Below are 144,179 nucleotides of genomic sequence, written 5' to 3'. Positions count from 1 at the left end.
TTCATTTAAGGAAATTGTGTTAAGAAAAAAAATAACTTTTTATGAGGTCTTCCAATGTGGATAGAGGAGTTTCATATTTAGGAAGGGGAGGTGACTTACACATGTGACATGTCTATAGAGTATAAAGTTTTGTTTTGTTTTGTTAACAATTTTACCTTTACTGAAAGCTTTATTTGCATTCAAGATTCCTCACAGGGGAAAAACAAATATACGCTATTCATTCATTTGTTCATTAATATATTTTGTATATACAAATCCCATTGTTTGCTTAGAGGTCTTTATCTGGGAGCTTCCAGAGGATATGTGCTGTTCCTCATGTCAGATATGCAAAGGAAAACAAGACAAGCAAGATTTCATCCTTTGGGGCAAGATATTAAAGAGGCATCAGATGCTAAGTGAGCAAACAAGGGGACTGGAAAGTGATGTAAATCATGCAAAATAGTAAGCAAGGAACAGAAGTTGAAATGAAGTCGAGAATGAGAATTGAGGGTCTGCTCAGGAAGGAGGGTCAAGGAAGAACTTTATAAAAAAAGACCTGGTGGCACAAAGCAAGGGCAGCAGAGGCCTATCCAAATTCGGCACATGGAATCAGGTCAGGGTGACCTCAAGATGGACACACAGATGCTACAGTCAAAAGCCTTGTAGGACCACAGGGAAAAACAGGATGGGACTGGAGCTTGCAGGACCCTCTGGGTTCTGATAAAGAGTTTAGTTGTATTTCACTTTCAAGTCCAGACTTAAACAGACTCGGTGCCAGGAAACAGCAGCGCTTCTACATTTTAGAAACTCTCAGTTGCCCAGTGTTGGGAATGACGGAGGCCAGAGCAAGGGTGAGCATGGAAAGAGGTGCTAGCGACAGCCCAGCAGAGGGCCAGTGCTGGTTAGACCTGGTGGCCCTGGAAGTGGGAAAGAGTGGGCAAAACTGATAGACATTTTAGAGGTGAGATCGAGAGAGCTGGTTTCTGGGTTAGCTTGAGCTCTCTAAAATATAGATTGGGAACGACACAGCAGGCGCTCTAAGCAGGCTTTGTGATTGGCTCAATGACTGCCATTGGAGGGCACCTATGTCAGAGTGGAGACACATCCTTGGGTCTGACACTGTGAGTTGTTATTGTCAGCAGACTATGTGACAAAAGGATGTGTGTCCTCCATGGTTAAGGCTTTTTATCCCTGTGGTGTCTTATCTGTGTACCTTCTCCTTCTGTGATATAGTGCAGAGGGCAGAAACCCCTGGGACTACAATAGCTCAAGATGGAGGAAATGAATCCTTGGGTATGTAGACATTTGCTGTCAACTCTAGGACACCACATGACTCTGTATTATAAAAGAGACACAAAGCTCTTCCATGTGTGTGTCTATATAAATCTTATTATTCCAGACGGCAATGCTGGCAGTGCTAAGAGTAAGAAAGCCTTTAACTGAAACAGAACTATATCTACCAAAGGAAATTTAGGTTTTACATGCTTGCTTCTTCCTGGACACACTGTGCAAAATGAACTTGTCTTTGTAAACAGGAAGAAGAAAGGTGACAAATTAAACAAGTGTAGAAGGCATGGTTTTGTCATCTTGAGCTACGTGTTCAAGATTACCACATTTCTTTGTTTTCTGTAACTCAGATTAAGTCAAACTTTATTCCTAGGAAATTTTTTTCTCTATATTGTGGTTGCAGGAAGTGACAAGAACCTTAGGTTCTGCAGAAGCATCAGGATTTATCCGCATTCATTACAACAGCAAATGATTATAATTCACGCGAACATGTGAGCTATCGTGATGAAATGTATGGTTTTGTGTAAAATGTACAATCACTTAGATAATTACTAAACAAGGTAACAATTACTGCAAAGAGGGACAAAATGTCACTGGACTGAAACTGGTAGGATCTTTGATTTCTTCAAAGAACTTAGGTAATGGTAGAGGGACGAGAAGATGACAGACGGAGATGAGGAGCATAGCAGGGTCTTGAGGCAGACAAGCATCATCTGTGAACTCTCTCATCTTGAGAAGACCATGGTAAAAACTAGGCTGAGCTGATGTCTATGAGACTGGGATGAAGGAACACAAGGACTGTGAGAGCGGGAGCTCAGATGGAATGGAACAACAATGCTAAGCCCAGTGGTGGGAACTGTTGAGGACTTTTATTGACCAAATCTTGGAATTGTTTCAGATGTATACTGATATAAACCACTGTGTTTACACCATCCAAAATCCACATACTTTTCTAAGGTTCCTAAGATGGCTATAGTATGTTTTACATACTTTCTCCACTTTGTTTTTATTTATTTATTTACTTCTGTAATTTATTCAGATTACATCGTATTTGATATCCCCTCACCTGTATCTTCCCATTCCCCCTCCTTCCCTCTTTCATCCTATTCCCCTTCCCTAGGACTGTGACAGAAGGGGACCTTGTCCCCACTATAAGAACACAGCCTACCAGATTCTTCCTGGTAGCATCCTTACTCTTCCTCTGAGTGTCATCATATCTCCCCACCAAGGGGAAGTGGTCTAATAGGGGGCACCAGAGTTTATGTCCAAGTCAGTCCCTGTACTCTACACAATTGTGGAGAATGTGCTGTCCATTGGCTAGATCTGGATAGGGGTTCTAGGTTTACTGCATGCATACATCCATTGTCCTTGGAAGGTACCATAGTTTTAGCTTACCCACCTAGGTCCAGATCTCCCAGCCTTAATGGTTTTCTTGTAGGTTTCTAGGGCCCTCTTGATCCTTCTATTTCCCCATTTTTTCCTTATCTCTCTCCATCCTAGAGTCCCAATAGGAAGTCTCAGTATCCATCCCAATCTCTGGCTAAGTGAAGACTTTCATGGGACATCTCTGCAAATCAAAACAACTCTGAGAGTCCATCTTACACCCACCAGATTGGCTAAGATAAAAACTCAAGTGACAGCATATGCTGGAAAAGATGCAGAGAATAGGGAACACTCGTTCATTGATGGTGGGAATGCAAACTTGTATAACCATTTTGGAAATCAATCTGGCACTTTCTCAGAAAACTAGGAATAGGACTACCTCAAGACTCAGCTATCCCACTCCTTGGAATATACCCAAAAGATGCTCCATCACACAATGAGGACATATGATCAACCATGTTCATAGCAGCCTTATTCATAATAGCCAGAACCTGGAAGCTACCTAGATGTCCCTCATTTGGAAAATAAACAAACTGTGGTACATTTACACTATGGAATACTACCCAGCTATTAAAAACAAGGAAATTCTGAAATTTTCAGGCAAATGGATGGAACAGGAAATGATCATGCTGAGTGAGTCAACCCAGACCCAGAAAGAGGCACAGGGCATATACTGATTTATAGTTTCTCCACTTTAATATGATTACATATCATGTGCTTCTCATTGGGCCTCTGTTTTCTCAAATACTATGAATAAGACGAAGTTAATAGAATACAACTGTTTTCTTAAAGACAGACATGGCCAATTCTCAGAGCTGGTCATTACAAATGAATTTTAATAGGCTTGTATGAGTATATCAAAGGAGGAGTTCTCATTCACAGTTGATGGGTTGTTCACTGTGAGAGGCCGCACTCACATTCGCCATTACAAGATGGCGCTGACATCCTGTGTCCCAAACTGATAAACAAGTAATCTGCGCATGTGCGAAGGAACTTTCCACTTGTTGTGCTCTGCCTCTCCCGTGGCATCATATCGCCTGATGAGTAACAGCCAATCAGGGACTGACACATCCTAAGCGGAGAACAGTTTCCTATATAAGGGATGGGTTTCTGCTGTTTGGGGTCTCCATTTTACTTGTCGTAAGCTTATGCTCTCCCTCTTAAGACGCATTAAAGCTTTACTGCAGAAGGATCCTGTGTGTGCAGCGTCGTTCTTGCTGGCGAGACGGTAACGCGAGTCACAGTTCACCTAGTGCAATCACTGTTGAAATAAGTGTTCTTGTCTCTAATCAAGTGTGGAAGTTTGAATAAGAATGCCTCCCCATTTCCCAGATCTAGCCAATGGTCAGAATATTCTCCACAGTTGAGTGGAGAGTGTGATATGACTTTCTCACGTACTCTGGTGCCTCACATTTGACCATGTCCCCTGGAGGGGGAGACCTGGTAGCACTCAGAGGAAGGACAGCAAGTAGCCAAGAAGAGACTTGATACCCTATGAGAATATATAGGGGGACGTAATCCCCGTCAGGAACAGTCATAGGGGAGGGGAATAATGGGAAAATGGGGGGGGGGGAGGAATGGGAGGATACAAGGGATGGGATAAACATTGAGATGTAACAAGAATAAATTAATAAAAAAAAAAAAAAAAAAAAAAAGAATGCCTCCCCATAGGTTCATATATTTAAAGGCTTAGTCACCTGAGAGTGGACCTGTTTAAAAAGATTAGAAGGATTAGAAAGTGAATCCTGTTGGAGCAGGTGTGCACTTAATGAAGAAAGACTGTGCACTGGGAGTGAGCTTTGAGGATTCAAATGCATATGTCAGATCCAGTCTCTTTCTCTGGATCTCTTTTCTCTGACATACAGATCAAGTTGTTCCAGCTACTGTTCCAGTGCCTGCCTGCCTGCATGCTACCATACTCTTCACCATGAGAATAATGAACAAAACTCTATGACCAAAACTATAAACAATGCCTTTCTATCTTATTAAACACATTCTTAAATAAGTTGCCTTAGCAACGGTGTATCTTCATAGCAATAGAACAGTGACTAAGACATCAAGCTAGAACCAGAGCCACCACATAACCCAGCTATGCCACTTTTGGGCATGCGTCCAAAGGAATCTAAATCCACGGAGTCCAACTCGTGCTGCCCATAACTCCTGAATGCATGGCCGTTACCTGGAACACATTTGACTTGCCAGGGCCCACACTTTTAAACTGACTTTCCTTTTCTCAGGAGTCATCAGTTACCAATATTTCCTCAGCTAAAGATGGAGCTTCTGCATCTGTAAATCTGCTCTCTAAACATTTGTGTCTATACCCACAAATCACCTTTGTTGTCAGCCTCAACCCATATCCATTGGTGGAGCTCCTGAACAAGTGACCACTACTGTTGCATGGTAACCTATTTCTTGGCCATAGGTGGTACCTTAGCCACTGTTCAACTGCTGAGAAGAGACAGTGTGGCAAAGGCAACTCTTACAAAAGAAAGCATTCAATTAGGGGCTTGCTTGCAGTTTCCAAAGTTGAGTCCATTGCAAGGAAGATGGAGGCATGCAAGTGTGGAGAACTAGCTGAGAGCTACATCTTCATCCATAGGACCAGAGAAAGACTCTGGGCTTAGCATGGTTTTTTTTGAAACCTCAAAGCCAGCCCCAATGAGTGACACACTTCTTCCAACAAGGCCACACATCCTAATCCTTTTCAAATTGTGCCACTCCTTGATAACTTGGCATTCAAATACATGAACCAATGTGAGACATCCTTATTCAAACAACCACAGGTGGACATCTATAGTCACGACCTTCCAAGCCTTAGGGATCAATGTAGAAGAGAGGGCAGAAAGAGTGTAAGAATCAGAGGAAGAAGGGGTGGTGTGCTTTGTGATGGTTTCTTCTGAGATTGGCACATTCCTTCCAGCAGGGAAGCTTTGTAAGCAGTAAATCAAGCAACTCAAAATATCTTCAAAAAGTCTCTAAAACCGACCAGATTCAAGCCGAGCTGCAAAGAAGATTCTGAGACCCAAGCCTCTGCCTGGAAAAGATTTAGACCAAAGTCACTTAATAAATACACTCTAACCTGTTGCACTGTCTGTAGGTTGTACAGCATGCTCCAGGTTCCCAGCTTTGTGAGCTACCACCCATGCTCGAGTGGGCTTTGGTTATGCAGCTTTCTTTGAGTCATTTCTGTTCTAGTAAGTAACCCCTCACCCATACTCCTGTAAGTAACCCCAATAAAACTCATTGATTCACAATGTTGGACTTTGGTGGTATCTATACTTTGGTCTGCTGTGGGATCCCTATCTGTGTTGAGTAGACGTGTGTGTTGTGTCTCTCCAGGGGAAAAAATTGTCATATGACATGTGAGAATAGCCTCATTGTCCTTTCCAGGAGACTGTCTCACAGCAGATATCTTGGTCCTCTGGCTCTTACAATATTTCTACCCCCTCTTCTGAGACATCCCTTGAGCCTTGGTGCAGGAGTTTGTGTTGTATCTATCAGGCCTGGGCTCCTCATGATCAATTTCTCTCTGCATTCTTCCCAGTTGATGAAGTGTCTTTATTCAGGATGAGAGCTACATGTATTTAAGGATAGGTTTTAGCACACAGGAGCTAGGAACTATTTTGCTCTACTAAAGTGGTAGTAGTAGGTTGCCCTTGAAGACATATGATCTCATGTAGCCCAGGTGGTTGGCAAGGTTCCTAGCATGAGGCATAATTTCCCTCCTGCTGAATGGGCCTTAAGTTCAATGATACTGCTGCTGATACCATCAGATATGAGTGCCACTGTTGCATCTGGAGGGATATCTTGCCATGTAGCTCATTATTGTGGTTCATAGGTTCCACAGCTGGCTGGTTAGGACTATTTATTGCTTCCCTCCCAAGGCAGATGGTACAGTGAAAGCTAGCCCACAGGAAGGAAGCCTTCAGATTGGATCTAGCTTTTCAGATTATATCTGAGCCCTGTATCCAAGGTGTATGCTACGTTCAGCAGTAGGGACTTACCTTCAGCCTCTAGGAGGCAACCAAGGGTACCAGCAATAGCCTGTACTGTTCTGGGAATCACATTGACTATCCTGACCAACCCAAATGAAGGGTTCTCCACTCTTGTATTGGAAGTTTTGTGAGATTGTCTGTGGAGAATATTGTCAACCCAAGTGGCATAGCTTATATGTATTATATATAATACATCCCTTGAGACTTTAAAAATGTCTTATCTAGAGTTTAAGTTGTAAAGTTATTTTCATGTACACAAAGGGGAACGCAAAACTGACCCAGCAGCTCCTTGAAATCAAAGTAAGAGGAAAACAGGTAGGTTTTACCTATCAAAACTATATCTGGGGTGCTGGGGAGATAGCCCAGTGGGAAAGGGCTTACTTGTGCTACCATGAGGACCTGAGCTCCCAAGCTCCCACGTAAGAGTGGCTGTGCATGTATATAACCCCAATGCTGGGGGCTCAGAGACAGGGGTTCACTGGCCACAGTCTACCCTGAATGGTGCTCCCAGGCTTGGTGAGAGACCCTGACTAAAAAGTGTACATGGTGAGTGATAGAGGGAGACACCCAACATTAACTTCTTGCCTTCACATGTGTACACAAGGGTGAGCACAGGCACACCCTTGTACCCCACAATCCCACATACGTACATTTATAAAAATACAAAACCTTCTAATATTTCCTAATTAGGTATTATATAGTGGCTTTGGGGCCTCTGACTGCCTGCCTGTCTTCCACACATTATCTACATATTTCAATCAACAAGTTATGAGTGTTTTCTTTTATTAAGAGCAAGTAGATAGCATAATAGTACTAGATCCATTTAATAGTACTGTTGAATTCAGCGACTCGTTTTTAAGCCAATAGTCATGTTTGTATCAGAGGACATCTAAAGGATGCCATCACAACATGAAAAATATCATATATTAAATTCCTAATTGCATTTTAAGTAGAAATCCTTATATTCGCAGCTAAGTGGAGAGTTCATTCATCATCAAAGACGTTTCATTTTGCAGTAGATGGAGACATTTATAGGAAGCCACAACTGGTCAAGCATAGAAAATGGCTGATCTTGAGGTGCCCAGTCGCAATCAATGAATCTGTAATGCAACATCCATACCTGAGGCTCAGGAGACCTCATAGATGAGGCAAGAGGAAGAGTGTAAAAGCCAGAGGACAAAATGTCTGCTGCAAAACAGTGTCTTTTAGATATGCAGGAAAGGTACACTCATGAAACCTCAACAATGGCCTGCTTCCTTACTAAGCTCTGATCAATGACAAAGTCAGTTGACATGCTAAGGTTCATGGGGGGGCGAGGGGGAATCTCAGACTCCCCTACCCCAGATGAAGCACTAAAGGTGGTTAACTATTACTGAGAGTGAAAGCTAGTCTTTCCCAGGATAAGCTCCCTAGTTATGCGACACCAAGTTGTAATCCCTTAGCACACATAGACAAACATAGACACACACACACCCACACACACACACACACACACACACACTGCTAAATAAACTCAGTGAGTTGTATATATCTGTGCATATGTGCGTGTATGCATATGTGTGCTTATGTGCCTGTGTGTGTGTGTATCAATATTAATAAAGGGAAAAGGCCATGAATTTGAGATGGAGCAGTGTATTGGACACGGGAGAGGCTTGGGGAAAAGAGAGAGTGGGGAGAATAATGTAAATACTGTGTGCCAGGGTGAGAGAGAGCTGTGATCAAAAGAGACAAGTTAGCTTTGGAAAAGACAACACTTGGTTTTCATTGGTGACTAGCACAGAACAACCCAAATGTAGAGGCATTCCCGGGTAGAAGCCGAATTCACTGAGGCAGAAGGGAGATTCTTACTCCAGTGCTCGCAGAGATACCTACATAAAACCAAATGAAACCATCCCTCCAACACACACATACACACACACACACACACTGGAAAGCTCTTTAAGCCCAGTGGGGGTAGTTTTGCATAGTAAAGCCACATAACTGAGAAAACTGGCATATCATTTGAGTCCGAGATCCTTATGGTAAATAGCAGAAGTTGGCAGACATGAGCAGAAAGGCAGTTTGTTAGCTTGGTTCACTTGGTCACCTTAAACTGACTTCAGAGTCTTGTACCAGCTTAGTCAGTACGTTATCTTGCCAACCCCTCCGTTGTTATACCCATGTGGAATCTGTTTTGTCATATCTTGGGTAAGAGAACTATTGAAGACTTGTGAGGGACGTATCCATTTTGAATAAAGCTTTCTTAAAAGGAGCATATAAAGGAGCAATACATATGTAGTTTAAGACTGTTTTCCTTTAGAGGAAACTTGAGAACTACTAACAGCATAATTACTTGAATTAAGGAAGTAAGAAGCCATTGCACTGACTATGAACAACTTTTTTTTTTTACTTCCTGCAAAGAGGACCCTTTACAGTATTTTTGGAGAAGTTAGTAAAACCGAATCTGACATCACCATTTAGCAGTGCATGCAGCTAGCAAGTGGTTTGTTCTTAGGGTAACAGAGAAGGAAGCCTGCTCCCCATCTGATAAGACAGAGTGCAAAGTATGCATTCATTTCTTTTCATTTTTGACTTAGCTTTACAGAGACAGACTTCTAGAGAGATAACCATAATTTTGCCTTTCAGGGGGACGCTCTTTCTTAGGGAATCCAGCTGATCTCCAGATATGACCATGTATTTGTGGCTGAAGCTTCTGGCATTTGGCTTTGCCTTTCTGGACAGAGAAGGGTTTGTCACAGGTAAGGACAACGATACTAATTTTTACTTCCTTGGACTTTGTTCATTTTTCGGGGAAAGCTGGCTGGAAATGGGTATTTTTGAAAGTTGTGTGAGATGGACACGGACAGTAAGAAGGCTTGCTACTCCATGCTCAAGCATCTTGTGGCTCAGAAAAACAAGACCTAGTGGAGGGTGGCATGCGTCGTTTCTGTTCAAAAGACATAAATGTTTAGGGGGAAGCTGTCCTTGTCTCTTTATTTGCAAAATGTTCAAGGATGATACTAAAGCAAAAGCCCTGACCCCACATCTGCTACAGTCAGAGGGAGTGTTAAATAAGTCAGCTTTTATGCTTTTGATCAAAATATGAACGGTTTCAAATCATGAGATGGCTTTGGTTATGTGTAAGCCCGTGTCTTCAGGCAAGAAAGAGGTCGCGTCCTCCAGTGTTGATGATTATTAAAATATGGTTTAGAATGTTTGGCTTCAGGAAGCCGTCAGGTTAGGGGCTTCTAAAAAGAAGTTGACTTTTTCACATTGTCTTATCACAGAATGTGCTTTAAATTAATTATGTTAGTTCCTCAACAAAGGTTCTTTTGAATTTCGCTGTGGAAATTCTGGTAGAGCCACCGCCCTTCCTGGGTGATGGGGTAGATAGCACCACCTTAAAGAGGCAAAAATGTTAAAATCCCTAAGATTCACACCACCACTGTGTCCTTCAGGGAAGTGTAGCCAGGAGGACTCGGCTAACTTGCCTAAGTTCCAGGTCTTTCCACGCTTATGGTCTGCTCAATGGCTATTTCTTGACTAGTTTCAGTTTGGGATGTGAGTTGGCTGATAGCATTTGTCCTCCAATGTTTAATCTAAGATAATTTAAAGTAAGAAATAATTATCTTATCAGAATTCAATTTTAATTTTTTCTTATGTTTACTACTCTTCTTTTCCTCTGAAACACAGAGCACTAACATGGCTAATGTATGTTTTGTGTCATTTATGGGCCTGGAAAACAAATACAGCCTGAGATAACTTTTTCATTGATGTTATCACAATAAGTTTGTTTTGCCTTTTAATTGGAAAGATGTATCTTTAAAAATCCATTTAGATAAGTTGTGAACTTTTTTTTCGGTTTAGGTTTCTAGCACAAAAAGGATTAAAAAAAAGAACACGTAGTCACAGAATTCTGTCGCAATGCACAAATTATTTCTCATGCTGTCCTCCCTCTACTGCTTTTGTTAAAAATCGAAAGAAAATCATGAGGAAGAATTTAAGGTTGTGTATTTGCATTTTATCATAAATCAGCATATTTCCACTATAAGTCTCCTCTCACAGAAAGTTACCAATTCTTCTTAAATGAATGTAAAAAGAACATTGAGAAGTCTTCAGGTCACAGAGCAAATCACCCCCAAATTATAAATCAGGCTATTTAGTGGGGTTTTTCTTTTGCATAAGAAGCATCTTTCAATTCATTATCAAATGTATATAAAGGAATCTAACAAATTTTAAATCAACTTTGGCAAATGTTATTCTATAAATAAATGAAGATAGATAGATAGATAGATAGATAGATGATTATTAATAAATATGGGGATAGATGATAGATAGCTGATAGATAGAACAGATTTAGGAGATCGAGTTTACTACGATTGCTCCCACAATACTGAGGGCAAATATTTTTCTACAGGACACTGATAGTTTTCCTTAACATGTGTACTTATTGTTGGAAACACACATATACTCGTTTGTATTTGAAAATGGTGCTTAGCCTGTAAGGACACATTTTTGATTTAGCATTGATAATTTATTAAAGCTTTAAATTATATACTTTTCTTTATTAAGCAATGAACGACTTAGATCTAGATTTTGTTTTCATGTATTAAATTAATTCACTATCTACAGGAAATAAACTTTCAGGCAGCAACTTTTTACTACATGCTTTAGAAAAATTGAAGAAGTATAGTAGAATACAAGTGAGACACCGATGGGAAATACACACCACTCCAGCAGTGTATTTAGCTTCTGAAATCCACATTTGACATTTGAGACCAATGTCAAATTCAAACATCCAGGGCAACAGCGATGCTGTGTTTGCATTGAGAAACTGTCTCTGATCCCTTTGCTCTGTGCCATGACAGTTAGACACTGAACACCTGTTTACGAGTTGTAAGTAATTCAAGGGCACAGGGATGGAGTAGAGAGTGCAAGTGGAGGGCATGCTTTCCACCCAAGTTCTAATGCTAGGCCTATCTACCGCCCAGCACCTAACGGCCGAGGATCTTCATTTGTGCCCTGAACAGTGTGCAGTGAGTTATGTTATGAGTCATAACAGCGAGAACTCATTTCCTGAGTACAATTCTTAATTTTTCCATCAACATTAAAATATCTCATGCAGCAAGTATGTACTTGGCCTTGCATAGCACAAGTATTTGATGCAAATTATTTATTGAATTGGACAAGGACTCCCATTAAGTTCTAAAAATAACAGGAGAGCCTAGGCTATGAGAATGGCCACTTACTACTTAAATTTATTTTTATTTTTATTTGTTTTTACAGCTAACACATTTTCTGTGACCTTTGTCATTGCTACAATTTTAAAAGTGTTTTGTTAAAATGGGAAAATTATTTTATTAGAGGAAAGAAAGCAGATACTGTAAATCATGTGTTCCTCTGTCTTGCTTGACACTCTGAGTACAGGGTCAGAGTGGTGAACGGCAGGCAGCTGTCTTCTCTAGTCAGCTGGGCAGCTTTCCAACACTGACACGCAATGAGTGTAGCATGCAGACATTTCTACATTGTTCATGTGTCCATACATACCCATGTACATAGGTCTGCACGTCTCTGCATACTGGACATCTACACACACTTGCCCGTTCAATAATGAGGTTCAGTGAACACAAGTCCTTTAGCTGGTTTATTTTTCTTTGGCCTAGATTGATTACCTCTGTGCTCATGAACTTATTTCCCACCTCCATACTAATCCTCCAGAAATGGAAAAACTCTTCGCCCATGTGCAGTCCCTGACATGCTCCACAACAGCTTAAAAACAAATCTGTCGATTCCTTCATCTCTGTGGAGATCACCTCAATTCCAGGCTTTGTTATCTTCTCTCTGTACCATTATTACAGTATCTTTTTCACCAGTCTGAATCGCATTCTTTATATAACTTAAAGCATTAAAATGGAGAGGGTACTCCTGAGATTTTCCTCAACAGCTGTATCCTCTGTTTTAAAAGGCCAGCATCCACTGCGTGCAGTTGTGACATTCATTCTGCCATGTGTGCAAATGGCGGTGTTGGTCTTACTCCCCTCTCCTCTTCTCTCCCCACACTCCTCTTCCTGAACACCTCTTCTCTTTTCTTCTCTCTTTTTCTCTTCTTTTTCTTTTTTCCATGACCGATTTAAAGGGAACAAGTGAAAAGTGGCCCAACATCCATTTCTTCTACGTCCTCCAGGCCTTTAAAGTTTTCCATGAAAATCCCGTCTCCCCTCTGACACTTTCTAGCACCTTTCCCTAGAATCTGTTAATGATTATTTCAATTATTATAATGACGATGATGATGATGATGATGAAGATAAACGAATTTGTGTTTTTAACTGCCTGTTCTCCACATGAAAGCAGAAACTATGTATTGTGCCTTTTGGAAATTCTTTGTCTGAGTTTAGATCTGAGTTCTGGTTAGTTTATGGGTGTCTAATGGAACTCCTTGATAAAACTCTAGGCAATAAAGATGATGACTTTCGAGGAGGAAGAGGGAGAAGGAATGAGAGGAAGGAGACGAGGACGAGGACAGGGAAAAACTCACAGAGGAAGGCCAGGAAGAGAACACAAACAAATCAAAACTATCAAGAGGCAAATTGGGATAAGGGAGATAGAAATTTTGTCATGATTACATGAATTTATTTTTAATTAGTGTGGTTAGAGTTTGACCCTTTTTTGTTATTTACCTCTGTTATATGCATCTCATTTCTTGTTGGGAATATTCTTCCCAACTTCTTAAGGATTTGTGGCTTTGAGAATATTGTTCTCAACTCTTCCTTGGAGGGCTCTTGCTAATGTTTTGGAGGATGAAATTTGTTCTTCAGACAAAACTGCCTTTGGGAAGGGAAGTCAGGCCAGAAGAGGGAATTGCACGTACAGCACCGCCAGGGCCAGATGACGAGGGGCAGCCTTCGCAAACACTGGTTTCGATGCTCGTGGCCTATCCCCTCAGAGGTGGAACATACTGGACACACAAGATCGGCAGGAAGCCCGGGAGTCATTTCTCCCCATTTAGTGGGACAATGAACTCTAATCAGAATAGACAAGAAGTACATAGTCATAATCAGGGTGATTCATTTTGTTGGTGAATACAATATTAATGAAGACAAAGCTTCGTGTGCAGGATGTGCATGTTGAGCTCAGGGTGGTAAAATGAAAGGGGATTTTTTTCATCACCTCAGACATTAATCTGTCTAGTCATCATACTATTAAATTATTTATGCAGACAGAAACTGTGATGAACTTCACTTCTGGCCAGACTTAAATTATATATGCCTTTTCAGTGCTGAACACCCAGCCCCATAGCAGTTGCATGTCACTGAAGGATCAGGCACAGTTCCTGCTGACACATAGATGGAACTTATTAGAGGTGAAGCCAAATCAGAGATGAAACATTTCAGACAATTCACTTAGCAACACCATATGATATCTGTTAATATCAAATATACAACACCAAATATAAAAAAATAAAATTTACATATAAATTATATATAAATATACAATACCGAATATAAAAAATAAATTTTATAGTGGTCATTGTGTTTTGTACATACAGTCTTTACCATATTTAGATTTAAAAGTGTCTGATTATTATTGAAGGACTTAATTCATTCCTACTTAGATGTTGGGGAGTTACTTTGAATTTTATCTGCCAATAAACCCTTAGAGATGACAGTTACAAGCAGAAAACTATGTTTTTGGGCACCACACAAAGCAGATGAGGAATAAATAGAGACAACATATATCCTTTTCTCTTACCCAGGACTACTGAAAATGTATACAAAGCTAATGCTTAAAAAGAAATGAGAATTTCCAGTGTCCAAACAGAGTTCCTTCAACTGATTCATTTGTGAAAGATAATAAACAAGATTTTCAATGGTTTTTTATTTAATTCTTTATTATAGACTCAAGCTCAAACAAATGAGAATGTGTGTTCTGGTACTTTCCTCTATTATATGTGTAAAAGAATTTGATTCTTGTTCTTTTTGCTTTTTTGTTTTTGAGAAACAAAAATATAAAGAGAAAAAATATAATTTACAAACTAAATTGACCTAAGTGTATCATAGACATGATAAAAATTATAATAAAAATAACTATTTCCCACTAAAACTGTAGCAACTGCAAAAAGAGAAAAAAAGAAAGCAAAAAAGAAAGAAAGAAAAAGGAAACAAAGTCACCATCTCAAATCAATCCTTAAAAACCCTTATCTGCTGCCACTGGACTGAAGGCAAGAGCGGAGGGTAACTAACCCTCCACACTCAGGTGTATTAGTTAGTTGGCTAGGGGAATGCACTGACCACCACTGATGAAGACAATTCTGTACAACTAACTAACATTTGTCTTCCTGTACAAACAGTTCAGTGATTCCTGATTAAATAACAGCTGTGCCAAGAGGCATTACCAAAGCTATGGAGATAAAATATGCTCAGTGTATTTTAAGTGTCCTCATACAGAGAAAAACCCACAAGAACTCAACTTCTGATCAGAGATGTCTTGAGCACGATGTGCTGTGCGCAGCAGCCACTCCACACTGAGAAATGCCCTCAGACTTGGAGAAAGGAATATTTTGAAAATCTATATAGATCCTATAACCCTGATATATATATACACATACACAGATATATGTGTACATATATTCATTTTTGGACACTTTCCTCATCTGTAAAGTTCCATATAAGCATTAAAGCCATATTATTTATGAAAACGCCTTGAAAAGTGTGTAACATTTTATGACCTTGTCAAGGATATCCATGTGCCAATGAAATCACAGTGCACATCTCTTGGCCCATTCCCATGCAGCTGCTTCCAAAGCAGTAGAGAACATTAAGGCCATATCACCTTGATAGTCAGGATGCTTTAGCTTGATTTTTTTTATAAAACAAATTCTTTTAGAAAATACCAACACATTTGAGTTTTCTTTAAACTGCAGAAGAAAGTCTCATTCAGTCAATTTAATTCCCAGGGCATTTTAAAAAATAGCCTATCTCCATAATAATCAAATTTTCCATTTTTATTTTCCAGAATCAGTATTCAACAGCATAGCTTTCACCTAAACTTTACAATTTCCTGTACCATTACATACCTGAATCAATTTTATTCACTTCAAATTGTGCCAATTGCAGCTTCTGCCTCTGGGGACTTTGCTTGGTGGCCCTTATTTTTCTAAGTGTAATTTTGCTAATCAAGCAATAAACATAATTTAAAATGTATTTTAATTCTTTCTTTCCTTCATTCTTTCTTTCTTTCTTTCTTTCTTTCTTTCTTTCTTTCTTTCTTTCTTTTAACAAGAAACACTTCTAAGGGTTGATTCATCCACTGTTTGGCTTTAAATTTTATTACTGAGTTTCAGTGTCACACATAATACACAAAATCCAATTTTTCACTTTTGTCAAGCTTCGTTGGGGGCAGTGCTAGCATTATGAAGCATTTGTTGTTACTTCCTGGCCATACTGTGAGGCAAGAGCTCCTTCAACCAGATTCATCTTGAGTTTTCTCTTTTTTCAATTTGTTCACTTTACATCCCGGTTGTAGCCCCCTCCCTTATCACCTCCCAGTCCCACCCTCCCTCCCTTATACCTCTCCTTCCCTCCCCCAGTCTTCAGAAACGGGAGCCCTTTTTCCCTAACATCTGACCTCAGCCTATCAAGTCTCAGCTGGACTGCCTGTATCCTCTTCCTCTATGGCCTGGCAAGGCAGCCCTGGCAGGGGAAGAGATCAACATGTGGAGGCCAGAGTCCCATGTCAGAAGCAGTCCCTACTCCACATTTTATGGTACCCATAGGGACACTGTGTTGCCTATCTACTGCATCTGAGCAGAGGGTCTACGTCCACACCATGCGTGGTCTGTGGGGACTTCCTCCTTGGATTTGTTGTCTTCATTGGTCTCCTTGTGGAGCTTCTGACCCCTTTAGGTCCTTCTATTCCCCAACTCTTCTTAAGACTCCCTGAGGTCCTTGTGTGTCTCAGCATCTGCTTGGAACTCCTCCTGAGTGGAGTCTTTCAAAGGACCTCCCTTCCTGTTCCTTCTCTTCAACTGCTTCTGGTCTCTAGTCTATTTGTCCTTCTGAATGAGAATTAAGCTTTCTCCCTAGGGTCCTCCTTTTGGTTCGTTTGTTTAGGTCTTTGTATTATATTGTGATTATCCTGTATTATGTGGTTAATATCTGCTGATAAGTGAGTATAGGCCATGTGCATTTCTCTGAGTTTGGGTTACCTCAGGATGATCGTTTCTAGTTCCATCCATTTGCCTGCATTTTTTAAAGAAAGAATTTTAATTGTTTCTTAGGTAGCTAAGGAGACCGTCATTTGTAAGACTGCTCTCAAATCAGCCAGAATTAGTTTGATCAATGGATACTCATTTGCATAGTATTCTGGGGAGTTTCGGCACCTTAGACTACCTCCTTATTCCTCAGTGGAACAGTGACTAAAGAACAGGGTCCTAGTATAAAATGATTGGTAGGAAATATCAAAGCGTGCCACTGTGGCTCCTTGTGCTTAGGAAAAGTGAATGCAGTTAGCATTGTGGACGTAACTCTGGTTGAATCCGTAACCATACTATAGTTGTAAGTTGGATTTTTTTTTCTAAGAAATTTCCCTGCCTCTCAAATATTGGCCATGCTCCCATTTCATACGTGTGTGCTTTTCTCAAGTGAGCAAATTATAACTGCTTTTCAATTTTTAGCTCCAAAGTCATATTCCTGGAGCGGTTTCACCTCCCCGCCACACTCCATGCTACGAGCATCCTGTGCTGTGGAGAGTCTCTAGGAGAGCTCTTCCTGCCTGTCTTTCCTCCTCCCCCACCCCTCTTTCTCTCCATACCCATTGACCCCCTGAATCTCACTGAATGCTTTCTTATGTACCTGTGTAGACTAATTCCCAATGCTCACTTTGTAAAGGGGTGGGTAGTCTGTGAATGTCACCCTGCATTATGGCTATAAAGCACTTGCCAACTGTATGAATCCTGCCCATTTATTACTGTTATTTATGTAAATTACACAAAGTGAGATTTTTTTTTCTACATGGTAGCAATGTCAAGAAATAAAAGACTCTAAAATTATAGTTCCCCTCTTTTGATCACATGATATGAATAAAATCCTCTAATGTTTTCTCAACCAAACCATTATTGTTTTAGACATATTAAAAAGTGTGGGAATAAATAAACAGATGCAGAGTAGAATCAAGGTGAGATTTCCCAAACAAAGAAAAGTTGTAGATTATTGGCACTCGAGGCCTGATTTGTTCCTCAGTATCACATGAGGCCATGCCAACTAAATCTACTCATTCATTTAAATTCTGAATATGGTGATCAAGCATTTGATGAGTGATTCCTCCACATAGCATCCTGGACTGCTGTGCTTTCCACTGTTCCACAGGAAATCTGCAATCTGCAGTATGCTGGCTAAGACGAGGTTTTTTTTAAGTCCTTCCAGTTTCCCGCACCAGACTCAAAGGTCCCTCCTCAAAGCAGTAATGAGCTTTGCTGCAGATATGTATTGGTGGTGATGATTTTTACAAATACAATTTATTTTTAAATCACTATTTTATGACACAATTCTCCAAAAAGCAAGCAAACAAACAAAACTCATTCTATTTTTGTAAACTATCTTCAGGATGCCAGTACAACTAGGTTCCTTTTTCCTGTAGACTTTTCAATGGAAGCTGTGTAGAGGTTCCAGTAAATTGTGCAGATGATTGGCCAACTAAGAAAAAAACAGTGGAAATCACTAAATGAAACTGGGCAATCACTGTAATTTGCTTTATTTGTTTTGTGATTTGTTCTGAGAAGAAAATACATTGAGGAGAGGCTTATAACAGACATCTGTCTATACTACCTTAATTTGAATTCCAGAATAACGTCCCAAAACCATCAGCTAGTCACAAGTTAGGGCTGAACCAGGGGGAGGCTCCTACTTTAACCCTGCTTATCTGCTTTTCAGTTCTATTTATTTAGTGTTATCTCAGTCTTGCTAGTGTTCCAGCATGGTAACCAGACATGGCAATATTCATATGTAAAACACAGCAGGAAGAAATGGTAGCTGACCATCTCAGATGTCCTCTGTGTGCATTACTCACCACAGGCTCACCCACTTGGCTTGCCCCCTTCCATGTGCTCACTGAGTCTTGCACATCTTTGACAAAATCTAATTCGTGTTTTCCTGATTAAAGCGCGCGCGCACACACACACACACCAAAAATCTTTGATTAATATGTGTTTGCTACAAATGCTAATGACACCCAAGTGATAGAAAAGTAAGATGCTGAGAACTTAGGAGGCTGAAGAAGCACAGTCTGAGTCTGTCTTAAGGTGGGTGATGTGAGGAGAAAGCCGGATTGCCCCCACCACTTAACTAGCTTTTGATATTACACAAAGGGAAAAGCATTGAGTAATTCACTCAAGTGCCTAATTCTTTGTTGTTTTGAAGTGCAAGGGAAGTAATTTGACCTTTGTTAAATACTTTGATCACGGAAAACACAGGATGCTCTCATCTCACTCCAGGAAGTACAGGCACAAGCTCGTCTTTCCAGTCAGCCCAAAGCATAGCAGATGCATCCCCCAGTGGCTTTGCCCACATTTCCACTCCAGTAGAGTGTTTACTGATTGCTGTAATAAGTTAAATATATATATTCAATCAGAAAAGTTTAATTCACATATGTTGATATTTTAGACAGGGATTTCCAAATGCCCTTCTAACCTGTAAGGTCATATACCAACTTATGCCCTATGCATCTTGAATAGGTCTAGTTTCCAGTGACCTGGGTTACTATGCTGTGAATTTTGTTATGAGTACTTTCGCTGTGATCAAGACATATAATGGCTAAAAAACATTTAGTGATGCCCAGTCTATCAGTTTAGAGTCTTGATTGTGTGAGAAAAAGACACACACACAAGCATAGTAGATAAGCAGGTTTGACAGAGTCTGGGAGTAGGTCAAAGTAGACATTACTAATGTCAGATTCAGCCGTGTGCTGGCAAAGCCAGTCTTAAAATATAACCAAGATTCCACTCCGTGTCTGCTGCCATGAAACACTGTGGAAATTACAAATTTAAAAAAAAAATCTCAATTTCTTTAGATGTGAGAGGGGAATAATAACAGGAAACATGAAGTCTGAAGCAGTTGCTTGCTGAATCCTCCCTATGAGGTGGAAAGTGTTGTGAAGAGGAAAAGGCCCCACACTTCTATGCGAAAGGTGCTCGCGTGTGAGCGAGAAGGAATGATTGAGAAAGACTCACTATTCCTAAGTGCTAAAGAGAAAATGAAACAGTATAATATAGGAGAAGTTCCAGATCCAGAGGGCATGTTTATTTAAATGGAGTAACCAAGGAGGATCTTCTAGAGCACAAGTCACTGAGCCACTTGGTGACTGGCACAAAAAAGAACACGGTGTGATGGGAGTTTGGCATGAGCCTCTGTTAAAGCAAACAAGGTCCTGTGTTAAAAAGTAACCTGTCTAAGGCACAGAAAGGTCAAGCACAGTGTCGTGGTGAGCAGAAAGACTGAGCAGGAGACAAGTCTAGAATTTACCATAAGCTAGGCGTGGTGGCCCAGGAATGCCAGCACTTAGAAGGCAGAGACAGGCAGATATCTATGAGTTTGAAGCCAGCCTGGTCTACTTAGTGAGTACTAGGACAGCCAGGGCTATGTAGTGAGACCCTGTTTCAAAAAATAAAAAATAAAAATAGAATTCATTGTACGTATAAGGAGAAGATGCTATTGGGCATCTTTAAGAAAAGGACCATTTAATCTTATTATCTATGTTAAATACACTATCCTGGGTGCTGTAAAGAAAAATAGATTGACTGTAAATCAGTCCTAGAACATGAAGAATTGGACAAGGGGAGCTGTATGGCAGGAAAGTAGACATTTACATAGAATCAAGAAAAATAGCATGCTGAAAAATACACAGCTATCATAGGAAATGATCCTGAAGAGGGATGATGGGAAGACTAGAAACAAATGTTTCTTACACGAGTGTGAAGGACTTAGCACACTTGTTGGTGTGCAATGAAATGATAAACCATTTAAGTGCACACCAAAATCCCAAATCCTGGCCCTTGTTAAAAGATAAGACAGGAGTAATTGTGATTCCCCTCTGTAGCACGTGTTTTGTCTTCATGCACTCAGATGAAAATAGTTAAAAAAAAAAAAAAAAACTTTCACTCAACAGGTAGGACTTGAACTTTGTTGTAAGGTTACTGTTTTGTTGCTACTATTGTTTTAAAGTTTGTTTCTAATTCAAATTTTAAATCTTCCATTTTGTTGAAAAAAATTGAAAGCCAATTAGCTATCAAGTTGGCAGGTGTTAGGTAGAAACTAATGCCCTTGATAACTATATATTATGCTCATGGAAATAAGCTGTTTAACAGGTGACTAATGCAATACAGGTGTCATTTTGACTGAAGGCATGCTAGGTTTTTATTATTTTATTTTTGTTTCATCTTGGTTGGTCTGAAGTTTTTATTTTAGTAAAACTTGGTTTTTTGGGGGGCGGGGAAGGGAAAGAGTTCTTATAATATCTCCATTCTACAGTGCTACCTCATTGCCTTTAATATAAAGAATTCTTCTACTTACAGGATCAGATATGTAGACAATGTACCAGTAGCATATCCTAAAAGGAAATAGCTATATTTAATTTTCCTTGTTCTAATATTAAATACTAAAATTGAGGAAGAATAAATAAGGAAAGAGAAGTAACACTGACTGTCTGTGTGCCTGGTTCTCTATAAATCGCTTTGTGTGCATTTGCAGTCTGGCATTGCTGGGCATCAAACCCAGCTCTGTATGCACTACTGCAAGTGTTATACCACTGAGCTAAGTTCCTAGGCCCTCGGCCACTAATTTCAATAAGGCAGCCATGTATTTAAACCAAAGAAGGAGTAATCTAAATGTTTGGGGCACTTATTTTACTTATTGTGTTTTTAAAGTTAAAAACAGACACTAAGTGCTTTGACACGGTTCTGTGATGTCTGTAGTGAGAATCATGAAATGGCACTGGAGAAAGAAAGTAAGGCCGCTCTCTCTTCTTGCCTGTTTTAATTTTCACATAGCCACAGAGGAGCAACCTGGGTACATCTGCTTAAGCTCCATTTGAAAGAATAGCCAGGGTACCAAATGGAAGAGGGACGGAGGGAGAGAAATACCAGAGTGTTTGAGGAATAGACCATCACACATGTAGTCCTTGCCATCTGTTCGCCAGAAAGTATATGATTGCTTCAAAGTCGAGAAACCTACAGCACTTAGCATAAAGTATGTATAAACTTAGGAAAGGCAAGCAATCTTTTCTCAAAAGTGTTAGCTCAGTTACATGCACAGCATCAGTTTATTTTTTGTTTGTTTGTTTTTGTTTGTTTAGTTTTGTTTCAGGGATAAAAGTGTGAGGCAGAGATATCCTTCTGTTGGGATGATAGAGGAATGCACTCTTTGTAATGCGCTCTGGGTGGCCATCCTAGCACAGATGGAACCCACCAGACCATCCAGAGGCTCGGGGGAACGGGTGATGATGAAAGATACAGATTGACGTATAAGAGGAAATCACCAAAGCCTTTGAAACAGCAAATTTTCCCTTCTCTGAGCATAGACGGGTGGTTGGTGAGGGACATTGGGAAGGCGTGGAAAAACCAATATGGAGGATGGCCAGTGAGAGATCAAAGACAAAGTGGAGCCTCAAAGTTCTGGAAGTGGAACAAATCGGATACAAAATGAGGAGCACTTCAAAGATGGGGAACAAGATCATAAAAATAGTTTGAGTTGTCAGGTCTAAGACGTGTGCCAGTTTTGTCACATTCTGTTTCCGCGGGCGCTGTAAGAGTGGAGGACAATTTTATTCATGTCTATTCAATTATACATATCTTCCTGTGTATCTCAGCTAATTTTTATTTTTTATTTCTTAAAAAGGTATATACTATGCTCAAACACAAATCCCTTTCCTTATCCTTTTGATAAAAGACATTCTCAGCATCAGTTTTCACACTTACACTTTAAAATTCAAGGGGGCTACAGAATATCAATGCGGAAGCATTTCTTTTTTTTTAATATATTTTATTAATTTATTCATATTACATCTCAGTTATTATCCCATCCCTTGTATCCTCCCATTCCTCCCTCCCTCCCATTTCCCCCTTACTCCTCTCCCCTATGTCTGTGACTGAGGGGGACCTCTTCCCCCTGTATATGCTCATAGGGTATCAAGTCTCTTCTTGGTAGCTTGCTATCCTTAATGAATGGGACAATACAGGGATAGCGCAGTATTGGCATGTGTGGAAATTTATAAAGGGGTTTGGAATTCTACCCTAACTAATATATGCAGCTTCCATTTGGTTCTTCAAGAGTCCTGGCATAAGTTGAAATCTTGATTTTAAAAACAAGCAATCATTGATATGCTATTCTTTAAATCAGAATATAGAAAAATGGAATGCCCAGCTATTTTAAATGCATATTCCTATCTTGAAATTAATTTGTTTTTAAAGTCATTTACATCTGCTAAAGAACAGCAGGTAAGAAAAAAAAAAAGACAAATGCAACTCATAAATCACATTTTTGTACAAACTTGGCTCCAGTTTATGTTTGGTCAGTGTTTAGAAGAAAGAAACTTCTCATGGATGTATCATTTATGCAGAGACTATTCATTATAATTTAGAAGCAAGTGTTTACATAAATGTATTTGTAGCAAGAAAACCCCAAACAAACAAGAAAAACCACACACAGACCTATATTTTAATTCAGCTGTTACTGTATCTCATATTGTTAAGTTGAAACAGAAAGTTTAGTATTTTAAAAACAAAAGTAAGACATATTTCATTTTAAAAGACTCTTTTGGCTGTGAATTTCCTCAGACAGTCACATTTGTAGGACTATCAGGCACCAGGATTTACATGTTACTCTAGGCCCCCATTTTATGGACTGAACACCTGGATCTGATGGAAAGGGGCCACTTCCTCCTCTGCCTTTTCTAATAACCCTTGCTTACAGATATGTGCACTTCATGCTCATTAAGGAAGTGGCCAGAGTTTATTATCTACCATTATAACACACAACTAATTGTGGCATTTTCAATGGCTTTTCAAATTAAATACATTTTTAATTTCTTTAAAAAACAATATTGAGAGCTACCCTTAAAGACGTTTTAGGGCTACAGATGTTTTTCTTTATTGTGTTAATTGATTTAAGGTCCATCAAAATGTTGTTAAAATGCCCAGAGGTTCACAATAATGATGACACATGGATCAGATTAAAATTCTTTTTATGCAGAAAAAAAAAAAAAAAAAAACCAAATCAACAACAAGAAGAAAATAATTTAGTCTTCTCTGTTCAAATAAATTTGGTGAGTGGATTCTAACAGTCAAGTCATAGTTAAGCTTTTATTCTTAATTATTTATTCTCTTAATTCATAATAAATAAATGATATAAAAGGACATATAATATACCATAAACGAATGCAATTTCTCAATATAAGTTTGGTTTTGTGAAGACACACAGCTATACATTTTGTTTTAATTTGTCTTTGTGTCTTAGAACTGTCCAATTTGCTAACTTTTTTTTGTTACTTCTTTTAACTTTGAGATGATAATACAATTACATCATTTCCATCTTTACCTTCTCCCTCCAACATTGCCATAAATCCATCATCGCTCTTTTCCTAATTCATGGCCCCCTTTTTTTGGGTCACGAATTGCTATTACATGCATGTATGTACATACACACGAAACGCTAAATAAATCCTGCTCTTCTTTGTAATGTTACTTGTGCGTTTGTTTTCAGGAATGAGCGTTTGGTTTTGCATAACCTATTGCTGTGCTATTCCCTGGGGAAGACTGTTTCTCCTGCTCTCACATTCCTTAGAGTCCTGTAGTGACTTGTGCGTGCCTGAGGCTTTGTGCCCTCCACGCCATCTATTTAGCCTGTGTGTTGTTTTCCTTGTTCGTCTCATGTTAAGGCTGTTATGTTGGTGATACTTTGTGAATGTACTTTCAACTGATAAAGTACAGTACTATTTTTCAGTCCCTTGGCTGGCCCCCTCTCTAAAGATATTTTAATTTCCTCTTACCATGCTTCTCTGGTATCAGAGAGTAAGTGATATGCCCTGAAGCCTGAGAAAACCAGGTGAAGGGATGCCTCACGAAGTTCACATGTGTATGTGTAACAGTAGTGTTTTAAATGTGTATTTTTATAGAAAATCATGAATATTAAAATGAAAAAGAGTCACACTAATTCTAAGTTAAAGTTATGATGAATTACAGGCATGATGCATGACTGCAGAAGAAAATTTATCTAAGGAAAAATCGCAATGGACCAGGTCCATCAAAACAATTCAGTACAGTAGTCTTTTGTTTTCATGACCTGCTTCTCTTTTACTTGTATGGAGTTTGTATTGTGTATATGTAGTCAAAATCGGGTTTTTATTTTCTTTTTTTTCATATAAAATATAATAGGATAGGAAGGAATGGGGATGCCCTTCATTAGTATCATTATTTTTAAATGGCAAATTTGCATGAAGTCTGCTGGGTACTGTGTACCGTGTTCAAAGGGCACATCATACCATTTATGAAAACTTCAAGAGATCAAATACATTCACAGATGAGAAATATTGTCAGTTGCAATGATATATGAACTGTTTAAAAAGTAAAAGGAGGGTTAACAAATCAGTATTGATATTCATTCACTGTGAGGATTTATACATCTACCCATAACTGTGTGTACTAAACACAGTTTGCTCGTTGTTTCAGGATAGAGACTCTAAGTCATAGGTATCCATTAGGCTGTGTTCTCCTTTAAAGGATACCCCTGCAGCTATGGAGCTAATGACTTCAGATAAGGTTTTTTAGGGAGCATAAACAGTAAGGGTTACAGACACAGTTCTACTTTTTGCAAATGGAAGAAGTGGGATCTGACATTTTCAGTTTTTACACTAAAGATATTGTTGCTTTTATTTCTTTCCTACCTCTGCCCTTCCTACTTCCTGTCCCTTCCTGGTTCTGGTACCTGTTGTTAGAAGATGAGGGTCCGTTACAGAGGCAGTGGACTGTGAAGGGGCTATGGAGGCATGCATATTAGATACTCTACTAGCAGCTAAGGCCAGAGCCGAGAGCCTGTCAGACCTCTGTTAGCCAGCACAGGGCCATCTTCTCATGTGTTGCTTCACCTTCCTTGAGGAAGTTAACTGACTTTGTGTTTTGCAAGAAAGTCGCGCCATGGAGCAGGGATTGGGGAGTGGGTGTGCAAGGGGAGTTTAGTTTCTGTGAGGTGGGAGTTGAGAGCTCAGGCATTGTTCGCACTTTTCTAGAAGGACATCACAACCAAGGTGCCACAACCTGTGACTAACACTTGTTAAAGGGAGTGACCATGTTTCTCAGAATAACAGAAAAGAACATTATACAAAAAGATGAAATCTGAAAAGGGAGAAAAGCCAATTTTTCTTAAAATGGAAGTTCTCTTGTTTGTGTTTATAGGATTGTAAAGTCTCCCATGAGATGAAATGAGACTATTCAGATTTCATGTATGTGTATTCATGTCCTTGTTAAATGCCTTGGTTTACCTTTTATTATAGAGCAAAGTTATGCACTAATCTAAAACGTATAGTTACCAGAGCAGTGAAAATTACCCACGTGTTCTTGTTAATCAATTATTCTTATTTAACTATAAATAAATTTCTTGTAGACATTGCCTTAAAGTCATACACATACCCAGGAAGAAGGTGTGTGAGTGTATCTCCCATTTACTGGGAAAAATCACTTATAATTTTAATAAATAGTGTTTTCATTTCACACTCTCTTGCTGCTTCTGCATTCTAGCTGAATCCAGAAGCAGAAGTTACAAAATATTATGAGAAATCTTTTTGCTTCTATTTTTTTTTCTCAATTCCCACCAAAATAACAGAAGTCTGTAGACATCCATTCTGGTTGAGTTCTGGCCCTGAGGCTCCTTCTCTGCTGTAGCTCTCCAGCCACGGGCTCACAGGGAACCTCTGGCCAGCTTCAATGGCTATTTGATAGCCATTGTCCCACAGCTCTGCCCTCTCCCTGAATGGGCACAGATGCCCCTGGCTTTCCCTTACCATTGGGTGTTGTATACCAATTAAATGTGTATGGTAGCATTTCTTTTATAATTAGACAGACATAGCCCAACTATTGTAGCTTAATTTAAATTAAATTCTAGGAAATAGTATGGTGTGTGTGTGTGTGTGTGTGTGTGTGTGTGTGTGTGTGTGTGTGTGTGTGTAATTTGTAAGACAGTGTTCTAGATCTGGAAAATTTGTGGCAACAACTAGAAAATTTTGAGTCTTCTTCATACCTAATAGCAGATAGCTTTCTAAAAACCTATTTCCCTTTGTCCTTCTGGCATAAACCTTAATTGCCCTTCGCATACAATTTCATCTTCTCAAACAAGTTACTTTCATAGGCAAGATTACTGCTATTTGTTTAATCAGTTCTCTTGCAGGTAGTTTCCCCTGAGTTTTTGTTGAATCCCACTGTGTTGTAGATGTTTCCAGTGTGGGGTGATGTTGCCTGAGCCCAAGGCCTCCCGTTTGCTGAGCACACACTCTGGTCGGAGCTGTTTCCCCAGCTGCTGATGTATTTTTAAACCATGCATTGTCCTTACCATTTACAGTCTCTCTTCTGTGAACATGTTCCGTGTTATGGTAAAACTTTCTTAGGACGCTGTGTAAACGACGGACATGTATCTGAGGACCAGGTAAGACAGACCCACAGTAATGACCAGAGGACACAAGGTGTTCTGCTGGGTCAAAGTCTTAGGCAGCTTGTTCCGGCCTCCATTTTCTGAGAAATTCCTGAGGCTAACCTAAGGCTCCATAGTCCTTCCTAAGAAGCGAGCCCACTGTAACAACCTAGATGACATTTGCCCCGCAGCATCGACAAGGCTGTCGATCTCAAATCTTCTGCCAGGGGACTGATTCAGAATGTGTTCCACTGCACCCGAGCCCTGCACCTGCTGCTCCACCCTCTAACTCACACCTCTAACCACACTCTCGTTCACTACCTCTCACACCAGGCAGCTGAGAACGGCACATTCGGTAAACTCCTCTGCTTTCTTGATTCCTTTCATGAGGCCCGCATTAGGGCCTACAAACATCCTCAGATCCACCTGCATTCATTTTTTAGAGGCTGTTTTAAAAGGCCTGGATTCCACCCTCCAACCGCTCAAAGGAACTGAAATTTGTTTCCAAAATTGAACGCTGTAACTAAGCCCGAGGATGCTCTCAGCCTTTAGTCAGTATTCCTTGAGCAGCCTTCAAGATAGTTTTCACCCTCAAAGACAATTTGAACTTTGTTTCCATGTGCACTATGTGTGCTTTTATCATAAAGATAACAGTTAAGATATGTATTTTAATACTAAAATATGTGCTAATAAAAATGAAAAAACACTCAGTAGAAATAGTTTAACAGTTCTTACAAGTCTTTGGGGTTTTGTTTTTTGTTTTTGTTTTCCACGACAGGGTTTCTTTCTGTATTCCTGACAGTTCTGGGGTAGTTCTGTAGACTAGGCTGGCCTTGAGCTCACAGATATCTGACTGCCTCTTCCTCCTGAGTGCTGGGATTAAGGGCATACACCACCACATCTATCCTTCTTATGAGCTCTTTTAAAGTCTGCCTACTCAGAGAAGTGCCAGGGTCTCTCACTTGTTTTGTATCCAGCTTGCTGCAATGGGTGATGCTTTCCAGTCTACAGAGTGAGTGATTGTGAATGAGAGAGACAAAAGTGATTTTTTTTGGTATTGTCACGAAAACAATACCACAAACACTACTCAATAATTTTTTTTCCAATTCAGACATTCCAGGAGAGGCTCCTTGGGACACCATGAGTGTCCAGGATATGTTTCGAAAGCACTGACTTTAGCCAACAGGGTAGGGTTTTCCCCTCAGAGCAACATGGGACACAGCTCCCTCTTCCTTATGACAATACCGAAAGCATTTTTACCATGTTTATGACATCCTCACCAATCCTGTACTTTCCGAGAATAAAACATCCTAGTTTGCTTTTATTTTCTATTCACTCGGTATCACACGTTCTATGCCTGCATCCCCTTTCCCCACTAAGCTAGTTCTAGTTGCTAGATTTCATTTTCCTTGCCAGGGAGTGCCACACTGCACTAGAAATTGTACTTTTAGGACCTGGTAATTTGACTCAAAAAAGCAAACAAACAAACATGTGTCTTTCCCCAACTGGCTATTGAAAAGTTAGCATGTCCATATGGGTTGGCTATTCATTGTATACATGTCATTATGAGACACATTGATGGAATGCAGTGGGATGGTTTGACTCATGCATAAGTCATATAGTTATAAACTAAAGAGGAAGTAGCATATACACCAGCTCATACAACTATCTTATTTCATGAGATGATCACTTCCAAAACTCTCTTCTGCTTATTTGGAAATATGGAAGGAAGGCATTGCCATTAGTTATAATCACCTCCTTGTGTAACAGAACACTGATCTTTAGTCTCATCCCATGTACTTCTAACCTTGTGCCTGTCAATCAACCTCTTTTCTTTCCCCATCATCAGTATTCTACTCCATCTTTTTATAAGGTCAACTTTTTTCAAATGCTATATATGAATGAGACCATGTGTCATTTTTGTGCCTGGCTTATCACCGTATAGGTCAGTCCATGTTGCCATAAACCATAAAATTTCATCCTCTACTGAATTTGTATGACAAACCAGTGATACCACGGTCAGTTTATGCATAGTTAAGCAATATGCTATTCCATGAAATATTGACTGTTTTAATAATAGTGATGACATAAAAATAGTTATCAAAACATTTGACAATAATAAGCATTTACTGTACTAGAAGATGCTATTTTAATGAGTATATTAACCCATTCACATAATCTTACAATATTTCTATGATGAATACACTGTTTTTCTTCCTGTGATCTATAATATATAGTTCATAAAAACTACACAATTAAAAATATATAACTAATAAGAGATGAATATTTGATCCCAAAACACTTTAATTAAAGAATAATCATCAGTCTGAAAAGCTTTATAAGACTGTATTTTGATATGTGTGTGTACATATGTAAGTGTAAAAGTGAATATTTGCATAATTTTATAAAATATTTTATAAAAGTGAATGGATTGTCTACTGAAATGTCATAATTGGACTAGAGTTTTCATAGAAATGAGAAACATGGAGGGAAATGGAAAGAGACAGAAGAAAGGAGAAATTAATTATTACTATTGAAATCCATAAAGTGTAATTCCCTTCTTGTATAGGTCTGGCTTTCAGTGTTCAACCCAGATAACGTGACACAGACCACTGTTTTCTTCTCTCCTTTCAGGACAATGTTACAGACTCAGCTGACACCTCTAGCTACTTGTCAGTTATGTTTCTACTCTTGTAAAAGCCTGTCTGTGGAAGTATAGCATCAAACTATTTCAATAGGGAACTGTGCAATTTAAGGTTTCGTTCTCAATTTTGAAGGCTGCATCTCAAGCCCTCATTCTAGGCCAATGACTCTCCTTTTGCAGCTGGTGCCACTGGGCAGCATGATCATTGTGTACACTTGTGAGGGACAGTTTGAATGAGCCTGGCCTCGGGCCAGAGCAAGAACTGCTTGCCAAGAGGTGTGTGTGTTAGGGGGAGAAAAGAAGAGGGAAAGAGAGGAAGGGAGGGAAGGAGGGAGGGAGGGAGGGAGGGGAAGGGAGAAACAGGAAATATATATATAGATAGATAGATAGATAGATAGATATAGATATATCCCTGTATCTGTCTATCTATATCTATCTATCTATCTAGAGAGAGAGAGAGAGAGAACACCTGTGTCCTACCTTCCAAGTCCCTGTACTTCTGGAGTGTGACAGACCCCTGAGCCCAAGATCACCTTACCCATGAATGAAGACACTCTGCCCGCACAATGACACTGCAGGCAACGCTGAACTTACCCAGCTTCTTTTGTGTCATTGTGCAGTACCTGGGCCTGAGCCCTGCTGAGTACACCTGCTCCTTTCCATACCTAGCTGAATTCTGTTCTTTTCAGGCTATTAGCAAAGCCAAAGCAAGCTGCCAGTGGTTACAATTTGAATAATAATGGTCTTTAACTTTTTTCTGTTTTTTTTTTTTTTTTTTTTTTTTTTAATGTAGAGCTGTCAGGAGCACTTAAGCTATTATCTAATTAAGCAAGCTTTAAAGTGCTCGAAATATAAAAGGGCACATATGGGTTTGCTGAAATAGAGTCACTCAGTCTTCAGTCTGAGTAATTCCAGGTACCAGCAAGCATCTGGGAAGAGCTGAAGGAATCAGTCACCTTAGAAGCTTGGACTAATGACCGTTAGAGACCGAGCCATCCAGCTGTGGTGACCTTAATATATAATATATAATATATAATATATAATATATAATATATAATTTTCTTATGCAAACTAGTTTGTGGCCATTGAAACAGCGGATTTTAATGGCCAGAAATCTTGAATCAGATCTCAATTCTGTCTCTTCCTTTCTTTGGGGAAGTTAGTTCAAGGCTTTGTGCCCCAGTCACACTAACTGTAAACGGGAATTATTTGACAGTTTACCTCACAAGTACTAAGAAGTAAAGTGTTTGGCTATGACAACTACTGAATAAATGTTACAAATTATTATAACTGCTATTATTTTTCAAATATTCCTTTAAGTGCAGCAACATGTTACCTAGCTAATAACACACACACACACACACACACACACACACACACACACACACACACGCACAATTTGTTTGTTTGAGAGCATGACAGCACAAGAAATAGAAAAGGTTTCTGTTTTACTGCCCACAGTAAACAATGACTATTTTCAACGTCCACGTTATTTACACTGTACATGCTCTCCTGTCATCTAAGAAAATGTGTAACAAGAATACATGGGGGCAACCAAAAAAGTGAAACAAAATCACTTAAGGTATTTTCTACTACAGATTTTATATATTTGTATGAAAGTAAAGGCATATAAACATACATAGATACTCTCAGAGGATTGTCTGTGGAACTTTTAGTTCTGTCTGTGGGCAGCGGTGAGAAATACGGAACAGGCTGTGTTCCCATATTTAGAGGGAACTGTATGGAGATGAGAAGTGTTTGCCTGAGATACAGGCTTGCAATCAACTCTGCCAAGTGAATAAACAAATAAATTCATGTGAAAAAGATGAACTCTGCCATAATCATGAAGCACGTTTACGGCAATAACATTTGTTTTAACAGGAAGAATAGATCTAAACATGCTATGAGTGAGGAAAGTTAGGTCTCTTTAGAGAGCAAGTGTATGTGTTCTTGTAAGTTTGTAGCCATGCCCTGAAGGCAAAAGGCAGGCACTGCTTGCCACTCACCTTTCATGGGGAAACAACTGCTTCACCCCCTTTTTATAATTAGTGTTTTTAATAGTAGTTAAGATGTGGACACGTTGAAAATCATCACATGACTTGACACTGTCTGTTTTAAAAAAGAATAAATGTATATTTATTTAAAAGAAATAAATGTTTTAGTACAGAAAATGGAGTATACTTGTGTCTCCTGAAAGGGTAGCGACCTCAATGACTAACTTACATCCTGTGGGCACCTTTATCCACGCCGAGAGTCATTTGATGTAGACACTGTCAGTCTTTATGGTGCTTGTTCAGAAAGTCCAGGACATTCTTAGCTCCATATGCGGAGCTGAGCTCATCTGCCCCTGAGATGTCTCCTGGAGCCATGCCTGTATGAAGCTCTCTCAGGAAGACAGTGAGCTTTCCCGCCCCGCGCTCCCCTCCCCCCCCCCGCCCTGCCCCGCCCTGCCCCGCCCCCTGTCGCCCCTCCCCCCCACCCGCCGCTGCCTTCTGCCCTGGTGCTTAGCTTGAGAATCAACACCCCTTGTTCCCTCTGCTCTGGCCTTGAACTCCTCATAGACTTTAACACATTGTGGAGTGGTTCCTTCAGTTGTGTGCAACACCTATCAGTTGTGAAGAGAAGAGCCCCCTGAGGACTGACTTAGACCTCTCATTTGGAAAATATATTTCGAATCTGAGGGGGTTAGAGACATGCCAGGGAGATTTGTTTTTTCTAGAGAAATGCATTTTGTTATTCAATATAATTTTAATGAATGTCATTTGATGTTGTGGGAACTCTGCGGGTTAGGTATGTAGGACATGAGGGAGAGCTAAGCAGGGGAACTGGAAGCTCCTCCATGCAGCAGATTCCTCTGGAGTCCGCAGCTCCCTGAAGCCGGACCCCACCTGCAGGCACACTGTGTGACTACAGTCATGACCTCTCATGAAATGTATCTCTGAGAACAAATGAATCATCTACCTAGTGGATGTAACCCTATTCTCTGGAACGTTCAAGGGTGATTATGGCTCAGCAACAAATACTACAGCACAGATGGTTATGTGTATTTGGCAATGTGACGTAAATAAGTTCTGACTGACATTTAGTGAGGATAAAATCACAGAAGGCACAAACAGAGGATCAACCGTCTGTATATTAGCCAGTCTAGGCTAATATAATGATATCTTCTCTTTAAAATAAGATAAAATTATACTATGGGGAAATATGGATGAATCTTTTCCTTGCCTAGATGTGTGTGTGTGTGTGTGTGTGTGTGTGTGTGTGTGTGTGTGTGTGTGTTTATCTACATATGTCTCTTCACGTTGCAGGAACAAGCCCGTAAACTGCATAAGAGTGTTGGTTAAGAACTACAGAATCCAAGGAATAATATGACTTAACTAAGATGGCAAGGATTAGCTTGTCACAGGCGTTCTAGACATTAGCCAGCACGAGAAAACACGGAAAGGGAATTGATGCTGGAGAAGTGGAGCTATTGGGCTTATATCTGTGTGCAGAATAAGGAAAGGGGGTGTTCGAACACACTGCATAGGAAGTAGCTTGTTGCTGATCCTTCATGCAAATGTGAGGGTTAAAATATATTGCCCTAAGAGTAGACCATAGACTGCTAAGCTGGTCAGGGACGACCTTAAGAGGAAACATTAAGCAAAACCAGACTGGTATCATAGTGTGACATTTATAAATATATATGGACAAAATGTTATAGTGGTTAAAATTATTGACATGTAACAGGGCTTTTAAGACTGTGTCAGAATTTGCTTCATACACAGAGAGAAAGGGTCTAGGTTACAGGGGGGAAAAGTGAGGCATCACGAGTGCAGACTTTTGTACAGAGTGAAAGGCCCTATTAGGCAGAGACAGTGAGATGGGACTGAGTGCTTTACAGAGGCCCCTGCGACTGGAGAGTAATGGGAAATGAATCTCATCACACAGTTTTGGAGAGAGACACATGATCAAGGTAAAGGTGAGGATGAATCATGAGGAATTAGGAAGGCTTGTACCAGGAGAGGGGGTAGAGGAGGAGGAGGAGGAGAAGGAGGAGGAGGGAAGGAAATAAGAAAAAAGAAGAAGAGGAAGAAGAAAAGAAGGAGGAGGAGGAGAAAAAGAAGAAGGAGGAGAAGAAGGAAAAGCAGGAGGAGAAGGAGGAGGAGGAGAAGAAAAAGAAGGAGTAGTTTCCCGAATATTCAAATACTTTTCAGGTTAGATAACAAGTGTGCATGGCTAAGGGTGAAACAGGTAAGGCAGAGAAAAGCAATGTATGGAAAGAAAGGAAGGGGGGCCTCAGGTAGTTCAGACTCCCAAACTATCTAGGACTATATTTTTTTGTATGAAACAATTAAGAATGTCCCAAAGGGAAATTAAGAGAACAGAGAGGAAAACAACCATCTGTGTATGAGAACAGCAGAAAGAGCACCAGAGAGCTCTGGCACATTTCACTGGCAGCTGTTTCCATAGGTACAGTAGACAACACATAGCATACAAGCTGAAGAGCATGGATGCTTGGTCAGCGGCCTTCTACACAAAGGTCTGTGCCTTGTGGCTTCACCTGACAACGTGGGCTTCAGAAGGGTGTGCATAAGCCAAGCAGTGGAAAGGCATCACGAGTGCAGACTTTTGTGGTACTTCAGGGAAAGCGGTTCCGTCATTATTTATGAGAATAACTAAGAAAGTGATGGTTTATATTTTAAAATACCTTTTAAAAATTATGTACGTAGTCTGATGAGTTGCAGATTCAGCCTTGTGGCGGAGCACTTTTTACGAGAAAAGAGGACAGATAGCCTAAAAGGAAGGCACTGGGTGTAGGTGGGTGGGTGTGAGGCCAGAAAAGGCCAGCCGGCAATCAGAGCCAACACATCCAATGACAGAGGAAGAATCTTCAGCATCAGCACTAAGAATTAGTCATTGCCAAACACACTGGCAAATCAACCATCATTTGAACCTTGATAATGAGCTTATTCATTTCTGTGGTTACTATGTAACTATTTGCATATTTCTTTGTAACATCTGCCTAGTGTGCCAGTTTGGGATGCTCTCTCAAACATGGTATCGGAAGCAGAGCTATTTCTAATCCAGGGTTTTTCTCCACAAAGCAAATGATCAGCACGCCTCTTTTGTATTTGTTCAAATAGTCACAACCAAGATAGAGCTGAAAAAGTCAGGGTTCATTTTTAATGAACACAAGGCTCTTCATTGTATTTGAATCTTAAAGCCTACTAAATGACTACACTTCTTTATCCAAAGTGCCACCTCTTCCTCCTCACTTCTTATGCTCATCATCCTGAGAGTGTTATTGGTACAAATAGTGCATTGTAATCAGGTATGCACTTGGACTTTCTTCCAGACTTTACTGAAAGGAGGCTAGCCATGCTCCAGTAGATGACCTTATATCAAGGCACACACTGTCAACTGGTGGGTTTTAAAGCACCAAGTCAGCTGGGTGGGTTTTAAAGCAAAACAGATAACACATGAAATTGGGAGGGAGGTGTAGAGAGAGAAACTGGAAAGGAAGGAAAAGGGAGTGGACCTGATTAAACAGTTAGTATGCATGTAAGGAATTCTCAAACAATAAAAATAATTTATACAATTTTTGTAAGAGTTTTGGTTTAGAGCTGTCAAAAATATTTTTCATGTTAAAATATCGTAGGTTTCTGCTTTGAGTTAATGGTTAGATTTTTCTCAGGCTCTTTTATAGAGATGTGGACACCTGCAAGGTACATCTGGAGCCAAGGAAACCCTGACATAGGTCAGGGAGGCAGCAGATATGGTCTGACATAGCAAGTAAAATGTTCCTGTTGATTTTCTTCGCTTTTCTTTTTAAAGAATCAACACTGTCAACATAGATCTCCATGAAGGGATGCTTACAATCATTCAGCAGTATCATATGGTTTTAGTAGGTATAAAGACACTGAGTTTCCTAAATATAGACCTGCATGGCTCCAGGATTAAGGGTTAGTAATTAAATAACAGTCTACTGAGATGCACGAGAAAGGAATGTAGCAGAGTGTTGACACCCATGGATCTTAGAAACAAAGCAAACTGGAGCAGAGACTGAAAATCATACAATAATATGTTATTTGATGCTTAATATATTATTATATGTTAATATAATATTTGGAGAGAAGTAAATATAATGGAGATATAAATGGAAAATAACTGCTCTTTTTCTATGCCATCTCTTTTTTTATTTCTTCTTTTTTTTTTTTTTTTTTTTTTTTTGACAATTTATACATTTTTTTTTACTTCTGGAAAACTTTATTTTTCATTCAGTTTTGGTAGAGTTAACTATGAGTAACTGGAATTAGGGAAGGTAAAATGTCACACAAGGAGGACTACTTGCTACATTACTATTTATCATATTTTCTTATGTGCATTATAGTACCAACTCTATTATTTATTTATTTATTATTAATAAACATTTAAAAATATATTCTATTTAGAGTTTTTCCTTCCCCCAACCCCTTCCAGATCCTCCCCATGTCCCCATCCACCTAAGTCTACACCCCTTTTTTCTTTCTCTCGTTAGGATAAAAAATAGTTACTAAAAATAATTATAAGAGAAAATAAAAACAAACCAGAATAGGACTTTCTAATTACTACCTTGAGCTCTTTCTTGTGTTTCACAGAATTTTAAGATATCTTTTGTTCAGTTGGGTATAGTGCCCTCTCCTTCTTAGTTAATTAATTAATTTTTTAATTTATTCATATTACATCTCAATGGTTATCCCATCCCTTGTATCCTCCCATTCCTCCCTCCCTCCCATTTTTCCCTTACTCCCCTCCCCTATGACTGTTCCTGAGGGGGACTTCCTCCCCCTGTATATGCTCATAGGGTATCAAGTCTCTTCTTGGTAGCCTGCTATCCTTCCTCTGAGTGCCACCAGGCCTCCCCATCCAGGGGACGTGGTCAAATATGGAGCATCAGGGTTTGTGTGAAAGTCAGACCCCACTCTCCACTCAACTGTGGAGAATGTCCTGTCCGTTGGCTAGATCTGGGTAGGGGATTAAAGTTTACAGCCTGTATTGTCTAAAGGTGAAATCTTAAGTTGGAAAGTATGGGTTAGGATGACATTAGCCAAGATTTGTGAGAAAATAAATTCCTTAGAGTTTAATCCATGAATTCTTTTTATTTCACCTGCTAATGGCGGCAGGAACTATTTCATACCACTTAAAACCATTTTACAGCCTCTTGATCCACCGCCTCGTGTCTAACCTTATACTCCTGACTTCCTCTTTACTCAAAACCCGGATGTTCACCTACTTCCTGGCAGCCCACGGCTGATGCTCAGACTTTTGTCATCAGAATGTCATTTTCTTTCCTACAATTTGACAAGGTCTCTTTGACCTCAAGGCACGCCTCATGTTTAGGACCCAGCACAGAGGCTCAAGCCCGCCTCTTTAGTCAAGTCATCAGTATGGACCGGCCATAAAGAGGATGGCGAGCTTCTACTGCCACCATTAAAAAATGAACTCACAAGCAGTGAGTGGGGATCTTATAAAGCGGTCTGGAGTGTGGCGGATAGAAGAGACAGCATTACCATGCTTTAATCAAGAGGGTTCTCTTTCCTTCAGTTCCGGTATATGACATGGTGTCTTCTGCAGTTGATCCCTGCCATGCTTGTGGCTGTTGTGATGATGGGCAAGGCTACAAGCACTTCTCCAATGTTCTATGATAATTCCTAATCTCAAAAAAAAAAAAAAATTAGCTCCAAAGATAAAAACTAAATTGTTTTAGATTTCCTGGAAGTCAAGAAGACCTACAGAGTCAACTACCCTGGGCCCGCGGGGGCTCAGAGAGACTGAACCACCAACCAAAGAGCACACATGGACTGGTCCTACGTCCCCTGCAAGTAGGTAGCAGATGCACAGGTTGGTCTTCACGTGGATCTCCAAGAACTGGAACCAAGGCCCTCTCTGACTCTGATGACTCCCTTTGGATCCTGTTCCCCTAACCAGGCTGCTTTGTCTGTCCTCAGTGGGAGAGGATGCAACTAGTCCTGTATCAAGTTAATATGCCAGGGTGGGTTGGTGCATATGCGGGCCCTCTCTCTTCTCTGAGGAGATGGACAGGGGAGAATAGTGGGGAGGGATGTGTGTGAGAGGGGACTGGGACGAAAGGAGGCAGGTTGTGATCAGGAAAGTAAATACATTAATTAAAACAAAAAGAGCACACGCGCGCACACACACACACACACACACACACACACACACACACACACACACACACAAATCCTCTAATTTGGAAAAGACTTTAAATTTACAGATGCACTTCAGAGGAAGTGTGGATTCCTCATGCATTGTCTGCTCAGAACCTGCTGATAGTAATGTTTTTAAAAATGTACACTTGTTGAACGGACCAATCAGTGATACAATGTTGCTAACTAAACCGTAGTCTTCCTGGTCTAGCTGAATGCCTTTTTCTAGTATAGCATCCATCACAGGACTCCCAGGCCACATGTGATAATGACGCTCCCTCTGGGCTCCTCTGATCTGCAGAGACAAAGGCTCTGTCTTCGCTTCCTATAACCTTGAAACAGTCATTCCCCAGCAGAAGTGCAGAATATTCTTGAATGTTTAAGTTGTTTTTCATGATCATAGATACTAATTGCATAAATTTTAGGATACTTTTGTTATTAAAAGTAGCATGCTTCTTGGGATTATATAATTTCCCATCAACAACATATTGCTGAATACTCAACACCTCCCTGAAGCTCAGATAGTTGTGCTTTCTCTACTATAACCCCAAGAGCACAGTGACTCATCCACATCCCACACTGTACAACGGAGGTAGTTGAACGTATATTACAATCTGCACTCACAAGTGTTTGTGCGTACAGAATTCCTTGTAAAAACAACTTTTCATCGGATGTGCATGGCATCCTTTCTGTGAGTGGCCATTTCCTGCTTTCAGTTTGCCTTCCTGGCCTTGATAATCACAACCTGTCACCCTGGAACAGTGAAGCAGTGGCTGATTCTCTGTAGAATTTGTCTCTGATGCTCACCGCGCGATGGCAAGATAGGCCGTCTTCACCTATCCAGTGCTCCCATAAAACAGAAAACACACTTTTAGGATCTAGTCCAAGCAGGGCTCACAGACAGAGTCTGGACTAAAGCTTAAGTGTCCCAGCTCTGTGTAATTTAAACAGCCTATATAGTCTCATAGGATATCTATTACAGAAACGGTAACTTGGAAATAGTAACAGATTGGCGTGGTGGATAGGAATAATGGAAAAAGCTTTACAATTTAGTAACAGAACCTGCCAACAGTGGTGTGATGCTATGTAAAAGGGCAGTGTATTCATGTGAATATAATTACTACCACAGGTTAACAAGTAGACAAATCAATAGTCGCTGCATCTTTCCAAGTGTTCATCAGTAACAGCCATCGTTTCTACTATTGTCAGGGCCTCAACACAATCCTACTACTTAAATACTGATTCTGACATTTCATCCTATATATTTTTGAGGGTGTCACTGGTCTTTGCAGTGTTAGAGACGGCCATTCCACTTTATTAAAGTGTGTCTACTTGTTATGTGACCATCTTCAAACTGTGCATATTGTATACAATCTTGCTTTAATGGCAAAATATAAGATTACTCTGTTATTCAGTCCCAGTTATATGAAGACACACAGATAAAATATGGCTCCAAATAAATTGAGTTTAGAAGCAATCAGCATTAATTCATAACTAAAGTGATCGATTTATGGCAACACTTTAAATAATAGAAACACAGGAGTTCAATGGACGGCTCTAATGAACAGTAGATAACAGTTAACACCAATTAGATGATGAGTATTTTACAGGTGATTATACTAGAGTTTCTGTGTTTAACTCATAAAATGCCTCCCATATCATAATCTAAGCTGCTATACTACACTTTCGAGATAGGTATTGCTTAAAAAAAAATTATCAACAGACAAATAACATGAATTTCATCTGTTATAACTAAAATATTCCTGTCACGAGAAGCCCCAAGTTTAGTGATTAAAGATTAAAGGTAATATTTCAGCATCATCCTTGACAGTTCTAAAGTGTTTCTCAGTCTCAGACACCTTATGAAACAGTAGAGTTTTACCTTATAAATCTGCCTTTACTTTGGGACCAACATGAAGTATTTACTCTTTTGAAAAGCATGTGCCATTCATCAAATCTCATTAATAAGGAGAATCTAACTAGTTTCAACCCACTTCCCTCCTCATTTGGAGTAATCCAGTTAACTTATGGCGAGACAGAATGGTGACAAAAAAAAAAAAAAAATCCATGAGTCTTTCATAAGCATCTCCATGAAAAGCCTCTCCCAAACAAATCGGTTGTTTTTTTTTTTTTAAAGATTTATTTATTTATTTTATATACAGCATTCTGCCAGCAGGCCAGAAGAGATGGTTGTGAGCCACCATGTGGTTGCTGGGAATTGAACTCATGACCTTTGGAAGAACAGTCAGTGCTCTTATCCTCTGAACCATCTCTCCAGCCTCCCAAATCTGTTGTTTTATGTCAGGAGATGACAGGCTGTGTCAAGACCTGGATTACTGTTGTAATACACCACACAAGATGGCTTTCCATATCAGGAAGCTACGTTGAGCCAGAATACATTGGTAAAATTTTAATTTGAACAGAATTGCGGTTTCCTTCTTCTCTCCTTCTTTCTTCCCTTCCTGGCTTCCTCTCTTCCTCCCCACTCATTCCTTCCATCTCTTAGTTGGTTTTTGAGACAGGATATTGCTGTGTAGCACAGGCTGATTCCTGTTCTTCATCCTCACACAGCACCGCCCCCTTGGGCTTCAAGTCAAGACCATTCTACCACCATGGCCAAAGGATGCATTTTCCCCATAGACTTCATTGTGTATAAAGGAAGGGGAGACGTTTTTTCTTCTTGTACAGCTTTATTACACCAGTGGCGGCTCTTCTGCAATGGGTGGGGGGTTTCTGTGCAAAGTGCTGATTTCATTTGAAAGGGCAGGTGGGGGAGGCTGGGGGAACTGTTTCAGAAGTGCACAGTGTCAAGGACACCACTCCCCCCTTAGTGACACATCTGACCGTGGCGGAGGATGTGATTTGTGATTCACATGTGGATGCTGTGGTGACAATCAGTGAAGGAAAGATGTGAACCAAAAATAGACAAGGTATGAGCAACTGTGCCTACTTTACCCTCCCAATGACTCTGATGGACAAGCGACGGCCACGGCTGTTTCATTCACTCAGTCTGGTCCACACAAGGCATTGATGGGGAAAGTTGATCCTGGGTGCCAAGATGCCTAAAGGAGTCACGCTTCTGAGGTTTTAGTGTAGCTCTCTCATGATAGGCTCAATGTAAACACTGTGTCCTCTGACATTTGAAAATGCCTTGGCCAGTCAGAAAAATAATTAGTCAAATGAGCACGGACCTTACAAAGAGGCCTTCACTTTTCCCACTCAGCTGTGAAAATGGTATTGGACAGTTATTCAACATAAGAAACCAGGAGCTGATGAGTGTCAGTAAGTGAGGGAAGGTCCCTGAGGACCCACAGTAGCAGAGCCTACCTGGCCTGGCACTGCGCTGAGGACATCCAGGGATCTGGCATCCAAAGTGCTTCCCGGAAGGTAACAGGTCCCAATGCACAGAGACACACTTGCATGTGACTGGCCCCTTGAAAAATCAGGCATCTTGCAGAGCTGATGTCTTTGTTGTCACTCAACAGTGCCATTTTGGATAATGTGTCTTTGAAGCCTTCCACAGAATGACAGGGCATACGAAAGGCGTGTGATAACATGCAACACTGGATGTGATAACTGTGTTCAGGCTGCAGACCACACTGTGCGCTCTAGTCTGGGAATATCAGGTTGTGTTTTTGTTCAGCCTGAGGAAATTAATGTTGCAGAAATTAGGAGAATTTTGTGGAAATCTCATTCAAGAAAGCAAGCATTTAGATGCCTGGCCTGTAACAATAACAGAGAGTTTTGTGTGATGATTGAAGAATGACCTGTAACACATTATCCTTAAACCCCTCTGTAATGCAAAATCCTCTGCTAGTGTTGCTTTAAATAATAATCACAACCCAAATCTGTATTAGATATCACGAGTCTAGGTCTGTGGGCAAAAGCTCAAATATTACTCATTTTACTTTTAATTAAATAATTAATAAACTCATACAAATTCGATACATGCATTATGTAGCATCGATCAAATCAGGGCAGTTAATATATTTATTACCTCAGTCATTTGGAATATTCAAAACTCTTTTCTAGTTCGCTTGAAGCAGGTACCATTTCAAACTCTGATCACTCAGCTGCCCTGTCGAACCCTGGCTTTGTTTAATTGTGAAGCTTTTTAAGAGTCCACATATGAGGAAGGTTATGAAGTATTTGCCTGTCCTTGCCTGGCTGATTCCACTTAACCATATCCTCTGACTTCATCCACGCTCTCACACAAGAAAAGTTACACTGTTCTTCATAGTGCAGCCCGTTTTCTGTAGTATTGCATGCGTTGACAGATTCTTAGGTTTCCATTTCCTGGCTACTGGATCATGCAGAGCCGTGATGAGCAGGGATGTTCAGATGTCCACAGCACACCAGCGACTTCATTCCCTGGGTGTCTGTACCCAGTAGCCCAAGATTGAGATTGCTGGGTTTGAAACCGGCACGACATCCTGATCGTCTCAGGCCGGGATGAAAGCCAGGTTAGTTGTACACAATACAAAGCCCAGCTCACCCCTCAAGGCACGTATTGATAGTTGGGGGTGTTGGTTTGCATCTTGTTCTCTGCTGCATGAATGTAAGTGTAGATACGTATGGAAATTCACAAAGGCATGAAAATGTCAAGAGCGAACACGGCAGTGTCTGAAAGAAAGGAAAACCCACACTGCCCTTTCTCACAGTGTGTTTCGTCATACCATTGCTGCAGTGTTTTTTTGGTTTGTTTCTTTTTGTTTTGTTTTGTTTTTGTTTTTTGGTTTTTTTTTTTAATTGTTGCAGTGTTTGTGCTACAGGACCAAAGGTACAAACAGAAGTTCTACCCCAGGACCATTGACTCTTTTCCTTTCATAAATCCGACACTCTACGGGACATAAAGAATGCTGCTGCTACCAGCTTTTTTTCCAGAGACACATGTGGTGAAGTCAGAATGGTGCAAGACAACAATGACTAAGACTTGTTGACTTCCTACTTGTGGAGGCCCTCAAACAACCTCCCAGTTCGGGGTCAAAGCTCATGAGTAGATATGGAACCTTCAGGTAATCAAAGATGAACTGATGTAAAGTAAGCAGCAAGGGGTGTAGAAGTTGCTACTAAAAATATTGTAATAGGAAAGACAAGACACATATCGCTGAAGTGTGTGTGTGTGTGTGTGAGAGAGAGGGGGGGGGGAATGCCAGGGAAGTTGATGGCAAAGAAATGCACATAAAGCCTGGGGTTTGGATGGGGAAATGCCTGACTTGGGTTGGATGGGGAAATGCCTGACCTAGGGGAGAGGCAGACAAAGAGAAGGAAGTGGCTGATCTCAGGCGTCAGGTGCTCAAGGACTTTGTCCCAAACATGAGGAAAATGATGGAGAATGGATTCTCCGAATCCTCTCCTACTAAGTGAATCATTTTGGAGCTTTAAGAAAATCAGATTCTTTGGATTCTGGATTTAGGTTTGGTGCTATCACTATTATGAAGCAGTTTGCTTAAGCCATCTGCATCTTCCTTTCTCATTTAGTAAACCATGATTCATCAAACAGGGCAGTGGGTCTTGCCCTTCTTAACACCCTTGAATACAGTTCCTCCTGTTGCGGTGACCCGACCATAAAATTATTCTTGTTGCCACTTCATGACTCTAATTTTTCGACTGTTACAAACTATAATCTGAATATCTGCATTTTTAATCATTTAAAGGGACCCTGTAAAAGAGTTGTTTTGACCGCCAAAGAGTTGCTACCCATAGGTTGAGAACTGTTCATCTAGAGCTTGTCTTTAAGTAGCTTACAGACCTAATGAAAGAGAACAACTTCCAGGCCCGGGAACGTAGCTCAGTTAGTAGAGTGCTTGTCCAGCATGTATAAAGACCTGGGTTTGATTCCCAGCCCCACGCGAGGTGGTGCATGACAATGATGCAGACGCTAGAGAAGTGGAGAGAGAAGGATAGCAAATTAAAGACCATCCTTGGCTACAAAAAGAGTTTGAGGGCAGCTTGGGCCGTGTGCCATCCTGTCTCAAACACATGAGCGAATCAAAAGAAGGTCTGAGAATTGGAGGCCTAGAGGTGAAGATAGGAGACCAGAGAAGGACAGCCAGATCCAAGAGGGGACCTGAAGTTTTGTTGAGTCTTGCAGGGTCTCCCTAGGCAAGGCTGGCCTAGAATTCTCTGTGTACTGGAGAATGAGCGTGACCTTCAACTTCCGAGTCTCTTATTTCCACTTCCTGGTTATTGGGGTTACAGGCAGAAGCTAACACACCCGTTTAGGGCACTGCTGGGGATTCATCACAGGGCCCCCTGGATGTAAGGCAAGGGCCTGGCAAACTGAATTGCAGCGCTAGCCCCAGGCAAGAAGCTTGAAATGGCTTCCTAGAGAAAGGATGACTCCTCTACCACTTAGACCAGTGGTTCTCAGCTTTTCTAAATGCTTCGACCCTTTAATACACTTCCTCATGCTGTGGCGACCCCCAACCATAATATTGTTTCTGTGGCACTTTACAACTATAATTTACTACTTTTATGAATTATAATGTCTGATATGTAGACTCTCTGATAGCAGACTCTTCCAGGGGTCACGGCTCCCAAGTTGAGAACCACTAAAATAAGGCTGCCATGAAGACTGCTTAAGATTCAGAGATGGAGAGTGGGGTCTGACTTTCACACAAACTCTGGTGCCTCATATTTGACCACGTCCCCTGGATGGGGAGACCTGGTGGCACTCAGAGGAAGGATAGCAGGCTACCAAGAAGAGACTTGATACCCTATGAGCATATACAGGGGGAGGAAGTCCCCCTCAGTCACAGTCATAGGGGAGGGGAATAAGGGGAAAATGGGAGGGAGGGAAGAATGGGAGGATACAAGGGATGGGATAACAACTGAGATGTAATATGAATAAATTAATAAAATATATTTTTAAAAAAGGATTCCGAGATGGCAGGATTTGGTATGTTACTTTACTCTAGACAGACAATACTTTTCTGCTGACAAAAAAAAAAAAAAAAAAGCTGAAGAACTGGCACAGTAATTATAGAAAGTATCTCATAATCCGAATAGTATTTATGAACATGGTTAGGCTATTTTAATATTTTTCTCTATCATGGAACAATGATGTAGCCAAGATGTATGCACACTGGTAAAAATCCTCACCATGGAAAAGATGTTTCCGCACAGGGCAAATGGGTGCCTGTTAATGTGGACAAGCAGAGAAATGCGCCAGCACACGGGTGTCTCTCAGGCCTTGCTTTCATGGTACTATCAAGGGCAACACTAAGAAGTTATCCAACCGAAGTAGCTCAGCCCATTGGCTCCCAAAGATTGTGATATGGTGTTTCCTAATGGTAGGTATTTTTGTACACATAATCGAGGATTCTTCACAAACATGGGAACAATCTTTGCCTTTTTATCTTTGATTATTTCATAAGCTTGAACAGAAAGGAACATCTTCTATTTTCTACTAGAGTTTTTGTTTTTTAATCTATTCACTGCAAGTTTCCTTACACAATTCCTCGGTGGGATGTAAATGCAGACCAAAGAAATGGCAGCTGTTAATATTTTAAAATATAAGATGGGATTTAATGTTTTGATATTAAAGTGTCATTTGTAAGTGCCTTGCACAGTGAAGTGCTTCTGAAATTAAACCAGGCATTACATAAACTTAGCCTCCTCGTTGAAATACGATTTCACTAAAGCAAAGCCAAGTCAACCTGAAATTCAGTATTTTGTAGCAGTTAAAATGTACAGCCAGGCAGCTTCAACACGAACTAGAGAAGTTGCGGTTTTACCCCGAGATAGGGTTGATTATGCTGGCGCTATGGCAACCGGTTGCACCATTTGGAAGCTCTTGTGTGCTTAACCGCATGAGCTGCGCCTCTTCCTTTCCTATAAAGACTCAGAATGAGAAAAACAGAAGTGTGCGAGGAGGCGAAACCACAAGAGCAGTAGAGACACTGCTGCGAGCCTTTAGCTTTTGCAAACAGCAGCGTGACAAGAGCAGCACACCAGAATCCTCTGCTGTTTGAAAGCTGCCTTTCTCTTGCTTTCCCCACGATGCCTGCTCTTTAATGATTTTGAAAGTAAGCCAAGTGTTTCTGTTCAGCATTTTCGCGACTGAGAGATGAGAAGAAATTAGTTGGGCATTTATCAACCTCCGCTTTGATTACCCACAGCTTTGCCGAGGTTGGGAGACTTGGTGCAGCCTTGGGAGACATTTAATGCTGTTCATGAGCTGGAGAACAGTTTGGTAGACTTCCTGCAGGGGAGCGCTCATTTACTGTTTATTTCTTATTTGAAATCGCCCCCACCCCCCACCCCTCCACACACAGTCTCCTGGTGTTCAGAAAGATACATAGATAACACCGTGAAAAGAGATCCAGACAAACTCACCCTGCTCACCGTGCAATACTTTGACCCATGGCTTATAAGCTGCCAAAGTTATGGCTCAGTCTTTGTTGCTTTGTCTTTGTTTTGTTTTTAAATCTTGGGAATACTAATAAGAAAACATCTTCAAACTTGATTTTCTGTTTTTCTCTTTGAGGGTTTGGGTAAAAGGGCAGACAAGCTATTGCTTTCTCTCCAGCTTATTTCTTGGCCTTCCATTTTGTGTTCTGTTTTCCCTAAACAATGAAAATTTTCTTCTCCTTCTCCTTCTCCTTCTCCTTCTCCTTCTCCTTCTCCTTCTCCTTCTGCTTCTCCTTCTCCTTCTCCTTCTCCTTCTCCTTCTTCTTCTTCTTCTTCTTCTTCTTCTTCTTCTTCTTCTTCTTCTTCTTCTTCTACCATCACTGTCTAGCAATTTGCAGTTTTATTGATTTTTTTTGTTTTAGTTAGCATTCAAAGTGACGGGAGTCCTTGGTGCATTTTTATACGCATGCACCGTCGTACTTGTTCCTTCCCCACGGTGCCGCCCTTCTCGCCTGTCCTTTACTGATCCCCTGCCTCCCCTAATAGCCTTTCCTTCTGTTTTCATGCCTTATACAGTCCATTAGCCTTTTATATTCTTCCCCTTTCCTCTTACAGTGCTTTTTCAACCTCACTGTCCACTTTTTATTTTTGTGCCAATTATATGTACAGACACACACACACACACACACGTACACATATAGACAGATACAGCTCCACATAAGAAGAAACTGTGATACTTTTCTTACCAAAGCTATCTTATTTCACTGAACATAATTTCTAATTTGATCTACTTTCCTGTGAACGTTGCGACTTACTCTTCTTTACAGCAGGACACAGTTGCACCGTGTATGTGTGTTTTGTGTAGAGTGCTTGGATAGGGCTTTCATTTGTAATGATAATGACTTTTGGATGCGAGGGAACATGATTATAACCTTAGACCTGGGGAGACTGCGGCAGGAGGAGCAGTGTGAGTTGGAGGCAGCTTAGCCTGCAGAGCTAGCTCAAGGCTGCCTTGGGCTACTTCACTGAACTTTGGCTCACAAAACACAAAACAACAAGAAAGAAAACACTTTGATGATTCATATGAGGTATTTTGATCGCTTGTAAATTATCTCATAGCTGTTCATCACAAATACTCAATTTAATATGAAATATTTTTTCTTATATCATAGTGCTGACGATTAAGCCTCGGCCTTTTTACATCAGACAGGTCTTCAGTTGTGTTTAAACTTTACTTCCTTAAGTGCTTTAGGCTTGCATATATTTATTTATGGTTTTTAGCTCTTTCTGAGATGGAAAACAAAGTTATTTGCTTTAGAGAATTCATGTAATGTTATGTAAAGTTTAACTTAAAATAATTCAGCACAGTGGCATACATCTAATATTAAAAAAATAGTGACTATTATTTCTGGCACTAAAAACAATTTTAAAGATTTAGCCACTATTGCTAATACATCTTGGTAACTCTGTATAGTTCTTTTACTATGATCTTAGTCTATTTCAGAGGAAGCAAAGAGTTACAAAACCATACATACTAAAACACTAAGTGGTATAGTTAGATAACTCTTGCTGCCTGGCATGTATTCTCTAGATCAGGTACATGTACGCCTGGATTTAAATAATGGAAACGAGAGCCACATAAGACTAAAATAGATATTCTAAGTCTGAGAATAGGTCTATCACGGGAACTGTTTTAGACGGGTGAGTGGGTGGGGAATATTGCCACCAGCACTTCTTCCTCTCCTTCTCGACCCGGGTCTTTACTACGGCTTAAGAAAATAGCAAGCACACAGGTCACCCTGCAGCCATCTGCATCAGCATTTCTCTGCAGAACCTGAACTGTCAGCTTGGTCCTCAGTCAGCTAATAATACACCTACAGGATTGGTACTTTACATCAGCCAGGATTCTGATACTGATTAAGCAGAGGCGAATACACATACACAGGTATACATAATTGATATGGTCTAGAAGGTCGTAAGCTGTGGTCCCCACAGTCTGATGTGTTCATACTCTGGGGTGTCCAGAAGAATGTTAGGGCAATGATGAACACTTGGAGGAGGGAGGGAGGAAGAGGAGGAGGAGATGGTGGTGATAGCAATGGTGGTGATTTTTAAAATTGTCCCCCTTTTACTAAAAATAAAATCTTTTCTCATACAATATATCCTAATTAAAATTCTCCCTCCCTCAACTCCTCCTAGCTCCTTCCCACCTCTCCTCCCATCTGGATCCACTCCCTCTCTGTCTCTCCTTAGAAAATAATAGGCTTCTAAGAGATAACAATAAAACCACGACAAAACCAAATATAATAAGGTAAAAACAAAAACCTTCACATCAAATTTGGACAAAGCAGCCCAACAGAAGGAAACGAGTTCCAAGGGAAGGTACAAGAATCAACAACACACCCTTTTGCACACTCAAGGGTTCCATAAAACCACTAAACTGGAAGCTATACTATATACAGAGATCCTAGTGCAAACCCATGTTGGCCCTGTGCCTGCTGCTTCAGTCTCTGTGAGCTCATATAAGCTTTGCTCAGTTGCTTTTGAAGGCCTTGTTTTCCTGGGGTCCTCTATCCCCTCCGGCCTGTACACCATTTTCTCCTCCTCTTTTGTGGGGTTCCCTGACCTCTAAGGGGAGGGAATTGGTGGAGCTATTCTATTTAGGTGCTGTGTGTTCCAAGCTCTCTTTGTGTAATGTCTCTGCAGGAGAAAGTGTTTCTGGTGATGGCTAAATAGGGCACTAAGAGGGTGATGATTTTTAAGAAAGGGTCTCTCCATAGCCCAAGATGGCCTCAAACTCACAATTCTCTTGCCTCAAATCTCGATGATTTGACCATGGGAGCATTTTAAGACATGTGCATCCCGTTCAAAGATCCTGATGTTGCCGTAATTAGACACTGATATTGCCATTATTACATAGGAAGTGCCCATCTATGTTGCTTCCCTTAAATTTTATATATGTATTTTAAGACAAGAAAAATTAAAAGGAAAACATACCATTTTCTTATATGGATGCCTAGATTTATTTATTTTCATTTTTGTTCATTGAGAGTCTCATGCAATCTGGGATTGTCTGGAGATCACTATGATTTATGGATGATTCAGGATCTCCCAGCTTTACTCTCCCAATGATGAGGGTCTCACTGTGTGCCACTGTGCCCAGCTTTCGAGTCTTTACTAACTTTTTTGTTGCTTAGTTAATTAATGAACACAATTGAAATTGATAACACGATACTTTTAGCCAAATATAAAAGCTTGAAAAGCACATGATATATTTAAAGAGCTGCATGTGTCTGTGTGTTATTCAGCCATATATAGTCACAAACAGAAGGCAGCATTTGATGGTGTGAGTGACAATTCTCTGGGTTCAGAAGACGGGTAGCCATGATTCCTGTATTGAAAAGCACTGTGTATCATTGGATTGTAAAGCGCCTCATTTACTAAACATGTTGTTGTATTCGCCATTGTATTTTGCACACTAACACCTTCCTTATTTGTAATTTGTGATTTTAGAATGGTGTGAAATCTAGGGTTGAATGTTTAATTGCACTATAGAGGCTACACATGGCAAGATTGCACTGGACAAGATTACTGCTCTTCTGCCTCCATCTTATTTACCAACCTTGACTACTGACTGCATCTCTGCCATCACTTGAACATGCTATCTTGCCATCTGTGAATGATATAGGAATCCATCATGTGGTTTACAGAAAGATTTTAGACAGCATCTTTTAAATCCTTTTTAAGGCTTATTTTATTATTACTATTTTTTATTTTTGAAAGTCTGCTTTTTTCAACTCCTGCTCTTTGTCTCCAGACACTACTCTTTACAGGTCAGAGGTTCTGAGGTAGAATTGATTTCCAGTTTCTCTTGCTCTTTGTGTTGCTTCTGGGATGTTCTTTGATTCATCCTGCTATCTGTCTGTCTTGTATTTCTTTGATGTGTCCATTTGCATTAATGAGTGAAGCCTGAATAAATGCATGTTGAAATTCTCTGAGCCTGGGTGCAGCTTGTAAATTCATAGGCTTCATGGGATTGAATGGTGTCAGAGAGGCATGTGCTCCTGGGTCTTAGTTCCTTTCCCACCAACTGGACTCCACGTCAATAGACACTTGGAGAGTCTTATGGTGGCCTGGGAGTGTAAGTTGCTTGGGTTATTTTCTAGAGGCAGGAGCATTCTTTTATTGAACAGACTCAAGGTATGACGCTAACACAACCAATGTTTTAACATAAAGCTGATAAAAAGAATGAGGGCAATTTTTTTTTAACACACTAGGTCAAATCTAATATGCCCTCCTATGATGATGAGCAGGCCACTTTTGTTCTCTGCTTAATTCCCTATAAAATACAGAAAAGAATTGCTGCCTTGTGTGGCTTATTGGGATGACTAAATTAAAAACAACTGCTGGTAAAGAGACATTGGAGGTGTTGGATTGTAATAGGATTTCAGTGCATTGTTTACTGTCAATCTTCACTTCTCTAAAATCATTTTTTTAGTGTGGTACCGGGGATGGAACCCAGGGCTTCTCACACGCTAGGCAAATGTTCCAGAGCCCTCACCTTGAATCCCCCTATTCCCCTCCAGAGACACAGTCTTACCAAGTTGCCCAGGCAACTTGGATTCAGTCTGCAGCCCAGTCTGGTTTTGAAATTGTGACTCTGGCTGTAGCTTTGGGAGTAACTGGGAGTACACGTTTATGCTATCATGCACAGTTTATGTAATTTTTTCCCAACTTGGTGGTCATTATAGAGTGGATCATATACCTAATTTATAGACATATACTTATGTCCACTGGTATTCCCATGCCATGCTAAGAAGAAAAAGCATACAAACTGCTCTGGCTACTTCTTTGCTTTTATGTTATCTGTTGGTCCCACTTTTGAATAGCATTTGGGTTCATGAAAAGGAATGATGCAGATACACATTCCGAATATTCAAAACACTCCATCTTCCTTTTAGATTAACACCCAGATTAAGTGTTTATTTCATCTATTCTGCTTCTCTCTTCTGTTCTTGAGAAGCAGGTAGGCTTAAATCCCTCAGACACGGTTTTCCATGGGGCTCTCTGTCTTCCTTTTCTTGTTTTGGAAGGGAGGTTGGAGATAGGATGGATATTTAAAGCCCAAGTATGTCCTTTGAAATGTCATTTTCACTCAAATTGATTCCTACTTTTTCTGACGGCAGACTTAGGGGTGTGAATTCAAGGTAACTTTGATTTGCAATCATTTAAACATTTCTAGTTGTAAAGAAGCATATTGGGAAAGGTAAATTCAGTTAACAATACACGTGTTAGAATAACACAGCTTTGAAGATCAAGGGCTCTGTTATCTCCATGCTCACGTGTTTAATGTAGCTAGTCAATTCCGCTGGTAATTCACAACAGGATTATAATGGGGAAATGCTCACCAGGTGGATGATTTACAGATTTCTGGTGCTCTGGTGCCATCTACTGAGATATTGCTAAAGGGAAAAAAATGCATGAAAACTGAGTAACCAGAACAGTAGAACATTCTGTAAGATACAGAAACATGAAGAAGAGAATGCCCTGGTGTGTGTGTGTGTGTGTGTGTGTGTGTGTGTGTGTGTGTGTGTGTGTGTATTTGTGTTTATATATTTTAGAAAATGACTATAAAAGCCACAGTTTTAGAAAAGTGAAGCGGGGCACCGTGATGCATACTTGTAATCCCAGCACTCAGCGGGCAGATGCAGGTGGATCTCTGTGAATTTGAGGCTAGCCTGGTCTACAAGGAGAGTCCAGGACAACCAAGGCTACACAGAGAAATCCTATCTCTACCCTGCCCCCCAAAAAAGTGAGTTTTTTTCCCTCTTTACTGTCACCGACCTGGACATTTTCTCTTTTTAATTTATACTGCCATTTTATGTATGATTCTTCAGCTATTTTTATTTCTTCCAAATTCCAAATTCTGTTCATATGTGTGTGTGTGTGTGTGCATAAATGTATACACACACACACATATAATGCTACTTTTATTAACACATTCTCATTGAACTGGTCATGAGACACTTTGCAAAGGTTTTAATACTCAATACCAGATGTATTGACAATAGATGTTTGCTTTCAAGCTACAGAGACTCTGCTGGCTAGTGCTTTGGAAGCACAGGGAGCAGCTCAGAATAATGCCTTGACTCATGTGCTCTGCATAGCCCCAGCAGGTTAATCTGTGAACTCATATTCACCCAAATAAGAAGGCTGTGTGCTAAGTAAATGCCCCGTAAACCCAACCATTTCAGGTGTTTCTGTGTAACAGTAAGGAACCTGGGGGGCGACATCTACTTATGATTTTAGTGATAATCTATTCAGGTAATTTAGAAAGAATTCCAGAAGCATGACAGAAATCTCTCTAACTGTTGCAGATATTTAGTAGCACAAATCCTATAAATATTTATGTGAACTGCTCCACTGTCCAGCTTATTTGATATGTAAAGTATCCACAGAAGTGGCTGTTAGTATAGTCAAAAGATCTTAGGTAACATGGGGATGAATGGCTTTAAAACTAGGCTATTTCTATAGGGCGTGGATGGCATTCTTACTTTAAGACTTGTAGTGTTTCTTTTGTTTTGTTTTGTCTTGTTTTTTCCTTTGATGTAGGCATACCTGAGGGACATTTATGTGTGCTTTTTGAATCTGTACTGCTCAGGAGAATTCATAGTTTCTTAAGGTGATTAGTGTGTACTTTGGGTGATTTCTTTAAACAATTATTTGGAGCTATTGTAAAATATTCTTGACAGGTTTTTTTTTCCATACTGTGTGCTTCGTGTTGAATAAGAGTGCTACTGGTATTAAAAATCTTCATGGGAGGATATTGTGACCCAAACAAATAATTTTGGTCTTAGGCTGGCTCTACAAAGTACTAGAATTTTCTTTCAAATAAGGTTAAGGTGTGTGTGTGTGTGTGTGTGTGTGTGTGTGTGTGCATGTGTGTGTATCTGTGTGATTTGTCTGGCTGTTTTTTTATCTGTGTAATATTTTATGAACAAAACAAAAGGTAATGTCTCAGTTTTGAATGTGCTTTACCCTGCAAGCATAAAAATCTGAGTCTAGATTACCAGCAGCCATGTTAAACAAATAAACAGGCTGGGTGCAGTGGCGTTCATGTTTAATCCCAGCATTGGGAAGACAGACAGCAGGCTGCTGGCCACCAAATTAGCTGAATCAATGAACCCTAGGCACAGTGGGAGACCCTATCTCCAATACAAGATCAAGAGTGACTAAAGAGTGCTCCTTGCATTGACTACTGGCCTCCACTCAGGCATAGACACATGTGTGTCTGTGCATACATGGACACATACATACGCTACTGCTCCATATGTAATAAAGGTGCCATCATATATGTCCCTCCTTTCCCTGCTAACATTTTATTGTGAACGTATGATAAGCTGTAAGGCTATAGTTTTCTATCACATACTTTGGCTATACATTTTGGTGGCAACAAGCTAATAAAAAGTATTATGAAACAGAGTGGTCTCCCAAATGAGTGGAGGAGTTACTATAAACTAAAATTACTAAAATTCCTCTTTTTTGTATGGCCAAAGTTATTATTTGTTTTCTTCTCCAATATTCCTTGATCCTATGGTTTCCGTCACCTTCAGGAAAACATTCAACCCCATGTCAGAGCCTACAGCATCTACTCTTGAGCTCATGTCTGAAAACTGTCATCTGGTGGCTTTGGTTTCTCCTTCACATGGACTCTGCGTTCAGAGTCATCCAAAGATCTCTCTACCACTGGTTACAAAGGCCGGGTGTGGTGGCACACATCTTTAATCCCAGCACTCGGGAGGCAGAGGCAGGCAGATCACTGGGAGTTCGAGGCCAGCCTGGTCTACACAGCGAGTCCAGGGCACAGCCAAGACTAAACAGAGAGACCCTGTCTTGAAAGCCCCCAAAAGTAGATAATAGGTACCCCACCACAGTAGCTTTCCATTCTTCTCTTCTTCATTACACTACACAGCTGTCGCCAACTGTTAATTATCAGTTTAAGTAGGGCACATATATTATTTAAATGTCCTTGCAAACTACTGGATCCGATTGTCGTTGTTGAGTTTTCCGGATGAGGATCACGCCTTTATCATACTTGACTCTTGCTTCTAACAGCAGACCAACAAAATAATAATTACTTCTGAAACTTAAGTGAATAAAATGCTGCAAAGCTCCAAGGAACCGCACGCGGATATTGGGAAGGGGCATATCAAACTAATTTTAGGTGTTGAAAAGTTTACATGTCTCCCAAGAGAAGAAGGGGCCACTGTTTGCTTTTGTTTCATATATTCAAAGCAACTTGAATATTTTAAACTGTATTTTAAATAGTTTAAGATATAGCATATTTGCTATATTCTTCACAATGAATACAAGTAAATTTTCAGCTTATTTAAAATGTGATCTACTAATTACTGATATACTAATACTTTGTTTCTTATTATTATCTTCTTTGAAAACCAACATGATTCTTAGAAGTTAATTTGGAAGAAAATTAGAGTGGATCAGAAGACAGGAATGCTCTTAAATGGAAAACAAAAAGATGGAACAGATATGTACAATCTGAATTAGACAAAAAATGGGTCATGAATGGACCTTATGTCTGTCACCCAGTGACATTATTGATATATATAATTGTGAAAGTATACTCTAAAATATTAGCATAATGGCAAAATCACCCTATGATACATGGCTCAAAAGATATGCATATTAATAAGCAATGTGCAATAACCCTTAAATATGAAAAATCAAGAAAAATAGAAGACAGAAAGAAACATACATAGTGTAACCTATCAGATATGTGTCTGTATATACCATATATAGATGTAGATATAGATATGCGCCTAGACACATGTAAAACAAGCACACAACTTTGATGGAACTTTTGAGGAGAGAAGAAATTTTCAGATTTATTCTACTTAAGAAATAAAAATATATCTTGACAGGAAACTATCTTAACTACTGGCAATCTTTTCTTCCTATTGAAGACTGATTGATTATTTTTCACAGCACCGGTCTGTCTCTTGAAAATAAATTTCTGTTGTTTTTATTAGTCCTTTAGTAAGAAACGTGACGAAGCCTGTCATTTCACTGTGGGCTGGATCTGGCTCCCAGCGAACTCACACAGCTTCCCTGTACCAAGTGTGCGAACTCATGACAGACCCACCTGATCCGGGTCGTTTGCACATTTATTTCAGAGAAACCTTTCTCAAAACATCTCCGTTCAAATCTTTCCTCCTAAAGGCTGTACTTGACCCGCTTTGCCAGCCTCCCCCTCGATGCTCACTTAGCCCTGCATTCGGTTTCAGCGACAGCGCCCACCTGTGTGCTTCCGCCATGTGCAGTGTGAGTTTACGCCTCCCTAGAAAAATGCTTCTGAAGGATTTCATGCGAAAGCACCAGCAACTCAAACTCTCCTCTTTCACTTCATCTTTTTTTTAATTCAATGAGAATGTCCACACTCTCCCTTCGGCAACTCAGTTATGTAGAAAAACCCGGGTGAGGGTTTCCTTTACTTAACTTTTCTCTTCCAAAGACACACTAAGCCCTGGGGGTCGCTCCCTGATTACATCATAGATGCTTTAGTCTCCCACTTACTCTCCCAATGTCACTTTCTTATTTAGAGTGTCGTTATCTTTTGTGCTTCCTGTCGTCTTCGCTTTTCCTGCCTCTAGCTTAGCGTCCTCTTATGTTCATAGTCCATCTTACAAAAATTTCATTTAAAGTTCAAAATGTTTTCCTGTAGCCCTCCCCTTCACTGTACTGGCTGAATCCGGACTGTGAGACCCGCCCCTCCATCTTCTCATTTCTGTAGGACCACACATCGAATCCATTAGGTCAGCCTGTACCTATCCTCAAAATAGCAAAAGACTGTCAGAAAAATAATAAAATGGGAACTTGTTTTCATTGAGATGAAATGTTCTGAAAATGATCATATGTCTGTGATGTATAATTACATGAATGCTTTAAATCTGAGACTTTCTAAAATCTTGGTTTATTTTATTTTTTACAGGGCAAGAAAATAATACATCCACTAATGGTAAGAATTAATATTTGACTTTTAATGTCTTATCTTTTAATGTTTACTTTTATAACATTCATGTATTTAATATAAATTTAAATTTATATTTACCAGGCAAAGAAAGAAATTCGAAAGAGAAATTTTATATTACTGTATAGTTCTGACATTCATATGTTCTTAAAATTCTTTCTAATAGAATTTGTTGACTACTTGAACATACTTTCCAAATTATATAAATGTTATTGTGTTTAATTAAACTTTAACATTTCTTAAAATTGACAATGTCATAGCAAGTTTCTCATGCCCTTAAAATTTTCACACTGTAAATAAATATTTAAAATCTGTACAAATCAACATAGATTAAGATTTGAATATAGAGAGGAAACTGTTATAAGGATATAATGTATGAAAAGAATTATTTTCAATAAAAGGAATTGAACTAAAAATGTAGCGAGAAGCCTAAAAACAACCTCACGTTTATTTAAGGACTACTGCATTTTATAAATTAATTGGATCTAGAATTTGCTTATGTTTAGAATTTAGTATATTTTCTCTGTTAGTTAAAATTTATTTTGTAATGTTTTTTCAAGAACAATTTTCCCTTCTCAAAGTTATGCTTGGAGATCTGACATTAAGATCGTCTGCATTAATACTTTACAAAAGTTCCTATTATAATTCAAGTAATTTTCTTTACGCTCTTCTGAGTTTTGAGAAAAGCAAATTTAAGTAATAATAACATTGCCAAATATTAAAACTCTTTTAAGTCCCAAATCATGGAGTTGACCTACAGGTGGTTGAAGAGAAATTGAATCCCTTCCATGTTGTTGCTGCTATAAATGTTTGTTTGCTGACTATGCATGTGGTTGACAGTATGTCTTAAGAAACTAAGTAAAACTGTACAATACATCTGTTTTAATAATTTAAATGCACATTTCAAGTGGAACAAATCTGACATAGTCTAAAATTGGATTTTTATAGGCATTATTTGTCATCAAATGAAAATTTATTCTGAATTGTAAAACACTATGCAGATACTATTAAATCCCACTCCCAAGCTCAAAGAAAGCATATTCTTTTAATTTTCAATGTCTAATAATAGAAGGTTATAGTCTCATTGTATGGCAGAGAGGTTTGATATAACACTCGATGCACAGAAGGCTGTGGATGGTTCATGCCAACTTCTTAAATGAAATTTGGCATTTTCCGTCACAAAATATTGTTACTCTCAGCCTACATAACTGAGACGTTGTTGCAGAAGAGGGGTGGCTGGCTATGGAATAAAATAATAGTCCACTCCTTACCGTGTTGAGAGATAAGTTGGAATTGTGACCCATAATGCAGAGGAGAATGGTGTTCCCAAATATCCCCAATGGGAACCAATCACTGCAAAATGTAAAACGTTCCAAGTGAGGATTCAGGGACAATACAACATTGCCAGGTTTACAACCATAAGTTTTACTTGTGAAACTTGGACTTAAGTGAGCACAAAGATATTAATGGTTCTACACAAGAAAGACTTCTCTGAAGACCCTCCTTCATACACTGAGGACTGAATTTGCTTTGCTGGAAAAAGTCTTGAGGGATTACACTCTTCAAAGCAGCATAGGTTTCTTACATAGACTGTTCAAAGTAATGCTTCTAAGGTTTTTTGTAGTTAGTCTACTAAATGGGAGCATGTCCATGTGTGTGATGGAGAGCTTGCTGCAACATTCTCTCGGGGTGAGAGACCATTGCAACCCTTCCACTACTACGGTTAATCTGACCTAAAAATATACTTTCATCAGTAAAGATGGCAGTGAGATAACAATGAGTGGACAGGGTCTAAAATCCCTATTTCCACCTTTCTTCATCCCCTGCCTGATTCTCTGCCCCCCCACTTCATCTTTTCTTTTTATTTAATTCTCTCTTCCTTCTGTCCTATGCATAGAAGATGAGAGACAGGTTAGAATTGTGACCCTGAAGAGTAGAGGTATGTTTTACCTCTAGTTCAGTTTGTGAAGGTTGCTTTAATCTTTATTTGGTAAAATACACCTAGTTTTGATTAAGTGAATATTTTGAATTTGCACATTTTAATACTCAAAGAAGTTAATGCATATTAAGATGGAATATTTAGGTTAAAAAAACAAAAACACTGCTACAGGTTCAGAGAGAATGTGATGTCTTCAAAAACTAAATCTGTTGTTATTTCTCTTTTTCCCAAAAATAAATACATTGCAAATAAGGGTAAGAACAGAACTGTCAGATTTACCACATTGTGCTAATGCCCATGCAGACAACACTCCCCGTGCATGGCCATATCCATGGAGCAGGTTTGTCTTTCACTCTCTCCTCAGCACCATTCCTTCAAAACAGTGAGCTGAACAGTTTTATTTCAGTACTACATGTCACACATAATTTCATAAAAGTAGATCAGTCACACTTCTCTATGAATTTTGCTCCAGGTTTTATTAATGTAACTCTTCCTTGTTTACATTTGAGTGATTTACTTATTTGCTGAATCTACACATATATGAAATTTTTGTTTTTTAGACAAGAGCTCCTTGTGTAGCACAAGATGCCTAGAACTTTCAGTCCCCTGCCTCAGCTCTTGAAAGATGGGGCTGCAGGCATGACGTATACACCTGATTCATCTAGACATTTCATTTGTTCCCCCACTTGAATCTTAACTCTCCTAATGATTCATCTCTGGCTTTATCCTTCTCCGCTATTACTTATAATCTGCAACTCTTTTCAGATTTTCTTTAGACATTACAGTCCTTGGGTTTCATTCTCCTGCAAGCAACAATTAAATGGAAAGAAAGCTAAGGGGAATTGCTGTTGAGTCACCTTCCTTATCTTGATTTTTAATTCTTAGTGCATAATTTGTATCATCTATCTATCTATCTATCTATCTATCTATCTATCTATCTATCATCTATTTATCTAATTTGTATCTACATATGTATACAGAATTAAATCTATATTCATATGTATATATATGTCTATATTGTATACACATACATATGTGTGTGTGTATTTGTGTGGGTCTATGCATGTGTTGATATGTGCATATGCTTGTGTGCCCGAGACTAGATGTCTGTGTATATACATATATATATATATATATATATATATATATATATATATATATCTGTCTGTCTGTGTATATGTATATGTGTATGTAGGCCTGTGTATATGTGTGTGGGTGTGCAAGTATGCATGCACACTATATGTCACATAAGCTTGATGTTTGTATGGGGTTGGAATGTTAGCACATGTATATAAATGGACATTTTGGGACATGATTTATATATTTCTTCTCTCCCATCACCTATCAACATAACAGGATTGAACACAACAGAAAAGGCCTTCTCTCTGCCTCAAAGTGACCCTTTACCTGCTCGCACCACTGAAGTCACACCCGCAAGCATCTCTGAAAGAGAAATTGACTCCTCAGAGACCACATTACTTCCAGGTGACCATTCAAACCAGTTCTCTCCAGAAATGGGGAGAATGCTGGTGTTCTTATTATAAAAGGCTGCCACACAGAGGCTCCTAACCAAAATGATAGTGGGGCTGGATTTGACTTTGAAAAGCTTTCTAAGGTGATCATTTGAGTGATGTGTGCTGTTTCCAAGCATTTGATTTTCTTCAAGCAAATGAACCTCAGCTGATAGTAAGGTTGCTTAGTTAAAACAGCCCAGCTGTGGTGCTCAGAAGACAGAAAGGGTGGGAGGGAAGAGCCTGTATCACCAGGGGAAGTCCCTGTCATGTCCGTCCTTGCGTCTCCACATCTGTGACAGCTGCTTGAGGGCAGCTCGAAGCCTCCTGCTGCACTAGGTTGGTCAGATTTCTCCCTTGCAGGGTGTTGACACTTTTGAGCTTCCTTGCAGCTGCCCTGAAGTGGAATATTCCCATTTCTTAGTTTCATTCTAGGTTCACCTTATCAGAAATACTAAAGATGGTCAACTAATTTTTTTTAACAGTCCATTCAGAATTACAGATCCCATTCTGAGATGTATAGTTTCCCCAGAAATACTTGTACTATTTCAGTTCTGAAAACAAACAAATAAAACCCCAGATAGTAAAATCTGGTAGCGGAATAAAACATAATGCAACCATGTTTATGATAAATAGCAGAAGAAGTGGGAGCTATTTTCCTAGGGAGGCCTGTGGCATTCCTTCCAACTTGAACATATTAGAAATGTTGGCTTCTCTTTGGTTCGACTTTAGATTTTCAGCATAGTCAGTACGTGCATCTGCCAACATAAGGTTGTGCACACCTTTCTGAAATAACAACTGTGGTACAGTTTTTTTTTTTTTTTTTTGTAGGCAAACAAAGTTTCCAAACACACTTTATAACTCACCTGCTTAACAGAACCATTTATCTTGGTCTAAAAAAGTAACAGGCATATACAGCACCAACACAGAAACGTCAGTGTTTCAAGTATAACGCAGCTAAGGTATTGTCAGATAGTAAGCAGTTAAGCAGAGAGTGGTCCTCCTTTTAGCAAATTCCCTGCTTCATCTTTATTCCTGCCACCAGCAGACGAGCTGCTTAGAACCCGTGTAAGCCTCAGGCCATTATGTCTGATGCTTATAGAAGTGTAAGTAAGGGTGAAGGCCAGGAGTGTTGGGTAGGACATGTGGTAGCAGCACACATTTTTCCACTTTTAATCTCATTTCACATACACGAAGCACACATTTGCAATGTCCTTCATTCACATATTTTATTTGAGCACACTAAAACCACAGAGCTTCTGATGGGCCATCTTTGGCAAAGGCTTCAGGTGGAGCCGGCGGGAGATACAGGTGAGCGATATCACTGTAGTTCTTGGCGCCATTTGATGGTGAAATTTTCCTGGAAAAATTTCTTATGCGTTCAAATAAAGGAGCATATTTTCTCTTTTAGAATAGTATGGCTATCATGACATTTTAATAGTATGCTGGGGAAAATTGTGTAGTTTGTGTTTATGGTTGATCAGTAGTTTTGCATGTAATTATATTTTTCTTAGTTGCTGATATACTTAGGGTAAATCTTTGAATTCACTTTTCTAATGGTGTAAACTATTCAAAATTGTCCTGTTTTGAAAATCCTATCTATAAGTATTCACATGCTCACATCACACTAGAGCATCGAATACTTATAAGAAAGGGCATGAATGTTGTAACTAAATACAGAATGATGTCCGCATATTTATAAACACCAATACTTATGATGTATTGCACAATAAAAACACCCTCTCAAATATTTTTTTTAAAAAAAATAAGCCATTTGATCATTAATTTACACACTCTGGGTCCTTGGCACTTTAATATGTATGAGCATGTGTGTATAAGCATGCATGCATGACTAGCTCCTCAGTGTTTCCAATACTGGATGCTAGCAATCTGTTAAAACTGCTAGTAAGGTGATTTAATAAAATGCTTTGTGTTTATTTTACATCTTTGATATTTCACAGTGATAAGAATCTTTGCATATATATATGCATCTATCTATCTATCTATCTATCTATCTATCTATCTATCTATCTATCTATTTGTGCTTTCTCTTATTCCTCCTTTGTGGTTTTGTAACCAGCACTTTGATATGTTTTAGACTTGTAGAGTTTCTTACTATTCTGTCTATAAGGCAGTTTTGCCTCCTGCCTCAGTCAATAAAGTTGCTGGAGAATCCAATAAACTTTCAGGGACTTGGAAGCCAAAGAAGCCACCTGAACCTCCTTCCTGCCCAGGGAACTTCAAGATCGTAATACATCGGGTCATGCTACGCTGGGGCAGCCTTGCCCCACATAGTTGTCTTAGAGTCGAAATTGCCAGCAGCAGAAGAGATTGACGTAACCATCTCACTTTTCAACCTCAGGGTTTTCATCCACGCTGGAGCCTCACCTGTCCATGCAGCCCGACCCGCAGACGCCCTCGGCCAGAGGACCTGACATGCAAACATTCAGCAGTCACGCTCACCTTACCACACTCATGCCTGCTCCCAATGGGACAGACTCACCAGGTTTGGGGCCTCTTTAGACACGTGCAGTAATGAAGAGTATGATAGCCACCTCCCTTTAAGAAGGGCGTGAGGAGCTGTGGCCGCTAGTTCAATACGGAGCACCTGCGGGTTGATGAATTAGTAATTTTATAGTTAACCTTAGGATGCTAGAAAAGGTGGCAAAGGTTATGCTAGCAGAGATGAGCTAATACCCAGGGTCTATGTTTCTACAGCTACCGCCTAGGGAAGCTTTGTTCTCTTGCAATAAAGAATAATGTAGCGAGTCCTTAAGACGTTGAACAACAAACAGCTGCGAAGAACGGAAGTTTCCTTCTCGATGAAGGGAACAGAAAACTTATTGCCACAATGGCGCTGTCATTAGAGAGGCAAACTCACATATCCCACGCAGACTTCTAGACTGCTTTTTCTTATCTGTTCTTATAACAATGCAACATATTCTCTCATTTCTTTTCACAAACCAGAGTCGAAATAACTTCATGGTGTCATTTTATATGAGAGAGATATAACTATGTCCTTTATCAGGTTGTAATTCCATAATATTATACAGGCACACTCCGTGGCTTGGCTGTTTGACAGGAGTTAGTTAGACATGTGGCAGCAGCCTTCTGGCTGGCATGGGAGAATCTTGCTTCAGGATGAATCAAGTAAGGAGGCCAAGTCCACACATGGGATAATTATTATTTTTGAAACAATAATGCTGCTCCCTTGGCCTAAAAACTAGCACAGGCAAAGATTGGTCTCACCCACTCCTGTCACTCCAGCAGAGCAAAATGGATCTTGTGCTTTTGAGCAAATCCAGACTCAGAAATCAGGGAAAGCAAAAGCCACGAACAAGGAGCATACACCAACAGTATCCTGTCACAAAAACCAACCTGTTTTGCCATGAGCACAGAATCCTTCTTGGCATATTGGCTAATTTTGCTAATTAGAAGATCCCTTCTGTGTAATAGGCATGATTAAAATGGTAAATACCAGCCTTAACGGGAGTAGATATTACCTACTTAATAAGGAGAATATAGTTTTCCAATGAGGAGGGACTCAGCTGGAGACTCTGAAGAGAGTGATAGTGGTGGTGTTGACTGCAGAGGCACAAGATGGCTTGGTAGAGTGAGGAGTAGAAAGAGAGATGGTGGAAGAAGGCTAGCAGGCAGAGTCAGCTGCTTTTGAGATTTCACAGGTGGCCAGTTTGTGTCTAAATGAAACTTTTTAGAAGGCTGCATTCATAACCCTTTCTACTCTCCTATTACTGTGGACCCCCCACCCCTGCCGTTGATTGTGTCTAAAACGACTGAAAGAATGCCTCCTGTATTTGCTCTACCCCATGGTTTACTTAAATCTGGGAGTTGAGTGACCTTTGAAGAGTGGGATGAGACCAAACTCAATCAGCAGAGAGATTCTTTCCCATTTCTCAAATGACATGCTCACGATAACTGGATTCAATGCATTTGCAGTTGGGAGATGCTTGTTATACCCTCATCAAGGAGGTTTAGAGAACAGCCATGTGGGGGCCTAGGTTCACATCACTGACCCTAGTGACTTGACAGTGAAATGACCAAACAAGCTCTCAGGGGCTGGCTCATATTTCTTTTGCTTTCTCCACTGCATCAGGTATAATGTTAGTATGGGTAATTCATGACCATGCCTTGGTTGCCTATGCCTGAGTTTTGGCAGTGATGCACTGGGAAAACAGGTATGCAGGTATGAAGTGCTCTGAAGCCTGTCAGTGAAATTCTAAGCAGGACATGCAGCTCTTTTAGCTGCACCACTTGACTTTCTGTCAACAATTGAGAAATAAGATTATATCGGCATAACGGGCAGTGTGTTGACATACAACGCGAGCCTTCTTCATAAATGTAGTATTGTGACCATCAGCGAACAAGAAGGAAAAATCCAGGGCTCAGATGCTACACAGGCAGGAGATCATTTAGTTCAGTTTCAGGGAAATTGATGCCAAGCACCTGGTCATAGATCTTCCCCACCCAGAGAGGAACACTGACCTAAGTTTTTCAGCAGGTGCCAGGCCCTAGTTCCTCCTGGGCAACCTTAACAAGGCAACCCTTTTACACTCGAGGTGCATTTACTCTGTATGTCCTTAACACCTTTAAGACAGCATCCTTCTCTTCTCTTTGAAATATTTTTAATACTACCTAATGCAGCACTTGACTGGAATGTTTGACCTCTTTGGGCTGTCCAAGCTATTTCCCAAGGCCAACACTTTTCTTTTTTTTCCCCCTGTCAACTGGCACTTGACCTGTACAAGTTTCCATGCGTCTGTTTCTGAGTTCATCTTTCTGCAATTTCTCATGTTGGCAGCACATTCTATGGAGCTGAGATTATAGAATAGGTTAGGGTTAGGGTGTGACTGTATATTGTGCTGTAGTAGGTATACCAGATAGCTCATTGCTCTGCCTTAGTTCAGAATCACATCCATGCCAGTATGTGGCATGATGGACTGATAGTGTTGGTGCTCCTTCTGATTGCAGGACTGCCAGGGGAGAGGACTACACCGGAGATTTTTTCTTCAGGCACAGTCCTTCCTTCAGACACCCTCAGCCTTGCACGCAACAGCTCTGCTGCCTCACCTACACACACTTCCGACATCAGCGCCACAAATATCTCCTCAGGTGTGACCATATGTGACATGTGCTTAAGGTTTTGGAGGCTCCAAACTCGAATGTAGCTCTTATTTCACTCCAGATTCTATGTTCAAATTTCCCATTTTTTTTTTTATCTTGGAAAGAAGCTAGGCAAAACTTTTTGGGGAGATAAGTATGATTTTACTATTACTCTTGACTAACAAGTGGATACATTAATGGCTTGTAGTTCTGGGATTAAATCTAACTGCCTAAATTTTCTAGACAATGTAGGGCATGTTCTAACTCAATTTCTTTTTAATGAAAGTGGCCCTAGTAGTACTCATTTGATAAGATTGGTATGAAGACTGTACATGTAAAAGTTTGACTTAACAGATATAGGAAAAACAACTATCGGTCTAATTAGTATCCAAATTAAGGAGAGCTCTAAATCAAGAGAAAATGCTAGTTTGAGGAAAATTCTTTCTCAGATAAGAATCATACTAAGGCATGAATAACTTCCCTTTTAAGTTGTGGTATAATATTTGAAATGTGTGTTTTCTGAATGTATTTGGATGTAAGCCTTTGGCTCACTTTGCTAATTTGGAAACGTATCAATTCAAATGTGGAAAGAATCACTTAGCAAATTATCTTGGCTAAAGAGTTTTTCCTCATGCCTTAAGATAATAAACTCATTAACTCTTGTCCTTTTGTCCATTCCTTTGCAGGTGACAACCTTACAACCCCTGCACCATCCACTCTGGGCTTTACAAGCACTGTGCCTCCAAGCACAACAATAGGTGACAATCTTACCCCCAATCATTCAGGCATACCTCTACCACTGCTGAGGATGTCCTCACAGACTTCCTGGCTTTCACTACCTCAAGGCTTCCTTTTTTGTGCAATGTAGAGTGATAACCCTAATGGGCCTGGAACAGAGTCTAGACACTAGTGTAGCACAGTCAGAGCAGAGATCACTGGGATACAATGCCAATGCCATGGGTACCAAGATCAGATTATAGATTATAACACAATATCCACAAGATGATGAAAAATAAAAGAAATGTATCATGTGACCCTATGTCATTATTTCATAATTCCCCTTTGCTATGAAGGATCCCAGTTTATGGTGGTGGTGTTTATGAGGACCCACACATAGGCAAGTCTGTTAGAATGCATTTCTTTGAAGAATGGATATACTCTGTGATAAGCCACTGGCTTTTCCATTGAGAACAGGCAGGGGACTGATGGCAGTTTCAGTCTGTTAGTGAGGGGCAGGAAGAGGGAGTTGAGGCACCTTTTGGAAGATCTGTGGCAGTGTTGTTTGTGGTCTTGAAGCCAGTGTTGCCACGCCCACCATTCTTCCCAGATTCTTTCAACTCTGAAAGGATTAGTAGAAATCCTTTTGTTTCCAGGACTCAGACTTCTTCCATTCAGTTAAATCAGTGGTTCTCAACCTGGGCCCCCCCTCCCCTGAACAACCTTTTCATAGGAGTCACCTAAGACACCACCAGAAAACACAGATATTTATAATACTTATCAGTAGCAAAATTACAGTTATAAAGTAGCCACAAAAATAATTTTATGTTTGAGGGGGTCACTACAACATGAGGAACTATATTAAAGGGTCTCAGCCTTATGAAAAGTTAGGAAACATTGAATGAAATGCCTTTCTTAATACAAGATAATTTCTGTGAGATCAATTAGCTACCCTGGATCCTATGTGTGGGGTCATACAGAGGTTAAACCTGGGAACAAAGCAGTCCTTATCTATTATTGTCATCTGATTAAAAACAAAAACAAAAACAAAAACAAAAACCACAGCATTGCTTTATAGGGGTTACAATTATGGAAATCTACCTTGAGACCCACAAAATGAATGAAAACTTTCAATGTTTTGGTAATGTGTAGATTTGTTCCTGTCAGACACGCTGACAGCATGTCTGTACCCAACAGTCTACGTATTTCTAGTCACAGTCATTTTTGTTGTATAACTCAGTGAAGATAATTTATAGTTGGCTCATTAGTTTATATTATTTGCATGCTTGAGATGAAAATAAGATATTAAGCAAGCTGTGTTATGTATTAAGTATAAACAGGTAGACTTTCTAGATTATGGAAAGTTTATGAAGCAGATGCTGAAAGTTGAACGCAGCAGACACATTGTAAAATAACATTTCAATGATTTGCCTTTTTATCTCTTTTACAGCTACCACCCTACCAACATGTGGTAAGTCTGTTGGCCCAAAGACAGCTTCTGTCACTTTGGAATCACATTTTGATCATTTCTCTCTTCCTTCCAAGATTTCAACTTTCACCCACTGTTTCTGCTTCTCATGGCAAGCTATCCATCTTAAGAGTCACTATCTTTTTCATTTTCTTCATGCCCTTGTGGTGGAAGCCAAGTCCTTCTGCATGGCCAGTGTTACTCTTCGGTATTCTTTTGGGTCTCAGCACTGCAATCAGGTCCCCATTCACCTAGAGTTAAGGTCGGCTTCCACTGTTTTGTTTTGTTAAAATGATGTCTCTGGTTCAAGTTCCTTTCCTACCCACTTGCATCACCATCTCCTCACTGACACTCCAGTCTTTGGTTATGTGAACCTGCTTGCATCTTTCTTCCTGACTGTATCTTTGCTACTTTCCTTCCTTTGTGTTTGGAGTCCTTTCATATCCTCCCTTTTTGGTGCCTGAATTTGTCTTCTGACACCTTAAAAAAAATCAATCCTAGTCATCTGGCGTTCTTCTTGCCCCTTCTATCTGAACAGATGCCTCCCTTTTTGCCTTATAATATTTGCTGTCTAATTTTATTTTACATCTTTGCTTGGCTCCTGTAATTCAGTCTGTGTAGTATTTCTAAAAGCCAATTTCACCTGCTTTGTATTTGTGTTCCTAGTATTTAAGACAACATATTAAATGTAACAAAGGGCACATAGTTTTGTCAAATAAGAACAAGTAAATAGGAGCTGTGAAGATGGGAGTCAAATGCTTGCCACACAAACAGGGGACGTGAATTCTGGTCCCTCATATCAATGTAAAAACGTGAGGTTGGTAGTAGCTGCCTGCAATCCTATTGCTGGGATGAAGGTAAGAGGACTCTTGGAGCTACTGGACTGATACTATTTATTACCAGATAAGAGAAAGACCCCTTCTCATAAAATTAGATCACAAGAAATAGAGGAAGATGCCTGACGTCAGTCTCTGACCTCCATCCTCATGCACATATGTGCATGTACATTCTCTCACATACATGCACAGATGAACACATATACACATATATACATACACCCAGAAGACTATTCAAAATGCATATTAACATGTGTTTACAAGAACATTTTATGAATCAATAGAAAAAAATTACACTAAATGGAAGGGTTTATGAAGGGTTTATTATCATATGTAATGATATTATGTATGTAATGGAATAAGTTGGAACTTATAATAATTAGAAAGCTAAATGATTTATAAAGACATTTTCAAAAACAAGAAAAGTTATAAGCATGATGATTTTTTTATATGAGTTCACCAGCAGATAAACTCATTTGTGAGTTAATTCAACAAGAATTATTGAATTCTTGCCAGTAACAGGCAGATAGATCATGGACCCGAGTTAATGATGATGATCAAAATAGACTAGTTTTGGTTGTCATGGACTTTACAGTTTAGAAAGAAAGATAGATATGAATCCAGTAATCATCTGAGCATAAACTGGAGTCCCTCATGGGAAAGGGAAATTATGAAATAGTGACCAAGAGGCACATGATACATTTTTATTTTTCATATTGTTGGCGATATTGTGTTATAATCTATAGTCTGACTTGATGATATTTTGGTGTCTTATCTGCTGCTTTTATATACTGTGTGCTAATTGTTCTTTTACTTCTGCTTGCTGAATACTTAATAAATTCTCTCCTTTGAAACCCAAAACACAACTAGGATAGATCATTTTCTATACAGAACCATATGTTAAGGCATTCAATCCAATGCAGTGTCATTCATTCTGAATAATGACAATATTAATTTTCTCTTTTTTTCCTAGACTTTATGAACATTTCTGTGGCTTACTCCTATGACAAGAAAACTGAGTATTTTAAGGCAGAGCTAAAATATGTCAAAACCCCTGTGTGCGGAAATAAGAATTGTGAAGAAGAGCTTACCAACCTAACAAAATGCTTACAGAAAAACATCAGTGTGACTGATGGCTCATGTACTCCAGCAAAAACTGTAGAATTATATGTACCCCCAGGTGAATGCCAATTTCTTTCTATCTGTGTATTTGGACTTCATGAGTGTGTTCAATGGCTCCTTGGGAATGTGGCTGGAAAAGAAAGCAAGTAAGCTTTGATGAAAGTTGAGTTCCCTGCTGAGAACCTTGGAAAGCGTGAACAAATTCCCTCTCTCTCTCTCTCTCTCTCTCTCTCTCTCTCTCTCTCTCTCTCTCTCTCTCTCTCTCTCTTAAATAAAGTGGCTTCCAGCTAGGAGGTAGTGGCAGCCCAAGCCTTTAATCCTAGAACTCCAGTGGCAGAGGCAGGCAAATCTCTGTGTTTGAGGCCAGCCTGGTCAACAGAATGAGTTCCAGGATTTCTGAGACTACATAGAGAAATCATGTCTCAAAAACCACTAAAAAATGTGGTTCCTAAGGATTAGAATCAACCTATATTGTGACATATATTGAGATATATGGGTTTTATTTTTAAATTCAAAATGTTCTCTTTGTCATCTTTTTTTTTTTTTGCTGAAGTTTTTATGTATATTAGGAAAAAGAGCAATATTAACCATCTAATTTTTTTTAAAAAGCAAAGGGAGAGTGCTAATTATGTTAATACCAAAATTATAATCCCATGATATGGAAGGCCAAGGCAGGAGGATTTATGTATCTTCAAAGCCAGCCTAGGCTACATGGTGAGCTCCGTTCCAGCCTGAGTGACAATGTGAGATGAGACCTTGTCTGCAAAACCCAAAATGGATCAGTAAACAAGATGTGAAAATTGGCTACTTTATCTAGATGCTTCTTTGAGCATCATTTATAAGAGCAGCATGGGTTTTGTTGAAAAGCAGTGTGTATCTCTGCTAGGATATGTGGTATGGAGATAATATGTTGTCTTCCCTAATGATGGCAAATGTCTGAGGGGATGGACAAACTGTCATTGGTGACCACACGTTATATAGATATACCCAAATGCTACATTGTACATACATTTGTATAATTATGTGTCAACTGAAACAAAGACAGACTTAAAAAATAGAAGCGTGAACTAGATAATCAAGAAGCCTCAATCCTTGGGGAGTTCTTCAACTTCTCCCAGTGCAATCTCAGGCTCACAAGACTGGACTTCCTGGGTATGATTTCAGAGTCTCTAGCTGAGAGGCTTCACACCTTCATCACAGCAGGAATCATCACCTAACAGCACGTCTATGTTTTCTTGACAGGGCCTGAGATGTTTGAGCTACACACCTGTACAGAAGAACAAGAAGCTAATACTTCAATTTGTTTGGTGTGGGAAGAAAAGGAGCCTATCTGTCACAGTAGAAAAGTCTCATACAGATTCTACTGTGGTACAGGTACGCTACTGGGCAGAGAAATTCAATCATCAGGAGTTATGTCAATCGTGGCTTAAATGTTCCTTCTGTACCCTTGCCCTCCTCTGCCTACCCTTAGCAGTCTGTGGTAAGTCAGAAGAAAATAGCTCCAGTACCTCTGTCATTGAAACAAATGCACAAAATAGATAAATGAAAAAACAACCCATGGACGACAAATATTGCAAAAAGAAATAGAAATTAATTTAAAGAACTTTCTTGAACACTGCTATATACTACACATTGTTGAAAGAATGACTAAAAAGGCCATTGTATGTATGGTACCATGGTCTACAGAAAGGGAGCACAGTCTTATACCTGTCCAGAGCTTACTTTCTCAGACGTCCATCAACAAAAATCATTTGCAAAGTCAAGACTATGTAGGCAAGGATGAAAACAAGCATTTCTAGGCATTACCTTGGTTTCTACAGAGGTGTGGTGTTCTGAAAGGGACACTGGAATTCAATGTGATGGACTCTTTTCCCTCTCAGCAGCAAGCCACCTGCCAAGACACAGTTGGCGAGACAAAGAGCAACATGTGTACCTCTGTGCACACACATGGAGGAAGAGGAGGTGGTACCCTGATTGCTAGCATCCTGCTAATGGGAGGATGCTGGGCTGGGCTGTAGGCAGTATGTCCAGAGCTGGAACAATAATATAGTAGCAGTTATAAATTGTTAAATATAAGGCATGATACTAGTTTCGCAACAAAGTTGACTGTAGCAATGTTATCTGTGGAATCTTGAGCATATTATTGCACCATTTGCAGAGGCTTCTCTCTAACACTAAGTCTTAAACGCATGGCACCAGAAAGTAGTCCATACACTATGTATCGTTTCAGATACTCATGTGCAATACCGCTTCTTTCAGGTAATCCACAGATGATACCTTGGAAAGATCCACCTACAAAATTTCATCTATACAACCTTACTTCCAAAACGGAGTACAAATGTGATACAGAAATTCTCTATAACAATGTAACATTTTTCAATAAAACTAAATACGTGGAGACAGATTTTGGCAGTAAGTATATTTAAGTACATTGCTTATATTAAAAAAATAAGTAAAACTTCCTTTTCTTTTATGGGCTTCCATATTTTTGAGAACCACAGAAAATAATAGCATAGAATCACAGAAAGCATATCAGTGAAGAGGATTTCTAAAAATTAATTTTAAGGCGAAGTTAAAAAATACATTATACAAGCCTAAACGATGTCCATCTTGTTCTGTTGCTCAAATCGTGTCTGTCGCGAGGCTGCTGGCAGCAGTTGCCATGGTTTGCAGGGGTTTTTCCCATCTCCTTCCCGTTCTTCCTTTCATAACACCCTTTGCTCTGTATGTAGTCTTACACCTCCTCCTCCAACCTTGTCCTGCTCCTTATAGAACTAAAGGAACCCATAAAATTTAAGTGTCTGAACATAAAGTAGGGACCACAGTCATCAAATTCCTGGAAATATAATTAGTAACAAGATAATGCTTAATAAATGGTAAATGGAAAGGGATTCTAGAAATTAACGACATTTGGGAAGACAGAAGTGAAAAATTCTAATTAAAATTAAAATTCGCTGCTAAACATTAACCAAAAAAATGGTGATTTATGAATAATCAACTATGAAGAAGACAAAAGATGTCCTTGCTCACAAAACATAAAGACATTTCTAGAATAAAGATTTTTATACATCAGGTGTGAAAGGAAGAGAAGAAAAGCAGTAGGAAAGGGGAAAGAAGAAGAGAGGAAGGGAGGGAGGGAGAGAGGGAGGGAGGGAGAGAAAGAGAGGGACAGAGAGAGATGGGGGAGGGAGAGGAAGAGAGACAGAGACAGACAGAGCAGACAGAGACACACAGAGGTAAAGAGAGAACATAAAGAGAGAGAGTGGGGGAGGGGGAGAAGAGAGAGAGAGAGAGAGAGAGAGAGAGAGAGAGAGCACTAGAGCTAGGTGTGATAGTAGACATCTATTAGCCCAGCTTCTTGGTGGGCTGAGGCATGTTGATCACAAGTTGTAGGACTGCCTGGGCAACCTAGTAAGACCTACATAGTGTGTGCAGGCTAGCCTGAGCTACATGCCATCCCGTCTTTGAAAACAACCAAAACAATAACAACAAAAACAAAAACACAAAAAACACATTGATTTCCTTGTCCTCTATCTTTTGTTGTTGTTGAATTTATTCCTGGTTTAGGTTTATTTTTGCCTCTAATGGTATTTTTTATTTCATTTTCACATTGTTGTATACACTGTTAGTAAATAAAATTTCAAGTGATTTTTTTCTGTATTGATTTTGCAATCTGCCATTTATTTGAACTTTTTAGTATTGTTTTTATCATAAATTTTTTTCTGACAGGACACTAGCATGACTCTAACTTGTTTTATAGCTGTGGGAAAAGGGATTCTCACATCGAAGTCTACCCCTAACCTTCCAAAAAAGCAAGGTTATTCAGCTACAGGATAAATAGAAAAGTTTAATATCATGTAGGTATCAAAACTTTGAGTAAGGCCAGGAAGGTTGTTCAGTGGATAGGGGTGCTTTCTGTCAAGGCTGAAGGCCTGAGTGAGTGCACAGGGTACACATTGTCGAATGAAAGAATAAATGTTTGCAGTGGACACATGTGCAGGTGTTAATACAAACAAATACACAGATTAAGATTAGCACAGCCTTTGAAACTTGGTATAACATAATAAGAATCTTAGAAATTCAATGTTTATATTTGATAAAATACAAGTCATTTCAGTTCATTGTTTTAGTATCCTTATATAAAAAGGGTACCAAGTGGACATCAGCTATTGGGGTTGAGTACAGATAAATTTCTTCTGCTCTAAAAGCTAAAGTTATGAAGCACCTAATCAAAGCAAGAGCAGGCTGCTCTTCTCGTATCTTCAAAATAAGTGCATTTCATTTTCCTAAGAAATAAAAAAAAATCTATAAATTTGATTTCATAGTTAAATACTTTTTTAAAGTGATCTAAGGAAACATTATATACATTATATACTATGGGAAAGTATTCATGATTTATTTATTTGTTTGACATGGGCAGTTTCCCAAAATATATCGAAAAGCTCTTTCAGCTACAAAAGCAGGGCACCAAATATTCCAATTTGAGTATAGGAAAGCATTTTTGTCTGCGAATTTCATGAAAGATATACAAACTGTGACTAAGCCTGTGGAAAACTGCTCATCCTCATTAGCCATCTGAGAAATGAAAGCCAGGATAAGATGGAGATTGTACACATCTCCACTAGCAAAAGACTGACATTATTGATGAGGAAGTAGCAATCCACCCAAGGGTTGAAGAAAGGCTCTATCTGCAAAGCGGAGTGGATCCACGCAGATGCATCCACTCCTGGAAAGTGTTCAAACAGCTGCCAAGTGTTTCCTAATAGAGAAAGCGTGAAAGAAGTCAACAAAGAACACTGCTTCTCTCCTTGCTCTAACAAGACAGTTACCACATAAAGACTAAATATTCTTTTGGAGCATAAGTAGGAAGGTTCAGTCTAAGGCTAGACCTCCCAGTGGCATTGGGTCTCTGGTAGGAACACCAGATAACAATGGTAAGTGTGTACCTTGGGGGGAACTACTCATCCTGTGTGTCATGAAGGAAAAAGAAAAGAGACGAATGGAGACTGTTGACTCCATGTGAGGGTGTGCTTGCAATGACCCAGGCCTTACCTCCCTAACAGCCCACCAACAGCTGTTGTGCTGTTCAACATCAAGCCATAGCCTTGCTGATGACTAAAAGGACATGCTTACAATGTGGAAAAAAATCCAACTGCTATTTTATTTTATTTTTATTTCTTCTTTTATTTACTTCATTTATTCAGCTTACAACTCAATTGTTGTCCCATCGCTTGTATCCTCCCGTTCCTCCCTCCCTCTCGCTTTTATCCTATTCTCCTCCCCTATGACTGTGATGGAGGGGGACCTCCTCCTCCTGAATATGATCCTAAGGTATCAAGTCTCTTCTTGGTAGCCTGCTATCCTTCCTCTGAGTGCCACCGTGCCTCCGCACCAAGGGGAGGTGGTCAAATATGGGGCAGCAGAGTTCATGTAAGAGTCAATCCCCACTCTCTACATAACTGTGGAAAATGCCCTGTCCGTTGGGTAGATCAGAGTAAGAGTTCGATGTTTACTACTTGTATTGTCGTTGGTTAGTTTGAGCAAACCCTCCCTGGGCCTCGATCCACCCATCACGATGTTCTTCTTGTAGGTTTCTAAGACCCTCTGGGTCCTTTTATTTCCCCATCTTCTATATTTCTCTTACCTAGAGTCCCAGTTGGATGTCCAATATAATTTGTTCAAAATATTACTCTTTAATTCTTTGTATATATGATGAATAAAAAGTTACTACATTTTAGCAATAGAAAGTAGATCAGAGATTATATGGTGTGTCTCAAGAGGGCTCATGTTGACTGGCAAGTGGCAAGGAAGGATGATAGAAATGTTCTATACTAATTGCTTTGGTAGGACATGGAAGTATGAACCCATAACTCATTAAACTATACCTTAAGCAAGTGCCTGTGAATATAACTATCTCATTGATTTCATTTAAATGTTTTGGCACAGCAATATCTCAAAATACCAACAAATCTGAACAATGATATCTATGAGAAAAGAATAAATATTCTCAGGCATTCTTCAAATCAGTGGGATGTGTAGACTTTTTATTGTTGTATGCAAGAAAAGTACATTCTGTGAAAAAGTAATCTAACCTAAAGGAAACAGCATACGTCCAAAAATTTCTCTGAGATTTAATAATTCACATTTAGTCAAAAGATGGCTGTTAGCGACTCAAGCTTGTTACATAAACAGTATTTTTCAGTGTCTTTTGTTTGTTTGTTTGTTTGTTTTTAACAGTTCCAGAAAAGCCCAAGAATGTTTCATGTACGAATGCAGGAAAAAACGCAATATCAGTTACCTGGAATAACAGCGCAACTTATTTCCATGGATTTTTCATATGTTCTAAGACTGCATTTCCCAATTCAGGTAATTTTGTAAAAATGCAATTCCCATTAGAGAAGCAAAATAAGAAATTTTGAATGCTGTACTTAGATGAATAATTAGCAATTTGAAGAGTTTGTATATCTGCAGCCAGTATACAGTTCTTCTTAAATATGCAGCTTAAATATACAGCTGCCTAAACATGCTTGCCCGTGGTTTGAGGGGAATGAAGGAGAGCTTGGTGATATCATGTACCTTCTATTCTCCCAGACTGTGAGCTGGTAACTGAATTGAGCCTCTACTCTGGAATGTGTTGAGACTACTTTAAAGGCCAGTAGAAGACAGCCCCGCCACACCCCGTGCATGGTCTCTAGCAATCAAAATGAGCTGCACCCAACCAAAGGCTGCTTGGCCTCTGGTTTTTCACCCATGGATGCAGTTTATCTATCAAGGAGATTTGGCAGGATCAGAGCATCTTTCAGTTCTTCAAGCTAAGCACCCAGGCCCAGTGAAAAGCCCTGTTCAGAATGCAGAGGTCTAAAGTCTTTGAAATGAATACTTTTAAATAAAATTTCACATTTCATCTCATCATTTCACAATTTAACTGTTTCAGTATCTACAAAAGTTAGAAAATAACAGGAGGGAAATATTGGCAGTATTTAAGTCTCTTGTATTATCAGGAGATTTTATAATGTTTCTACATAAAGTGTTTTTTTTTTTAAAATATGGTCTAATGTCTCAAGAGAGCTGTTCATATGATGAAAACCAGGTTAATAGAATTTAAGATGATTTTTCAGTACCTCCAGGTGAGCTTCCTGCTATTGTTACATTCATATTTTTTAAAATATTTATTTATTATGTACAATGCTCTGCCTGCATTTATACCTGCACACCAGAAGAAGGCATCAGATCTCATTATAGATGGTTGTGAGTCATCATGTTGTTGCTGGGAATTGAACGCAGGACCTCTGGAAGAGCAGACAGTGCTCTTAACCTCTAAGCCATCTCTCCGGCCCCTACTTTCGTATTTTTACCATATGTTACATCTTGCGGAAATGCAGCTTTGTGTCATTAGCTTAATGATACAAAGCGACAGAAGAGCTCCCACCCCCGCATTCCCCTCATCACTGGAAAAGACCCGTTTTCAGCTTTGTGCACTCAGAGGATTGGTTTTTAGGAGCTATTAAAAGCATTGTGCACACTTTGAGACTGCAATAATGTTAGGAATCATTGCATATATCTTTTAAATATGACCCTTTATTTGTGTTTTTTGACATTGGAAAATCCCTTGGGTACCAACCAGTATGTTTTCAGTAATTTCATTGGGAGAAGTGTGTCGTACTATTTGAAATAACATCCATGAAGATGCTCTGGGGAAGATCAAGTCTGGAAATTAACAGTGCATTTCTTATGATATTCTCTCAAAAGAAACAAACAACAACAACAAAAAAAATCACTGTTTTTCTAGGTGCTTTAAAAAGACATTGACTTGAATGGTGGGAATACTGCTACTCCTTTATGGTAAAAATAAATGGAAGCATTTAATGAAATAAGATGTTCATTTGTCACCTACCATTTGTTTCTCTGAGACCTGAAAGTATTTGGGTTCATAAAGGAGCCAAGGGATGTGTTCATGGAATGTGTTAGTGAGGGATTTCCGTTGGAAGAGAATATGTATCACAATTATTACATTAGCTAACACAGTCTGAGATTTGTTGCCTGTCAGTTTCTATCTGCCAGTTGCAGAGCCAGGAAAAGAAGTAACCCTTTGCCCCAAAAGGTTTGGAACCTCAGAACAGAGGAACCCTGTTCCAAGGCTGAAGGGCTAAAAGCCCCCTACAGAGTCCTTGCTGTGAGCTGTGTTCAACTCTTGAAAGGACAGATGACAGCAGGAGAAGGAAGCAGGCTCACGCGGCAAGTGACTGAATTCCGCCCGTGACAGAGGTTCTGCTACATCTCATTCACTTACCATCAATGGGGCCGTGCTAACTCCAGAGCAAATTGTTCTCATTCATCCCACGGAGCCGTGTGCAGGCATGTCTCACAATACCTCACAGGCAACCGTAAGGCCTCTCTTAATTCAGTCAAGTTCACAGTCAAGTTTAACCACGATGGAGCCTTTTAAACCAAGGCTTGAAATCCTTAGTAATTTGAAAGGAAAATTCCAAACATTCTAAGTACCAAAAATCTCCGGTATTTACTTTTTTTTAAATATATGTGTGTGTGTGTGTGTGTGTGTGTGTGTGTGTGTGAGAGAGAGAGAGAGAGAGAGAGAGAGAGAGAGAGAGAGAGGGGGGGGGTGTATTTACTTATTTATTTTGGTATATATGTATATATAAGTATATGTGTATATTTATTTATTTATTTGGTTTTTCGAGATAGGGTCTTCCTGTGTTAGCCTTGGCTATCCTGCACTCGCTTTGTAGACCAGGCTGGCCTTGAAGTCACAGTGATCCTCCTGCCTCTGCCTCCCAAGTACTGGGATTAAAGGCGTGCACCACCATGCCTGGCTATTTTTCAAAGCTAAAATGAGCAATTTCAATTTGCTTACCTTAGGTAAAATTCAAGTTTCATTGGACTGCATTACGAAGCCATCCTCTGATGCGGAACAATTGTAGGTTGCATATACAAGCACATGAATTTAGGTCACTAAATAAAAGCCAAGCTGATCTGGGGATCACTATGCTTAACACCTGGATTTTATCTCAGTGGTGAAGGCATTATTCTAAAATCCACACACCATATAAACATGTAGCAGGAGGCGTGGGTAAGAGGATGTCATCTGTGCTCACCCTTCTCAGAAAGAAGCTTCTTATTATGTATAAAGCAGACCTGAGCTAGAAAGTAACATCAGTGTGCCTCAGCTTTCAGATTTCTGAGAGATAGATACCGTTAGAGAAAGCACCTCCCCTTATCTACTATGGAGACTTCTTCCACTGTGATATTCCCCTGTAGACATTTGGTACTAAGTACGTGTTGCATCTTTTCTGATACCGCTCCTGAAAGCCCAAAGAGACATCCAAGAGCACCAGAGATGTGCCGTCTCAAGACAAAGATCACGTTTACCCCACTGTGGGTGTTTATGTCCTGCTTTCCTCCGGAGGGCCAGGTGGAATTGTAAAGATGCAGCTCAAATTCCACATCCCAATGCCTAAGCTCTGTCCTGGCTTCATTTCCCTGACCTATGGTCACAGACAAGTGGCTTCATATTGCTATGGCTCAGTTTTCTATAGAGCCAGATGACATGATAAATACCAACTTTATTATCTGTGGTGATGGTTAAATCAATCAACTCATGCATCACCTGAAACGGTGACTGCCACATGTAGACAGCCTGTGATCACTTTGTGTTGTGATTGTTATCATGGTAACTGCTGTCTAATAACATGCTGCTTAAACTTTCTTTGCTGTATTTTTTTTTTCCTACTCAAAATGTCAATATGTGCCTAATCATTTCCCACTTAGTGCGTGCTGCTCTTCAGTCTGTATCTCAAGGAACATCCATGTCTTTACTTCTCATCCTCATCTATGTTGACAGCATCTGCTATGCCAGTCATGTTTGTCCACAAGTTCAAAACACCCGTCCTTTCATTTCTAATGCTTTGTGCCAGGGCAGCTCAACAGTAGCGTGCTTATCTAGGACGTAACAGTCCATCCATGGATTAGACCTAAACTCCATAAAAATATCTGAAGTTTTTCCTTTCGGTCCATTCACTCATCTTTCCATGTAAAGCCTAGATTCCAGAGTCTCAATCAAGTCCTCCTCATTCTCATGGCCCCATGAATTACTACAGCCTTAAAATAGTGTGTGAAACAGTAAATGTAGTTCCTGGTGATCAGGCTCCTTGCCTGAAAGTCTGGAGCAGTCGCTCATATTGATGCTCTAAGGTCAGAGTCAAGTATCAGAAAGGATATGGTAAAAACAGCTATTCTAAAGCGTCACAACTCAGGGATTTTGTATTATTCTCTGGGCTCTGTGTTGTGTTGGATGAGAAGGTCTTCACAAATGTGCCTAAGTTTATGAAATATTCTATTCTTCATATTAATCATATGAAATTGTAATTTTGGATAATTTGAATTTATTCAATGACTTTTTGATAATTGTCATGTATATATATATATATATATATATATATATATATATATATATAATTTGTTTATCATATATATAATTAAAACACATTACGTAATTTCCCACATCCTTCTCCCTCTCTTCCCTTCTATACTTCTCCTATTTCTCCTCTCCCAAATCCACAGCGTAGTCTTTTTTAAATTGTTACATATACACATAAATGAACAAACACAAAAATACAACCCACTGAGTCCATTCAGTGATGTGTGTGTGTGTGTGTGTGTGTGTGTGTGTGTGTGTGTGTGTGTGTGTGTGTTTTAGGGCTGATCCCTTGATATCAGATAACCAATCAAAAGGACCATCCCTAGGAAAGATGCATTATCCTGATCTCAGCAGTTGTGAGTAGCTGTATCTCTTTGTTTAAGGTTGGGCCCAATGAAGTTTCTTCCTTCCAGTAGGGATAGCACCTGTTGTTGGAATTGTTCAAGTCTCATTAGGTAGCCATGTGTGTAGGTTTCCTGTCATAGCTAGAAGACACAATTGCACAGCCGGCCTCCTGGTCCTCTGGCTTTTACAATCTTTCTGCTTCCCCCTTACTTGATGGTCCCTGAGCCTATGGTGCAGATGCATCACCTGGAGCTGAGCACTCTACTGTAAGCTGTTTTCTGCATTTTAACCAGTTGTGGCTTTCTGTAATGGTCTCCATCAGCCACAAAAAGAAGTTTCTCTGATGATGGATGAGAGCTACATTTATTTGAGGATAACGGTACATATTTAGACCTCAGTTAGGCAGTATACTGGTTTAGGGAAGTGCCAGAGGTAGTATTCCTATAGACACCATGACCAAACTAACCACATACGGTTGGCTATGGCTATAGTACCAGATGTGATTTCCTTCGTGTTAAGTGGGCCTTAAGTCCATTTACATAGCTATTTCTTACTGCCAAGGTATGAATGCTCCTCTTGGACCTTTAGGGATGGTTTGCTGTATTTGCCATTGTTTTGGTTCCTTGGTGTCACAGCTGGGTGGGATACTGACTGCTTTCCTTCCTTAATGGCTTGCATATCACCTTCATGTACTTATGAAAGATAGTCCTCAGGGAGGAGGCTTCTGGGTCAGATCCAGCTCAAGTCCTCTGACTCCTACATGCAAAGTGTATGGTGTCCTTACCTTCGACTTGTGGGTAAAGTAATGATTACCGATTACCTGTTTCTTCTTCAACCATCCTTAGTGTTATATGGACCTGTTCCCTCCCTTCTCCGTGTTGTCCTCCTCACCCCCAATGAAAGCCCCCTCCACACTTCCCATCTCCCTCTTCATATCATCTTTATCTTGCTTTCCCCCTTTCTACAAACTCCCTCCCCTGTCCCTTTTGAGTGTCCTGGTTTCTGCAGTCACTCCAGGTTGTATACTCACATCTGAAGGTTTGGAGCTAGGAACACAGATGAGACACAGCATGCTGGCTTTGTCTTTTTCTGTATAAATCCATTCAATATGCGGAGTCTGCTTGGAATCATATAATGTAAAAATCAAGTTATTTGCATAGGAATCCTGACTTTCATAAATGTACTAAATTAGTTTTTCTTTTTAATTTCAGAAAACTGCAAAGAGTTGAAGAGGATTACGAACAGTTATGTGGTGACGGACCTGAAGCCTTATAAAAACTATACCGTGTCAATTTTTCCTTATGTCAATGGAATGGTGCAGCGTAATGGGACTGCTGGGTCATGCACCATTGAGACAGAAGCAACTTGTAAGTTTTTCACTTTAATGTTTCTCTCATAAATAACAAGAAGCAACATATTCCACTTTCACATACAATGCACTGATCTCTCTACTTCATTTGGGAAACACATTGGCCTGGCATGTTTGCTAACGTCTAAGATTTTAAGTCATTTAAAGCAATTATTTAACAACTGCTAATCAACGTTCCTTGTAGTCACAAGGATGAAGGAAAGAAGCTGGAGGCATCACTAGTCACTGGGCTTCCTAAGGCTTCAAGCACTTAAGTACCTTAGCAACTTAGATGAAAAAGTCCTGCTTTTGCTTTCTAAAAACACTATCTGCAGCTAGACAATGACGTCCTCCAGAACAGTTAATAGGACATTTCACAATGTGCCACCTTTTGGGTACTTATTTTATGTCCTGGTTTTCACTGAAAATTTCAGTGGTCTTGCTTCCTGTGTGACCTTCACTATGTTTGCTGGAAAAAAAAAAAAAAAGCTAGATTGGTATCCAAGGTAACTGACAGTCTCAGGGGCAGGAAAGAAGAAAAAGTCTCATGAAAAGTTAGGATCTGTGACTATAGGACTTAATGAACACCAGACTCCTGGAGAAAATGATGTCTTTAATTCTCAAAGAATTAACAAAAACATTGAAAAATTTCCAAGTCCTGCCACGGTATGCTTTTGTTACCTTCCCAGGTTTCCGGGATTTGAAAGCAAATGAAAGTGGTTTTTTGCTTGAAGAATCTCACCTTGTATTGAGTACTATACATGAGTACATGTGGGAAGAAGAACCTGTGCTAGCCAGGAAACCTTACATGTTTCTCAAGCATCTTCCCCTGCACCCCTCCATCCTCCTCTTCCTCTTCCTCCTCCTCCTCACTTTACACTGTTAGTTCCACATCCTGTTCTTCAGAACTGGGCAAACCCTTAGGGCTTCAAGCACATTCTCTCTCTGTCTCTCTCTCTTTCTGTCTTGTCTTTGTCTGTCTGTCTGTCTGTCTGTCTGTCTGTCTGTCTCTCTCTCTCTCTCTCTCTCTCTCTCTCTCTCTCTCTCTCTCTCTCTGTCTCCCCTTTTCCCCTTTTCTTTTCTTTTTATTAATTTATTTATACATTTTATATGCTGGTTCTGTCCCCAGGCCTCCTCACCTCCTAGTCCCACCTTCCCTCCCTCTCTCTTATCCCCCTCTCCTATTTCTCAGATAAGGGGAGCCCCACTTCCAGTCCACCCCAGCTCATTAAGTTGCGTAAGGGCTGAGTGCATTCGCTTCCCCTGTGGCCTGTCAAGTCAGTTCTGCCAGAAGGAAGAGCTCAAGAAGCTGACAACAGAGTCTATGTCAGAGACAGCCTCCGCTCCCCTTACAGAGGACCTACCCGAAGCCTGAGCTACACACTGGTTTTATCTTTGTAGAGGACCTAGGTCCAGTCCTTGGTCCTTCGGTGATGCTTCGATTTCAGCAAGACCCTCTGGGGCTTGGCTAGTGGGCTCTGTTGTTTTTCTTGTGTGGCTCCTTTCTCTTCCAGGCGCTCCCCCCACTACTTTCTCACAACACTCCCGACACATTGCCCAATGTTTGGCTGTGAGTCTTAGCATCTGTTTCAAACCTCTGCTGGGTGGAGCCTCTCAGAGGACAACTCTGCTAGGCTTCTGTCTGCAAGCATAGCAGAGTATTGTCAATAGTGTCAGGGGTTGGCTCTCTCCCATGGGGTGGGTCTTGGCTTGGTGCAGACATTGGCTGGACATTCCCTCAATGCCTGCCCTATTTGCTGTATCTTTATCCCTGTGCATCTTGTAGGCAGGGTGGATTCTAGGTTGAAGTTTTTGCGGGTGAGTTGGTGTCCTCCATCTACTGGGAGACTTGTCCAGTTAGAGTGTGTTTTCCTCAGTCTCCACGACACATGCTACCACAAATCTCTGCTAGAGTCTCTCTCATATCCTCCCAGGAGCCTACCCTGACTTAGATTTGTAGCTTGTCACAGGGATGCTTCTGCTCACAGTTTCCCTTTTCTCTACATGAATTCTGACGTCCCTCCCTCAGTCTCCCCAGGTCTGATCTCCACCCTCATATCTCTCTGTGCTCCTCCTACCTTGTTCTCTCTGTTCAACCACCACCTTTGTCTATTCTATTTCTACTTCTGAGTAGATTTAAACTTCTTCCCCAGGGTCCTCCTTTTTAGGTGTGTGCAGTGTAACATATTTGTCCTGTATTATATGACTAAAATCCACTTATAACTGAGTACACACCATGTGCATCTTTCTGGGTCTGGGTTACCTCACTCAGGATGATTTTTTTTCTAATTCCATCCATTTGCTTGAAATATTCATGATTTTTTTGCTTTTGATAGCTGACTAATATTCCATTGTGTTTATCTGCCACATTTTCTTTATCCATTCTTTATCCATTGAGGGACATCTAGGTTATTTCCAGGTTCTGGCTATTATGAATAAAGCTGCTATGAACATAGTTGAGCAAGTGGCCTTGTTGTATGGTGGAGCATCATACCGATAGGTGATTTATTTTTAAATGCTTTAAAGTAGATTTTGGGTCTGTGTTCTTGTGTGCACACCAACACTGAAAATGCTTCACAGTATACTCATGTTTCAAGATCTTTAAATTTTCACATATTAAAATAACAAATATTCCTTTGTTTTGATAGATCCAAGCCAGGTCAAAAATGTGAGAACCTTCCGGACGTCAGAAAATATTATAAGAGTCACATGTGATCCTCCTGATGATTTTAATGGCCCTAGAAAACTTTACATTTTGGATGTCAAAAGTGGAAATTCCTTTTTTAAAAATTTCAGTCACACCAGATGCAAATTCGATGTAGATGATCTCTACTATTTAACTACCTATAAATTTCTGGTAAGGTCATTTTTTTCTTATAATCACCACTTTCCCAAGATACATTACAGTGTCTGATACTCAGTACTTATATGGCCTCAATGTCACTGCACACACAGACTTAGGAATCTCTGATGACTGCCATAGCCAACACTTAACATTCACCAATTTGATGCCAAGCATTTTATCTCTGGGATGAAAAAGCAATATTTTATGGCAAAATTTCTCTAGAATATTTGCAACTTAAAGATGACCTAACTGTAGGGAAGTTGTTGCTTCTGTGACTGTTAGGAGACAGTTTGTGAGTAGTAGATCTTTCCTTTGCCAAATATTCATTTTTATTGCTTACTAAGTTTTCAACTACAAAATCTAAATGCTAAAATAAATTTAAGAAACCATTCAAACAAAGAGTCTTTAAAAACCTATAATTTCACCGTGGCGTATGTGTTATATAGATATCCCTGTTACTTATAATGAACTTTTCTATGCATTAAATAAACATAACCATCTTTAAAGACAGTTTGGCATTTTTTTTTGTATTGTTTTATCATGAGCACCTTTCTACATTAACATTTCTTGTTAATTTCCAGCAGTTACAGGAGTTTCTATCATACAGTTTTTATTATATTCTACTAATTATAACTATTTTGATCTCTAATACAAACAACATTTGGTAAATGTGTTTGTTAATAAACAGCAACTTTTATTAATGTCTTTAATAATTTCTACTCAACACATGATCAAGTCCACTTAAGAAAGAAAAATCTTATTTTGACTTCTACTTTGAGAGAAGGTGTCATGGCAGGAGCCTTGTATGACTGGTTACATTGCATCTGTGGTCAGAAAACAGAGTTAGATGGGTGATAGCACCCAGTTCACCCGCTTATTATTCCATTGAGGAGCCTAGACCATTGAACGGTGTTGCATTTTGGGTTGGTTTTACCTATGCAGGTAACCCTACTCTCTCACAGACATGCCCAGAAATGTATTTCTTAGGTTATTTTATATCTGTCATGGTGACGATCAGTACTAGCTGTCATAAGTCTACTTGCAGATAACTTTAAGCCATAACCAGCCACCTTTTGTGCTCACCTTGTCTTCACCTTTAAACTTGCTCACACGCGTTCTTCCCAACCCTTCACATTTTGTGTTTCTCTTCTCTCTTACTGGAGATCTGAGTAAGAGCGGTAAGCAGTAGCCGTGCTGGAGCCCAAACACTGTGCTGTCTTGAGATTTCTTTCACCAAAGGAATTAATCCACTTCCTTACTCAATTTCTCAGCCATGGACACAATCTTAGCCAGACTCTTTGCCAAAATGTATCACGTAGTTGACACATTTATCCCTGGACTCCATCCATCCCCTAAGACCACATGAACTGGGCCCTGACTGTCTGCCCTTCTCTTGCCACTCTGGCCTTCAGATTTCTACTAGAATTGTCTATTATGCTCTTCTTAGAAGCATTCTACGCCTTCTCTAGAATGAAGCTCCAGGCTCTTCCACCTTCTTTGCACAAAGCAGTTGTAATGGACTAAGAAGCATGTGCTCGGGTGTATCACAACAGTGGCCCCATTCCTTGGAGGCAACTTTCTTTGTAATTTTTTTCTTTATTTATGAAGACATATGTGTGTGTGAATGTGGGTACCTAAGTGCTATTGTGCACATACATGGAGGCTGGAGGACATCTCTGGGAAGTCAATTTTCTTCTTATCCCATGAGTTCAAAGGATTGAATCAGGTTGCCAGGCATGTGTAGCAAGCAGTTTTATCTGATGGGCCATCTCTTCAGTCTCTGGCTTTCTGCATTAGCTACATGTCTTGTTGCTATGATGGAAATAGCTGACAAATTAATTTAAGGATGAAAGGACGTACTTTTGCTCACAGTTGGAGGGAGTACAGTCCATCGTGGTGGGAAGGGATGATGACAGGAAAATGAGGCAGCTGGCCACATTTTATCCACAGCTACAAACCAAAAAAGTAATGTTGGGCGTACTTTCTCTTTATTACTTAGCATATGCCAGAATCCTGAAGAAATTGGCTCTAATGCCAGTGACAGAATGGCTTGCCAGTGAGAGGGAAGGCAAGGAGGAAAAGAGCAAATGCTTCCTTCTTTCATGTCCTTTACATTAGCTTCCACAAAAAGGTGTGGCCCAGATTTAAGGTGGATCTTACCACCTCCAAAAATTTGGATTTAAATTGGGTCTTTCCATTTCAAATCATTCAATCAAGGAAAAAAAAAATACCTCACAAGTATACCTAGCTCTTTCCAGATGTAGTCAAGTTGATAACCAATAGTCATCACAAGTAGTTTGGAATTTATAAAAAAAAATATTGTGCTATAGTGGTGTTTTCATAGTCTGACTTATTCACATGGTGAATTATAGTAAAGTATTTTTCTAATGCAAAACACTCTTTATATTCTAAGAGGCAAAATATTGTTTCCTTTCATAGTACATTATCTTTTGATGTATTATTAAATAACTATGTTAATATTTTTATTAATTCCAAAGGTAGATTCACAGAGATTATCCAATAAATAGGTAGAGACAGGTTTGGCATTTATGTGGCATACATAACTTTTGTTGCATTTCGAAAATATTTTACTATTTTTGGTGTTGTGTAACTTTCAATAGTATAAGGGTTATTTGTTCCCTAGAAATTCCTTTGATCTTTTTAACACGGAGATATTCTTTGAGAATATTTATTTACATTGTCATGCACAATTATTAGTTCTTGCAGATATCTTTTTGAGTCAGTGTGCCATTTCTTCCTGAAGGGTGTTCCAATCTGGAGAAACAATGTGCTGCTATTAAGCTGTATACTGGTTCACTGTGTGCAGCTTCCCCAGTGGCCACAAAGCTCTTGGCACAGTGTTCTATTTAGTCTTACACATAATGAGTGTTTATTTTGTTGATACCTTGTTCCATGTCTTTGGCTTTCTTTCTAGGATTCTCTTCTTCCACCCTTCAAACATTATAAATTATTTGGGGATATATGAACGGACATTATTAACATAAAATTCAAATTAAGAGATAATTTTCATTTAGCTATTCCTTCTCATACTGCACAAATAACTATCTTGCTTTCTTTACTTCACTCACTATAACTTATTTCCACATGTATTTATGTCCCTAAGACAACACATACACTTTCATGAGGGTGTAATCATTTAATCTTTATTCAATATCACCATCTCCACTAAAGATATTTATACTTCCTTTGTTATTAATAATTTATTTCTAGTGACTCATTTTGATGTGTTTTTCTCATTGTATCTTCTTATCTTATGAAAAAATGATTATGATGATTATTACTGTGGTGTTGAAAAGCCATGTTCTCCCATGGCTTGTTAGTTATATCTAAAAGCCTGCACACAGAATTTAATCAATTCTTAAAGTAGATTGTTTGTTCTGGTAATTTCTACCTTGATAACTTCTCAAGAGTCTATGATGGAAGATTTTATAGTGTTATATATTTACATTTGTGGAGCTTAAAATTTTTTTTGCTGTGAATGTTATTGCTTTATAGGAATTAATTGACACAATTTTGCTTATGAATATTGGGAAAAACCTATATTCATGTGTTTGGAGAGTAAAAGCTTTCATGCATATTTGTTACCATATCATGTTAATTTCCATAATGACACTATTCACATCTCTTTTTTTATATAGTTTATATGGTACCAGTAGACTTGTTTCTACACCCCTTTCAGTTTTCTTTTATATCAAGTTGATTTTTTTTGTATTAAATGTTATGAGCCCTTGGTGTTTATGATAATTATTTCTACACTGCATATTTTATGTTGTTTACTCTTAAAAATTAAAATATGTGCATTTTACAACCAACTCTTATAAGCAGATTTACATTAAAAATAAAATGTGAGCATACTAGCATATTAATAGCTTTAGTTTTTGTTTATTTACAATACCTTAAAATTATCAACCCTAGGTTTCACTTTGTGAGCTTTTTCATTTGTTCTTCCATTTCTATTTGTTAATGATGTCAATCTTAAGGTATGTAAACCTTTTTTCTATTTTTTGATTGCATACAGTAAAATAACATTAAAGTTTCAGCATTAATTTAGAAGTTTTTAATGAAAACAAGCAACATTATAAAAATTAATATATATTTTATAACATGCCATGCACTTTTATGCCATACACATTTATAAATTCTTTTTCTTTTCTTTTAATTGAAATTTAGGTATCTTCTTACAATGGATTATATAAGGGAGAGGCAGTTGAGAAAACTGAATCAACATCTTGTAAGTCATCCTGGCCTATTTTTTCTACCTTTATATGTATGCATCCATTTGTTTGAACGAAACTGTGTTATTTTGCATCCATAGACTGACTCATTAGTTGCTAACATGTATTTTATAAATACCTGCAATTTTCAAAAATGTCTGGCTAAAAATGCAGTATCATAAAAATCAAATTAATAGAGTTGCTCACTTAGCCGCTAAGTGAACATTGCCTTTGTTACAAACCTAAGGATTTCTTTGCACAAATATTTTTGAAGACTCTTTCACATGGGACCACTTTCTTGACTCTGACAATTACCATATATCTGTGCTACTGATGTCTATGCTGGTTGTCTTCTGATTTCAAAGATCGCCTAAGTTGCATTGACAACAAAGCACAAAAGGCAGACTGGTTACTTTTCTCTATGTTCTACACACTTTATCATGTATTGGGATCAAACTATTTAGCCTCATCTCATGAATTAAGAAACTAAAGGGCAAAGGTAATAGGTTTCTGGCCAAATTCCCTTCCAGGAAGTAACAACTAGGGTGGGAAGCTCAACAGCCTGGCTCTGGGGCTCAAACTTTGATGTCCTTGCATGGCTTTACTGCATTTCCATCGTGTGCACAGAAATGATAGCATGTAAAGAGATCGCCAACCCTGCTTAGTTCTGATTTCCCTATAAGTGTGATTCACATTGGCTCTTAGTGAAAACTCAGGCTAGGAAAGGTGTCAATCCTCACTGTCAAATGAAATAAACTTTGTTTCTTGGTTAATTGGTTTTATTCCCCAGTGAACACGGAAGAGATTTGTCTTTGTAAGGAAGAAGCTTTTATGAATCCCTTAGGAGGCTACCCACTTCTGTGCTCAGGGGTAAACTATGAGCTTCTTTCTGAAAACTGTAATGAGTACATTACTTCATTGATCCCCCTCAAATGAGTCTCTGAAAGGGAATTATATCTAAATGATAGTTTTCTACAAAAGTACATTATTTAATGAAAAGAAATGGAAGTCCTCATCTACATTCTAATTAGTCTCTTTAAATATAAATGCCTTGGGAATTTTTGAAACAACAGAGCCCAAAATTGCAAACTCAAGATTTTAGTGTATTTCATCATCTTCTAAAATTTTACCTGTGAGTCTTCACAGGAAATGAAAAATGTTAAAATTTAGTTCATGGAAGTTACTTGTGTTATCTGGCAAAATATTTGAAATAATAAGCTCTCGTGTGTCATTTTATTTCTAGATAATGCTAAAGCACTGATTATATTCCTGGTGTTTCTGATTATTGTGACATCAATAGCCCTGCTTGTTGTTTTGTATAAGATCTATGAGCTGCGTAAAAAAAGAAACAGGTAAGAGAAATTAATTAAGGATTAGGAGGCAATAGTTGTAGTAATGTTACGATCTGGGGTCCAAAGCTTATTGCCTGAGCAGTGGACTAGAGAAGACAGGATGGACTTCAATTCACAACTGCCTATGGGGTCAAAGACTTAACACGGAATTACTGGCTTACTGTAAGTGCATATATGCTCTACCTTTGCCAGTGATGCTGTAGACTTGTTTGAATAATAGTCAGTGTAAAGAATGTGTAACATCTCCTTTAATCCTCAGTGGATGAACACAATCAGGGGACAGCAGGTGCAAAGGAGAGAAGTTCTGGGATGTGTGCTTATTTCTTCGCCTAAGAAGATAAATATTTATGAAAAAATGGAAAGATCCACTTAACTTTCTCTCACTCTTCTGAAATCTGCAAGCAACTCTTGGAGTGCTTTCTTCTTTCTCTCCCAAGTCCCTGTTTCACGAGTCTGGTTTTCCATCATTTGATTACCCCTTCTTCTGTCCCTCCCCTTCTTCTGTCCCTCCCCTTCTTCTGTCCCTCCCCTTCTTCTGTCCCTCCCCTTCTTCTGTCCCTCCTTTCTTCTGTCCCTCCCCCTTCTTCTGTCCCTCCCCCTTCTTCTTTTCTCCTCATCTCTATTTCTCCCTCCATTAAGTACATCTATTTATTTTTTTTTTCTTTTTTGTCTTTCAAGACAGGGTTTCTCTGTGTAACCTTGACTATCCTGGACTCTCTTTGTAGACCAGGCTGGCCTCAAACTCACAGAGATCCACCTGCCTCTGCCTCCTGAGTGCTGGGATTAAAGGCACACGCCACCACTGCCTGGCTCCATTTAGTACATCTATTAAATTATGTTTGCTCAGTTTAGCTGCCAAATATAAAAACTCATGTCTTTTTTTTTTTTCCCACAGCAACTCCGATGAACAAGAGGAACTTGTTACTTTAAGGGGTGAGTTTGAGTAATTTTTGCTGATAAATATTTCTCTGACTTTGAGTCAACTTATTTTAAAATACAGGCTGTGCAATGTGTGTAGCTCTGTATAGGGATAAAAGACAGAACACTGCCTATGGAGAGTCCAAGGAATTTGCCAGGAAAATATCAGAGCAGCTAGTGAAGACAGAAGAAAGGGAGAGCAGAAGGGATTTCACAGTGGTACTGTGGTATTGGGGTGTCTTTGGGTTTTCCAGGGTGTGATGATGGGCCCTCCCACTGAGACACTGTGATGAATAAGATACACACTATATGAAGAAGAGACACGCCTTCTTACAATTGTTATATAATCTCTTGAGCTTTTAAAGACAAGATGCAATTTAAAAGTCATTCAGTATATTTAAACTGGGCTTGCCATAATTAAAGTAGCATACTTTTCTCTTATTTTAAGACAGAATTTCAAAACATCTCCCTGTCTTGTGTTACCTCCTGTGTCAACAGTTTCCTGCTGACAATAGGAGACACAAAGTGTGTGTGTGTGTGTGTGTGTGTGTGTGTGTGTGTGTGTGTGTGTGTGTGTGTGCAGCAGCTTTGGACTGGTTCTTTGGAGATCCTTAAGTTTAGCCTCCTTTACGGACTGTATCACAACCTGACACTGTTGTATTTGTTTCCATCTTTGTGTATTTGCCTCCCATAAGTAGGGTGCAGACTTTGAGAAGGCAGGGAGGTTCCTCTTATTTCAGTGTTTTCTCCTCTGTGACTGGGTGAGAATATAGAACTCAGTACAGGTCAATGAATAGATGAAGTCAACAAGATCAAATGTGTAGAGTGATAGTTCTGTTAGGCTAAGGGAAGAAGGAGGAACAAATAGGTGGCCACATCAGGGCAGAGGGTAGAATACATTTCCCAGGATTAAGGTGGATGGGAAGTATCAGATGGTTTATCTTATAATTTGTACTAATTGCAACTAGCAATACTTTAGATTTTGCCTACTCTAAACACAGCCCAGTTCAGTGTGGATGAGTTTTAGGCGTCGCTTGCTATCCAAGGGAGCTGCTGCACCTAGCCAAAATGATAATTATGTTTGGAAAAAAGAGTTTTTTTGTGAATAGGAAGATAACTAAGCCGTATTTGTGGACAAATTATTTGTTCATTTGACAATGGGAACAGTTACCCATGACACCTGAAGCAAGAACAAGAAACAGGAGATGAGAGAGCAGGAGAAATATTTGCATGTGCGATGGTACTAATTTCCATAGTTTAAAACCATGGTGAAGGCGTGAAGCACATGGGCTGTTCTCAAAGAGGACCTGTGTTAATTCTTAGCACCCTCTTGGTTGCTCACAACTGCCCTCAACTCCAGTTCCAGTAGGTCAGATACCTTCTTCCGGCCTATGTGAGCACTACATGCAAGTGGTGCATATGAATCATGCAGGAAAAAGTTCATACACCTAATATAATTATTACAAATATGACTTGTAAAACACTGTGTATTGTCAAATTCCATATATAAGTACAGCTCATAAGGAAAGTTTTCACACAAAATATTATCTAACGGGAAAAAGGGGAGTTTTAAGTACCCATCTATTTTTTTTTCCTCACAGAAATCATCTCACTATATATATATATATATATATATATATATATATATATATATATATATATATATAATTTTTTTCTCTTTTATTCTGGAGATACAACAGATGAATATAGTTTGACAGTATGATGTAACCAAATCAAGATGAATTGTGGGTAGAATACTACTGATCATTTTATTTTATCATCCATACAATTACAATATTTAACAAAAGTTAAGAATGGAGGCTGGGATAGAGTTCCTGGGTGGGAAGTTTGTCTAGCATGTGTGAGGCTGTCGGTGAGAAAAGAGAGAGGAAAGTGGGGGAAAGGTAAAAGAAAATAATAACAATGGCTCATAGACATGGGTCAGTTACTATGAATTTCATATAACCAAGCAAAAACATAGATGTCAGTCAGTGACAATATCTGGTCAGGACATATCTAGAGAAGCACATTCTAGTAGAAGGAACAGTATAAAGCTGGAAAAAGACTAAAGTAAAAGATTTAGAAATTAATTTATAGACAAATGCTTACATAAGAAGGCAATATTCCACATAGATAGGGAGAAGGGAAACAGCTGAGCTATGAACTCTATGAACACGTGCGTGTCTGACAGACAGACAGACACAGCACCAGCCTTGACTCTAACTTGTTTGCAGATGATGACAAGCAGCTGATGGACGTGGAACCAATTCATGCTGACATTTTGTTGGAAACATATAAAAGAAAGATTGCTGACGAGGGTAGACTTTTTCTGGCTGAATTTCAGGTATGTGCCATCCTTGATATAGGGTAAAAAGTTCAACGTACTCATCAAGACGATTCCATTTTATGTATATTTGCATAACCATTTACCTTAATAGTTTATCCATAGAACACAGCAATATAATACAGGCATATCTTACTGAAATATTTATAGATGACAGATTCATAGAGGGTGACAAGGTCATTCACAATATGACACTGGCACACACTGTAGCATAATGCTTTACTGCATTGATTCTGATTATGAAGTCCTGTCACAAACATATTTGACTCATTTTGTATTTGTGTTCTAGTGGCTATCTAATAATTCAGTCACTAAGTAAAGTTTTAACGCGACATCTATTATTTTATATTTTTCATTTAACATTAATTTGTTCAGAAATTATTATTTTTTAATATATGTTATTGATTTATTCATATTATATCTCAATTGTTATCCCATCCCTTGTATCCTCCCATTCCTCCCTCCCTCCCATTTTCCCCTTACTCCCCTCCTCTATGACTGTGACTGAGGGGGACCTCCTCCCCCTGTATATGCTCATAGGGTATCAAGTCTCTTCTTGGTAGCCTGCTACCCTTCCTCTGAGTGCCACCAGGTCTCCCCATCCAGGGGATGTGGTCAAATATGGGGCACCAGAGTTCGTGTGAAAGTCAGACTGCAATCTCCACTCAACTGTGGAGAATGTCCTGTCTATTGGCTAGATCTGGGTAGGCGTTCAAAGTTTACTGCACATATTGTCCTTGGCTGGTGCCATAGTTTGAGCAGGACTCCTGGGCCCATTTAATCGTTCTGTCATCATTTTTTTAATTGCTTTTTTTTTCAATAATTTGTAATAAAGTTAATTCCAGCCACTTAATGCACAATGTTGTTCAGTATAAAGGATGTATTTATAAGTTAACTTATTTACCCTCAGTGGGGACTGATAAAGAAAATATCTTTGTTTTTTCCTTTCTTCCTCTTTCTTTCTTTCCTTCCTTCTTCTTTCTTTCTTTCTTCCCTTTCTTTCACCTTCCTTCCTTCCTTCCTCTTTCTTTCTTCCTTCTCTTTCTTTCTTTTTCCCCTTTCTTTCTTTCCTTCCTTCCCTCCTTTCTTTCTTCTCACTTTCTCCTTCATTCTGTCGTTCTTCTTACTTTTTGGAATGTTCTGTAACCCAGAGAATAATTGTATCTTGCAGAGCATCCCACGGGTATTCAGCAAGTTTCCTATCAAAGACGCCCGGAAGCCCAATAACCAGAATAAAAACCGTTATGTTGACATCCTTCCCTGTGAGTGCATATTGGGACTGAATTTCTGTACACTGACACTGCCTGACTACTCTTCAGTTCAATATTTAAGTTTTCTTTTCTTTAAACAGATGATTATAACCGTGTTGAACTCTCTGAAATAAATGGAGATGCAGGGTCCACTTACATAAATGCCAGCTACATTGACGTGAGTAAATATTCTGGCTTACCTTATAGCTTCTTTTGATTGTTGGAAACGTTCATTCTCCTTGTATCTATGTGTTCTCTTCAGTATCTTCACTGCTTTTGCCAAAATTTAGAGAAGTTATCACAAATACTTTAAGTAATGCCTATAACATCACTGATACCATTATGCAAAAATCATGAGCGTTTACAAAATATATGTATTCTTGTTGGTTCTAGGTGTAAGTTAGGACTTCCTTTTTAGTGGAAACAAAGATCTACTCTTTGCTGTGCATTAAACTGAAGGATCTCTGCATGTATTTCTCATAAGAATTCTGAATTTGTTCCATCTGAGCACACTATACCCAATATATACATGAGAAGTGGGAGGCTTAGGTTCTTTAGTTATTATGAAGCTAATGAAGAACTTAGTAAACATTTTAACCGAGATGCCATTCAGGTCTGCCTGACCTCAAACTCTTGTGCTTTTGTTACACAGTGCTCTGAAGTCATTTCTTTCTCCATCGATGCTGTTCATCTCCCTCACTATAGTTATCCAAATTGAAAATACCAAGACAAAATTGGCTGAGAATGTTTAAAATTTTAGCATATGTAATTTTGAAATAAGTAGAGTTTTACATGAGTTAAGGAATTTTACACGGTAGAAAAACACATATAAGCTGAGAATACCTCCTAACCAATCTACCCCACATCTCTTTCTGCCAGGAAAGTCTTCAAGTCTACACAGAATTTCTTAATAGAAAAGTAAAGCTCCAACATTCACTGAAACTCTCTTATAATAAATATTATACTCACACCATTGTGTATCCTGTGTTATTTTCTTTTTTTAAATTTTTTTTTATTGAAAAATAAAATAATTCATATTCCATCTCATTTTCTATCCCATCCCATACATCCTCCCATTCCTCCCTCCCTCCCACTTTCACCCCAATCCCCCTTCCCTATGACTGTGACCAAGGGGGACCTCCTCCCCCTGAATATGGTGCTAGGGTATCAAGTCCCTTCTTGGTAGTCCGCTATCCTTCCTCCGAGTGCCATTGGGCCTCCCCATCAAAGGGACATTGAACTGCTTGTGTCTGTGTTATTTTCTAAATACACATCTGTAAACATATATACCTTAGATATGCATAGCTGTACATTTATACAACTATGCATAGTACAGATATAGAACATATAGCTACCTAAAAATGTCACACAAAATAATTCATCTTTCTATACATGGAACACGTATAATAGTCCTCTGAAGGAAAGGATTACAGACTATTCCTCTAAAAGCCAAGAGAACACAGTCATTCAACCTCTCAGAGCAGACTTTATCTTTGTCACAAATGTCCAGATCTCCTGTGAGTGGCCAAGCGTCACTCGGCAGGATGCATATAATACAGCTAAGTAACAGAGGCGCTTTGGGTATAAAGTCAGATTTTGTGGACTTGCTCACAGGCCCGTATATATCTTTCTTGTACCTGTTACAAAACACCTGACAAAAAACAGCTCAAGCAAGGGTGGGTTTCTTCTAGTTCATGTATGTATCATGTATCATGGTGAGAAAAGTATGACTTCAGGAGTGTGAGTGGCCAGTCACATTGCATCTGTATTCAGGAAGCAGAGAGAGACAGATGCTGTGCTAGGACTCCTTGTGTTCTCATTTTCATTCAGTGTAGGACCTCTGTCAAGGGAACAAAGTGTTCCCTACAATCAAGGTGGATCTTTCTACCTCACTTGAGCATTTGTGGATGATCTCCAACATACATATGATGAAGTTTGTCCCCTTAGGTGATCTTAAATACGCTCATGCTGGCAATCAAATTAAACATCAGGCTACAGGGTAAGGGAAGCTGGAGAGATGGCTCAGCAGTTAAGAGAACTGGCTGCTCTTGCAGAGGATCCAGGTTTGGTTCCCACTACCCTCTCGAGGCAGCTCACCGGTAGCATCAGGGAAACTGATGCCCTCTTATGGCCTCTGCAGGCACCTACACATATGAGGTGCATGCACACACATATCTAAAATATACAACGCTTAAAAAGAGCTTAAGCATCACAAGCTACAGTGTGCTAATTCCAGACCCAGAAATTTTTTTGTATCTTTATATTTTTATGGTAATTCATGGCATTATTAATGAACATTAAGTATGCTTTATAATTTCTACTACTACAAAGAAACACGCAATGTGCCATCTTGATTTATATTATTGTACTGTGGGTTTTAATATCTCTATAGAGTAAATTTCTAAAATAGGAATTATGGGACCAAGGAACCTATATAACTATAATTTTTAAAATTTCCATATGGCACTTGCTCCAACTTATAATTCATCTATAACATATGAAAGTGGGTTTCTTCATAATTCTTTTTAAAATGTACTATTGAAACCTAACAGAATTATCAAGTATGTGACAAAGCATATGTTATATGTTGATTTGTTGTGTAATTCTCAAACTTTTCCTAAAGGGTGGGCAGTTGAAATTGAGATCATTTTTATCATTATTTTGTCTTGCTTACATGAATGAGCAAATTTTTGTTGAAGTAGACACCTGTGAGTTCAAGGCTAGCCTGGTCTACAAAGCAAGTCCAGGACAGCCAAGGCTTCACAGAGAAACCCTGTCTTGAAAAACCAAAAAATAAAATAAAATAAAATAAAATAAAATAAAATTTCACCTTATCACAATTTACATATAATTTATAGGCATTAGTTTCTGAGATCTGGTGTAATAATATATCACAAACTAGTATCATGAAAATAATATAAATATATTATTTTATTTTGGAGGGACTAGATATCTCAAAACAAGATGCCAGCATAACCATGTTCTTCTGAGGTCTCATGGGAAAGTTCCTATTTTGCCACTTTCTGGCTTCTGGAAGCTTCGATCCTTGTTTGTGCCAGTTAATGGCTGCCGTTCTGCAGTCTCTCCATCCATCTCATGGCATTCTTCCCTCTTTCAGCCCCTGCATTTCATAGTCAGTCCCTTTCACTTATATCGGCATTGATCATTGCTCTCATAACATCACAATAGCTCTCAGATCCACAAAGACCCCACTTTCATTTAAAGGCACATTCCAGGTAAATATAAACATTTAAGGCAATAATTCAGTCTTTTCAAAAGCATGAACTAATTTAGAAATATTTCCTAGTTGAATCACTTATGAAACATACACCTTCAACCTCAGTGTATTAATCATTAATAAAGTTACTCTTTGAGATATCTTATGGTTTTTCAGAGACAAATTATTCACAGAATGAGTGTGGCTATTTTTTAACATACTATAATCTGTTAAATGCACTTGCTATTTATCAGTCATCATTTTTAGTGATTTTCATGTATTAGTTAACTAACTCTCACAACTCACTGTGAAATATTCCCAGTTTCTCTGGAAGAATCAAAACTGGGATTCTGCAAGAGGCAATCTCTGAAGATACCACTCGAAATCCATCTCTCACCAAATACTTTTGATATCTAACATTTTTATATGCTTACTTAAAACATCCCCTGGAATCTGAGTTGAAATATTTTTTCCTACATGTGCCAATGGCCTCCATAGTACAAACTCCTATTTCTGCTTTGCATGTTCTCTGCAAACCTTCTTTCCAGGAACAAGCAACATTTTCAGATGTGAAGGGTGGTGCCCCAAAACAACTTAGGACTTGGTTGTAATTTTCACTCCATCTTAACTAACATTGTCAAGTGACCTCTGCAAGCCAGGACAATTAGTGGTGATCAAGTTTTGCTTTAGAGTCTACAAGTTTGTTTCCCAAATGTCTTGTCCTTCAGAGGAATGTAATTGAGAGCAGACGTGGCAGTGCCAGAGCTTTTGTGAGAATTTGGGTAGATGCTAGAAGTAAATAGTCTACGTATTCTGTCTAAATATGGTGATAACTATGGGAAAAGTTATAATTATGTTTCTCCAGCTGAGCTCCAACCCCCTGGAAAGTAGATTTCCTCATCCCTAGATAGGTGCTTGACATACTGTAGTTGCTCAGCAGGCACTCAATGAATAGATGCATGCACATGCCGATGCCATCATGTGACTTACTAAAATTAACTAAGGATTCATATAGCTTGTGTGCAAAGCTTCCATCAGTGGCAAAGCTGTGTCTTCCTGTGGAATTTCCCCCATTGCTAAGGTAAATTTAAGGTGTTTGAGAGAATTTTGTAAGGAATTAGCACATTTTGTCTGCATCCGCACTGCTTCCTTAGCTTAACCAGTGGAGCTGAGAAAGCAGCCAACACATATAATCAATGTTTTAATTTTTCATATCAGGAATGGCATAAAAGAACTCTAGGGAATCCACAGTATGTTCCAGAAATAATAAATATGGGGAAATACAGGTGTGCTCCCAATTGTATTTATTGCAAGAAATTGAGTGAGACTCTGAAAAGGAACTGCATAGCTGGCAAAAAGGTTTGAATAGCAGGAGGTACTGGGGAGCAGGCAGTTTATAAACAAAGAAAGTCTAGGTCCATCTTGTTAATTGCTGCACCGTCTCAGATGAGATGGAGTGTGATTATGAAAGCTGTTTGGAGAGCTACATGGCAAAAATGCATGCAGGTCGTGAATACTGTTTGCAAAGGGTAACTAACCTGTTCACCACCATTAAAGGCCTCGCTGCACATCAATACCCTCCCCTTGTAATGACCTGAAGATGGGCAGACGTGTTTACAATCATGACAGAGCTATAACCCACTTCTTCTGACTCAGCCTTTTCCGTTAATGAGCACGTGCTCCAGAAATGACTCTTCTCTTTTTGTATTTTGATCAGGGCTTCAAAGAACCCAAGAAGTACATTGCTGCACAAGGTAATATATTTTATATCCTGCAGTTTCTCCTGGAAACTTGCTTTATGGCTCTTCTGAGAAAGCATTGCACAACTTCTCCTTACCTTCCAGGACCCCGGGATGAAACGGTTGATGACTTCTGGAGGATGATCTGGGAACAAAAAGCTACAGTTATTGTCATGGTCACACGATGTGAAGAAGGAAACAGGGTGAGAGCCCAAAAGGCTGGAGGTTGGGTCTGGGGAATAGAACTGCTGAGCAGCATCTGGTATGATTCATGCAAACAGTGCTCTGTTTTAACCTAGTTGACATTTTATTTACATTTCCATGCATGTTGAAAACCTAAATCTGTATACAAAGTGTGTGTGTGTGTGTGTGTGTGTGTGTGTGTGTGTGTGTGTGCATAATTCAAGTGAATTGATTTTGAAGCTCCATACATTGTGATGTATGTACCTTCCCTACATTGTGGTGTGCCAGCTTCATGGGTATTTGTGAATAGCCATAGCAAAAGTTGATTCTGGGGAGACAGTGGACACTCACATAATTCAATGTTGGGAAAAGTAAAAGCCTATGGGCTCCTGAGCCTGAAAGCAACCCCTGGCAAGCATGTCACTTACGCTAATCATTTTTGCAGTCTCCTTGTGATAGGTGGCCAAGCTGGACAGGTCATCCTTCTGCTGACTGGTTAAGAGACACCCACCCATCCAGAGACATTAGTGGGAAGTAGAACACATTTCAATTTGAGGTGTACATGTTATTTAAAAGAATATGCAAGTGTTTGGGGGAATGTCAATTGAATACTTTTTTGATTGTTGGTGTTTTAGGAGTAAGCAAAAAGTGTTTTATGGTAGACTGGAGTCATTAATGTTTCTTTTAAACGGTAGAACAAGTGTGCAGAATACTGGCCGTGCATGGAGGAAGGCACCCGGGCTTTCAGAGATATTGTTGTGACCATCAATGAACACAAACGATGCCCCGATTACATCATCCAGAAGCTGAACATTACACATGTGAGTTTATCTCATTATGTAACTTTTGGATTAGTATAGCTCTTTATAAAAGTACAAATAAGGAGTGTTAAATGTGAGGAACTGAAACACATCTGGGAAAAATTATTTTTAACATTCTTCAGGAGAAAGAGCCAGGTTAAAAGAGTCATGAAAACTGATGGGATAAAGTTTGAATCACTGATTGATGCATTTTTTGTGTCTACAACAACCACAAGTGCCTCTTATGCTGGATCTTTGAAATAGTAGCAAGGGGGTCCACAGGACTGCTGAGTCAGCAATGTGATTTCTAAGGCGAAAAACAAACAATCCTGGTAGTCTCTCTGCATTATGGAAAGGTTATTTTTGAAACTGGCACATTTCATGAGCATTTAAAGAAGTACTAAGTTATAACTATACAGCTGAAGATGGAGGGAGAGAGGAATGGAGGGAGGGAAGGAGGGGGAGAGAGAGAGAGAGAGAGAAAGAGAGAGAGAGACAGAAGAGAGAGAGAAAATTTAGTTCAACCAAGAGAGGTCAGTGTGGCCTTGGTAAGATTTAAAATGGAAGTCATCTCTTAATATGCAATTCCATTTTCAGGAAAATTTCAGCTGGAGGAGCCTGTGGATGCAGAATATAGATTAGTGGTTGCCTTAGGCTGAGGGTGTAAGACTAGGGAGTCAGATGGGTTCAGGTTTTCACTTCACAGTGACAGCAAAGCTCTACAATCAGAGAGTGAGTGGCGGTGGACTACTCTTGATGTAACAAACACACTTCAAATATGTGGACTCTGTGACTTACCACGTATATCTTAATCGTTGCAACTTAAACTTGCACATCTTATTTGAGTTAAACTTTTCTTTGGATCCTTTTTTTTATTTTTTTATTTGGAGGCTTTGGTAATCTGAACTTTATTAGCACAAAACTCAGACACATTCTCTGTTAGAAAACAAAATGAAACAAACAAACAAAAATCAGGAAAAAAACAGATTTTGGGGGGAATTTCTCCTAAAGCCTTTGCTCTGACAGCATCACTCCCTGATCTGCTTTTGGGGATGAACAATCCTTTTTATAGCCAATAGAGAAGTGCATACTTGACAAGGGGCCCCAATACACACACACACACACACACACACACACACACACACACACACACACACACGCACACACACACATAGGAGCTGTGTAGAGGCTGATACCTATCTGGTCACTGTGACTATTTAGAGGTATCTATGTTAATTAATTTATTTGCTTTCTATTGGAAACTTACAAAAATATTATTTTATTAGTTATCTTTTCTGAAAGATAATAATTCTCTGTGTGAGGATCCATAGAACAGAATGCAAACCAAATAATTAAGCATACTTTGTCCTTGTGGGAAATAGTCCTACTTGCTGGGAAACCAAGCAGGTTCTAAAAAGCTATGTGGATAGTATTTACTCAGGACCCAAACCTCCATCTACAAGTCTCAGCTCCCTGTTTTAGTGTCTCATTTTCAGTTTATCTTTTTTTAAACTTTGACTTCCTAGTACAGAAGGCCCAAGGAGTTTCGACTGTCCTTATTCTTTCTTGATCTGCTTATCAGTGATTTACTGGGTAGTATGTGCGAGTCTTAGGGTGACTTCTCATGAACAGTTAGTAATTGGACAGGAAATTCAGTCCTGAAAAGTCAAGGAAGAGAGTGTCTGAAGCAAAGGTTTAAGGATATTTACATGAGAAGCCTATTGTATGTATGTATGTGTGTATATATATATATATATATATATATATATATACCACTGAGTTTGCTTTGAAAGAAACTGTCTCAACAATGCATTATCTCTTGAGTAGAAAAAAGAAAAAGCAACTGGAAGAGAAGTGACTCATATTCAATTTACCAGCTGGCCAGACCATGGGGTTCCTGAAGACCCCCACCTGCTCCTCAAACTTCGACGGAGAGTCAATGCTTTTAGCAACTTCTTCAGTGGTCCCATTGTGGTGCACTGCAGGTGAAGACTCTGTAGGGCAAGAGAGCCTGTGTATCTGTCTGTACAACCCTTCTGTTGGGCAGTTAGGGACATTCTTATTGCTTAATGCTATTTTATCAACAATCTGCTAAGATAAACTTATATTTATTTCTCAAACAGTTGTCATTGCAAATTGATATTTTATAATTGTGTACATTTATGGGGGCATAAACTGATGTTATGATTTGTGAATTTAATTATAAGGGCCTGAAAGTAAATATGTAAATAATTCTTAAGATAAACTTGCCAAGCCAGGTGGAATGGGGAACCCATGTGATCCCAGCACTCAAGGAGGCAGAGGCAGATGGATCTTTGTGAGTTTGAGGCCAACCTGGTCTACAAAGCAAGTCCAGGACAGCCAAGGCTACCCAGAGAAACCCTGTCTGATTAAAAAAAAAAGACTTTCCCTATTTTTCCCCTTGATGACTATTCCACTTGTTCCTTGTGAACATTGCTTATATGTATCTTCCTTTAAAATAAATTTATGTATATATGCATGTGGTGGTGATGGTGGTAATAGCACAGAGCTTTGGACAACTTTATGCATTCAGTTCTCTCCTTCCACTTTTAAGTGTAATTCAAGGATCAAACTCAGGTCAGCAGCTTGTTGGATAGGTTACTTCACCCACTGAGCCATCTGGTATACCTCACACCTCACATTTCTGTTTGTTCCCTCAGCGCTGGTGTTGGGCGCACGGGCACCTACATCGGAATCGATGCCATGCTGGAAGGCCTGGAAGCAGAGGGCAAAGTGGATGTCTATGGTTATGTCGTCAAGCTGAGGCGACAGAGGTGTCTGATGGTTCAAGTGGAGGTACAGTCTAGGCTTGCTATTGTTTGAAGACTTAAATCTTCTGATGGCAGATGTGAGGAGCATAAAAGAAATACATATCATTTACAACTTCAAATGGTGGAAGAAGAAGATATTGTTTCTATTTCTGAGAGCTAAACCAAGCTAATCTTCAGAAGCACTTTGTCCTTGGCTTGAAACATCCTGTGGAAGCAATGTGAATTTAAGATATTTTCCAAACAATGAAGTCATTTGCATGCCTGAGCCTAAAGACAAAGAGAAAGCCCCATTGACAACTTTGTAATACTGAGCAGACAGAATAGAAGAGCGGTTAAGCATATATTTTGTTTTGCTTGTTTTTCCAGACAGGGTCTCAGTATGCAGCCTGCCTGGCCTTGAATTTGCCACAGAATGCCTGCCTCAGCCTCCCAAGTGCTAGGCTAAGAGTCAGGAAGCACCACACTCTGTAAAAACCTGGCTCTTTGGACTAGAGTTCAGAAGTTCAAGTACAGGCCTTCAATTGCTCATTTTATACATTGCTGGGCTCTTCTTTTAATCTTTCTGTACCTCAGATCAACCATCCATAAAGTGGAAATAGTGCTGAGATAAAGTCAGAATTTATTCCCTGTAACAACAATAACAGCAAAAATGGGCAAAAAGGAAATATAAGTTGAAGCAGTTAGACATCTTTGGGGCATGTGCTGTGGCATTTGCTAATTGGAAGGAATAGTTATTACCAAAAAAAGTCTGTATGCAACAGTAGATGCTTGCGTGTGTAAACGGTCATAATGAGAAAGAGGTACAGGAATGCTCCTGGAATTTAGTGTAGTTAGAAAAACGAAATATTGGAAATCCTCTAACTACCTATGAGTGGAAAATAAAAAACAACAAGTCACTTGTGATGTTGGCGAGAATAATCTAGTGGGTGTCTCCCTATGTGGTCAGGTGAGGAGATAGAAAGCACAGGGGAGTCAATATCAGTGAAATGCGTGTGCTTGTGTGTCTCTAGATAAACAAGCATGAGTGTAGATTTATAAAAATAGAATGATACCCAGAAATAATCAGAGTCAACAGATATGCCAAACTAGAGATGGCAAGTTAAAAGGCTTTCAAAAATATACTATTTCCTTGAAAAAAAAAAAAAAAAAAAAAAAAAAAGGACTCAAATGAGATAACAAAACATTTGGAATTGCTAAATTTAGGTTTGGCATCCTAGATCTTAAATAGTTTTCTACATTGTAGAAAAATGCTATTAGAAATTTGACCAATATATGTTAAATAGGATATTAATCTGTTTTTCTGACATACTTTGAAATGTATTGTAGTTTTAAATAATATTAATTTTCATCCCAACATTAATCACTGAGGGAAGTAGCAGCCATGTTATAATTACAAAATCTAAGAATAAAATGAAAGCCACATAAAATGGATACTTTGACAAGCTACCCTTTTTGTGGAATTATAGTCTAAAATGCAATTTATTCACATTATAGACGACTGTGACTCACTTTCCAAAATATTTCTATGTTACAAATATCAATATTCTCTTATCACACAACTCCCCAAAGTGTAAAAATGTCTATGCACGCATATTTTAGTTCAGTGTGACATATAGGGCTCTATAGTACATGCAAGTCATTTGTATTTGTTTGTTTTGTTTGTTTTTGCAGGCACAGTATATCCTGATCCATCAGGCTTTAGTGGAATACAATCAGTTTGGGGAAACAGAAGTGAACTTGTCCGAGTTACATTCCTGTCTGCAGAACATGAAAAAGAGAGATCCACCAAGTGACCCCTCTCCTCTGGAAGCGGAGTACCAGGTAGCAATTGGCACAGCTATGTCAATGGTTCTAAGTAACTTTAAGGAATGTGGCACGCTTTTCAGGTCCTTGCCAATCACTTGCCTACAAAGCAGTGGGGTGCAGATGAGGAAGTTATGACTCTGGGAGTTCTTTTTTTTAGATGCTTGCATTTATACAACCGTTGTGTAAGAGGCTTGTTACATCCAGAAGTCCGAGACCACAACTAACACTGTGGCCTCACTAGGCTTATATGAAAAGTATCAAATTAATCACAGTAGCCACAGAACGGTCTGCCACAGGCAACATAGCATCTCACCCTTAAACACTACATCTGGTTTTGGTTTCAAAGGAAATAATTAGAAGGATTTATGACTGATTAGGAAGTTGAACTGGCTGCAACTGGTAGACAGAACATAAAGCGTAAAGATCCGTGTCTCCACCTTTTTATTATTCTGAACGCCAACTGGGGCTACAGTTCGCTGTGGTTTCAGTGTGTTGACAGAGCCATTTTCAAGCAACTTCATTGGCAAAAGCCGTGTGATTTTTCCCTTCCTCCTGCAGTTTCCAGTTTACTGAGACTTTCAGTTTCATAAGAGAATGAACTCGCTTTTTAAAAAAAAAAATCAGATGCAAGCCACGTGACTGTTTAGGATGAAAGTGGGCTGAGCTTGGAGGGCAGCTCTAATGATTCCAAGATCCACCATCCTCCAAAGACCTGACCTAGAGTGGGTAACTAGCGGACACAGCATGGAATTGAGCATCAGGGAGTTTTAGCATCACATGCTTGCCCTTTGAGCAGCTGAGCTGACCATAAGTCCACACATGAATACTTGTTTGGTGATGCTGGTATACTTCAAGTGAACATTTGTATATGTAGAGTCACTAAAAGAAATAGGGATTTGTTTTTCAACTGAGCTGGCAAGATTGGAGTTCTGCTGGGTTCCAAGGACAGGTTTAGGCACAAGAGTAAAAGTGCCTTGCGAGTAGACTTGGGAGAGGCCTGAGAGAGGGTCATCTGGCACTCACCGGCTACAACATGTTGAGACTGGAGACATTACTCCATCTAAGCAGTCAGGAAGAGAATGGGAGTAGAGATGCCAAGTGGCTGGCGAATGTGGCGATTGGGGTATCAGAAAGTGGATGTAGCTCTTTTATGGCTCTCCTTCTTTGGTAATAATATATTGAAAATGTTTAATTGACACATAATTGTACATACTTGTGGAGGAAAGTAGGATGCTCCAAAACATGTTTACTATATATGATAATCAGATCAAAGTAACTGTCATTACATTACATCAACCTCAACTGCCTTTAATTTATGGAGGAATTATAAAGCAAAGTCATCAGTGGAGACTTGAAGGAAATGGGGGGGGGACCTTAATGCTTGAGTCTGAAGAAAGGGTTGGAAATAATTAATTTGAAGATAATAAGATGGTCAGAAAATCATTTTTCTTTTCAGAAATTCTTATATGATCATTTGGCACTTATGGCCATGAGTTGAAAGAATATCATTTGGTTGTTTTTATTGAGCTCTCTGGGGAAAGAGATTGTGTAAACCCATGTAGATCTGGAAAGTGATTATGGATAAGAAGACCAGCAAAGGAGTTGATGGTCTGTGCAAATGAATGTTTATAGTAGTGGATGGTGATACATAAAGGGGTCACATAGAAATCAGGAAAGAAAGACATATGAACAGTATGTTGGCAAGTTTGATAAAAACACAAATTTCTAAGAGAAAGTTTCTAGAATAAATGACTAGGAAGAAGAGTAATTTTCAGTAACATAGATGACTCAAGTCATTAGTTTAGACGTGATGTCACATTTGTAATAAAATTGACAAAGGCAGAATGGCGGGACTGCATTGGTGAGGGATAAAAAGGTCCCGGGATGAGAGAAAGACATCAAGCTACAGCAAGACTACATAGATTATTTCATCATTGTTGGTGAAACCAAGGAGAAGAGCATCTTGAGGGATAGAGCTCATTACTAGCCAGGTCTAAAAATAATGAGATCAGGCGATCTTGAAATGGGTAGCTGATGCCTCTGACTGAATGACGCTAAATAATAGATGCTATAATAGGAGAGGAAGAAAGAAAATGAAATGCAATGGGCTTTGTGAGTAAGGAATTAGTAGAAATGACTTGCAAGAGGAAGACAAGAGCAAAGAATGCATAATTCTTATTCAAACTATGAGGCAAAAAATGTTAAATTGGACCTTGGTGGTATCAAGTGAAATCTAGGGAAAGGAAAAGAAAGACATAGTTGGGCAAAGAGGATCAGGATGGATTTTTTTTTCCCTGAGGACAGATCATGGACATCAGAGGGTTGACAGAAAGCTATTTGCTGAGATGCCACAGTGCTGCATCAGCTTTTCCTATGGAGAGATGAACAGACTTCTGCTCTTTCCAGATAGGACACAGCAGCTGTGACCCAAGAGGTCCAGGCTGCATCTCTAGCTGGCAAAGGGACCAGACATTGTGCATGTGATGCTGACTTTTCAGGCATGAAAGATGCAAGATGTTACAGAGATTTACAGTAAGGTTCCAAAATGCCACAGAGGCTAGTCAATGTGTATTGGGGCTAGTTGCCCTGTATGGGATTCAGGAATGATCCAGGTATGAAGCTGTGATGGTGAAAACTAAGTTGCACTTGGAGACACAGGGTATCAAAGATGCTAAGACTAGGGAACATTCAGTAAGGAAATGTGCAGCAGCCCCATGCTCCTGGTAATGCAGTCCAATCATACAGAAGAAGAGCGGGTTGATTTGGTGAAGTAGCAGATGCTAAATTACTCTGCAGAAAGAGCTTTATTAGGAGAGACACCCTTGAGGCTATGGTGGGCAGTGCATTTAGTGGGCCTTGAAATGGAAGAGCAATTTGTAGGAATATAACATCATACCTGAGATAGCATGATGGGGCTTGAGAGCCTTTGCTTTAAACCCAGAAAAGGCCAGCAATAGGAGAGATAGACACCATATCTAACATGTGGGGGTTTCTTAAAATAGAGTCAGGCCCTTTGGTTCCCTAAGAAGCAAAGGTCAGTTCTTACTTTTATAGGCTTTCTGATGTGGGAGGAAATTCTATACTAGTTATTTAATCTGGCTTAGTCTGTATGCCAAGGAGGCATTGGTTAACATCATAAATGATCTTGCAGGTGCAAGGTGGAGGGCTGGGCGTGCTTTTCTACTCGTTTTTTTCTTTTTTTATTATTAATTTATTCATATTACATCTCAATTGTTAGCCCTTCCCCTGTTTCCTCCCATTCCTCCCTCCCTCCCGCTTCCCCGCATTCCCCTCCCCTATGTCTGTGACTGAGGGGGACCTCCTCCCCCTGTATATGCTCATAGGGTATCGAGTCTCTTCTTGGTGACCTATTATCCTTCCTCTGAGTGCCACTAGGCGTCCCCATCCAAAGGACATGGTCAAATATGGGGCACCAGAGTTTGTGTGAAAGTCAGATCTCCTTCTCCACTTAATGGTGGAGAATTTCCTGTCCATCGGCTAGTCTGGGTAGGGGTTCGAAGTTTACTGCCTATATTTTCCTTGCCTGGTGCCGTAGTTTGAGGAGGACCGCAGGGCCCAGACCCACCTGTAGTTTTCCAGGACCCTCTGGATCCTTCTATTTCTTCATTCTCCCAGGCTTCTCACACCTAAAGTCTCAATAGGATGTCCTCCCCTCTGACCCACTTTCCTGGTAGGTAAAGTTTTCCATGGGGACGTATCCCTTGGACTAGTGTCTCGATATAACTGAGTATATACCATTTAACTTTTTTTGCTTCTGGGTGAACTCACTCATTATGATAATTTCTAGTTCAATCCATTTGTCCACAAATTTCGGAAATTCCCTGTTTTTAATAACTGAGTAAAGCTTTTCTACTCTTATACCTCTGGCCTGACTTCCATGGCAGGCAGGGGCTATCAGTTCTTTATAAAGAACTGAGTGCAAGGAGAAGACTATGGCCTAATGTGGAATCTGTGAGTCAAGTCTGAGAACAACTTCTTTCATTGTGATTTCTTCTCCATTAATGAACTAAACCATCAAACCAGGAGGCATAGTAAACATTTCCTTCTTTACTCTCTCCTGATTTTTCTCAACTTTAAGTAGTCTTTTTATTGGTACCTGGTCAGAGTAACACAGAAAACTAGCTACCTTGGAAAACACCACAGCTTGTTGCCAGAAGCCACTCAACAACCACTGTCCTCCAGTAGCAAGAACCTAGAATTCTAAGTGGAGTTGGTGGATCTTCTCCTACTAGTGGGATATGGAGAATTATTTGTTCTTCGATCCTTGTTTCTTTTAAGTGCCCACAAGTCTAAGCCTTCCACTGAAGCTGCACTGCGTGACAGTGAGTTGCAGCTAGGTCCATGGTTTCAAGGCTACTGAGACTTCTTAGTAAAGAGGACAAGGTCCCAGGGCCAAATGAATGAGATTTTGGATAATGCTAAAAAATGAAAGTTTAGCTGAGAAGGGGGCTCCATGATGCAGCTTTCTTGAGGTCATTATCCATGATGCTATAGAATTTTCCATGGATCCATCCAGTTAGCAACATCTGTATTATTGTAAGTACCCCATTACCTGTACTCTGCAAGTAAGCCCAGTACACTTACTCTGCTCTGACTGAACTCTGATTAATTTACAAATAATAAAAATGTTATGTTGGGGGAAAATAAAAAATAAAATTTAAACAAACAAACAAACAAACAAAACCTGCCACCCATGGAGAGTTACACACATGTCTCAGGCATTGATAATGTACCTCTCTTTAGGTGATATTTCAGGCTACAATAATTAAGGACATACAAAAATTTTAAAGAAGCTTTTTGTTTATTTGTTTTCCTTAGAGACTTCCTTCATACAGGAGCTGGAGGACACAGCATATTGGAAATCAAGAAGAAAACAAGAAGAAAAACAGAAATTCAAATGTTGTTCCATGTATGTAATCTACTTTTATTTCTTGTATCGGATGAAGTTAAGCTATTTTTTGACTCATTTAATGTAAGACATGGACGATGAAGGAACGCTCGATTGACAACAGATAAGAAATTTGTGGGCTATCTAAAACTTAATTATTTAGATACCAAGTACTGTCGATGAACGTTAGAGGATGGATATTATTTAGTGGATCCCCTCTCCCAGCCCCACACAGACACATTTGAAAGAACAAAATGCAGAAATGAGTTAGAGAATATGAAACCTGTGAGTTGGGGCAAAAAAAAAGGGCTTGGTCTCCTTTGATAGTTTTATCTTATCTTAGCATATGTCAAGGTAATCACCAAACAGCAGGGGGCGTCACAGTCTTTTCTTCTCTTTATTACTGGCAGCTGAGTGGTTGGGGAAAGCTGGCAATGTTCGATAAGTTGCCAGTCACTAAATATGCCACACTCAAAATACAACAATATTCTTAAACTTTAAGGATATTGATGGATCACACCTGGCGCTGCTTTGAATGCATCCAGGTGCATATCCCAAAATTAGCATGGGTAAAATATAAGCCAAGCTAATAAACAAGACAAGCAGGTGAATTGAATCAGTGCATGGCTGACCTAGTTAATTTCTGCAGAAGTCCTGGTTGATACTGTTAAAACATGGACTTGATAATAATGTAGTACTAAGTACGTCAACAGCCAGGTTATTATTGAGAAGCAAGGAATGCTTTACCACGAAAGAAAATTTAGATTAAAAATGAATTAATCTGAAGAAAGTACTTAGGAGGAATATTAATTTAATGTTAATTGAATAATATTGAAAAAAAAAGTCTCTCTGAATTCTTAAGTTATATTAACCAGCGCAGTAATAGTCTATGAACAATCAAGGTGTGCGTATCAAATACTGAAATATCAGTTGGAGCATAAGGATGCTACTTGGTTTTTTTCTTTCTTCTTTTTGTTTGTTTTTGAGACAGGGTCTCTCTGTGTAGCCTTGGCTATGCTGTACTCACTTTGTAGACCAGGCTGGCCTTGAACTCACAGTGATACACCTGCCTCAATGATGCAATTTTTATGACATGTTTTTCTTACTGTAATCTTTTGAGTACTTACTTTCTTAATTTTTAGACTTTCAAAACTAATTTTAATCATTAACTGCTGAATTTTACCTAGACTCATATTGCAGTTAATTCTACATAGTTGCTCTTCATTTCCATGTGTCTGTCAGGAGAAAAGTTGATTCATTTGCATTAGATATTTTGATTGAGCCCTGGAATGTGATCATTCTGCGAGAACTCCCTGCAGGTGAGCACAGTCCTCAGCCCTGAGTGCTTGTCTAGGGAGACTTGCTACTGTTTTGTTTTCTGCAGATGACTTTAACAGAGTGCCACTTAAGCATGAACTGGAGACGAGCAAGGAGAGTGAGCCTGACTCCGACGAGTCTTCAGATGACGACAGTGACTCAGAGGAAACCAGCAAATACATCAATGCATCTTTTGTGATGGTAGATACCCACACTCCAAAGACAGAGTCTGGCCCTTTTGATATCATGTCTGTGTTATTAGGTCTGTTTCTTAGGCAATATTATATATAGCTCATGAGCTTGATGATATCCACGTATTCGTAGGTACAAAGGTTCCACCTGATGATAATTGTTGTAAACATATCAAACTACCTGAAAGGGTTAAAACTTAATCGGTTGATTCAGGACAAGACAGTGCTACTGCTTATATTTTATGTTAAATATAATAACACACTAAAGTAATAAAATTAGAACAAATGCAGCTATTAGAAAGCATTAGTTAGGGAAATGCAAATCAAAACAACTCTGAGATTCCATCTTACACCCATCAGAATGGCTAAGATCAAAAATTCAAGCGACACCACATGCTGGCGAGGATGTGGGGAGAGAGGAACACTCCTTCATTGCTGGTGGGAATGCAAACTAGTACAGCCACTTTGGAAATCTATCTGGTGCTATCTCAGAAAAATGGGAATAGGGCTTCCTCAAGACCCAGCTATTCCACTCCTTGGAATATACCCAGAAGATGCTCCAGCACACAACAAGAAAATTTGCTCAACCATGTTCATAGCAGCCTTATTCATAATAGCCAGAACATGGAAACAGCCTAAGTGTCCCTCAGTAGAAGAGTGGATAAAGAAACTGTGGTACATATACACTATGGAATACTACTCAGCTATTAAAAACAAGGAATTCCCGAAATTTGTGGATAAATGGATTGAGCTAGAAATGATCATAATGAGTGAGTTAACCCAGAAGCAGAAAGAATCAAATGGTATATACTCACTTATATCTGCATACTAGCCCAAGGGGCATGTCCCACGAAAGCCTTCACTTACCAGGAAACTGGGACAGAGGGGAAGGCATCCTATTGGGACTCTAAATGAGAGACGCATGGGAGAACAGCAAAATAAAAGGATCCAGAGGGTCCTAGAAATCTACAAGTAGAACAATATGATAGGCAGATTTGGGCCCAGGGGTCCCGCTCAAACTAAGGCACCAGCCAAGGACAATACAGGAGGTAAACTTTAAACCCCTTCCCAGATCTAGCCAATGGTCAGAATATTCTCCACAGTTGAGTGGAGAGTGTGATACGACTTTCTCACATACTCTGGTGCCTCACATTTGACCATGTCCCCTGGAGGGGGAGACCTGGTGGCACTCAGAGGAAGGACAGCAAGTAGCCAAGAAGAGACTTGATACCCTATGAGAATATATAGGGGGACGTAATCCCCCTCAGGAACAGTCATAGGGGAGGGGAATAATGGGAAAATGTGGGGGGGGGGAGGAATGGGAGGATACAAGGGATGGGATAAACATTGAGATGTAACAAGAATAAATTAATTAAAAATTGTCAAAAAAAAAAAAAAAAAAAAAAAAGAAAGCATTAGTTATTCAAATCAGTAAACTTATGAATTTTTATGGTGATGCGATGAAATCTATTTACCTAGATAACTAAATTAGTTATTATTTTTGGCACCACTCCAGAACTGGTCTGGTTAGCATCAGTAGTCACATGTCAGCATTTTGAAAGTCTCTCAGATTAATTTATTTCATACACCCCTTTGGAAAAAGAAAAACAAAAAAAACAAAAAAGGAAAACTAAGTAGAAGATTCAGTAAAGACTTAGGTGTTCCAGATCTTCCTTCGCATGTCAGTGAGTTTTAGCTTCATACTTCCGGAGAAGCCTGTAGGCACAAGTTAAGGAGGAAGAATGAGGAGGAGGATTGTAAATGTTTACACTGATTCATTTTAATAATGAAAACAACCACCAGAGAAAAAAGATGTTTACAAAAATTATTTGTCACAGGTGGCATTGCATATATATACCTGTAATTTCACAGTATTAGCTGAGCATTAAATATTTTATGAATAGACACTGCACTTTTCTTGGACTTGAGCATCTCAACTTCTCCTATTAATGGCAAGGACACCAGATCAACCATTTTTTCTAAATGTTTAGGAGTCTACTGCTCTCCCTTGGATAGCAGCACTAACAAACTCCCACCTTTGTGATTTCTAGAGTTACTGGAAACCAGAAATGCTGATTGCTGCTCAAGGGCCACTAAAAGAGACTGTTGGTGACTTCTGGCAGATGATATTCCAAAGAAAAGTCAAGGTTATTGTGATGTTGACGGAGCTGACGAGTGGAGACCAGGTTTGTGCTTTGGAGAACACTTTCTTCAGAAAACCCTTGACCATGCAGTGCCCTTCTCCAGTCTCAGATTCCCTGTTTACTGCTGTACTCGCCAGGTTCTGCACCCTCTGTGACATAGTTGGCACTGTCAGCGTTCTTGGGGCCTTTGCCAGGTTGGCTCCATGATCTTATGTCTGGCTTCTGACAGTCTCTCAATTCCTGGGTGTGTGGAGTAGGGGGGACCTACACCGTGGAAGTTATGCCTTTCCACGTTCCTCCTATATTTATATGTTGAAATCCACCTTCCACTTTATACAAGTATGTTTGTGTACAGAGCGTTGGCTCCCCACCAGGCATTCTCAACACACAAATATCCTTTGTACCCAAATGCGCCCCCAGCCCATCCTAACTACATTCTTATAGAAAGACAAAACTCTGAAATGTTCAGCTGTATCCTTCCTTCTTCATTCCCATGTGGTATTATTGCCATAAAAATCTGTAACTTGAGCCAAACTTAAGATGTGCTCTTACGCCAGATGGTGGGGGCACACGCCTTTAATCCCAGCACTTGGGAGGCAGAGGCAGGCAGATCGCTGTGAATTCGAGGCCAACCTGGTCTACAAAGCGAGTCCAGAACAGTCAAGGCAACACAGAGAAACCCAGTTTCAAAAAACAAAACAAAACAAAACAAAACAACAACAACAAAAAAACAAATAAAAAAAATTAAAAAAAAGGAAGATGTACTTTACTTTTTACTTAACCCGTGTGATATATGTTTGGTATTTTTCTTAGTACCATGAGACACCATTAAAAATTCCCAGAGTAGGCCACTTAGTACAGTTTTAGGTCTGCCATATGATAAGGCTTATTTAGTGAAATTTTCATAAACAGGCACCACGATCCATTACTGTCTCTGTCTTCTTCTCCCCTTTCTCTCCTCCTACCTCTCTCCTCTACAGATCTTCTCTGCTCACTCCCCCTTTTCTCTCTCTGTCTTTGCCTTTCATTCCTCTCCCTCTCTACTTCCATCTCCAGTTTCCTCCCTTTACCCCTCGTCTCCTGTCAGTGGCTCTGTGCATCGTCAGCAACTATGGAGTGTTAGTTAGTAGGGGCCTGTGGTCCCCTTGCTCCGCAGTCTGACTTTTTACTTACATGCTGCCTCAATGTAGCTTCTCTCAGAGCTTGCCATCCTGATGCTGGGTGAAATCTTGAAGCAACGCAAACTCTGTTCTCAAGGACCGGTGGAGGAATAGTGGAGGCCACGCTGTTGCAAGAGTCATGGCTGGCTGTCAGCTCATTCTGTAGATTCTGAAGAGGTTAGACAGTCAGGGCTTTTAAAAGGGGGCAAATCCCAAAGATGATATCCAGAGCTGATAAGTCCCCCTCCTCCAAGTTACCTGGATCACTTTCAAGCAGGCGCTTTGCAGGGAAAGGACCTTCACTGTATTTGAAGTAGATTTTAGATTTTTATAGAAGTGTCGGTCTTAGACTACAGTCATTTCCATTTATTAAAAAAGTAAGAGGTATGAAGAGAGAAGGGGTTTGGAATATTTTACAGAGCAATGCTGACACCCTGGAGGAACGTGATAAGCGTGATCTTTGTTTTTTTAGGAGGTCTGTGCTCAGTACTGGGGAGAAGGGAAGCAGGCACATGGAGACATGGAAGTGGTGTTAAAAGACACAGACAAGTCCTCAGCCTATACTCTCCGCACATTTGAACTGAGACACTCCAAGGTAGGTGAACACTTTTGAAAGTGTTTTCTTTTTTTTTAATGACACAATTAATCTAATAGCAAATTAAAACCAACTATTTCACGCCAATTGGTAGGCACTAAATCAAGGCCACTGTCTTTATAATGGTTTGGAGTAAAAATTGTAAGTTATTTGAATGAAAGCAACTGCGAAGCAAATGCAACTGCTGACGCTATGATAAACTGTACCAAGCTTCATCCGAGCTAACGTTCCCTTTCCCGCTGATTGCAGAGGAAGGAGCCCAGAACTGTGTACCAGTACCAGTGTACCACGTGGAGTGCGGAGGAACTTCCTGCAGAACCCAAAGAACTGGTGTCTATGATTCGGAACCTCAAACAGAAGCTTCCCAAGAGCTGCCCTGAAGGGATGAAGTACCACAAACATGCACCAATCCTGGTCCACTGCAGGTCGGGGCTGATAGGATGTGCTTTCAAGTCAGGAGTCTTCTTCTTCATTTCTGTTGAATTCAGTATATATCAGAATCCTGATACTATAAAGCACGTGACCCATTGAAAAGCCCCATGAAGCCATTCACTCTCCTGTTATGCGTATGAACCACAGCTACAGTAATAATATTAACGATGAAGATTGTGAAGCAATGGTTTTAGGCTGGTAGCTGTTTTATATAATCTCATGTCACCTTTGACTCTGTACTGCCCAGCCTTAGACCTGGAATGTTGAATGTGGTAAAGGAAAGAGTGAATAGCAGAAAAAAATGTATGCATGGACTGGCTGATAGAGTTCATTATGGATAGATAGACTTTGTGCGTTGCATTCACTCTACTGGGTGTTACAAGACCTGAGTGCTAAATGCTTTGCTTCCACTAGCCATATCTTAATGTATTTATTTGTAAACTTTTATGAAATTGTGTGTGTGTGTGTGTGTGTGTGTGTGTGTGTGTGTGTGTGTTATGCATGAGGAAGTCAGAGAACAGTTGTCGGACCCACGTCCATCCTGTCACACTGTGGGTTCTAAGAATCAACTCAAGTCACTAGAACTGAGTGCAAGCACCCATATGTGATGAGCCAACTCAAGTGCCATTAACTTGAAAATGAACTGCAATTTCCTCGTTGCTTGGCAACTTAGCTTTAAACCCACTTAAAAAGCATTCATACAAATAACACTATTTAATTGTATTAGTCCTTGCTGTGCAGACACTTAAGTGTTACCTGTAACAGATGCCTATATAACCTCCTTAAGACCTATTGAAAAAGATGCATAATATGAAAAGCTTAGAGAAAAAATATTAAAATAAATGACAATTTAGAAAAAAAAACACAAGACAAGCACTGTACATCTTATGAAAGGCTTTCAGAAGTTGCAAAAGTCTCTCATCCTATATCACCGCAAACAAAAGAACGAGCTCTAGTGGGTATATATATATATATATATATATATATATATATATATATATATATATATATATATATATATATATATATATATTGTCCCCAGGGCTATTTGCATTTTTTAAAGGTGAAATTTATGTAGAAAGAAAATTGAGGAACAGAAGTTTAGGCTTGAATTTCTTGCATAAGGTGTAACTGTAGCGCGCGCGCGCGCGCGCGTGTGTGTGTGTGTGTGTGTGTGTGTGTGTGTGTGTGTGTGTGTGTGTGAAGTCTAACACACAGTCCCTGCTGATTACATGAGGGTCTAAAACGAAGCTGTCTTGTGTTTCCTGCCCTTATTCTTTCTCCTCCTGTGGTTGCTAAATTATTTGGTTGCCCTTGCTTTAGTGACTAACTCTGTCAGGCATGGTTTCCCCTCTGACGTCGATGTAGAACACTTTTAAGAAGTGGAGGGAGAAACGGAGCAGGGAGCAGCCCAGGGCTGGTCCTTGGACTTCACGTGTCATCAAACATGCTCCAATGCTTCCTACATCTTGGTTTCCTCATTTGTCAAATTGACCTTTTTATATTAGTCCTAATTACTCAGGACATTAATAAACACGTATTTAAAAACACAAAGCACTAAATGGAAGAAAGTATTATTTTTAAGGTCAAATCGAAATCTCATTAAACCACCGAATCGGCAAGTCAAAGTCATATGTTGGAAAAAGTCTGTTCCCAAATAAATTCACAGAAACTACTTTGGTCTCTAAAAGCTGTGAGCAAGATGCCTGCACTAGATGTAAAATCAAAACAAAACAAAACAAAAATCCCACCTCTCTGTGTTTAGGACAATAGCCCTTTCTTTCTCGCTAAAAAAAAAAAAAAAAAAAAAAAAAAGCTGACATTTAATTTTTTGCTTTTAAGAAAGTTTCTTGTTCTTTTGGCAGAGATGGGTCCCAGCAGACCGGGTTGTTCTGTGCTTTGTTCAATCTCCTGGAAAGTGCAGAAACAGAAGATGTGGTTGATGTTTTTCAAGTGGTCAAGTCTCTACGCAAAGCGCGGCCAGGGATGGTGGGCACCTATGTAAGTGTCCCTCGATGTCACTTCGTGGTGTCTGTGTTTGGAGGAGGTTGTTTCGCCTTCTCCTCTCCTCTCTTCACTTTTCCTTCCCTTCTCTTCTCTTCTTTGTTTGCCTGTTTTCTTTTTCTCCATTCATTTTTACATTCTAAAGGATGATCAGTGTAAGACCTTCTAAGAGTTTGTCACCAACTTGTCATGGCAGGTTATATAGTCACATCCTCAAATGTCCACTCACTGTTTAGCCTCCCTTTCTTTTGTCATTTGTCAACTAGTCTCATATAACAAATCAGCCCCGAAGGCAGTGACTTCAATAACATCGTGATATATCAGCGATATTCTGTTGATCTACTGAGCTCCCAGGCTTAACCGATGAGACCCAGGTGTATCTACTTGTGTCTGCTGGCCTAAAATTATCTCTGATGCCAGTAAATTGGCAAGTGGCTGTTGCTTACCTTTGATGTCAGGCAGGAGTTGCCGGTGGCCACGTGTCTCTGCTCATCCAGAAGGCTAGCCCAAGCTTATAAAATGGCAGAACATCAAGAGCACAGACAGGAAGAGGCCTGGAACTGTCACACTATGGCTTCCAACCAAAGCAATCCTGAGGCTAGCTCAGAATCTAGAGGCCTGTAGTTGACAATGCACATGCTGTGTGCACAATGGAAAGCAGTATGTATTAGATTTATGCAATCAGTGTATCCTCTGTCTGCAACAATAACATAGTTGAACATCTGCGATTTAGTAATTATTCTCAATATAAGTTCTTATTGAAATATGCAAAGCTTTTATATACACATGAATTGAGCCTATACATATGAATTTTTAAGAAGTATTTGAATACCTGATAAATTCATTGGCTGTAAAGAGACCCAAAGGCAGATAAGTATTAAATAAACACATGATTTAAATGTCATAGAAGATGTAAGAAGAATGGGGTGCATCACTTTAATTTATGGAGATTTGAGTAAGTCTCTAGGATGAGGTGATTTCTGCTTGCATTCATAAATGATGTGTGCACATTAGCTAGGAACATAGGGACAAAAATGACATTTTGGCAAAAGTCTAGGCTCAGACATCCAGTGATGTGTAGCAGGGAGTTACCTGTTTGGTGTCGCTCACAAGATACCTTGCCTCTGATCATAGGGAGCTATAAGTCATTTAGAAAGCTCCTGATGAGAATATGTCAGTAAATGTGTTCTAGATTTGGAAAAGGAAATGGTTAGTGCTTGGGCATCTCTTCTGGACATAAGACCTTTCTCCATGCAAGATTGCGCTGCTTTCTTTCTTTTTTTTTTAATTATATTTTATTAATTTATTCATATTACATCTCAATTGTTATCCCATCCCTTGTATTCTCCTATTCCTCCCTCCCTCCCATTTTCCCCTTACTCCTCTCCCCTATGACTGTTCCTGAGGGGGACCGCCTCCCCATGTATATGCTCATAGGGTATCAAGTCTCTTCTTGGTAGCCTGCTATCCTTCCTCTGAGTGCCACCAGGCCTCCCCATCTAGGGGATGTGGTCAAATATGGGGTACCAGAGTTCATGTGAAAGTCAGACCCCACTCTCCACTCAACTGTGGAGACTGTCCGGTCCATTGGCTAGATCTGGGTATGGGTTCAAAGTTTACTGCACGTATTGTCCTTGGCTGGTGCCATAGTTTGGGCAGGACCCCTGGGCAGAAAGAGTCAAATGGTATATACTCACTTATATCTGTGCTGCTTCTTTTCCCCAGGAGCAATACCAGTTCCTCTATGACACCATTGCCAGCATCTTTCCTGCCCAGAATGGACAAGTGAAGATATCAAACAGCCAAGACAAAATTGAATTCCATAACGAAGTGGATGGAGCCAAGCAGAATGCTAACTGTGTCCATCCAGCTGGTGCCCTGGACAAAACGCAGGAAGACAAGAGTGAGGTGGAAGCTTCGGAGCCTGCCAGTGGTACTGAGGAGCCAGAACATTCTGCCAATGGTCCTGCGAGCCCAGTTCTAACTCAGAGTTCATAGGAAAGTACTGGAGTGGGTCAACTCAAAATCTCAAATTAGTTGTTTCTATTTTTTTTTTTTTAGACATAGGGAAAGAAAATGGCTGTGCAGTGGTTCATGGAATCTGTGTTCCCCTTTGCCACTGTATAAAAATATTTAAGTTTTGTCTAAAGGTTTTGTACAGTTTTATGCTTATTTTTAAATGTATCTATATCATTCCGCAAGAACGTGTGTATGAGAGTGTATCTGTGTGTAAACATGTGTGTCTGTGTGTAAGTGAGTATGTGTGTGGATGTGTTTGTGTGTGTGTGTTTGCATGTGAGTTTCACTCTGTGTGTATGTGTGTGAATGACTGTGTCTGTGTGTGTGTGTGTGTGTGTGTGTGTGTGTGTGTGTGTGTGTGTGTGAGAGTGACAGCCAGGTGACATTAGAAAGAGAGTGCTTTCAAGCCATTCTAAATGCTTTTGAGAAACATTGTCTTTTCACCCCCCCCCCGAAGAAACTATACATTTTATAGCTAAACTGTCAATTTGTGTGAAGGGTCTATTTTTCTAAACACCAATTGAGTCTCGACTCAGTTGTGAAAATACCAATGTGTACATTTCTGGAATGACCTCAAGATGTCCCCCTTGGCCTGCTTATGATCTTGTAGTTAAGATGCTATTTCTGGAGATATGTAAAAGTATCTAAGAGTGCTGTGAGTGTGTGTACCTACTGCAGGGAACTTAACTAAATTAACATATGAGGATTTATGCTCCATATACTGTCATTTCATCTCTTAATGCATATTTAATCAAACATAAAGATCTCAAGGAAGTCTATTTTTGTATCCACATGGGAAACAGAACTTTGCAATTGGGCTGTTGCCTACATGATAAGTCTAAATTACTACTTGATGCTCTTGATCCTATCTATACATGTTATGACTGAACCTAAATAATTGTCCTTAATCAAATCCCATGTATGTTTTAAAACCTATAGAATAAACACAGGAGCATGAAAGTTTGTTTGTACTGAATTTTTACGCATGAGACTTCGTAAAGGTCTCTTATAGAATTCAGAATTCATAAAAATATAAACTTGTGTAATCGTATTTCCTATTCTTAAGAGCATCTTTGAATTTCATGAAAGTGCATTTATTTTGAATTTCTTAAATGTTTACTCTTACCAAGATAGAATATTGATAACCATAATAAATTTCAATTGCTACCTTCCTTGCTTATATGAAGTGTGTTGCATGTTCACAATTGACAGTGAAACAACTTCTTGGAGCTGAGGGTAGTTTTTCTGCTTTGTTCACTGGTGGGAAAAAATGAAGAACAGTGTCTGGGTTAAGCTTTCTACCGAGAATATGGAGAATTCGTTAAAATGTGAAGCTCTGCTACTTACTAAATATTTTAGGATTTTAATAAAATATAAAATTATCCAAAAATTATTTATGAGTAAAATGTTCCTTCAGAGATTTCAACTGCACACAATGTCTTCCAAATGAAGATGTTGCACCAAAATGTGAGTTTCCCTCTTGAGGCTTTTCACTTGAATATACAAAATAAAGACTTAGAAAATGGTCATGGTAACTTGTGTTATTGTAAAAAGCAAGCTAGGGGCAATTTTCTTTTGCCAGTGGGGTAGGATGAGCAAGAAAATGGCAGACAATGACTCTGGTTGTTCTGTGAAACTAAGCTCCAAGTGAAAGAAAAGCCTCCTGTACTACAGTTTTGAATTCTATGCCTGATTTTTAGCTGAAAAAAAAATAATAAATTTCTATGTGAGCTACCAAGTTATATCTTTGGCCATTAGTTATATTTATAGAGAACATGAAAATGGATTTGCTGAAGGTAATTCTCACTGTGACTAATTGTAAGACCTTGCCAGGAAAACAACAACAACAATACAAAAAAAAGTTCCTACTTTTGAAAAAGATTAGTCCATTTCTGGACTACAATACTGAAAGTCCTGCTATATTTTTGCTGGGCAGAAGGAGAATTTTTTTCACTGTTTATTTCTGGCGTCAGAATTCATTCAGAGTAATGATTCACTTAGCAGCCTTAAAATTCAACACTCCATAATTTTGTACATAAGTGACACATAAGTAGCTGTAGAAAGGATGCATTTTCATATTTTCTTGCAAAAGTTAAACTATGAGAAGTTGTCAGCCAAAAAAATGTCTTTGCAATGTAATTTCAAAAATGTAATTTTCTGTGTTTGAGTTGATGCTGAGAGGGGGGAGTGCTTGCTCACAAGCATAAATACCAGGGTTCAAATCCCAAACACAACCCTGAGAACCTACTAGGTAGGTGGTAGCATGCAGCTATGTGCCCAGGGCTGTGGTCTAGAGACATGTGCATATCAGAAACCAGAGGGTCAGCCAGTCTAGACAACATGACAGAGAAACTCTGATTCGAAAAAAGTAAAGTACAGAAGTAACTAAAGAAGCTATCCTCAACATCAACCTCATGTGTCCTTATAGTAAGTGCACTCTTGTGGCGCACGCACGCACACACACACACATACACACACACACACACACACACACACACCATACACACACTCTTTCTGGGTCTGGGTTACCTCACTCAGGATGATCGTTTCTAGCTCCATCCATTTGTCTGCAAATTTCAAGATTTCCTTGTTTTTGATAGCTGAGTAGTATTCCATTGTGTAAATGTACTACGGTTTCTTTGTTCATTCTTTGGTTGAGGGACATCTAGGTTGTTTCCAAGTTCTGGCTATTATGAATAAGGCTGCTATGAATATAGTCGAGTAAATGTCCTTGTTGTGTGGTGGAACATCTTTAGCCCAGGAGTAGTATGGCTGGGTCTTGAGTTAGCTCTATTCCCAATTTTCTGAGAAAGCACCAGATTTATTTTCAAAGTGGTTGTACAAGTTCACACTCCCACCAGCAATGAAGGAGTGTTCCATTTTCTCCATATCCTCGCCAGCATGGGCTGTCACTTGAGTTTTTTATCTTAGCCATTCTGATGGGTGTAAGATGGAATCTCAGAGTTGTTTTGATTTGCATTTCCCTGATAACCAAGGATGTAGAGCATTTCTTTAAGTATTTTTCAGCCATTCAATATGCCTTTGTTGAGAATTATTTGTTTAGCTCTGTACTCCATTTTAATTAGATTATTTGGTTTGGTGGTATTTAATTTCTTGAGTTCTTTGTATATTTTTGGACATATAAAGCCCTTTGTTAGATGTAGGGTTGGTGAAGATCTTCTGCCAGTATATAGGTTGTTGTAGGTTGTTGTTTGTTCTGTTGAAAGTGTCCTTTGCTTTATAGAAGCTTTTCAGTTTCATGAGGTTCCATTTATTAATTGTTGACCTTAGATCCTGAGCTATTAGTGTTCTGTCTAGGAAGTTGTTTTCTGTGCCAATGAGTTCAAGACACTTCCCCACTTTTTCTTCTAACAGATTTAGTGTTTCTGGATTTCTGTTGAGGTCTTTAATTCACTGGGACTTTAGTTTGTTCAGGGTGATAGAGAGGGACAATTTGCCTTTTTCTACATGTAAACATCCAGTTAGACCAGCACCATTTGTTGAAGATGATATCACTTTTCCCTAGTATAGTTTTGGCTTCTTTACAAAAAGTCAAGTTTCCATACATGTGTGGGTTTATTTGTGGGTCTTTGACTCAATTCCATTGATCAACCATCTTATTTCTATGCCAGTACCATGCTGTTTTTATTACTATTGCTCTATAGTACAGCTTGAGATCAGGAATAGAGATTCCTCCAGAAGACCTTTGATTGTTCAGGATTGTTTTACCTATTCTGGGTTTTTTGTTTTTTCATATAAAGTTGAGAATTGATCTTTCAAGGTGTGTAAAAACTTGTATATGTATTTTGGTGAGGATTGCATTGGATCTGCAGATTGCTCTTACTAAGATAGCCTTTTTTACTATGTTGATTCTCCCAACCCATGAGCATGGGAGATCTTTCCTTTTTCTGATGTCTTCTTCAATTTCTTTCTTCAAATACTTGAAGTTTTTTCATATAAGCCTTTCACTTGCTTGAATAGAGTTACACCAATATACTTTGTGGGTTTTTTTTTTTTTTTTTTTTTTTTGTGGCTGTTGTGAAGGGTGTAGATTCCCTAATTTATTTTTCAGCTTGTTTATCATTTGTATACACCCTGCATTTGTTTCTATAGACAAATTTTGCACTACGTGTCTACTTTCTGTTCCTATTTCACAGATGGGAACTGAGCTTTTGACAAGTTCACCCTTTGCGGCATTATATGCAGTCAATGGCCCAGCTGACATCTGAGCCAGCTCTTGTTGGCACTGCTCTTCTTTAGAGTATCAGGGCCTGGCCATTGAGGAGAATGACAACTTCAACTTACCTTTCTGTTTTTATTTCTTTTATTATCCAAACAAAACTGAGTGACATGGGTCCTCCGCAAAACTATGCAGGAAGTAAGCTTAGCTTAACTCTTCCACAAAACAAGTTATTGTACACAAGTAAACACACTTAGACATCCATGGGAAATTTTGTTGCCATAATGCATACTATTGCCCTGTCATTAAAGTGAGTGTCATGGAATAAAGGAAATATCAATCACAAACATCACCATTCCATTATTCCGTCATTTGGACATCAGATATTATTTTTGTTTAGATCAGTGGTTTCTAACCTTCCTAATGCTATGACCCTTTAATATGATTCCTAATGGAATGGTGAACCGCAACCAAAAAATTACTTTCGTTGCTACCTCATGTAGTAGATGTAAACATATTTTTGTTTTGATCCCAAAGGTGGGATAGATATTGGATGTACACATGTGTTTGTTTTGATCTCAAGTATGGGAAGGGGAACAGACTTGTGAGAGAACAGGTGATATTTATCCACTTAGAAGTCAAACCTCTTCACCAGGGGGCTTGGTTACTGCTTGCTGAAACACAACCTAGTACAGATGCTGAGAGAGAATATATGTATGTGTGTGTGTGTATATATATATATATATATATATATATATATATACACACACACACACAATATGCCCACAACAGGAGACTGGGGCTTTTTGTGTCTTGGTATTATTTGGCTGCTCCTCTTTCTACTTCGAGATGCTCCTAGCGAGACTGCTGCAGCAAAGGCTTCAAGGCTTTGGGCTCTGGCTGCTGTTGCAGGTTCCAGCAACGACTTTGATGGAATTGCTAGTCTGCTGAAATCCTGTTGACTACTCCAGGGGACTCGTTCCCAGGAACTGAATCCAACAAGGTCTACTTCCCCTGTTCCCATAACCCTCCTTTCTCTCCTATCTAGGGTAGGTGGGTTGGAAGGGAGGTATAAGCATTTAAAGAACCCCAAATAAAGTAGGCTTGGATAAGGTCATAGCCTACAAGCTCAGAACTAATTTTGGTACTGTTTTGAATCATAATGTAAATATATGTGTTTTCCAATGGTCTTAGGCAAACCCCGTGAAAGGTCATTCAACTCCCAAAGCGATCATGACCCACAGTTTGAGAATCACCTTTTTTTTTTTTATCATATTTTTCTGTTTGTCAGCTACTTATCAATCAGCATTCAAAACTAATGCTCAGAGGCACCATGAAACACAAGCTGGGTCTACACAAAGTGAGCCTCATTCGCTCTATGTTGAGTGCCACAGGGAGCCTTGAGGACATAGGGGTCTCTGAACTTACAAGGAAGGCCAGGGAAGCTGCATGGACGGTTAGTGCACAGCCGTACCTGTGAGCTAGGGAAATGGCTTCCGTGGATAAGGGCACCTGATACTGAGCCTAAAGTCCTGAGTTTAACCCCTACAGTCAACGTGGTTTATCCTTTGACCTCTCTACATATACCATTGCATTCGTATACCCTCACATAGTCTCTCTGCACAAACTAAATAAATAAATAAGTAAATAAAATGTGCTTCAGTGGTTCACTGTGTCCTCTCCTTTTATTATTATTATTATATTAAAAATGAGATGTCTAATTTACCTATATATTCTGGAAAAGGCAGGCTTACAGGACTTAATAACATTTCCCTCATGTAGGAGGCAAATCAGATCCAAAGAACCTTGTATCCTATCGAAGAACAGAAATATAGTCAGATTATTATTATTATTATTATTATTATTATTTTTTTTTTTTTTTTAGGTTGTAGCCAGGTGTGGTGGACTCACTCTTAAATGCTCAAAATTTGGGAGGCTGAAGAATCTTGCATTTTCCCCTGCCCATGCTAAACAAGGGGAGCCTCCTAAAAATTAAAAAGGCTGAACAGTCTTATGTGATTTTTTAATGTATTCTATGTAACACGGGAGGATATGCCCCCTCACAGAGTCTAGCCTCCTGTCCCCACGGGCTGACTCCGTCTGAACGCAGTGTATCCTCACAGTACTTCTAGGCTGAGAACTTGACATGGTGTCAAACAAATCAGATGTCTCATCCATTCATGTTGGAGTTGTCACTGTAGATTGCAATTCAGGGATTTTGCTCCACACAGTAAGTCATAAAATTGGAAAATAGACTATTATAGACGTTGACATGTTTTCAAAGAAGTTTTCATTTCTATTTAATTACTTGTTTTCATTACACTAACTACTTAAAGATAGAAATAGGAAAATTAAAACGCAAAGGAATGAAAGCTAAGAACATTTGATATTCTTGTCATAATTAGCAGAAAGAAAAAAGCTGAACTTTCACAATGACCATCTGGTGTCTTCATTAAGAGTTCACTTTGCCAATTAATCACCCAGAATTTTCCACACCTGTGGTGGTGCCGTCTTTGAAGCAGCAGCCGTGTTGCTAGTTGTATCAGGAATCTCCAATTGTGTAGAAACCATCTTTTGAGTCATCTTCTTAAAGCCACCAAAGACTCCCCGCTGTGTGTGCTCTGATACGGTTGTCAACTCTTGGTCATCCACTGGGCTTTTGTGACACATTCTGGTTCTTGACCTTCACCTCCAATGCCGCCCCCCCCCCCCCCCCCACGGCAGCAGCTTGAAAGCCCAAATGAGGTCTGGTCCATCTTGAAGGACAAGTGCACTGTGAGGTGCATCTGAGTGCTTTTCACATATAGGGAACACCCGCTGTTCAGCCTTGATGAGAAGTCCTACCTGTGGCGTGAAACTCACACCATAGAATAGATGTCTCAGGTTTCTTCTGCAGTGGCCTGCTGCTTCTCATCTGCACTCACAGTCAGTTTAAGCCTTATAAAGTGACTCCTTAAGCAAAATAAGTTAATTCTGTACATAAAACATGTTTTGGCAGATTTCTCTCCATGTGGTTCATGGATGTCAAAGCTCTCTGTGATGAGACTCTGAGAGAAATAAATTAGACTGCTTTGTTCACAAGGTAGAAAAAAACATGCTCACAGTATTTGTTCAAGAGATACATGTATGTTTTAAAAAGGTCAAACTCAGCCAAGTCAATTACAACTCAGAAAATGTAATTACAAAAACTCATGAAATCTCCTTCCATAATGTTTATAGTGTATTTTAATCCAATGTCCTATAGTCACTTAAAGTACATAAATTTCAAAAATAAAATCAACTCTATATAATGTTAAAGAAAAAGAAAAATGTATCAATATCGCAGATGGTACATTTTAGGGCATTTTTGATTTATTATAACGTTTTACATATTTACATACAGGCCATCTCTTTAGGAATCTGTGACATATGTATTTTGATATTTCTTGCAGATATTATACTTGTTATAAGTGTTATAAGGTTAATTTGAACATAGATGAAAAAGACCTACATAATTAAGAATTTTAAATCGTTCCCTACAATATTCTCCTGCTTTTACTACTACCTAATTCATCAGATCCACCCATTCTTTTACATGGTCATGGGAGGAGAAGGGGGCGAGGTGGAGGAGGAACAGCAGAGAAGATGAAGAAGGCATTCATTTGAATCTGTTCCTCCTCACACTCACCTAGGCCAGCAGTTCTCAACCTATGGTTAGGAACCCTCTTGGAGTAGCATATCAGATACCCTGCATATCGGATATTTACATCACAATGTATAACTGTAGAAAAATGACAGTTATAAAGTAGCAACAAAAGTAATTTCATAGTGGGGGTCACTACAACATGAGGAACTGTACCGAAGGATCCCAGCAGTAGGATGGCTGAGAATACTGACCTAGACAAACTCTTCACCTATGTTTTAATGTTTAATGTGTCTGGCTGTCTTGCTTCCATGTATAAACATGCACCACATGGGTGCCATGTGCTTATAGAGGTCAAAAGAGGGCGCAGGATCCCAAGAGACTGGAATTATGAATGGTTATCAGCCTCCATTTGGGTGCTGGGGAGTGAACCTTTGTCTTCTGCAAGAGCAAGGAGAAACAAGTGCTCTTAACTGCCTAGACATCACTCCAGCCCTGTAAGTACTACACCTTGATGTGGGAAGCTGAAGCTATCATCCTTGCTAAGATGGCACCTGGCAACCTGCCAGGCAGGATGACTTGCAATTCTGCTCCTGGTAAACAAGTCCTTATTTGGGTTGTGGGCTGTGCTTTGCTCTGACGTATGCATCCCGTTTTGTTGGGAACCAATTGGAGCTACCGACGTAAGGGCTGCTGATTGGTTGAGGCAGAGGATAAAAAGGGGCGCGGAGGTGTTGGGGGAAAAGAAGTGAGCGAGCGGGAGAAGAAGAAGCTTGCTGAAAAGGTTCCTGAATAAACTGCCTGGAGAAGAACGCTCGAGTCGTGTCCTTATTTTCCGCTGGTCGGAAGGAACGCGATATTTTGAAATGAATAAATTTTTATATAAAAGCAGTACAGAAAAGAGCTAGTAAGAAAATTAAAGGCCATTCTAAATCCAATTGAAGAGCAGCCAAAGAAAGCTCGAGGTCACTGAGAAGAAATATGTAAAGCCCTTGTGTGAGGCAGAGTCCACTCACGTGAGAGAGATGCAGCGTGGAACTGCCTGAATGCAACAGCTCTTGATTGCAAACACATAGGTGCTCATCCATGGAATATTATATCCTCACCAAGACTGGAAGAAAGGGTCGCGTGGAAAGGAATGTGTGCCTTGTAAACATTGTCTTTCTTTTTTTTTTTAATTTCTAAAAATTTGTTATAGTTTATTCAGATTGCATCCTGATTGTTATCCCCATTTGTATCTTCTTGTTCCCACCCTCCCTCCCTCCCTCTTCAGCCTTATTCCCCTCCCCTAGACCTCTGACAGAAGGGGACCTCCTCCCCCACCACATGACCACAACCTGTCAGGTCTCATCAGGACAGGCTGCTTCCCCTTCCACCAAGGGGAAGTGATCAAATCTAACCACACCCAGAAAGACATGCATACTCATGCATGCTCACTTACATGTAGATATTAGCCCAACATAGATGTCCTCTGAGAGACTCCACCCAGTAGGGAATCAGGACAGATGCTGGGACTTGCTGCTGGACTCCTGGTGGAGCACTGAGAGTGGTATGGAAGAATGCTTCTTTAATTTTTAATTTTTAAACAAACAATTATTTAAGCCCTGAGAATTTGTTTAAAAATAAAATTGTAAGGAGTTGAGTTTTAACAATAGGAAAATTTCCTTTTAATATCATAGTCAGCTTTAAAATAATGACTTTACAATGGACTTAATGCGAACAATCATAAAAATGACAAACTGTCACACCCAGACTTTCTCCAGCATTGTCTTCCTCACCTTTTAGTCCCCTTTCTTGTTGATGTTGCTGTGTTAGGGCTCTTCGTGCTGACATGCGATATTAGAGTGTTAGAGCGTTCTTGAAATTCAGTCTAGAGATCTCTCTGAGGCTTTGCAATTTCTGAGTTCCTTCCTGCACTCACCTCCTGACAACATGCTTTCATCCCTGGGTGGATCCTCCAAATGTTTCCCATGGCACTTGTGTCTGGTCCTGGGTCCTTGGGGGATTTGTGCAGCTGCTGCAACAGTGGAAGAACAGAGTGGAAGGCACAGTAGATACAGAAATTCTGTTTCTGATCTTAAACAATGTTTCATGTATTATTCCACTGAATTCTGCCATTCTGCTGTAGGATGTCGGAGCTGACTTGGAGCTTTTCCTCCTGGAAATACTGTGTTTTCTTCTGGATAACTCAGTAACTCCTTCCTGACGGGTGACACATACAAACTCCTCATGACCCAACTTGTCTGAACATTTTTTTCTTGCATTACATTTTCTGGTACACACTTACATTCTGGCTCTAATTATTTCCTGATTCTATTTTCTTACTATGACTTCCCTATATGTGTGACCTCCCTCAGTGACATGTGCTTTTCCTCTTCCCACCTTTGGTCTTTGGAATGTGGAGGCCATTTCTCTTTTCCTTGTCACCTTGGAGATGCATGATGCTGGCTTCTGACCTCTCTATTGTCAGAGCTTTCAGCTCCTACACTTGATCAGTAATTTTAAACATTTCACAACAGTGTTTGATGAGGTGGAGTTTTCAAATCTTTCTGATTTAGTTGCTCATCAGTTATTTCTGTGGTTGGTGCCTCCTTCCCTCCCTTTTATTTCCATTTTTCTTCCTCTCTTATCACCCCACCCCAACACATACACATTTGTTTTAAGAGGGGAAGGGTAGATGTTTATTCCTTTTTCATCGAACATCCAAGCTCACTTAATTCTCTTACATTTACTTTACTGTAGTTTTAACTCTCATGGGGGCATTTTGCTCTCCTATTTAACAACGACAACAACAAATCTTCAAATTTGTTTTTTTTTCCTACCTTTTAATCATAACTTAGAAATTAAAACATAAATCTGAGTCATATGGATCCCTCCATGCTTTTGTTTATTTTCTGGAGTTCCCTCTTGACCAGATACCAGATGAAGGGAACAAGTCTCTGAACACTCCTTTCCAGGGACCACCACTGTGCTCATCTGCCTTCACTGCCAGACTCCAGACATCTACTCCGATGACAGAGGTAGAACCATCTGAAGACATACCAATTCCCATGGACGGTGTGGCTGCTGTCTACACCAAGCCAGGGTTGGCGCTCCAACCTTTGCGTGCACAGCACTCGATAGCTCGCCTGGACTCCATGTGACTGAACCCTTTTAGCCAGGAGGATGCACCTCAGCATGAGAACCCGATCTGAGTGCAGGTGCGCCCTCCTGTAGCACTTTGCAGTAGGAAGAACACGGAAGAGGTCAACAGGCATCGTTGCGGTTACTGGAGAAATGGGTCACCTGGGTGTTAGTCATAAATAGGAACTTTTAAAGTTTAGTTTTCAGGGTTGCATTTTTGTGTGAATGTGCGCATTAGTGGGAGCATGCCTGGAGGCGTGCCTGTGTGTGGAGCTCAAATGCCAACATTGAGTGTCTTCCTCAGGAGTTATTCTCTCTATCCCTCCCTCCCTCCCTTTCTCGCTCTCTCCCTCTCTCCCTGTCCTTCTCCCTCCCTTATCTCTTTCTTGTTCTTGTTTTGCAAGTTTTAATGCCTCTCCTTGAAACAGGGTCTTTCACTAAACTGTAGCTCTTCAGCTGTCTTGACTGGCTGTCTGGGAAGTCACAGGGACCTTCCTGCCTCTGCCTCTTGGAGCCAGGTTTACAGGCACACACCTCAATGCCTGGCTTTTTATGGGATAATGGAAATCTTGGCTCAGGGGCTCATGCCTACAGAGCAATCACATTGCTCTCTGAGCCAGATCCTCGGCCCCAATACTGTATTTTTGAAGGGGTTTAGGTTCATAACAAATGAAAAGAATGATCCAAGCATCTAACATGCCTCTGGCTCTGAGCACTCAATTGCCACCCTCCTAATGCTATTTTTTTTTAATTTCTTTTATTCTTTTGCTATTATAATGTAATGAATTCACTTCTCACTTGCCTTTTATTCCCTCCAAATTCTCCCAAATACCCCTCCTTATTCTTTCAAATTCATCCCATATAAATAATACATATATATAATAACATATATATTCACAAACACATAACTATGACCCGCTCGGATCTGTATGAAGTTACTTGTACGTATGTTTTTGGGGACGACCACTGTTTTTGGTTTTGGGTAACCAATTACATGCTTTCCCTGGAAAAGATGGTGCTAATGTAGATGTGGGAAAACCCAGAAGTCCTCAACTAAACTCAAGAGCTATGGGCAACTAAGGGATGCTTAGAGCGGGAAAAATAATATTCCTCATGCCTTTAAGTATAAGTTTTATGGAACTCAGTGGAAACACATATTATAAGCAGTCCTCAGCCTCATCCTTATTCTTCTCAAGCAACTCACTCGCACTGTACTTCTAGGTTTTAGAAAAGCACGTGTAGCTTCCTTTCCCCTCTAGAACCCTTTGTTGGTTTGTGTCTTCACTACCATTGGCCTTTCTCGGCATTTCCCCCATCGCATTCCGTAACCTCGGTGCCTGGTTTCACCTTAGCAGAGGCCATGCTCAGTGAGCATGCTATGACACAGAATAGGCCGTTTTATTGGCGACATTTAAAAAATGCAAAGATGAAATTGGACTCTGGGATGTACCCTAAGCCCTGGCTACTGAGTCGAGCTTACCTGGTCATGAGACACTGTCCTAGACAACGAGAGCGCCTCCTGCAGTGAAGAGAAGGTGAGGAGAGTTCAGAGAAAAACTCGAGCCAAAGATTAATGAAGCTACGGATAGTTAGCCCTGTTCAGCGGCAGCCTCATGCTGGTGTTGAAGACGCTCATCTGAAGGAAGCAACTGGTTTTCCATCCATTCCATATATATACATTTTGTACCCACCAACTCTTAAGATAAGTGATCGATTACTTTAAATCAGCTAATAAAGTATGACACCTCACAAGATGCGGTAAGTGTTTTGTTCCATTTAACTTGCATGTGGATACACATTAAGGACTTCCACCCCAGCCAAACAATCAAGGGGTTCCATCAAATACAACGCCTACTACAAAGGTAATGCTTCCCGAGTTAAAGGACTTTGTCACTGCGTGGACTCTTAATATATGAGCAGCGTTCTGTTTTATGAGCAATTGCATTTTGAACAAAAGAGGCAATGTTTATACGTCCTAGTTTTAAAAGGCAACAACAGACCAAACCAAGCATTCTGATTAAGTCCATCCTGGCACATCAGAATTTATCAGGACCACCTGTACAGCATAGGCGACTACAGGGAGCTGGCTGGCCAAGGAGTCACACCACAGGCAATTGCACACCTCCTTTATGGTAGAGATTGAAATTGCAGCAAATAGGGGTACCTTGAAAGGAACTCATGAGAGTCTCAGGACTCCCCCAAGTCTCAAGGGCTCCCATCCAGGAGGAATGTTAATAGGAGGCTTTAAGACTTTCATAAGGCTCAGCCCAACTGCTCTGCTTCATGCAGGAGCCTCATGCCCTGCCAGGAGAAATGCCCATTTTTCAACAGCCACTCATTTTGATTGAAATAATGTTCTCAATACATGAGACCTAAGAGATGATAAGCAAAATATAATTTCTATGTAGGATTAAAAAGGGAACATCTTTTCACACTATAAACTTCTTTCATGTCAGGATAGCCCATCACACAGTACAGTAAATGTTCTAATCCCATTTCAATTAAAGAACATGAAGCTAACGTTTTCCTTGATGATACATATCTGAGTTGAAATTAGGAATTCAAAAAGAAGCACTAATTTATTAATTAAAAATGAAAGCAGCGTTTCATCTCTGAAAGTTCTGTAAGGAAAATTCTGAAAGGACATGTAAAGACTGCCAGGATTACAGCTGAACAGCCATGATGAATGTAATACAGAAACTCTGGGCTTGTTTATACACTTGTTTCACAAATCTCTTTAGGAAATACAAAGGAAATCTTGGAAGAAGATTAAAAATTCTTAAATAAGTCTGACCTTACTAAATTATAAACTAAAATGTCAGAGGAAACCCACATCTGATTGTTCCTGGGGAGGAAAGTCGCCATTGAGCTGGCCACTGATTTGCATGGCAAGCAAGGTAGAGGCAGACCATTTGCTTGGGAAGTGATAACAAAAGCTGGCTAGTCCTACTCAGAATTACATAAATTAAGGGAATTAAAGAAGAAGCTCATAAGCATTTTATGCAACAAATAACAAAGTCGGCCCTGTTTGCTTGTGACTATAGACATCAGATGAGCAGGTTATGTAATTATCTCAGACTTTCTACTACTTTAAATGGGTTATGCACAAATAGGGGAAAGTATCATGATTATTCAGTTTTTTTTTATTTAAGATTCTTGTTACGTAAACAAGTGATAACATACCTTTAAACACACTTTTATTCAAAATGAGGTTGTTATCATTTCGCATCATTTTCAAGTGAATTATGTAGAAATAGCTTTCCAAGCGCACAATAAGTCCAATGAGATTGGATTTTTAGTCCAGAACTCTTTTTCTTTGGAAATAGTATTTCCTGCTGAATGAAAATAAATTAGAAATAACATTTACTCCTACTGGTATATGTTTCTAGATTAATGTGAGGTGACACGAGATAGTAAATTTCACAGAAACAATATGTATCTTCCTGGAGATAATCTTGTAATGAAACATTTTTTTGCGAAGCTGTCTTTATTGCGCCTCACCTCGCACAAATGACCACCAGGGTGCGCTAAAGCCTTTACAATCGTTTTCTTCTCCTGGTGGGTGGGGCTTCTGCGTGCTCCTTTATGGATCACCCTGAGATGTTTTTCATGTGCGCACTTCTATATTGTATCACTGATACCACTGCCAGGAATGACACTCTAAAATAAATTAATATTATTCCTGGGTGGAGCACAGTCTTCCCCCAAAGGGTCAGCCTGGAATTCCCAGTTAAGTCTCATGGGAACAAACTGCAGGATTGCTCTCTGACACTAGTACCCCAAGAGAGAGAGAGTGACACTTACTCACTGTGGCTGGAGTTTCCTCACAAAGACCTCCTACCTGCCATTACATCATATAGTATTAGACTCCTAAAAGGTATGCGTGTGTGTGTGTGTGTGTGTGCAACTGTGTGTGATATGAATGTGTACACGTGCATGTGTGCAATATGAGTGTGTAGTGAGTGAGTGTGTATGAATGTGTATGAGAGTTTATGTGTGTGTGTGAGTGCAAGAGCGTGCATATGGATGTGTATGAGTGTGTGTGTGTTGTGTGCGTGTTTGGATGTCTGTGAGGGCAGGCTTGTGTAAGAGTGTGTGGGTGAGTATGTATGGGAATGTGTGTGAATGTACGTGAGTGTGTGTATGTGAGTGTGTGTGATTCCCACATCCCCACATGAGGTCATCTCCTCTGATGCAAATCTTACAACACTAAAAAGTCCTTACATATCTAACAGGCTGAGGATTACATCAGCAGCGTCTCTGTGTGTAATTTACCTCTTGCTACTTGGAGACTTGATCAGGCCTTCCCTGCAAAAATATCTGGGTATCTATGGGATGGTAGGATGAGTTCATGGAACAGCAGTGAGACTCCTCTTTGGGTGACTTTAGAGACAGAAGAGTCACTTGGGGCAAAGTACGATGGTAAATAAAGATGGAGGATGATGTGGGGGTTTAGAGAAGCATGTGCTCAAACTACTGTGCACACCTAGAATTGTCATCATGGTGTGACTTCTCGGAGGTGCCTGTAACCGAGTTTCTGTCTCCTGCTGTCTCAGGATTGCTTGTCGTTCCTCTGTTGTATTGAAGACCAATAGAACTTGTGCCTCAGTATGCTGGCCAATAAGTCCTTTTGGAAGTATTCCAAAAAATTACATTTTACCAGCTCAAGTATCTCCATAGAGTTTAGAAAATAGCAAAAATGGGTAAAAAAGGAGGTGATAAAGTATTAATTGGTGACATCTCCAAAAACTCATGGACAACACACTGCACTGAACCCACTCATGTTTGCTGATTTAACTCTGGCCTGCACAGCAGGTTGGCAGCCTGCTCATTTGCATTGCTGCTCTTTTGTGACCCTGCTGCTGTCTTTTCGCTGGGGGGTGGGTGTGTGAGTGTGTGAGGGGGCTGTTTTCTATGTGCCTGTTTCTTTGGCCTGTGTAAGGAAGAAAGGTATAGTGTCTCCTCCTCAAGGAAACTGCTTGGTTTTTGCTACTCTGTGCTTTGTTGGCAACCCCCCTTTAATATGTGTGAGGCTCATTTTCTGGGTGTCACACTTGGCTGGAGTTTCTACTTAACCTTGGTTTTTGCTCATGTGATTTGCTCTTACCGTGTGATTTCTCCGCATCTAAGGTAATTATCCCAGGAGATCTCAAAGTATTCCTTAAGGTAAAGCTTCCTGGCAAGAGGAGATGGGCCCCTCTGTGTCTGTAGGCTTTGATTTCCACAGACTCCACAGTATTCTGAGAGCCACAGGATCCTTCAGGCTGGCAATGCAAATAGCAAGCCTCAGGCAAGACCTAAGTCTCCTGTTTGCCCTTGAATCCAAAAACACATTTGAGCTTTTTTTTTTTTTTTTTTTTACTTCATGTTCACAATGTGAACAAGTTTGAGGGGAGCAGACCTACAAGGAAATGTGACTCCTCGGCCACAGTTTCAGCTATCACTTTGGTCAAGTGTTTGTGGTCTGCAGGCATCTTAACAGGATCAATCAGTCTGTCCTTGTGACCTGTATTGATTTCAGACTCACTATTGCGTGCCCTTGGCCTCTGAGTTATAGATCGCGGAACACATAGGCTGCATCACAGAGCTTCACTGGTTATGCAGAGCGCTCACTCTACCTTCCTTGGGCTGCCCCCAAAAGGTGGACTGGTCTCTGAGGTCTGATTGTTTCCCTATTTCCTTATTAGCTTCGCTCTCTCTATCACTCTCTCTAGTCACAGGTTCAGGACAAGATGCAAAAGTGGCCTCGAGTTTTTCATACAAACACTTTCTCTGTTTTTCAGAGTGGTCCTGTCTCTGGTGCTTGAAACGCTCGCTGCCTTGGCTGTAAGGAACTTATACCTGGATGGCACTGGCTGCTAACACTGGTTCTTTCCCTACCTCTGAGTCTGTACATTCACTGCCCCTCGGCTCAGCTGGTTGGCTTCACAGTTTCCTTCCCTCAGCCCTCCACCCCTATCTCCATGATCTAGCATCTTTCTTGCTTAAAAACATCTTGCATATAAAAATATAAAAATTTTATCCAGCATACTTTGATCATATCCTCCTCCAACTTCTCCCAGCTCCCTCCTCTCTCCCCACCCAACTCTTGTATGTGTGTGTGTGTGTATGAGAGAGAGAGAGAGAGAGAGAGAGAGAGAGAGAGAGAGAGAGAGAGAGAGAGAGAGAGAGAGAGAGGAGACAAAGTACCACAACAAAATAAAACCTGACAAAACAAACCACAGAGTCCAGTCCTTGCCCTCACATGGAGCCTCCATCTTGTCTTCCAGGACTATCTCCTCAGACATTGTTTCCACTACAGAATAGCTGATCTTTCACTGACTTCCCAGATCCCCTGCCCCAGCATCCATCTGGATCTCACTTCTTCCAACAGTTAGCTGTGCTGATGGCACTGAAATGGCTATGCGGCACACTGGCTCATGACCTCTCTATTGTTTTTCATGTGAAAAATAAATCCAGCACAGTAATGATTCCATTGTTTTCTTCTCTGCTCTAGCCAAAGGCTCCCATTTGACATGTTAGTAAGAAGGAAATGCCTGTACCTTGCTCATCTCTTCCCTGTCACAGGGACTCTGGAGGACACAGGAGCTTCTGCCTCCAGCTCTGAGCACTCATTAAGAGTAATTTATATTAATGCACCTTCTAATGGGAAAATCAGTCAGGTGGCATAAAATTTATTAAGCAAAAGAATATATAAGGTAATTCTATGTCCTTAGGATTTTTTTTTTCCAAATGGGCCCAGCAACTGAGGTTCCTTCAAAAAGAACTGCATGCAAGTAATGGTTTTTAAAAGAATGGAAGTGAGGCACTTTACATGTGTAACCATAATTTTAAAGGCTTATTGATTTTTTTCCTCTTGTACATATAAGACTTTTCTATCTGTATTACTGAGATACTCACGCATTGATTGAGAGAAGCTGTCTGACTTTACCTCTCACCTTTGACTAGAAATATAAATAAATAAAGAGTTATTCCAGTCTTTTCATGGATTTTTCTTTTATCCTTAGTACTGTATTGACTAGCTTGTTACCCAACAGTAACCCACACACGACAGAAAAAAAAAAATCAGAGAGGGAGAAGCCTGCTGTTTTGTCTGCTTTTGTGACTCACAGTAACTAATCAGATGAAACCGCGCTCCGCGTGTTCATTTCACAAACTAAACACGCCGCCTAGGAGTCATCTCGGCATCTTCCCTTCCACCAAGTTTATTTAAGGTCCTTTGGCAGGAGCCGGTGCTGGAACGGGCAGCTCCTTGAATGTTCTGCTCGTGCAACTTGACACTTAATGGTTTTCCCTTGGCTGAGAAACTTAGCAAGCAGAACTCAGGGAGAAATCCTGTGAACCGGACTCAAGTGCTGGACTTTGGGTCTCTGGGAGGGAAGGAGGAGTAGGGAGGGGGCAGTGACAAGAGTGTGGCTGGCTGCTCTGTTGAAGAAGCATCAAGCAACAAAAACATCCTCTGCAGGAGGATGAAGGTCCTGCCCTTCCAGTACAGCCAGGCCCTTTGAAAGGTGGGTGGGCAGCAGATGCCCCAGCTTGCCAGAGGCTGCAGCTCCCAAAGACTTGGATTCCCTGGTTTTGCAAGGTAGGCTCTAGAGGTGGGTGAATCAACCTTATGGAATTAATTTTTCGAGACTTGTCCTGTTGACACAGTTTCATGACTTGAGAAAAATTCCTTAGCTGCTCTTACCTTCATTTTCCTCATCTCTAAAATTGAGATGATATCACTAATTTTTGAGGGCAGCGCTTGTCACATCACACCTTCTCATTTAATGTTAAACCCAAAGGCAGTGTAGCTGTTGAATTTGTGGGCCTATTTTCTGAACTGTTTTCTTTTTGAGACAGGATCTCATTATGTGGCTGTGGCTGGCCAGGAACTCACAGAGATTCATCTGCCTTTGTTTCCCAAGCACTGAGATTAAAAGTATGAGCCACCATGCCTACCCTTATTTTATGGCATTTTAAGCCTTAATTCTCTTATGTAACTTAGAAATCGTTAGAGTCATTACTGCTCAGGGCTGGCATAAAACCTGAGTGAATTAATGTTTAAACAAAATTTATTGATTCAAGGGGCCAGGAAGAATGATGGCCATGCAAACATTAGGATGTATCTTTGGGATCCATATAACAAGGCAAGGATGTTATAAACCTAGCCATGGTAAGATGGGATGCAGCAAGAGGCAGTTCCCTGTAGCTCCCTGGCCAGCTTATCTAACCTACTAGGTAAAGGTCTAGTGCAGTGAGAGCTACTTTTACAAATAAAAGTTGAAAGATGCCTGACATGTTCTTCTGACCTCCACAAGTGCGTGAACACGGATGTAAACATACTCACACAAGACTATGCACACATGTACACACACACACACACACACACACACACACACACACACACACACACACACACACCACTAGCAGCAACAATAAGAAAACAATGACAGATCACATTGGGAATCCTGAATGAGTCCTACAGTTACCTGCCTTGACAAGGTAGCTAATACCCCAGCAAGAAGATACAGAATTTGGTACCAGTAAAAGCTGCGAAACATCAGGCTGTGGATTCAGGCTTTGGTGCCTTCCTTCTTAACTCAGCTTGACCACGAGCCTAGTAAGAACTCAGGCTATCAGAACCCAACCTACTCGCTCTGTTTGTCTCTTTTCCCATCCACCTGGCTGTGTCTAGACCCTTTGATCTCAGTGTATGGCACAGGCTTAGTTCTCACTGACCGGTTCCCAGGCCAATCCCCACTTCAGAGAGGAAGTTTCAAAGCAGACTCAGCTTCTCCATCCTTACAGGCAGGATGTTGAGTCACTCTTCCTGTTACTGTTGACTCAGGACAAAGAGTCCCTGCATTAACCACAGACTCCTGTCTTATTCACAAGGAACCCCCCAAGGTGGCCTCAAGAAGGAGATGAGCCTGACAATTCTGGCTATTGCATCTGCTGGCCACTCCCTTAGTCATGTCTCTGCCTCTGTTTTCTGGTCTTTTGTATTCAGACGTTTAGAAAAACAGGCGCGGTGCTGCTTGGTATGAAAGTGAGGTCACTGGCGATCAGAATTTTATATACAACCCCTCCAGTATTCATTATATCTCTCATGGAATCTTCTAGGGCCTTCCTTGCCTATGAGTTGTGAAGGAAATCTAGAACATTACATAAAGTGCCCCAGGTCACACAAACATTTACGTTGATAATGAAAATGCTCATCTTGGCCATTTATTACTCGTTGGTCTGTCTGACTCCACCATACACAGGCTTTCTCTACCCCAGCAAATGTGAGAGGTAGGGGAAGAGACCCCACTCTCTCCTTTTTCATGGGAGCAGTTGCACGCATCAATGCACCCACTCTTTACTGCCATTCTTATAATACCGGCCAGAATTTAAAATATGACCACATCTGGCTACAAGAAAGGCTGAAACAGTGGTGTTCCTACAAATATCAAAGATTCCATTATTATAGAAGACAAAAATAAAAATCACTTTTTTTTATCACAGTGCTTCAAGATGCTTTCATGAATATTAATTACATTAAAAATGTATGAGTTTGGGCTAGAAAGAGGGCTCCATAGTTAAGCGCAATCCTCTTGCAGAGGATCCAAGTTCAGTTCCCAGCACTCAGTTCAGGTTACTTACAACTAGCTGCAATTCTGATACCCTATTCTGGCTTCAGAGAGGAGCTATGACAGACAGACAGACAGACACACACACACACACACACACACATACACACACAGAGAGAGGGAGGGGCACACACAGAGGAACACACATGTATATAAATAAAAAAATAATTATTTTAAATGTTTTTGTGAATGTCTTAAATAAACTCTGAACTAGCATTCTTGGACATATTTTTAGGGAAACCTTTGTGTCACACAGGTCTGGATATTTTACCTGCCTGTGTAGGCATCTTCTGTATAGCAGCAAGCACAACACACAGGCTAAGTTTCCCTGGGTGCAGGCTGAGTCTCCCTGGGTGCCCGGTGCTGCTGGAGCTGAGGCTTTGGTTTCGGCTGTTGAGTAAATCACAAAATGGTCTCAGAAATCATGGACTTGACAGATTTGGCCGTTAGCTGTCCTGTCCTTTAGCTTTATCTTCCTGTTTCTCACCTTTCTAAAGCTGAAGCTACAGAGCAACAACAAATCCTTCCTGTTTGCAGTGGGTCTCCTCAGCGCAGCCACCAAAGTAGGCTGCAGATTAGAACTCATCGCGAAGGGCCTTGGATTTGAGGATTCTGACTGTCAGGTATTACACTAATCTGCTTTGACAAAGCCAAATTTTACGTGCAATCTTCACTTTCCACATCTGCAAAACTAAGATGAGGGATGAGGCAGTCTCCAAATCCTACCGTTGCAGCAGCAGTGGCTCTCAGGCTTGCTTTTCAGAGCCGCGCATACAAATCAGGGCTGGAAGCTGGGATCCTTCTCAGGGATCTGAATAATCTTCTGTGGACTGCACAGCAGCCAGCCCCAGCCTGGCATCTTGGTTTAGCTGAGGTCCAGGCATAACAGGTCCACCCTGCTACCTCAGACCAGGCGCATTGAGGAGAACATATGTGGATGTTTACACAGGACCAGTGAGCTTGGGCCTGGCTCAAGCTATGCTTGGCTTCTCACTTCTCTGAGAACTGGAATTCCCCAGAATTTCCCCCAAATTGAAAGAGCCAACAAACTGTATTACAAATACAAACAGAATTTGTTTTTTCTTTTAACAACTAAAAGCTAATTTATGCTAAAGCTTTGTTGCCCGAGTCAAACCAAGCCCGTGATCGACTGCCAATGCTTCTCTGTGTTAACGTCTCAAGTTAGTCAGGATTAAACACTGCTGGAAAAAGTATATGGCTTTCAAGCCACTAATTGGCCTAAAATGATCCCCTATTTTATATAAATACATGAGATAGTACCAAAAATAGAGTTGTATTTGCTAGCCTGAAAGTTCAGCTCCCATGTGAGGTCACTTCTTATTCCTCTATATGTAGGTCTGCCTTTAGAGTGAAGGGGAAACTTGTCTTTTGAAAGTGTACACTATAATTTCACATAAATAATGAGGCTGCTTTGATTTCTATTTTTGACTGCTAAAAATATTTTCTAAGTAGTAAGGCAGAAAATAAACGTCAGCCCCTCAACTATTCATTTCATTTCATATATATATATATACATATATATACATATGTATATATGTGTGTGTGTGTTTGTATTCATATATATATATATATATATATATATATATATATATATATATGAATGAAACTAGGCAAGAATGTGACCATGACAATGACAAGAATAATCCAGATTTATTCACTCATGGTTGGCAAAAAGGGAACATGGTGTGCATAGAACATATATTGCCAACATTTTTGCATCCCTGGTTGCATCCTCAGGCTTCTGTTTATCTCATCATTGCCAAGCCAAGATATTGAGGGAATGGCAGGAGGCTCAGCCTGGTGGTAGGGTAACAAGGGAGGATCTGTACTTTCGGTGTCTTACACTGCAGGAGTAAGACATTGATAACTTTGAAAAGGCCAGCAGTTATTACGAAACATGAGAAGAATTGCCACAGTAAAGAGTTTGGAGTTCTACCATAGATTTTAAAAGACCTAACAAGAAAGCAATGCTTGAAGAAATATAGACAGCTTATTTACAGTATCATTTTCAGGGAAATGTCAACAATTTGGAGTTGACAAGGAGCATGCTATGAAGAAACAAGAAGTTGGGAGTAATGGGGATAGCTTGAATTTGGGAAGGGAAAATAGTCTGTGGAGCTCTGAAAGGTCACAAGAAGGGACAAAATAGGTGAAGCATCAGATAAACTACTGCGGGGTAAAAGCACAATTGGAAAGGACACACTTGCAGCCAGAATGATGCCTCACACTCAGTGTGGTGGTTTTCATGAGAATGTCCTCCATAAGCTCCAGCATTTGACACCTGTGCCCAGTTGGTGCCAGCGTTGGGGAGGTTTAAGAGTGATGGCCTTGCTGGAGGGAGTATGTCACCAGCGGTAGCTTTTGAGAGCTTAAGGCCTTGTTTTACTTCCAGTTTTTTTTTCTTTCTCTGCTTCCTACTCACATTTCGAGATGTCAGCCCTCAGCTTTCTGCCACCAAACCTGCTGTTTGCCACATGCCTCCCTGCCATGCCAAACCCTTATCCCCTAGAACCATTAGTCCAATTACACTCTCTCGTCTGTAAGGTTCCTTGATCTTAGGGTTTTATCACAACAACATAAAAGTAATTAATATATGGGGGCAGAGGAGAGAAACAGAGCCAAAGAATTAGGATGCAGAGGCGTGTATAGGTACGAAAAGCCCTGCCATGGAGATACAGTAAACCAGAAGGAAGAATCTTTTACTGAGAGTGATGCGAGCATGAGATTCTTGCTGTCTTGGCCCCAGAACAAGTCCTAAATACTTCTGACCTGAACCAGGACCATTTCATGGCCCCTGCACTCAATTGCTTTCATCTAGGGCACATAAAACATTTGACTGTTGATATGTCTTCTACATACCGTCTTCTTCCGCTGTCCAGCGGCTCACAAGAGAACACCATGAAAGCCTCTTAGTTTCGCTGAAGGAAGCTTCTCCCCACGTGTGCTCTATGCACCCACTGAACTGTTTACACTAAGAAGCTTTTGTGTTGTTGTGTTCTTAGAACTTCTGACAGCCTGTACCTCCTACTTGGAAGACCTTGACCTTGGAGTTGGGCACTCTAAATTCTTGTTCTTTCAAGTCCCAGTGAAGATAGCTATCTCTTCCAAGAAGCATTTGAGGATCCCTGTTCAACTCCTCTTTGGATTTTTCCCTTGTAGGAGTGAGGTTTTCTGAATTGAAATCTCACATGTTTGTCTTACACTCACCTACAGTTTATCTGAGAGTTAAGTACTTCTTAGTCATTTCAAAAATACATCCATGGGTAGGGATTCTGAAAGTTAAGTTCGGAAAGAGAAATGGGAGGCAAAGAAATGCATTGAGGGTAAGAGAGCAGAGCTGTATTGGAAAAGGGAAGGACAATTGTCACACAGAGTATCAGTAAACTCGGAGGAAGGAGCAGGACAGTGTGAGAACAAGGGCCTCACAGGACAAGGTGTGCCAATAGACCTTACAATACAGATCAATAGGGAAAGCTACTGGAACAGCTGACAGATGGAGAGAAGCATTGATTTCATGTTTTGATACAAGTGCAATAGAACAAATTTATATGTTTACGAACATGACTTTCTTCTTTTTAAAAAGGAGGAGAGGGTTGGAGAGATGACTCAGCCATTAAAGGCTAGGCTCACAACCAAAAACATAAAATGGAGGAGAAATTTGAAAATAATATACATTTAACACAACTAATAATGAAAACATTTTTTTTCATTCCATTATTTAAAAAGTACAAATTTCTACTTATTGAAAATAGAATATTAGGAATAAAATATAGGCTGTAAATTTGGAATCCATACTTTTAACATACAAAACAAAATAAAATCAATATATAACTACAAACATATACATATTACATTTTAAGAAAATTATTTCAATAAAAGCTCATAAAAGGACATGGTGTGATTGATACATGGAATCCAGTCAGTAAAATAAAAAATTTAAAGAAAGAAACAGAACAAGATAGATAATGCTGCTGTGATGGAGAGCACCCCTGACTTATTA

The 144,179-nt window shown here is 39.8% G+C and overlaps 1 protein-coding gene across 1 annotated transcript; it reads left to right on the top strand.

Annotated features, from left to right (window-relative positions):
• Positions 1–59,645: 59,645 nt before the first annotated feature.
• Positions 59,646–120,347, top strand: Ptprc (protein tyrosine phosphatase receptor type C). Its single transcript, XM_051148314.1, has 28 exons — positions 59,646–59,946; positions 62,335–62,493; positions 64,893–65,102; positions 65,780–65,957; positions 67,261–67,281; positions 69,074–69,255; positions 70,479–70,610; positions 71,496–71,648; positions 81,228–81,383; positions 84,013–84,221; positions 89,654–89,796; positions 90,692–90,729; positions 92,949–93,058; positions 94,230–94,320; positions 94,410–94,486; positions 99,243–99,279; positions 99,370–99,467; positions 100,143–100,268; positions 102,075–102,232; positions 102,929–103,064; positions 104,711–104,860; positions 109,685–109,775; positions 111,139–111,272; positions 113,314–113,448; positions 115,039–115,161; positions 115,411–115,586; positions 117,459–117,594; positions 119,323–120,347. The coding sequence occupies exons 1-28, from the start codon at positions 59,757–59,759 to the stop codon at positions 119,593–119,595; spliced, it is 3,822 nt and encodes a 1,273-aa protein (XP_051004271.1). The 5' UTR covers positions 59,646–59,756; the 3' UTR covers positions 119,596–120,347.
• The last annotated feature ends 23,832 nt before the right edge of the window (positions 120,348–144,179 follow it).

The sequence above is a fragment of the Acomys russatus genome, chromosome 6 (genome assembly GCF_903995435.1).
Source record: "Acomys russatus chromosome 6, mAcoRus1.1, whole genome shotgun sequence".
NCBI classification, from domain to species: Eukaryota; Metazoa; Chordata; class Mammalia; order Rodentia; family Muridae; genus Acomys; species Acomys russatus.
Note: the sequence above shows the minus strand (reverse complement) of the source record. Positions and strands in the feature narration are given on the sequence as shown.

Coding starts and splice junctions, on each gene's coding strand:
- Ptprc (XM_051148314.1), top strand. CDS start 59,757: ATGGACATTTTGGGACATGATTTATATATTTCTTCTCTCCCATCACCT. Junction 70,611..71,495: donor CAGATTCTACTGTGGTACAG/GTACGCTACTGG, acceptor CGCTTCTTTCAG/GTAATCCACAGATGATACCT. Junction 117,595..119,322: donor CAGGGATGGTGGGCACCTAT/GTAAGTGTCCCT, acceptor TCTTTTCCCCAG/GAGCAATACCAGTTCCTCTA.